The sequence below is a fragment of the Lynx canadensis genome, chromosome X, assembly GCF_007474595.2.
Source record: "Lynx canadensis isolate LIC74 chromosome X, mLynCan4.pri.v2, whole genome shotgun sequence".
In the NCBI taxonomy this organism is placed as follows: domain Eukaryota; kingdom Metazoa; phylum Chordata; class Mammalia; order Carnivora; family Felidae; genus Lynx; species Lynx canadensis.
In genome coordinates this window covers 112,150,658-112,252,309 of record NC_044321.2, presented here as the reverse complement: position 1 = coordinate 112,252,309, position 101,652 = coordinate 112,150,658, and the positions used below count along the sequence as shown (strand labels likewise).

The window sequence follows — 101,652 nt, the reverse complement described above, 5'->3', positions numbered from 1 at the left end:
CATCATGTCTTTTTTTAAAAAAATTTTTTTAAAGTTTAGTTATTTTCAGAGAGGATGAGTGGGGGAGGAGCAAAGAGGGGGAGAGAGAGATGGAGACAGAGAATCCCAAGAAGGTTCCTCACTGTCGGCACAGACCCCTACGCGGGGCTCAAGCCCACAAACTGTGAGATCATGACCTGAGCGTAAATCAAGAGTCGGACCCTCAACCCACTGAACCACCCAGGTGCCCCAACATTTCATCCTTCCTAAAAGAAACTCTACCCTTCTGCCAACATGCCCTCAACTCCTCCATTTCCCTAGCCCTAAGCAACCACGAATCTGCTTGGTGTCTCTCTCCGTATGCCTATTCTGGATATGTCATGTAAATGGAATAATAAAATCCGTGGCTTCCTTCACTTAGCAAAATATTTTCCAGACCCATCCATGTTGTAGCATGTATCAGCCCTTCATTACTTTATTGCCAATGAATGCTCCACTGTATGGATGTGCTACCTTTATTCTTCAGTTGATGGACGTTTGCATCGTTTCTACCTTTTGGCTATTGGGAATAATGCTATTAACATTTCTGTGCATGTTTTTGTGTGGATGTACATTTTCATTTCTTTAAGAATTTATTTTTAGATGAACCCTGCACCCAACGTGAGGCTCGAATTTATAGCCCCGACATCAGGAGTCACAGACTCCATCCACGGAGCCAACCAGGCACCCCTGTTTTCATTTTGGGGGAGGTATATGCTTAGAACTAGAATTGTGGGCCATATGGTAATTCTCTATTTAGCTTTCTTTCTTTTTAAAAAAATGTTTATATATTTTGAGAGAAAGAGAGTGCGAGTAGAAGGGGGAAGGAGCACAGAGAGGGAGAGAGAGAATACCAAACAGGCTCTGCATTGTCAGCACAGAGCCCGATGTGGGGCTTGATCCCACAGCCATGGGATCATGACCTCAGCTGAAATCAAGAGTCAGATGCTCAACCAGCTGAGCCACCCACGTGCCCCCTTGCCTTTTTATTATTGATTAGTAAGTGTTTTTGCATTCCAGATGCATATTCCTTAACAGATAAATGATTTGCAAATATATTCCCCCTTTCTGTGGATTGTTTTCACTTTCCTGTCGGTGTCCTTCGAAGCACAAGAGCTTAAATTTTGACAAAGTCAAATTAACTATTTTTTCTTTTGTTGCTTGTGCTTTTGATGTCATGTATATGAAGGTTTTGCTTAATGCAAGGTCCCGAAGATTTATTCCTATATTTTAAGAGTTTTGTTGTTTTTAGATCTTATGTTTCTTTTTTTTTTAATGTTTATTTATTGGGGTGCCTGGGTGGCTCAGTTGGTTAAGTGTCCGACTCTTGGTTTTGGCTCAGGTTATCATCCCACAGTTTGTGAGTTTGAGTCCTGCATCGGGCTCCGTGCTTTCAGCTCTCTCTCTCTCTCAAAATAAACAAACTAAAAAAATGTTTTGAGAGAGAGAGCGTGAGTGACTGTGGGGGAAGGGCAGAGAGGGAGAGAGAGAATCCCAAGCAGGCTCCGTGCTGTCAGCACAGAGCTCGACAGGTGGCTCAATCTCACAAGCCATGAGATCATGACCTGAGCCGAGATCAACAGTCAGACGTTTAACTGACTGAGCCACCCAGGCACCCGTAGGTCTTCCGTTTCAATGTTTGATTCCTTTGCGTTAATTTTTTGTATATGGTGTAAGCTAGGGTCCAGTTTTATTTTTTCCCCAACGTTGTTCATTTGAATGTGGACATCCTGTTGTCCCATCACCATTTGTTGCAAAGAGTATTCTTTCCTCATTGAATTGTCTTGTCCTTGTCAAAAATCAATTGATAATGTTGTGTCAATTTGGGTTCCTCAGTTGTAACCTGTACCTCTCTGGTACATCTAAAATGACAGCTGTGGGGGCACCTGGCTGGCTCAGTTGGTAGAGCCCGTGACTCTTGATCTCCGGGTCGTGAGTTCAAGCCACGTGTTGGGTATGGAGCCTGTTTAGAAAAATACAAATCAAATGACAGTTGTGAAATCTAATGACGTGTGTATGTGTGTCTACGTGTGTGTGTGTGTGTGTGTGTGTGTATAGATGTATATGTATGTGTATATATCTCAACCACAAAGAGATTGGGAATGTATTTTTTAATTTCCTGTTTTTCCTTGTTATGATTGCAATCGATTTGTTCTGAGGTACTTAATAACATAGCGTTTTGGATGGAAGAATGAAAAACTGAATAAAATGTGATGGTGAATCTAAGGTATCTCCAGATTTCAGAAATGTTAACATTGGAAAATAAAAAAGAGCATTTTACAATAGTACTCAAATCAAGTTTTTTCTGGAGTTTGGAACACACACTTTCCTTTTCCTTCCTGCACGCTTTGTTGTGTAGGTGCTTAGAAATTACCCGAGTTCCGGGAACCTTCGGTGAATTGCCTGAGGTTATACCGGAAGTGGGTAGCTAACCGATCATGGAATCCACCAGTCTCTACACCTCTGTTGTTGTGTTGCAGGAGTTTCCTGCCTGGAAAATATCTTCATGCTAAGTCAGTGATCCTGGATCAGAGGCATCTCCGAAGCCTGTTCCCTGGAGGCGTGCAGAGTTCTCCGTTTTTTGCTTCTAGTCGTGCTTTCTGGCTTTGGCTAGACTATCCCGTACTCTAAACTCAAACCATATCAGGCCACACGGAGTCTCCCATACCTTCACCTGCTCCTGCGCAGGCCCCTTGTTTCTTTCACTCGGAATGTCCTCCGTTCGCCGTCCACGTATTTGAACCCTGATCAGTTTTCAGGGCCCAGCTCAGATGTTACATCATCTCTGAAACTGTCCTCTTTTCTCACTTCCTCAATTTAGATGTCATAATTCTCACCCCTTACATCCTATATTGTATGTTTCTGTTATAGCACATACTGCAGTATATATTATGGCCGGTTGTTTATATGTTGTATCTTCTGTTAATTTTTAAGCTTTAAAAAAAGTTTTTTAATGTTTATATTTTGAGAGAGAGAGAGAGAGCGAGCATGAGTGGGGGAGGGGCAGAGAGAGTGGGAGACACAGAATCCGAAGCAGGCTCCAGGCTCTGAGTTGTCAGCATAGAGCCCGACGTGGGGCTCAAACTTGTGAACCACGAGATCATGACCTGAGCTGAAGTCAGATGCTCAACCGACTGAGCTACCCAGGCGCCCCCATTTTGTGATGGTTTCAGAATGACCCTTTTGTTGATACTACTTAAAAAAAAAATTTTTTTTAACATTTATCAATTTTTGAGAGATACAGACAGAGTGTGAGTGGGGGAGGGGCAGAGAGAGAGGGAGACACAGAATCGGAAACAGGCTCCAGGCTCCGAGCTATCAGCACAGAGCCTGATGCGGGGCTCGAACTCTCAAACTGTGAGATCATGATCTGAGCCCAAGTCGGACGCTTATCTGACTGAGCCGCCCAGGCGCCCCTGATTCTACTTTTTAAAGCATAACACAAGTTCAGCGTGTTGCATGTGCTAAGTCATTGCTGTTTACAGATGGATAGTGTATCTGCCTCTCATATCGAAAGAGAAAAAATTACACCCCTAGAATCCCATGTGCCTTGCGACAGGATTTAGGACTCAAGACCTAATTTTATCTGAGTTCTGCACATCAGCAACAGGGAACTTTCAAAGAGATGATGGCTAAAAGTAAGCATCATTGTTAAGAATTTCAGGCTGGAAAAATAATGGTGTTTCTTGCAAAAGATTGTTGGTAAATAATCTTGGTATAGTTTGGAATGAAACTCTTCCTGGAAGGAAATGGCAGGTGATGGAGACCTCCCTAGTTAGTAATTTGCATTAGAGCTAATTGTGTATTTTCTTCCGAGGGCAGATTTTAGACCGTCTGTCTGAAGAAGGCTAGGGGACCGAATAGATAGGGCTGTAAAAGCTTCTGCTAAATCTACTGGATTCTACCACGGGTCTGAGCAGTGCTTGCTGCCTCGTGGTTGTTCAGTGTGAATTTCTTGAATGAATACGTGTGAATGGGAGCCTCTCCGAGCCTGTTTCCTCATCTGGAAGGTGAGGGTTTTAATACACATCTTGGGAGATTGTTGTTGAGACCAGAGAAAATGCATCCAAAATGCTCTGTGCTGTGCCTGGCACATAGTAGGTGCTCGGCAAATGACGTGTACTGCTAATCATATGCTACAGTTTTCCCGTCTGTTTTCATCCTGGCGGTGGCCATGGAAGAGACTGGATCCCTCCAGTTGACGGTTCTGTTGTTTTCCCTTCCATTTTAATCTGAGCTCCGTTTTTGCTTCTTATTTTTAGGAAAACTTGAGGATATAGTGGTGTTTGGCCTTTGAAGCAGTTTGTTTGCCGTGGTTCTTTCGCACCCGGACAGAATGGCGTGTGTGTGCAGCACGGTTCAGAACTCCGTTTTCTTCTATCGTCTAGGGACGGAAACCCCGGAGAAAGGATAAATGTCCCTGGGAGAGAGCGTCACTGTGGAATAAAGCTCAAGGGTTGGAATTACTGCTGTTACACAGCAGGATGTAGAGTAAAAACGCTTTCTATAAAATGAGAATGCTTATAGGGCGCCTGGCTGGCTCTGTCAGTGGAGCGTGCGACTCTTGATCTCAGGACTGTGAGTTCAAGCCCCACGTTGGGTGTAGACATTACTTATTTTTTTTTTAAAGTAGGTTTCGTGCCCAACGTGAGGCTTGAACTCACAGCCTTGAGATCGAGAGTCACGTGCTCTACCCACGGAGCCAACCGGATGCCCTGGGTGTAGAGATTGCTTAAAAATTTTTTTAAAAAAATATAATTTATTGTCCAATTGGCTTCCATACAACACCCAGTGCTCATCCCAACGGGTGCCCTCCTCCATGCCCATCACCCGTTTTCCCCTCCCTCCCACCCCCATCAACCCTCAGATTGTTCTCAGTTTTTAAGAGTCTCTCCCTCCCTCTCTGTTTGTAACTTTTTTCCCCCCTTCCCCTCCTCCATGGTTTTCTGTTAGAGATTAGTTAAAATTTTTTTTACAAATCTTAAAAAAAAAAAAAAATGAGAATGCTCGTAGATGCCAAGTTACCTAACTTTCTAAACTACCATTTTCCCTCTAGGGGTTGATAACCCCAGTGGAGTTGTGGTTCCTTGGAATGGAAATACATACTCACATCATGGAGGCACGGACTCTTGGAGAAGTAGGACACGAGAGAGAGAGCATTTATTCCGACCCAGCTGCGTGCTTGGTTGTCCTCGCCAGCCTCCTTCCCACAGAGCAGCTCGGCCTGTGTTCAAACCCTATTTGTGACGGGGGAGGGCTGCTCTGTCTACCTCCCATGGCAGTCATTTCATCTACAGAGCATTCTGACTTGTATTTTTTATTTATTTTATTTCTTTCTTAAAACAACTTTTTTTCATGTTTGTTTAGTTTTGAGAGGAAGAGAGGCTGAGCATGGGCGGGGGGAGGGGCGGGAAGAGAGGGAGACACAGAAGCAGGCGCCGGGCTCTGAGCCGTCAGCACAGAGCCCGACGTGGGGCTCGAACTCACGAGCTGCGAGATCAGCCAACCAACAAACCGAAAGTACGTGATCAAATAGCACGCACACTGCAGACATAGCCCAAGGAGTTGCATGGTGCGTATGTGTATGTGCTGGGGGATGTTGCGGTTTGCTTCAGACTCACGATTTCACAAACTAATGTGAACACGAACCTTTACTTTCACCCAGAACATCTCTCCGAACTTAACAGTGTGTAACACCTAGTAGGGACTGGATAAATGTTTGTTTAAAAAAGCAAATGCATACGACATTGATCTTTAAAAAGTATATTTTTTGTTACTTTTTTTTTAAATAGTGTGTTTATTTTTTTAATTTTTTTAACGTTTTTTTATTTTTGAGACAGAGAGAGACAGAGCATGAACAGGGGAGGGGCAGAGAGAGAGGGAGACACAGAATCTGAAACAGGCTCCAGGCCCCGAGCTGTCAGCACAGAGCCCGACGCGGGGCTCGAACTCACGGACCGTGAGATCATGACCTGGCTGAAGTCGGACGCTTAACCGACTGCGCCACCCAGGCGCCCCGAGAGGTTTAATTCTTAAGGCAAATGGTGTATGATAAGAAATGGTGCCAAGAAGGCTGATTTACTTAATTTTTATTAAGTAAGTGCCACCCAGGCACCCCTGTTACTTTTTTTTAAAGTAGGCTCCATGCGGGGCGCCTGGGTGGCTCAGTCGGTTGACTTCGGCTCAGGTCACGATCTCACGGTTCATGGGTTCGAGCCCCGCGTTGGGCTCTGCGCCGACGGCTCAGAGCCCGGAGCCTGCTTCGGATTCTGTGTCTCCCCCCATCTCTGCCCCTCCCTTGCTCACGCTCTGTCTCTCTCTGTCTCTGAAAAATAAACAAACACTGAAAAAAAAATTTAAAGTGCACTGCATGCCCACCGTGGGATTTGAACTCACAACCCTGAGATTAACAGTTGTGTACTGTACTAACAGAGCCCCTAAATTCTTCAGATTGGAATTCTGAGCTCGTCTCCTCATTTACACAAACCTTTTTTTTTGTGTGTGTGTGTGTGATCTCTATGTCCAACGCGGGGCTCACACTCACCACCCCGAGACCAAGAGTTGCATGTTCTGCCGACTGAGCCAGTCAGGTGCCCCTGCACAACTGTCTTTTATAAAAGAAACGTTCATGATCGGTTCATAATTTATGGTCAAGGCAGTAAAAACTTGTCCTCGTTTGCTTCCTAGTCCTATGTGTGGAATGAATGAATTGGCAAGCACTTTACCTGTCTTTTGCTTTTAGGTTGTGCGTGGTTATGTTAGACGGTTCACGTGCATCGTCGTCCCGCAGAGCTCTTAGTGAAGGGCTGCTCCGTCGGGGTGTTTTTACGGTGTTCGTAATCAGCTCGTTTTCGGTTTAGCAACCAGTCCCAAGTAAGACAAGTGTGTGCTTTTCATTCGTGAGTAAGCTGGGTGTAACTCAGTGCCAGCTTCCCCCCAACTCAGATCTCTGTCTCTCTCTCTCTCTCTCTCTGTTCTCAGCAACCGTCTCCCCTTATCTTTTGTGGCTGCTCAGTGATAACCCTGTGTCTTCTGGCTCCTCTCCCTTCAGTCTATTTCCGATCCAGAACGTGATCATTTCTTTTTTTTTTTTTTAATTTTTTTTAACGTTTATTCATTTTTGAGACAGAGCATGAATGGGGGAAGGTCAGAGAGAGAGGGAGACACAGAATCTGAAACAGGCTCCAGGCCCCGAGCTGTCAGCACAGAGCCCGACGCGGGGCTCGAACTCACGGACCGCGAGATCGTGACCTGAGCCGAAGTCGGACGCCCAACCGACCGAGCCACCCAGGCGCCCCGTGATCATTTCTTAGAGTTGTGACGTGTTCCCTTTCACCCGTTATTTCCCCCTTTTTCATTAGTGTGGAGATGTTCCTTTTATGGCACAATTGGGGGTGATATTTTACTATAGAAACATCAGTTTTTCTTGTAACTATGGATTTTACCTGCTCTTGGATCTCCTAGAATGGAAGGGGACCGAGAAAGCATTTGTTTTCTGAAACCGGGACAGTGAGGCCGGTGGTCTGGAGTAACTTGCTCAGGATCGCAGCGCTGCTCCGTGGCCCGGCCCGCGCTAGGCCTGCGTCCTTCCACTCGCAGCTCTTGGCCTAATTTTATTTTACGCCCTGGTGCCTCTTACTACATGAACGGATTAAAGAATTGTAGACTAGGGACGCCTGGGTGGCTCAGTCGGTTAAGCATCTGATTTCAGCTCAGGTCATGATCTCACGGCTCGTGGGTTTGAGCCCCGTATTGGGCTCTGTGCCGACAGCGTGGAGCCCGGAGCCTGCTTCGGATTCTGTGTCTCTCCCTCTCTCTGCCCCGCCCCCGCTCATGCTCTGTCTCAGTCTCTCAAAGATGAATAAATATTAAAACAAAATAAAAAATTTTTAAGCTTATTTATTTATTTGGAGTGGGGGAGGGAGGGACAGACAGAGAAGAAGAGAGAGAATCCGAAGCAGGCTCCGCGCTGTGGGGCTCGAACCATGAACCGTGAGGTTATGACCTGAGCTAAAGTCAAGAGTCGGGCGCTTAACTGACCGAGCCACTCAGGGGGCCCCACAAACACATTCTTTGATGTGAGGAAACTTGTAGCATTAAACAAATAACTGTTCAGCAGTCTGGATGTGAAGGCTCACAGATGGAAATGCACGGGCCTGGGCCTGGGACGTAGCAGGAATCTACGTTTTAAAAATTTTTTTTTTCCAACGTTTTTATTTATTTTTTGGGACAGAGAGAGACAGAACATGAATGGGGGAGGGGCAGAGAGAGAGGGAGACACAGAATCGGAAACAGGCTCCAGGCTCCGAGCCATCAGCCCAGAGCCCGACGCGGGGCTCGAACTCACGGACCGCGAGATCGTGACCTGGCTGAAGTCGGACGCTTAACCGACTGCGCCACCCAGGCACCCCCCTCCTTTATTCTTCTAATATAATTAATTGCACTGATAGATTTTCTTTTTTTTTTTTAATTTTTTTTTTCAACGTTTATTTATTTTGGGGACAGAGAGAGACAGAGCATGAACGGGGGAGGGGCAGAGAGAGAGGGAGACACAGAATCGGAAACAGGCTCCAGGCTCCGAGCCATCAGCCCAGAGCCCGACGCGGGGCTCGAACTCACGGACCGCGAGATCGTGACCTGGCTGAAGTCGGAGGCTTAACCGACTGCGCCACCCAGGCGCCCCAAGGAATCTACTTTTTTAATGACAAGACGTTTTTGGGAATTGACTGTTACGTCCTGACAGATTGCAGATTTGTAATGGCACGCGTTTTATGAAAATGATGCGTCACTGAAATTTTTTTTGTGTGTGTTTTACATCGGGAGGATTTATGTGAGGGTGGGTCATTCCATGACTGATACCCATTACGCTGTCTAGGGTGGACCCACCGAGAACTTGGGTTTCTAATGTCCTTTCTAATGTGCCATCAGCCTGACACCACCATCTACTCGGTCTTTGAAGGCCCTTTGTGTCCGACAGCCGTGGAAAACGTGGCTTCTGTAGGGGATGTGGAGCCACAGGCATTAAAACCAGCCGTCCAAAATAGCCCTGTTTCATGACCTGTTTCCTTTAAAAAGTTATCCTTGCCCATGGACCAGAGGCAGGTAGTAGGCTTTGATTTTCGGCTCCTGTAGAGTTCACTGGAAAGGGACATGAGAAATTAGCACTGAAGATCTGGGGCAACTAAAACCCACTTAGCAATGCCTGGATGTCGTTCCGCCTCTAATAATCTAAGGCAAGTTCATATGTTACCGTTTCCTGAACGCCAATAAGCTGAAAGATGCGAGAAGTGCTCTGTAATCGCTAATAAGCTTTGCAGGATGAAAGGCATTATCATTATCGGAAGTAGAAGACCGTCCGCTACGGTGTCTCTGTGTGACAGTCTACCCTTTAAATAAATCGGGACGTCCTGGAGCTGGGACCTTGGCCCCTGGCTTTCTGGTGAGGGAGAGTAGCTTATGCCCTACGTATAGACTCTGAGAACCGGGACACTGGTCCCGCTTCCCCAGCGATATTTTCAAGAGTGCGATTTCCTTGCGGTGTAGCCCAGAGGAGTGGAGGGGGAAGGGCAGCGGTGTGTGTGCGGGACCCCCGGGGTTCTTTTCGGCATGATGAGAAATCGTGCGGATGCTTCCGGCCGAGCTCCAACACGCGTGTCATCTCTCTCCCTGTCTCGTTTGTCATAGAAACCCAGCTGCTGCTCCGTATGAAGGACATCAGTCATTTCTTAATGCAAGATATCGCCTTCTTGTCCGGTAAGCAGACTTTTCGTACGTTTAGACTAGAACAGTGTATGAATTTCTTTTTGTAAATTATGTATTTCCTCACTCTCTGACGCGTGTAGTTTTTTTTTTTTTTTTTTTAATTAACTCATTTATTTTGAGAGACCGAGAGCGAGCGGGGGAGGGGCAGAGAGAGAATCCCAAGCAGGCTCCTCGTTGTCAGTGCAGAGCCCAGCGTGGGGCCCGAACCCACGAACTGTGAGATCGTGACCTGAGCCAAAATCAACAGTTGGATGCCCAACTGGGTGAGCCACCTAGGCGCCCCAAATGAACGAATTTCTTAGCAAAACGAGTGTGGTCACCCGTTTATTATATAAGTAGCCATACACATAGGTGCACGCGGAGTTTGGGAAGCACTGTTTTATTTTTTTTTTTTTAACTTTTTATGTATTTAAGTAATCTCTGCACACGACGTGGGGCTCAACATGACCCCGAGATCGAGAGTTGCTTGCTGAGAGGCACTACTTTAATGAACGTTTATGCATTATGCACATGGTTGCTAAACAAATAGATGTTTACAGAATAGAGGTTTTAAGTGTGTTTCGATTCGTGACGAAAACAATCTTGCTACCCTCGTACGTTTGCCTTTCAGACACGCCTTTGGAAATCTGTGATAGGTGCAAGCAGAATTCTGAGAGAGAGGGTGGTAACTGAGGAGACTTCCTGGAGATTTTCTCTTCTGCCGTAGCTCTGATTATTTAAAAAAATTTTTTTTTAATGTTTACTTATTTTAGAGAGAGAGACACAGACTGCGAGTGGGAGAGGAGCAGAGAGAGGGAGACACAGAATTGAAGCAGGTTCCAGGCTCTGAGCTGTCAGCCCAGAGCCTGACGCGGGGCTCGAACGCACGAACCGAGCCGTGAGATCATGACCTGAGCCAGAGTCGGACACTTAACCGACGGAGCCACCCAGGCACCCCTCTGATTATTTAAATGTTTCTTACAAATGCCATCAAGTGACCCTAATTAAGCAGCTTGTACTAAGTTATTTTTTTTAGAGTTCCATTTACGAGAAAGTTTTACTTTTCACATGTATGTTCTATGCGTTGGTGTATGTATATGCATTTGTACGTAGTTTTGAAAAATTGTGATAAAATACTCATAACGTAAAATTGACCGCCTTAACCATTTTTTAAAAAGTATAATCTCCATTTGGGGTGCCTGGCTGGCTCAGTGGGTTAAGCATGTGACTCTTGGTTTCCACTGATATCATGATCTCACAGCTTGTGAGGTCAAGCCCCGTGTCGGGCTCTGTGCTGATGGCATGGAGCCTGCTTGGGATTCTTTCCCTCTCTCTACCCTTCTGCTGCTCTCTCTCGCTCCCTCTCTCAAAAGAAAGAAACATTCAAAGAAAGTATAATCTCCGTTTTATCTTTTTCCAGAGAACAGTTTTTTTTCGGTCCTCAAGGTCTTAGCTCCTGACATGGGTTTTCGTCGAGGTCGTGGGGCAGCACCCACGGGTCTAGATTGGGGTGGGGGTGTTCGGTCCTTCGGGGCTTCACGAGAGTGATTCCGGACTACCTTGCGTAGTAATGTAGTCTCATACACGGCTTGGGAAGCACATAGGCATTGAAGACACTACCTTGGGAAATGTCCCTGATGGCAGTGGCCTCTACTGTGGTCTGAATACCAAAATTCTTCTTCTTCTTCCTCTCCTTCCTCTCCTTCCTCTCCTCCCTCTCCTTCCTCTCCTCCTCCTCCTCCTCCTCCTCCTCCTTCTCCTCCTTCTCCTTCTCCTTCTTCTCATTTTCTTAAAAGTAGGCTTCATGCCCAGCATGGAGTCCAATATGGGGCTTGAACTGATGACTCTGAAATCAAGAGTCATATGTTCTACCGAGTGAGCCAGCCAGGTACCTCTTGAATAATGAACTTTTTTTTTTTTAAGTTTTATCTAACTATTCTCTACACCCCACGTGGGGCTCAAACTCATCACCCCGAGATAAGAGTCACCTGCTCTTCTGACTGAGCCAGCCAGAACCCCCTCACACCGCCCCCCCCCCGAATAATGAACTTATTTATTTTTTTAATGTTTATTTATTTTTGAGACAGAGCATGAACGGGGGAGGGTCAGAGAGAGAGGGAGACACAGAATCTGAAACAGGCTCCAGGCTCTGGGCTGTCGGTACAGAGCCCGACAACGCGGGGCTCGAACTCACAGACCGTGAGATCGTGACCTGAGCCGAAGTCGGAAGCTCAACCTACTGAGCCACCCAGGTGCCCTCGGAATAATGAACTTCTTAATGGCCTTGTCCTTGGGCATGCAATGAGTGCAGTTGCTGCAGCAAATAGGCTGCATGTGGCCATGGCCCTTTGTGTCATGACCCTTATTCCTTCTCTTCTTGGTTATCTTGGAAGTGAGGACCCAAGGGTGCCATCTTAACCATTTTTTATTAAATATGTATTTATTTGAGAGAGAGAGAGAAAGCGTGCATGAGCAGGGAGGGGCCGAGAGAGAGAGACGGGTAGAGAGGATCCAAAGCAGACTCTGCGCTGACAACAGAGAGACCGATGTGGGGCTTGAACTCACGAACCGCCATATCATGACCTGAGCGGACGTCGGACGCTTAACCGCCTAAGCTACCCAGGCGCCCCATTAACCGTTTTTAAATGTATAGTTTGGTGGCATTAAGTATATTCACGTTGTTGTGCAGCCATCCCCGCAGTCCATCACCAGAACTCTTGATCTTGCAAAACCGAACCTCTGTGCCCACTAAAAAATAACTCCCTGTCCCCTTTTCCCCCCAGCCCCTGGCTGCCACCGTTTTGCTTTCTGTCTCTGGGTATTTGACTACTCTAGGTTCCTCATATAAGTGGAATCATACGGGATTTGTCTTTTTTGTGGCTGGCTTCTTTCACTTGGCATGATAGCCTCAAGGTCCATCCAAGTTGCATATGTCAGTATATGTCAGAAGTTCCTCCCTTTTTAAAGACTGAATAATATTCTGGGACATCTGTGTGGCTCAGTTAGTTAAGCGTCTGACTCTTGATTTCAGCTCCGGTCATGATCTCTCTCTGTCTCTGTCTCTGTCTCTCTTTCTCAAAAATAAACATGGAGGGGGGAGCCTAGATGGCTCAGTCAGTTAAACAGCCGATTTTGGCTCAGGCCGTGATCTCACGGTTTAGGAGTTCGAGCCCCACATAGGGCTCGCTGCTGTTCGTGCAGGGCTGGTTTGGGATCCTCTCTCTCCCTCTCTCTCTGCCCCTTCCCTGCTCACACTCTCTATCAAAAATAAATAAGCATTAAAAAAAAAGATTGTTGTTTAGGTATACTGTATCCTTGCAAATTTCCTGTCTAGTTGTTCTATCAGTTGTCGAGAGAGGGGTGGTGAAATTTTTGGACTCAAGTTGTGGATTTGTCGGTGTCTCCTTGTAGCTGTATTAGTTTTTGTTTTACGTATCTTGAAGCTCTGTTATCAGGTGCATAAGCATTTAGGATTATTATGTTCTTTTGATGAATTTACCACTGTTTGATTATTAAATGATTTTCTTTTCTTTTTAAAGTCTGTTTATTTATTTTGAAAGAGAGAGTGTGCACAAAAGAATGGAGGAAGAGCAGAGACAGGGAGAGAGAGAGAATCCCAAGCGGGCTCCATGCTGAGTGTGAGGGACCCAATAAAGCCATCTAATTTTAGACAAAATAGATTTCAGAGTCAGGAATATTACTAGATATTAAGAAAATCATTTGAGGGGCACCTGGGTGGTTCAGTCAGTTAAGCATCTGACTCTCTTGATTTCAGTTTAGGTCATGATCTCACGAACTGTGAGATTGAGCCCTGAGTCAGGCTCTGTGCTGACAGCGTGGAGCCGGCTTGGAATTCTCTCTGTCTCTGTCTCTGTCTCTGCCCCTCCCCTGCTCTCTCTCTCTCAAAATAAATAAATAAACTCTAAACAAAAATTAAATTGAAAATAAAGTGTGTTTCTTGTAGGTAGTGTATAATTGGGTCTTGATTTTTTTTTTAATCCAACTTGATCATCTCTAACTTTGAACTGGGATGTCAAGATTATTTTCATTTAATGTGATTATTCATATGGCTGGGTTTAAATCTACCATTTTACTATTTGTTTTCTACTTGCCCCATTAGTTCTTTGTTTTTTTCGCTCCAGTTTTGCTTTATTTTGCATTAAGTATTTTTACTCCATTTTCTCTCCTTTGCCATCGTCATAGTTTTTTAAAAGTTTGTTTATTTTTTTAAGTAATCTCTACACCCAACGTGAGGCTTGAACTCACAACCCTGAGATCAAGAATCGCATGCTCTTCCAACTGGGCCAGCCAGGAGCCTTGCCCTTGTCATATTTTTATTGCACATTGAATTTTTTTTTATATCCTGATATCTTTATTCACTTGAATTCAGCCAAATAAGAATTACAACTAAACTTCTCAAAAAATTTCCATTAGCAAGCTAAATTCGAAGGCCACCCTATAACTTTCCTCCTAAAAGAATCCTTCAACTTCCATTTAGCACTAAGTATTTATTGAGCACCTACTCTGTGCCCAGTTGTTGGGCAGGCTGTAGAGTAGGACCTTAAACATGTGTAAGGCTCATCCCTGCACTTAGATGGCTTTCATTCTGAATGTTCCATAGTTTCTGAGCTATGTGGAGGGCTCTGGGGTAGGGTGTGCACTGAATTTTAACTCACAAAGAATTTATGGTCTTTGCATTCATCAGTAAGAGTTCTATACCATCGTCGCCATTACTGCTTATGCTGTTTCTTCCACAAATCCATTTGAACATTGCTTATTTCCTGTAGTTTATATCCTGTATTCTTTCAGGCTCACCATAGCTGTAAGTGGTTGATTCTATCAAGGTTTCTATTTCCTGTCAGGCTGTCAGTCACCAGTTGGGATTTAGGCCCTTAGCATTGGTATGGAAACAGTTATTCCCCAATACTCTTGGCTGTCCAATATGAGGGCTCAGCTGTGGTTTCAACTACATTTATTATATGCATTCTATGAAAATTTCTTCTGACTCTAATCACTCCTTTTGCCTTCTCTCTTGCTCCCTCTTCTTTCTTGCATTGTTTTCATTTAGAACTTCTTACACTTTGGAGCGTGTTGCCATTTTGATTTATGCGGAGACCATCATCCTTATATAAGTTACATTGGCCCCAAACTGTCTTCTAACTGCCCCTCTTGAATCCTCTTTCTTGTATTGTTGTCACATGAATTGTTAATTCGGCTGATTTTTTTTTTTTTTCCATACTGTTTTAGGTGGTCGGGGAAAGGATAATGCTTGGATCATTACTTTTCCAGAAAATTGTAATTTCAGATGTATACCGGAAGAAGTGATAGCGAAAGTGCTGACTTACTTGACGTCTATTGCAAGGTATGGCGTTTCGTTACATTTTTTTCAATTTGTTATGTATCAGGTACCCATTTGAATGTAACAGGAAAATGCCTTTGTAGTGTGGCTGTAATTATTATTGTAAGTGGATTATAAGACTCACCTTCAGAGGAGATAAGAAAGAAAACGTGTAAGGGGAAGTGGACAGCCACCTAAATTGGTAAAAAAAAAAAAAAAAATTATGCCGAGGATCTAGGAAAACAAAATTGGGAGTCTAGAAATAATTGTCTTCGTGAAGAAAAGCATACGTTGAAAACGATGATCAAACTTAAAGCCTTCGATTTGCCTAAAAGGAAATCTTCCTAGCCAAGAGTGAGGGTAAGTTTCCAAAGCTGCCTGAAAGATTGTATTTAGGTTGAAAACAAATTTTTATTTATTTTTTTAAAAGTTTATTTATGTACTTTGAGAGAAAGAAAGAGAGAATCCCAAGCAGTTTCAGTGCTGTCAGCACAGAGCTGGATGCGGGGCTTGAACTCATGAACCGTGAGATTATGACCTGAGCTGAAGTCGAGTCGGACACTTAACCGACTGAGCCACCCAGGTACCCCCAAAACAGATTTTGTTTGTTTGTTTGTTTGTTTGTTTAAATGTGAAATTTATTGTCAAGTTGGTTTCCATACAACACCCAGTGCTCGTCCCAACAGGTGCCCTCCTCCATGCCCATCACCCACTTTCCCCCAAAAACAGATTTTTAAAGGAAACATTTTCCACTTATTAACCCTGAAGACTAAGAGGGCACAAGTCTACAATGGTAAAAATATGAAGAGTCTCATGAACGAAAGTCAAAATCACAGAAAACTAAATTTATAGTGTACCCCTTAAAGCCTAAAAGTGGTCTTTTTAGGGCAAATAAAACATTCGTTAAACTTCCTCCTCTAAAGGCACAGACAGGATAGAAACCTGTATTTAACAGTGTTTTTCTGAGTGAGTGGATGGATGGATGGATGGATGGATGGATCATGGGCTCTTGATGGATTGCCATGAAAAGTTAAATCTGATGTAATGAAGGACAGCTGTCTATAAAGTTTTCCCACACCCAGGATTGCACTATGCCAAATTTATCCTAGTGACCTATTTGCATTATGCTATCCCTTGACTATTTAAAAGAATGACATTAGGGGCACCTGGGTGGCTTAGTCGATTAAGCATCTGACTCTTGATTTTGGCTCAGGTCATAATCTCACGGTTTGTGGGATTGAGCCTTGCACTGGGCTCTGTGCTTGATAGTACATTCTCTCTCTCTTTCAAAATAAACCTAAAAAAAAAAAAAAAAAAAAAAAAAAGAATGACATTAGTGCCGAAAAAGAAATTTTCAATATTGAGTGGTGGAACATGGAATTAAACTGGTTTTCCCGTGTAGCGCTTTGTGATAGCTTTCCCAATCCAAATAAATTTATCTTTAGCTGAGACAGCAAATGTAAATGAAACAGTCAGAATTAAGGACATACCTAGCAAATTTGGGTAGTTACTAAGCAAAACATGATTTCTTCTTATCTTGCAGGCAAAATGGATCTGACTCCCGGTTTACCATTATTCTTGATCGAAGATTGGATACATGGTCTTCTCTCAAAATTTCTCTTCAGAAAATCTCAGTAAGTACTGGGGTGCCTGGTTGGCTCGGTTGAGCATCCGACTTTGGCTCAGGTCGTGATCTCACAGTTTGTGAGTTCGAGCCCCACGTTGCGCTCTGTGCTGACAGCTCGGAGCCTGGAGCCTGCTTCGGATTCTGTGTCTCCTTCTTTCTCTGCCCCTCCCCCGCTTGCACTCTGTCTCTGTCTCTCTCTCTCTCAAAAATAAATAAACATTAAAAAATTAAAAAAAAACCTCAGTAAGTACCAATGCATTCTGCAGATACTTTTTTTTTTTTAATGTTTTATTCATTTTTGAGAGCGAGCACGAGCGGGAGAGGGGCAGAGAGAGAAGGGGACAGAAGATCTGAAGTGGGCTCTGTGCTGACTACGGTGAGCCCGATGCGGGGCTTGAACTCACCACCTTGAGATCACAGCCTGGGCCGATATCAAGAGTCAGAACCTTAACCTGCTGAGCCACCCAGGTGCTCCCACTTTTTAACATTTTGATGTGTTAACATTTTGATGTGTCTTTCTAAGACATTTCCTCCCCTGGGATAGAGTAGGGCAGTGACTCAACAGTAATAGAACTTAGCTCCCCTGTTGGATTCTAGCCCCTAGCTTCCCAAGACCCAGATGGAGAAAACAGTTTCCCTAAGAGAAAAACATGAGAGCTGCAGTCCTGCTCACAGCCTGGGTGATCTTTCACATCACTAGGCTCACGTGGGTGCGGTGGCATTGTCAGACCCTTCTTCATAGAAGAGGAGGGCAGTGTGGGACCCGTAGACTACCTAGCTGGCAAGATTGGGGCTGTCTGTAGAAGTACCGTGCGGTTAACCTCCTCTATCAGACCAGAGTAGCTGGGAATCAATATGTGTGTGTGTGTGTGTGTGTGTATATTTAATGTTTATTATTGAGAGACCGAGCATGAGTGGGGGAGGGGCAGAGACAGAGGGAGACCCAGAATCCCAAGCAAGCTCCACGCTCGGAGCACAGAGCCCAACGTGGGGCTGGATCCCACGAACCGCGAGATCGTGACCTGAGCCAAAGTCGGAGGATGCTCCAGCCGACTGAGCCCCCCGGGCGCCCCCAATACATTCTTTTCTTTGAGAGTCCAGCATCATCCATCATCAGAAATCTTCGTCTCCCCACTGACATGGGAGGCCACTCTCACCGGAGGAAGTTGATTTAGTGGCGAAGGCAAGCCAGAGATCTAAGTTGTTGGACTTCTTGACCGGTGTACCTTTTCCTGTACTAACCTAGCCAATGAGCGTAAGAAATCTACTGGCACTCACATGGTAAAATGCATGAGATTCTGTTCATACCCAGCTTGAATGATTCTTCATCTTGAGCCAATCAGCCAAGTGGGTTTTTTTTTTTGTTTATTTCTTTAACAGAAGTGTTTAACTGTAAGCAATGGAGAGAAGAATACCAAATTCATACACGTGACTGAAATAAAATAGCAAAGCCTTGATTTCATGTAATATATTTTTGCTTTTTCAAGTGTTCACATTTATTAAGTAATGGTCATTCTGTTTCCTGACTAAGTACTGCAGGCAGGTATCATTATAATTGTCTCATAGCTGAGGGAATTACGTCGATATACACACTCAGGAAAGGTTTTGTGTGAAATCCAAGGTCAAATATCTAAGTAACTAAAAGAGGCGGAGCAAGAATTGAATTGTCATGAACTTCAGTTGTTGCACTTTCCACCTGCTGCTTTCTATCATTTTCCAGATGGCTTGTGGATAGACAAAAAAAAATTTTTTTTTAATTTTTTTAATGTGTATTTTTGAGAGACAGAGAGACAGCGCGACAGGGGGAGGGGCAGAGACAGAAGGAGACACAGAATCCCAAGTGGGTTCCAGGCTCCGAGCTGACAGCACAGAGCCCAACTCTGGGCTTGAACCCATGAACTGTGAGATCATGACATGAGCCAAAGTCGGACACTTAACCGACAGAGCCACCCAGGCGCCCCTTAAGTGTTTTTTGTTTTTTGGGTTTTTTTAAAGGTAAAATTCCTTTGGAGAGCATAAATCTGCCTGGTGTATACTATTGAGCCGTGTCAATGGGGCAAAGTCAAGTCAAAGCTGTTGACCTTGCTCTGGCCTTTTAGGATCTGTCCTTGCGCTTGTTGACGAGATTTCAGTTTACAATTCTTTTCTACTTAATATAGCACTTGTTACAATAAAACACTTTTTATTACCCAGCCCAGCTTTTTTTCTTTTGGCCAAAACAATCTGCTTGATTAAATTAATCTTCGTTGAGTGACCGTTTGGCACATAGCATCAGTTTTTTAAGGTTTTATTTTTATTAATCAAATAGGCCACTTGGAACAGAGGGTTGTTTGTTTGTTTGTTTGTTTTTTTCTAAACGAGAAATATCAGATTTGGTCTTCATGCTGTTGGTTGCAAGTCAACGGAGCAGAAATGACTTGTTTCTTGGGAGGTGTAGCTCCCCTTTCTGCTTTCCTAGGGATGATCTTTCAGTGGGGAAGTGTGAACCCTGTTCAGCACAGACCTTGGCACGCAGGGTTCCTTCATTCTCTTTACTGCCAAAGTGATGGCGCTGGGCAAGATTGGGGGCCCAGGTGATGAAGACGTATGACCGGCTATAGATTACCTTAGGTGTTGTTTCTTTTTAACAGGTTAAATGTTTCTGCTTGTGGTATAGTTTCTACACCCATACTCAAGAGCACATTCATTACAGGGGTGCTTGGGCGGCTCAGTCGGCTAAGCTTCCAGCTCTTGATTTAGGCTCAGTTTGTGATCTCATGATTTGTGAGATCGAGCCCCATGTCGGGGTCTGCACTGACAGCACAGAGCCTGCTTGGGATTTTCTGTCTCCCTGTCTCTGCCCCTCCCTCCTTCTCTCTCTCTCTGTCTCTCTCTCAAAAATATTTTTTTTAATGTTTATTTTTGAGAGAGAGAGAGAGAGACACACACAGATAGAGCGTGAGTGGGGGAGGGACAGAGAGAGAGGGAGACACAGAATCCGAAGCAGGCTCCGGGCTCTGAGCTGTCAGCACAGAGCCTGACGCGGGGCTCGAACTCACGAACTGTGAGATCGTGACTTGAGCCAAAGTCGGACTGAGCCACCCAAGTGTCCCTGTCAAAAATAAATAAGTAAACATTTTTTAAAAACCCAGCACGTGGGGCGCCTGGGTGGCGCAGTCGGTTAAGCGTCTGACTTCAGCCAGGTCACGATCTCGCGGTCCGTGAGTTCGAGCCCCGCGTCGGGCTCTGGGCTGATGGCTCAGAGCCTGGAGCCTGTTTCCGATTCTGTATCTCCCTCTCTCTCTGCCCCTCCCCCATTCATGCTCTGTCTCTCTCTGTCCCAAAAATAAATAAACGTTGAAAAAAAAAAAAAATTAAAAAAAAAAAAAAAACCCAGCACGTTAATTACATCCCAACCATTAGTAGCCATTGGGCACTGTTTGCATTAAAGATAAATACTGAATACAAGCTAATTTCGAGAGCAAAAGTTGGAGTCAGCAAAAAGGATTTCTGGCGAAAATTGCCACTGAAAAGATAAGGTGAACTGTCTTTGGTATGTTACCTTAAACATCTATGAAATAATTACACAAGTCAATTTGAAGACCTTAATTCGTAAATTCCAAAATAAACTGCGGTCAGGTTATACTTTTTAATGATGGGAAACAAGATTATTTTCCGTTTGTACAATTGGGGGAAATGTCAGTCTGGGAGAGAAGCCTATCCATTATTAGAAAGTTTGTGTGTTCTTTCTAGATTATCATCAAGACAACATTCCACCAACCGGTAACCTGTCACAAGGCTTAAACTCAGAATAGCATTTAACCATAACAACAACAACAACAACAAACCTGGAGTGAATTTTCAGTTACGGATCAGGGTAGGACAAGAACAAGGGTATCCGTTAATACTACCTTCACAGAGATTCTCAGCATTCCACCTTAAAAATCAAACTGCGTAGAGGAGAAAGCCAGTCCCATCAAGCCCCTAGGAGAGAGTCATTTTTTTTTTTCCCCCTTTCTCCACTCTTAGGACATGCCTCATCTTCAGCGGTCCGGCAGGAGCTAATCCATGAGGTTCAATCTGGCTAAGTAATTGGGGGAATGTGTCAACTCTGAATCACAATGAGCAGCCGGGAAGGCTCGTCAGCTGACTAATCAGGAAGAGTGGGTGTTTTTGCTGTGCTGCCACGCTGGTAATGGAAGCAGCTACGGTAGCTTTGTTTGATAGAGATTTTTGGCTGCCGTTTTTAAATACTACCCAAGAAGCAGCTCATATTTCATCCGTGTTGCACTGACAACTGGAGAAGAAGAGTGTTATTGTGTATAGGCGAGATGGCAGAGGCAACTCCCCCGAGAGGCAAGATGAGGTTCAGAAGGAATGCGGTAAGGGCTCTGCCTGCGGTCCTGGAAAGCCTATATTCCCAAGTTCAAGTGCAGGGATGCTGCGGCATGGTGCTATAGCACAAACTGCTGCCGAATGAGGCTTTTAAAGGACAGATGGAGAGAGAACGGAGACTTGTGTTTGCATGAATTGCATTGATGCGATCACTGTGATCTTGACATAGGGAAACATAAAGGAGTCAAGGAGGTTGAATGCAATTTCAAAATCTAAATGTGATCAAGTTTATGAGGAAACATCGTCAGGCGTGTTATTTGTCGAAGGCCATGTGAGCAGTTTTGAATCGTTTGGCAGAGTAGCTTTAAATCGCGAGTTAAGATAATATCTAACAAAAGGATTCATCCTTTCACCATGGTCAAGTAGAGTGTGATATCATGGACAGGTCTGGAGCTGACTTCATCAGCGTTTGAAAAGGCAGCCCTTCCTGGGTGTCACTTACTGTTCCAGTGAAAAATTTTAAAAGTCTGATGACTTGAAATCTGATGACTTGATTGCAATTGTCTTCCAAATTCAAACTTTAAAGATGCAGAATTCTAGCCTGTTGACAACTTTTTTTTTTTAAGGAAAAGAAGTGACTTGATTTTTATTATAGACTAGAATTTAGAAATCTCTCCATTCAATAGGTTTCAAACACTTTTCTAAGTAAATTTTTCCCTTCATTGGTTCACTTGTGTACTAAATTCCCAGCAAATTTCTTAAGTGACGTTTAGCTGTATTTTGGGGGTATGTGAAATAACACTAATTTAATATCTGGTCATCAACAAGGTTTTAAATGTCACTCTTTTTCTTTGAAAAGTTAATGTTACCGATGTTAGGATTTAAAATACAATCCTTGCTCGTTGAAAAAAATCAAGACAACACACAAACATGAGAAAGTAAAAATCAGCCTTAGGAAGAAAAATGACATCTGGAATCAAAAGTAAGATAAGGAAACTAAACCAGTAAGAGTTTTATTGTGGTTGAAGGAGTGTTAACTTCAATGGGTGAGTAAATGCTTTATTTTCTACTCAAGGTCTTAGCACAGAATGATGTAGTTTAAATTATAGTTTAGGTTATGAATCTTTCTATTTTGACAAAATTGTGTATCTTTAGCTCTACACATGATTTTGTACTTTGGGAATAAATAGTTTCAGACCCGACAATTTGTAGTGTGCAAGAAATGTCTTTGTACGTGCTTCGTGGCATCAGGGGCAGCTGGCATCGGTACTTTTGTTATCAGAAGTAACTGGCTTAAGCTTCCGGAAAGTTCCCGATTCCTTTATGTACACAGATATTTTGTCGGTGACAAATTTAGTTTCGTGTATACGCACCTACGTTAATAGACACACAAGTGAATTCAGGACATGCGCACTCATTGACTACATATACCTAGTAGTAGACCAATAGACTACTGCGTTACACACAGTATAGGTTTCGCCAAGGTAACTATGGCGTGACTGTTGCACTGAAAGAGCTCTCAATCTATTTCGAGAAGGGAGGACATGTTCATAACTAACTCTTACCAAAGAACTTCCAGGTGGATGGCTTCATGAAGGAAATGAATATTGGTTTGGACCTTAAGCAAGAACGTAGGTTTCTATTACCTTTCTTTGTTTCTCTCCTCCATTCTTCTCTTAAATGAATTCTTTCAAGTGGCCCCTAGGGATCAATGTCTTGAAATGCAATTTATTGGATTAAGTCAGAAGCCCAGAACTCTAGTGGAAGTCGCATTTGTTCTGTTTACATGGGTTGGCTTGACCAGGGTAAAAAATGTGAAACTCACCGGTGACACAGCGGTTTGACCTTGCAGGATCTCTGGAGTTGGGCTGATTTTGGAGACTGTGATATAAGTAGCACCTGAGAGGATGGGACAGTGGATTTAAAGTCCAGAGAGAAGATTAAATGGGTTACTTGGTGGAAATTGCAATGACTGTGGCCAAGTGGGAGGGAGGGCATGATAACAGATAAGTGACGAGAAGGACAGACGTCAAGGAAGGACTGTTGCCCACGACTCTTCTGCCCCTGAGGTCATGTGGCAAGTTACTTGGAGGTCTGCAGAGTCACTCCTACTTTCTGTACTCTGTAAGGGCGCGGTATGGGAGAACAGTGTGGAATTTGTTCATGACGCTGGAAATTCTTCTCCGTACCTGAAGTCATGAAATTGTCCTCGGTGTATTCTGAAGAGGTAGTTCGGACCGTATCAAGGTCAATCACATGGCCACGCCTGAGCGTTCTATTCTGTTAGGCTATTGGATTAGAGCAGCCTCTGTTCAATGGTCTCCATGATGCCAGATTCTTTCCCCCAGTTTCTTTTGACCATTAATATTTGTCCCATTCTGTTAGATGTTCGGGTCAAGTGATTCCTGAACGCCAGGCAGCAAGTGTCAGTATGCATTCAGCCTGTGTAACACTGAAAAGTGTTCTGTGTCTTAGAAAGAGCTCTCCCTGAGGATTCAGGGCCTGGGTGCCCCTGCTCACTGGCTGAACCCTGGACAAGTTACTGCACTGCTCTGTGCTTCGGTTGTGCATCCGAAAAAGGCCGTAAAAGCTACTTGACCGCAGTGTTATGGGGGTTCACTAGGTAATGTGTGTACCAAGCCTCGCACATCTGTAATAGGCTTTCAGTCAAGGGTTCCGTCTTAGTGTTACTGCATTGCTTTGCCTTAGAGATTAAAAAACGGAGAAAGTCTGTAGGAATAGAAGTTGTTTTATCGTAACGTAACCAAACTTTTGCGATGTATAACGCACTTTAAACATTTTTTTCCCCAAGTTTATTTAAGAGAGGGAGAAAGAGAGCAAGCACCAGTGGGGTAGGGGCAGAGAGAAGAGAGGGGAGAGAGGAGAGAGAGAGAGAGAGAGAAAGAATCCCAAGCAGGCTCTGCACTGTCATCGTGGAGCCCTACATGGGGCTCGAGCCCACAAACCGTGAGTTCATGACCTGAGCCACAATCAAGAATCAGATACTTAACCGACTGAGCCCCCCGGGCGCCCCTGAACATTTTAAAAGAAATAAGTACAGAATCACAGACAAGTGTATACAGGGTGTATGAATTGCCTCTCTTTGGTACTACACAAAGGATTTAGGCGAGGTTAATTTCCAGACTTCAGGAGCGAGATGATGCGTCCGAGTGTATGCCTTTTGTTGTTCTTGCTGTCCTTACTGCTATAAGGCTATGTAGCTGTGGAATTTGAGGGTAGGCATGAGGAGAAGGGAGCAGATCTTCTCTAGGAAGGAAAGGTGAGAGAGCGAGCGAGCTAATTCTGTGCCCATTAACTGGAAGAACCAGAGAGATCTGTTGCGGGGGCGGGGGGGGGGGAGGGGGGCGTGTCGCGCATAGTGACTGGAGAAATGTCAGCATGTTCATTCTACGGAGGTGCCTTTAAGCAGTCACATGTTGAAACTCCAAAAAAAAAAAAAAATGCCCGCAAGAAGCTAAAAGCAATGCCGTTTCTTCTCCCATGCTGGCTTTTTTTTTTTTTTTTAATAAAAATAAAAACAAAATAAAATAAGGCTGACCTTTGGCCACATCGCTTTGCTCTTTTGACAGGCTCTCAAACACTATTTATAGTTTTACAATCTGGGGTTTGTGGAGAAAATAGAAATTGTGCTTTTTCATGTTTATATAACCATAAAGATTAGGGATTCTTAAAGCAGCATACCAAAGAATTTAGAAATGTAGTATCCCCAAACAGAAATGGAAAAGCTCAATGGTCTTGGGTTATCTTTGCTGTAAGATATGTGCGTCTGATACTAGTTATGATAGGTGATATGCTGTTTGTTCATTTAAACACTAGTTTTGGGGCGCCTGGAGGGGGGCTCAGTGAAACATCCGACTCTTGATTTGAGCTCCGGTCGTGATCTTGTGGTTTCTGAGTTTGAGCCCCGCAGTCGGGCTCTGCACTGACAGTGCGGAGCCTCCTTGGGATTCTCTCGCTCTCTGCCCCTCCCCTGCTTGTGCACGCTCGCTCCCTGTCTGAAAATAAAATAAACTTAAAAAATAAACAATAGTTTTAAAATGGATTATCTTGAAACTTTTAGGCAAATGTGTGCATACTGTATAGAGAAAAAGCACTCTCTCTCCCTATGTGTATGCTCATAGTCAAACATCTGCAACCTGGTCTTAAATCCATATGGCCTTTCTGGTTAAAATTTCTCTAGGGCTCTGTCCCGTCGAGATTCTCCTAGCCAGCGATCACAGAGAGAGGAGCATATATTGATACCTACCCGTGTTCAGATGACATGAAGCTTTAGGTCACAGGTCACAAGCTGGTAGTCCAAAGATGTGTTCTGTTTAGGTCATACAGTGTTTCAACAGACTTTGAACTTGTTTCCCATCTTTAAAAATCCTGACGTTTCACACAACTCTGGATTTCTGGCTTCTTTTGAGAAATTGAAGATTTGGCAAAGCCCACCTTTCCACCTGACATTTAGCTGAAACTGACTAGTGGTGCCCCCCCCCCCCAATGCTCTCCAGTTCACCATAATCCCCACCATTTCCGGTGACTACTCATCATCTGGGAAGAGTGTGAGTTGCCATTTTCCACCTCCTTCAGGCTGTGTTTTGATGAAATCCTGCCTACTTCACGTGTTTCCATTCTTCCCCTAACACATGGTAGGCATTCACATTGGTCACCTTTGTTTTGGGTTTCAGGTTTAGACTCTTGACCTTGAACCCGATCCTTGTACCATCGTTGCCACGCTTCCCCAGATTCCTCCTGTTGCTCCTTTTTCTGTCCATTAGGAGTTTCTCCAGAGGAAGGAAAGCTGAAATGAAAATACTCTTTATTTTTCAATCATAGCCTGTTTAAGAGTCAGGGGAATGTGGCTTTTTTTAAAAATTTTTTAAAATTTCTAATGTTTGTTTATTTTTGAGAGACAGAGAGAGACAGAGTGTGAACAGGGAAGGGGCAGAGAGAGAGGGAGACACAGAATCCGAAGCAGGCTCCAGGCTCTGAGCTGTCAGCACAGAGCCCGACGCGGGGCTCGAACCCATGGACCGTGAGATCATGACCTGAGCCGAAGTCAGACGCTTAACCCACTGAGCCACCCAGGCGCCCCGGGTGAATCTGGGTTTTCATTCTGCCACTTACAAGCTAGAAGTTTTTGGAAAATTGCTAACCTCCCACAACCTCAGTGTATTACTTCCCTTTTGCTGCTGTAACAACTTACCACAAACTTAGCAGCTCGAAACAACACAAATGTATTCTGTTAACAGTTCTGGGATCAGAAGTCCAAAATGAGTCTCACTGGGCTAAAAGAAAGGTGTTCGTAGGGCAGCGTTCCTTCTGGAAACTCTGGAGGAGAATCCACTTCCTTGACTTTTCCAGGTTCTAGAACCGCCCACCTTCCTTGGCTCTCGGCCCTGCATCCCTGCCCTGGGCTTCTCATGTCACATCTTCTCTGACTCTCCTGCCTCACTCTTCGTCTAGTAAGGATCTTTGTGATTACATTGTTCCCACTGCAAGAGTCCAGGATTATCTCCCCATCTCAAGACCCTTGACTTCCTCATATTTATAAAGTCCCTTTTGCTTTATAAGGTAATATATTTACAAGTTCCAGGGATTAAGATGTGGGCATCTTTGGGGAGTGATTATTCAGCCTACCACAGGCAAGTTCTCCAGTTGTGAAATAAGGATAAGAATAGAATCTAATGTATGCACTCAGCACAGTATCGTAATTATGCTCATGGTGATCATGATTCTTATAAAAGGCTTTCAGTAAAAAGCGACATTCTCACCCATGGCCAACTAGTCAGTCTCCTTTCCCTTACCATAAGGCCTTCAGAGGTCCAAAACATACATGAATGTGTGTGTGTGTGTGTGTGTGTGTGTGTGTGTATTTTAAAAAGTTTTGGGGCGCCTGGGTGGCTCAGTCGGTTAAGTGTCTGACTCTTGGTTTTGGTTCAGGGCATGATCTCATGGCGTGTGAGTTCGAGCCCTTGCATTGGCCTCTATGCTATCAGCAGGGAGCCTGCTTGGGATCCTCTCTCTCCTTCTCTCTCTGCCCCTCCCCCTCCTCTCAAAATAAGTAAATAAACTTTTAAAAAAAGTTTAAAAATGTTTGTGTTCGAATATAGTTGACGCACAGTGTCATGTTAGTTTCAGGCGTGCAACACAGTGATTGGATGCTTCTATAAGTTCTACTGTGCTCGGGGCAAGGGTAGCTACCGTCTGTTACCCTACAAGGCTGTACAATCTCATTTTCGGAATTCTTTGTGCTGCACGTATGTAAGTGTTTGCTCGAGAGAGTTATGAAACGGAGTCATTCATGCGAGGTTATGGATTTGCTGTAACTAGACAAATATGGCAAGCACCTTTTTAGGTTGGGAAAGTAAATGGGACCGGGATCAAAAACTCCAGTCTATCCGATTGGCACAGGGGATTCAATGGGTGGGAGGGATACAAACCATACACGTGGTCTGAACTGTGTGATTTCGTTTTCTAAAAAAAATAAATAAATAACCAACCGGTCAGATGGATTTATTCCTCTAAATGGCTTTTAAATTTGAGAGTAGCTGTTAGTTTAACGGAGCCCGTGTGTTCCAGGACAATCTGTGTGATCGCGAAATAAAGATTCTCTACCTATCCCATCATGAAAAACACTGGAAATGCAAGTATGCAGGCAATAACTGAAGTTTTCATCCTTGATACAATTTTTCTTTAAAAATGCTACTTTTTGTGGGCTTTTGGCCACAAGTGAATCCCTAAACATTTTGAAGGAATTAAGGAAGGACAATGTATGGCAGAATAATCAGGAAGTTTTCCTTAAGCATGATATGATTAGAATGTAGAATTCTCTTTAGAAGGATTTTTTTTCCGGGTGTCCATGTTTGGGGCAAACCACTTTGTCAAATATAGGCGATGACTGATTCCATAAACGGGAAGAGCGTGCGACTCTCGGTCTTGGGGTCGTGAGTTCAAGGCCTGCGTTGGGTGTAAGAGATCACTTAAATAAATAAATAGATGAAGAAATAAATAAGTAAATGAGACAGTTAAATGAGATGGTTAAGGGGCGCCTGGGTGGCGCAGTCGGTTGGGCGTCCGACTTCAGCCAGGTCACGATCTCGCGGTCCGGGAGTTCGAGTCCCGCATCGGGCTCTGGGCTGATGGCTCAGAGCCTGGAGCCTGTTTCATATTCTGTGTCTCCCTCTCTCTCTGCCCCTCCCCTGTTCATGCTCTGTCTCTCTCTGTCCCAAAAATAAATAAACGTTGGAAAAAAGAATTTAGAAAAAAAAATAAATGAGATGGTTAAAATGTTAAAAATAATAGCTACATAACATCCCTGACTTTTAAGCAGCGGAGCACCCCCAAACCCTGCCTGGATTTGCTTCCCTGTGGATTCTATAGACCATGATTCTGCTTTTTCTCTCCTCTCTCCTTTGTTCCCTGCCGTGTGATGGACCTCGGACCTAGGTGCTGGGACAACCTTGCTCTCCCGGGCGTGGCAGGCTAGAGACCAATGGCTTTAAGTTGGTCAGGCTTAGGGCCACCTAGAGATTTCCTATGTGATACCAGAGACTATGGTGTTAAGGAAAGTCCGAGAGAAAAAGATGATGAGACCAGATCAACCTAGGGTCCATGAAAGAACAAAACACATTTTGCCGTAAGTGTTGACAGAGGCCGGGTGCTTTCAGTTCCATCTGAAAGAAAAAAAAAAAAGTGGAAAGGCAGCTGGGTCAAGGCAGGAAAGTATAATGGTTTTGGGAACTTACCCGTGTGAAGAAGAAGGAGAGGCTTAACTCCTAAAGCAAATGGCATCGAGGGGCGCCTGGGTGGCGCAGTCGGTTAAGCGTCCGACTTCAGCCAGGTCACGATCTCGCGGTCCATGAGTTCGAGCCCCGCGTCGGGCTCTGGGCTGATGGCTCAGAGCCTGGAGCCTGTTTCCGATTCTGTGTCTCCCTCTCTCTCTGCCCCTCCCCCATTCATGCTCTGTCTCTCGCTGTCCTAAAAATAAATAAACGTTTAAAAAAAAAATTAAAAAAAAAAAAAATGGCATCGAACTAGAATCTATGCTTTCTATCTAAAAATAGGCCCAGAGGGGCGCCTGGGTGACTCAGTTGGTTAAGCAACTAACTTCGGCTCAGGTCACGATCTCGAGGTCTGTGAGTTCAAGCCCCGCGTCGGGCTCTGTGCTGACAGCTCGAAGCCTGGAGCCTGCTTTGGAGTCTGTGTCTCCCTCTCTGCCCTTGGCCTGCTCGCGCTCTGTGTGTGTCTCTCTCAAAAATAATAAACATTAAAAAAAAAATGTAAAAATAGGTCTGGAGTTCTCCTAAGGCTCTGTCAGAGTCTCCCCTTTAAGCAGGCCTTTATCAGAGCCCCTGGGTGGCTCAGGCGGTTAAGCATCCAACTCTTGATTTCCGTTCAGGTTGGGATCCCAAGGTGGTGGGATCGAGCCCTGCATCGAGGGAGAATTGGGATTCTCTCTGCCCCTCCCCTGCGCGCGCGCGCTCTCTCTCTCTCCCTAAGTCAATTAAAAAACTTAAAAGAACCCAATACAGCAATGTATGTTAACTAACTTGAATTTAAACACATGAAAAAAAAAAAAAAAAAAGCAAGCCTTTATCAATATCCTGGAAGTTTTCTACCTAAGCCTACTTGTCTTTAGATCCAAGAATGCAAGGTAAAATTTAAAGCCTATCTTCTTTTTTTTAGGGCTTAACAAAGTTCCTCTGTGTTCATTATTTAATTTAATTCTTATGATAACTATAGGAAGTACGTGCCATGTTTAACATAAAATACACACTATGTACATCATAGAGGCATCGTTGGGACTCTGTCTCTGCTTCTGGTCCTATACGCATGTTAGCTGCGTGCTTTGAAGTAAGTTTTCTCCAGCAGGTTCACAGCGACCAGCAGCTCTGGAACTGCACCCTCAAAGTGTTCTTCCCTCAACACTGGTGTGAAAAATCCCAGGGCAGGACTTCATCCCACCACTAATCGCTGTGTGTTAGGAGGGCAAGGTCATGGAGGAAGATCACAGTTCTTTTTTTTTTTTTTTTTTTAAATCTTTATTTTTGAGAGAGACACGGTGGGAGCGGGGGAGGGTGGCAGAGAGAGGGAGACACAGAATCTGAAGCAGGTTCCAGGAGGGGTGAGGGGTCTCTCTGGGGTCTCTTTTAAGAGGGCACTAGTCCCCTTATGATGGCTCCGTTCTCATCACCCAGGCACCTCCCAAAGGCCTCTCCTCCTACCAGCCTCACATTGAGGGCTGGGTTTCAGCACAAACTTTGGGGGACATAACCATTTAGTACCTGAGAGAGGGGAAGAAGTCTCTCCTGAAGGGAGAGGGTAGCAGAGGCACGGCCACCTGGGGGAGTTCGGAGTCGGACAGCCAGCCCGATTTGTGTCTGTTTATAATCATTGATTAATTTATTGATTTCATTTTGACCTCTTTTCTTTCACTTATTTGTGAGTCTCCCACTCGGTCCTCTTCCCTTGCTCTGGTTCTCATGGCCACTTAACTGTTGATGCTTTATCACCGTCTCAAGTTGTATTTACGGATTTTATTTTTAAGTAACCTCTACACCCAGCGTGGGGCTCAAACTCACAACCCCGACGTCAGGTGTCTCACGCTCCACCGACTAAGCTAGCCAGCCACCCCTCAAACTGAATTTAAAATATCCCCAGTTTCAGATGTTTATTTCCCAAGAGTCTAGGTCTTAAACCTGAGTGAAAGTTCCTCTTTTTGTTAATAGACTTTATATTTTAGAGCACGTTTAGGGTCACAGCAAATTGAGCGTAGAAAACACAGTAGAGCTGGTACTGATTCCCAGGTTCGACCGCCTTCCCCCTGGACTTGTACACATTTCTGTCTGATGGACGTCATCTGGATGTCCCGCTGACCCTTTCAACCCAACTTGTCCGCGAATGGGGAATCCGTATCTTATCCCTTCCTTAAAACCTGCATAAAAACCCCTGCTTTGCCTGTGTTCCCCATGTCCGCGAGGGTCGTGCCACGCACCCACCCATGCCCAGAAACCTGGAGATTGGCTCAGTCTTCTCCTTCTCAGCCATATTCCGTTGTCTTGTCTCACAGATCGCACCTCCTAAATTCTACCCTCCTTGCTGCTGTTGTTGCTGGGGTTCAGAAACTCCTCATCCCTGGCCTGGATTACTGTACCCACCTCCTAGCTCGTCTGTCTGCCTCCACTCTTGTCCAAATCTAGTCCTTTCCTAAAGCTGAAGTGATCCCTCTAAAATGCTGATCGTGTTGCTCCACTGCCCCTTGCCTCCACGAAAAAGCCAAGGTCTTTCCTGATCTGGCATCTACCTGTCTTTCTAGCACCATCTCCCGTTGCTACACTCTCGAGCATCATTTTCCTCTAGCTTTCCTGACCGGGACGTCTCGAAGAGATAGGGAAGCGTACAGTGATTAAGAGCCCCGACTTACGGGGCACCTGGGTGGCTCAGTGGGTTAAGCGTCCGACTTCGGCTCAGGTCATGATCTCCCGGTTGGGGAGTTGGAGCCCCATATTGGGCTGTGCCTCTGTCAGTGAGGAGCCCACTTCAGATTCTCTGTCTCCCTCTCTCTTTGCCTCTCTCTCTCTCTCTCAAAAATAAACATTAAAAAAAAAAAGAGCACTGATGCAGGCATAGATTAAGACTTCACCAGCCGGGGTAAGTTAAACTCTCTGAGCCTCAGTTTCTTTCTGTCTTTTTTTTTTTTTTTAATGTTTATTTATTTTTGAGAGAGAGAGAGCGAGCAGGGGAGGGAAAAAGAGAGACGGAGACAGAGAATCTGAAGCAGGCTCTGTGCTATCGAACTCACCAACCGTGAGATCATGACCTGAGCTGAAGTTGGACGCTCAACCAACTGAGCCACCCAGGCGCCCCCGCTTGCTTTATTTGTAAAAGACGCTAGCTTAACTACCTCACATGGTTATTATGAAGAGGAACTATGATAATGTTGGCAAAATACTTGGCATAGAGTAAGCATTTGATATATGGTAGTTCATTATTAACGTTGGGCCATACTGTTCTGTCTCTCACTAATTTTCCATAGTCCCCTCCTTATCTTTTTAAAAAATGTTTATTTATTTCAAGATAGAGCACAAGTGGGTAAGGGGCAGAGAGGGAAGGAGAGAATCCCAAGCAGGCTCTGTGCTGTCACCGAACACCCTGATGCGGGGCTCGATCCCGTGAACTGTGAGATCATGACCTGAGCGAACATCAAGAGTCAGACGCTCAACTGACTGAGCCACCCAGGCGCCCACCCTGCTTGTCTTTCTTTCAGCAACTATTTCTTGACCACCTACATGTCCGTATTCTGGAAACGGGGGAAACATTGGTGCACCAGAATGACATTCTGATCTAAGTAATTCCTTTTCTTAGGCTTCAAACAGACCGTTTTGACCGTCTGTTGCGGATTATTCTACTTCCTTTGTTTCACTTATCAACTTGTGCTATAGAGTTAACAATTACTAATGGACTGCACTATTAGACTGATTTTCTTGCAAACTGGGTAGGGACTACATCTTATTAATTTGGGGACACCGACTGCTAACAGTGCGTGACAGTCGTTCGCTTAGGTACATGGAATGGACATGTACAAGAGACTCTGTGAATGTTGCTTGGATGAAAATAAAAATATGATTCCATATCACGGGTTTCTTCCGTTGCTTAGTACATGTATATAATGTTTAAGCTCCCTTTGACTTTTGGGGTTATCCTAGGAACCTGCGTTCTAATTCCGTTTCACAGGGAATAAATGCAATTCAAGTACAAATGACTAACTTTTAAAATGACATTTCAGGGGCACCTGGGTGGCTCAGTCGGTTAAGCCTCCGACTTTGGCTCAGGTCACGATCTCACGGTTCATGGGTTCGAGCCCCGCGTCGGGCTCTCTGCTGACACTTCGGAGCCTGGATCCTGCTTTGGAGTCTGTGTCTCCTCTCTCTCTCTGTCCCCCTCCCCCTCAAAAGTAAACATTAAAAACATTTTTTTTTTTAAAATGAAGTTTTAGGGTATGGTTTGTGGGGTGCCTGGCTGGTTCAGTCGATAGGGCGTGTGACTCTTGATCTCGGGGTTGTGAATTCAAGACCCATGTTGGGTGTAGGGATGACTAAAATAGAAATAAGCTTAAAAAGTAGTAAATAAAATAAAAACCTAGATTTATTTTGTAAAAAAGTATAGTTCTTCTTAACTTGGGATCTACTTTTGTGTGAGAAAATTCCCCGCCATGAACATTGCAAGGGTCTGATCTGATGACCTTACATTAGCTCTGTTTCTGTTTCCAAGTTTTTAGATTGTATCAATATCCATTTTTAAAGTTTTGTCCTTCTAGTGGCTTTTACTGCTTTAAAAAAGGTTTCCTTTAATTACGTATTTTCTGATACGTGCTCGGTCAAGTGCACGTTTTGACGATTTGTTCTTCCTTTCCTGCGTTTCTCCTTTCCGCAGGTTTCTTTTCCTGGGAACTTGCACTTGGTGTTGGTTCTACGTCCCAGCAGTTTTCTTCAAAGGACTTTCACGGACATTGGATTTCGATTTAGTCAGGAGGATTTCATGCTGAAGTTACCAGTAAGAGTATATTGTTTAAATGTTTTGTCTCTTTAATTCTTGTGAGGACTTTGTACCATGCTGTTGATGCTTTACCCGTGCTCACAAAGCATCTGAAAGAAAAGAAATAGAATTTGTCTTCCCAAACTACAAACTTGAAATCCCCCAAAGTCTTCTGTTTCTATTGTTAAAGTAAAGGAAGAGTTTCGTCAATTTGTAACAAAGCAATCCCTGTTGAATGAGATATATGTCACCTACGTTATTTATGTGTGTGTATATGCACGTGTGCGTGTGTGTATAAAATCAGGACGTTTTATTTTTAGGGAAAAAATGAGCGTGTGTTTTACGTATTTGAACTCCCATGAACTTAGCATCCTGAGCTAGTTCATAGTACCATGATCTTTTTTTTTAAATATATTTTTATACGTTTATTTAGGGTTAGGGATAGAGTCCTCGTAAATTATGGTACTTTTGCGAAGATCAGCCCCTCCTGATAAGTTATAACTTACTACAGAAAGCCCTTTTCCTCCGTTGTAGGCATAACATTCTTTCGGAAGGTTGGCCATTAATAATGCAAAATTTTAGATCAAGGAGAACCAGCGATTTGGGTTTCTATGGAGATTAACTTTGCTTTACAGAGAAATGTTTCGTATGTGAAAACTGTTATTACCAAAGAACGTAGTGCAGACGGATGTGGGCGGGGGAGGGTGTACAGGAGAGAACTATTAGAACCATTTGCAAAAGGTAACTTTGTGCTAAGGAAATGCTGAAGTTCATTGTACAGTTGAATGGAGGGATGCCGCGAAGGGCAGTTAACAGTATCTCTCTTGCTTATTTATATAGGTGGTTATGCTGAGCTCAGTTAGTGATTTGCTGACATACATTGATGACAAGCAGTTAACCCCTGAGTTAGGCGGCACCTTGCAGTACTCCAACAGTGAATGGATCATCTTCAGAAATGTATGTTGCCTTTGCTCTTACTGTAGAGCCTGTAGTTCATATTAGCCTTTAAAATCTAGTTCCGGCATTGTTCTCCTCTTTGGGAAAGACAGCTTGCTGCGGCTCCTGTTTTTCAAACACATATAATTCAACATCTTGATTTTCTTCCCTAGGAAATATCTAGAAATGATGAAGAGGCACTGAGGATGGCAATTGAAGGAGAGGCCTAGGGAGTAAGGCGATCGTGCTCTGTCCACTGCCTCCGGTGGCCATGTAGTAACTTGGAGAAACAAAGCGTTTTGGGTTCAGACCTCAGCACTGCTGATTTTTAGCTGTGTAACCTTGTGCACGCTATATAGCCTCTCTGGCTCTCAGTTTTCCCAACTATAAAATGGGAATAATACTACTTTACGTCATAGGGATATTGGGAAGATTAAATGAGATAACAAATGTAAATTGCGTGGCACAGTGCCTAACAGATGACAAGCCCTCAAAACATGCTAAGTAATACGATTCATGTCATCCTAGCGATGCTTCTGAGGCAGTTAGGATTACAGTAGAGTTTCGTTCGGTTCTAGAAATTGGCAAATAGGCAAAGACCCTGTGCCTCGCAGATGTGAGTTTATACTAGAAGAATCTTTGTCCCAGATCCCAGCGATAAGGGAACCCTTCTGAAGGAAATGATTTCTCATTCAATCAGGATCCTGTTTTCCTCATCTTTGTCATTCAGCAGTTCTTTTTGTTCATACGAAAGTGTATCGTCAAAATTAGTGTCTAGCCTTTCATAACCTCTAAAACTGCAAACGAAAGAGCAGATCACCTCGAGCTGCATGGTAAGCAGAGGGTTTATAAGGTCTCTACGGGTTGCCCCCCCCCCCCACTTTTCTTTTCCTGAGCGGTTGATTTTGGAAACAATCAACAGCACAACGCGACTTGACATTGGAGGGCGACCGAACCTTTGCGATCACAATTTCAAGTCTTGTGCCTGAATGAATTGTCGTGGCCAGTTTGTTCCCCCATCACCCTTGTGCATTGCTTTGTTAGAATGCTAATGCTTGCTCATAAGTTATAACAAATGTCCGGTGGCTTTGATGTTCTCTTCCAAAGTAAAGTTAGTATAAAGTGATTTTACATTTGCAGGGTCTAATGGGATAGACCTAAACAAAGTCAGAAAGCGAATGACTCGGTCCACGGCATCTTTAAGAAATTGTTTTCAGGGGCGCCTGGCTGGCTCCGTCGGAGGAGCACGCGACTCTCGAATCTCGGGGTCGTGAGTTCGAGCCCCACGCTGGGTGTAGAGATTACTAGAAAAAAAGAAAGAAACTTTAAAACAAAGACATTGTTCTCATTGGCGTTCAAGAAATGAGTACAGAAGTTTAGATAAAAGACATTCAAGAAGACTCTCTAACCTCACGTCAGTTTCGTAGAGGCTTAGCTACAAAGGTAGCGTCGATTGCCAAGGGCAATGCCAACTTTCCTTAGCAGAAGAGAGGTCATAGTAGATGTGCTTGTTGTCATACCTAGATTAAAGTGAGTACAGTTACTGATCTAGGTATTGATGTGCTGGCAGTTTCCATGGAATTAAAAGGATCACTGGGTCTTTGCAGGCTATAGAAAATTTTGCTCTCACAGTGAAGGAAATGGCTCAGATGTTACAGTCCTTTGGAACTGAACTGGCGGAGACAGAACTACCAGATGATATTCCTTCAATAGAAGAAATCCTTGCGCTTCGTGCCGAGAGGTATCGCATGTTAAAGGTATGTCTGAAAGCGTCAACAAACAACCATGACCCATGGCCTTTCTTTTACGGCGCACGTGCATTTCACACTGATTGGTGGGGGGGGGGGGGGGACCCACAAGGGGAAAATGGCCCGGATCTGTTGAACGTAAGTGGCCCCCTTGTAACTGGTGCATTCTCTTGAGAAGTTCTTTATTTGTTAATGGAAGAGTCCATGCTGCCCCAGAATAAGAAGTCTACAGTCCTCTTTGTTATCACGGATTCTTTATCTTTTCAAAAGGCCCGCTCATTTGGAAAGCTGGAGAATCAGAAGGCAGATGGGTGTTCTAGTTTTACGCCCACCCCAGGTGCGACGTGAAGTGGAGAAGGAGAACCAGATGAGGAGTCAGGGGGCCTGCGACCAAGGCAAACATTGTTAAATTGATCACAAGCTTTCTTTTGCACAGAGTACTAGTTTTTTTTTTTTTTTTTTTCCTTTTTTTAAAGTAGGCTCCACGCCCAGCACGGGGCTTGAGCTCACGACCCTGAGACCAGGCGTCACGCGCTCCACCGACTGAGCCAGCCAGGCATCCCCAGAGTACTAGCTTTTGTTGTTTTCTACCGTAGACCTTAGATGGCAAGTTGACTTTGCCCTCCTACCCAGTTGTCTGGAGTGTTGGGTTGTGAAGGATTCTGAGTCACAGTTCAGACAATCACCAAGTACTTTGAGAAGCACGTTCTCCCGAAAGTTGAAGAATGATCTCAAGAAGCACCAGGCTCTATCACTCATGTCCTTCTGGGGCGGGGGGTGGGGGGGTGGGGGTGGGGAGGCGGCGCTCGGATACGAGCTCTGTGTAGAGACGACACTTGTATTTTAGTTTGAATTGCTTTTTGAGGGGCCATTTGTAGATGAAGAGGAGAGAGACTGAACTCGTGAATCATAATCTCAAAGTAAAACTGTTCCAGGAGAGAAAGCTCTGACCCTCATAAGCTGTGTGATCGGGCAGTTTGCCTCCTCTCTCTGAGTTGCGGTTGCTCTACGTGCACAGCGAGGTCGATGCCGATATGTGTGTACCTTGTAGGGTTGTTGTGAGGATGAAATGGAGGAAGTGATATATGTACAACCACGTTTGGCACATAGCCACTATTTCATAAATATTAGCTCTTTTTTTTTAACGTTTATTTATTTTTGAGACAGGGAGAGACAGAGCACGAACAGGGGAGGGTCAGAGAGAGAGGGAGACACAGAATCTGAAACAGGCTCCAGGCTCTGAGCTGTCATCACAGAGCCCGATGCGGGGCTCGAACTCACGGACCACGAGATCATGACCTGAACCGAAGTCGGACGCCTAACCGACTGAGCCACCCAGGCGCCCCAATATTAGCTCTTTTTAAAAAAAAAAATTTAACATTTTATTTTATATTTGAGAGAGAGACGGACAGAGACAGAACATGAACAGGGGAGGGGCAGAGAGACGGGGACAGAATCTGAAGCGGGCCCCAGGCTCTGAGCTGTCAGCACAGAGCCCGACGCGGGGCTCGAACTTATGGGCAGTGAGATCATGACCTGAGCTGAAGTCGGACGCTTCACTGACGGAGCCACCCAGACGCCCCGGAAATATTAGTTCTCAGTGATTATGTTCTTTTTTATATTGGTGGTGGCTTAGAACCTGTTCCCGGACAAATACAGGGGACACCCACATTTTTGCCTAACAGTTCAGAGGGCCCTTGGATTTCCTGAAGGGAGTCATAGCTCACTCTTAGATGCCTGAAGAATCTACCCACCAAGGTTAAGACCTTCTGAATAGAAAGCAGCATATGCTCTGTGAGGAATTAATGAACCCAAATGTGACGTAACATAATATGGCCGGCGGCTGTTGATAACAATCTCCCTATCCCTGAATGTGCATTAAATATTATGTTAACTGCATGCTTTCCAATGTGGTAGACTTCATGACGCTACGACTGCTTTATTAGAGCACGTTAAAAATATTAGTAGAGTAGAATGAGTTAGAACTTTCTACCAGTAAGAGAAGGAGACTACATCTGGACCACAAGGGACTGCTGCCTATAAAGATCTTATAAAAATAGCGATCGCAACACCCGTCTCAGTAGGCAGAGGCTTCTTGGAAATCCTCATGGGTTTCGGATTCAGTAGAGGCCGTTCTAGAACTGCCGTTTCTCTTCTATAGCGTGCTCTAGGTGTATGCTTCCTTGTCGTGAAGTCATGCGGGATGGGTTGCTAGCAGGCTAATTCATCCCACCGTGCCTTTTTCCAGAATGATATTACAGCTGTAACCAAAGAAGGAAGAATCCTCCTCACAAGTCTGGAAGTGCCTAGCATTGAAGATGTTGTCAGTTCAAGACTTGAACGTCGGCCACAAATCAGTGGTGACTGGCAAACCGTTAATAAGTGAGTACTCTCCTTTTGGTTTGGAATTACTTATCTTACACTTTTGAACGGGAATTCTAATTTTGCTTCAGTCTCTTAAGTGTGCAAGTATTTCTGGACCTTTGGGAATCTGAGAACAACTTCCCTCGTCTCATAGACATCAGTTTGCTTGTAGGAGAGGTTCTGTGGACATTGATGGGCTCTTCATGGACCAAGTGTCATGGTCTCTGACTTTGCTTGTAATTCTTTTTTTTTAATGTTTAGTTTTGAGAGAGAGAGCGAGAGAGAGCGAGCGCACGTGTGCAGGCACACGTGAGTGGGGGAAGGGCAGAGAGAGACGGGGACATAGGATGCAAAGTGGGGTCTGTGGTGACAGCAGAGAGCCTGATGTGGGGCTCGAACTCACGAACCCTGAGATCACGACCTGAGCTGAAGTCAGACACTTAACTGACTGAGCCACCCAGGTGCCCTGACTTTCCTTATAATTCTTTTAAAAAAAAAATTTTTTTTTATTATTTATTTTTGAGAGAGAGTGAGAGAGAGAGAGAAAGAGAGCGCGCGCAAGCAGGGGAGGGGCAGAGAGAGACACACACACACACACACACACACACACACACACACGCAGAATCCGAAGCAGGCTCCAGACTCTGAACTGTCAGCACAGAGCCAGGCATGGGGCTCGAACTCACGAACCGCGAGATTGTGACCTGAACCGAAGTCGGACGCTCAACTGACTGAGCCACCCAGGGGCCCCTCTTTATAATTCTTAATGTCCAGGCCAGATTTATGTACTTCCCTACAGAACAAATCGCTTGTGTGAAGGAATTCTAACGACTTTTCTTTGTTAAGATTGCTGACTCAAGTACATGATATGGAAATAGCTTTTGATGGATTTTGGGAAAAACACCAACTAAAAATGGAGCAGTATCTGCAACTATGGAAGTTTGAGCAGGATTTTCAAGAGGTCAGTTAAAACATTCCTTTATACGGGGTTTTTCATTATTGCCAGCGGCTCTTACTTGCTCCTTGATCATGAGAAGTACAGTCTCACGAGATGCCCACTGACACCCAGAGCGAGATGGAAAGGGAGCAAATGTGAGCGAACCCTGCCAAGATGTCTTTCTGGCTTACTAATCTCCTAGGATAAAGCACTGAACTTGTAAGGAGGACTCAGTTGCTGTCCACCCTGATGTTTATCTTTGAAACTTATTTTACATACAAAATGCTTTCAGGCTATGGACTAGGTTTCCAAGGAAATAATACCCACTTCCTTCTTGTTGTTGTTGCTGTTTTAATACCATATACTTATACTGACCGTATTTAATACGACCTAACAAAAACATTTTTCTTTTTTTTTTTAATGTTTATTTATTTTTGAGAGAGAGAGAGAGAGAGAAAATGAATGGGTGGGGGAGGGGCAGAGAGAGAGGGAGAGGGCTCTCAGAGCCCGACGTGGGGCTCGAACCCACGAACCGTGAGATCATGACCTGAGCCGAAGTCAGATGCTTAACCGACTCTTCCACCCAGGCACCCCAAAACATTTTTTTTCTGATCCAGTAATTTATTTCTATGAAAAGCCTGATGGGTGAAATGAAATCGTGTTCAATTATGCATTATTTGAAAGGCTAAAAGTACATTCTTGTTGGATGCTTCTGGAAAATACATCACACTTGGTCAAGCATTATTTGAAAGGCTAAAAGTACATTCTAGTTGGATGCTTCTGGAAAATACATCACACTTGGTCAAGCGATATAGTCTCTTTCATAGTACTTTTCCAGGAGATCCGAAGAAAACTCACCTCTTTTCTCTCTCACATGTGGCTGGCTTGTTTTCTACCCATGACTTTCTTACTTACTTGGTATTTCATCTGTGTGAGCAGAATTGGGTTTGGGTGCCGCATTCTGGACACAGGGCTCGGGATTGCCAGACCTTTCCCTCCTGTGACTCAAACAGATTTTGGAATGCCATGCTCTCTGTGAAATCTTCCTTAAAGAAAGAATAGGCCAAGTTGCTCTTGGTCCTTCCAGATCTTTCCCTCCTCCCCAGCCGAATCCATGTAAGGATAACACTCTTCCTGAATGTGCCCCATCGTCCCTCCACTCCGGTGTTAGTTTGCATCCATACTACGTTCTTGACCTGGAGTTACATTCTGTTTCTTCAAATCCTTGTTGCCTCTAATCGGTATTGTTCTTTTCCTTGGATCGTAACCTCACTGACATGATCTGTATCTCATGGTGATTTGTCGATAGGTTCTGTGTATTTAGGAACTTCACTTAAAAAAGGTCTTATTCGTAAATTCAGATGTACAGAAAAATTTGAATATTCTCAAACTTGAGATATTTTTGAATCTACAGGATAGGAATATTCTCTTGCATAATCACAGGACAGTTATCGAATTTAGGACATTTAACAATAATGCATTCCTTTTATAATCACCTACCATTGGTATTCCAGTTTTATCAATTGGCTCAATAGTGCCATTTATATCATTTCCCCCCCTCCAGTACAGGAGTCAGTCTTAGAGGGCTGGGTGTTGGATAAGTTGTCCTGTCTAGTCACCTTTAATCTAGAACAAACATTTCCATAGCCTTTCTTTGTCTCTTATGACACTGACATTTCAGAAGAACACAGTGCTTTTTAATATAAAATGTTCCTCATTTTCCGTTTGTCTGACATTCTCTCTCTCTTTTTTTTTAAAGTTTATTTATTTATTGAGAGAGGGGGGCTGTGTGTAGGAGCAGAGAGAGAGCTAGAGAATCCCAGGCAGGCTTCTCACTCACAGCACAGAAGCCCGACATGGGGCTCGATCCCACGAACTGTGAGATCGTGACCTGAGCTGAAGTCAGACGCTTAACCCACTGAGCCACCCAGGCACCCCTGTCTGACGTTTTCTTATGATTAGATTAACCATTGTATGACCAGCAGGAATACTCTATGAGCGATGTGTTCTGCCGAGGGTATTGTTCTTGGCCCTTCCAGATCTTTCTCTCCTCCCCAACCGAGGGAGTTAATGAAGTCCACCTGCCCCTCATCGTTGATGTGCATTTCGATTGCCCAGTCAGGCTTCCGTGGAGTTTCTCCACTATGACTTTCCCCCACTTGTAACTAGTAGGAAACGTGTGGGGAGAAAATTTAAGGTCATGCACATATCTTCCTGCTCATCAGAAGTTCTTCATGGTTTGTGATTCTTTACTGTTCTTAACTATTTCGGTGTTTCTGACTGGCTACTGTGCCCTTGTGACACATCCAGACTTTTTTCGGGTTATCGCTTCTTTACTTTCTGGCATAAAGAGATGTTCCAAGCCCATCTTGTACCTTCTCTGCTTTAGCCGTGGAACCAGCCATTTTCCTGAGGAGCCTTGGTTTCTTTTTCTGGGATATGATAGGGAAGACCAAGATCTGGGTTCCAAGTATGCTGCTAATTAGTACTGGGGGAACCTTCTTTCCTGGGACCACTCGCCATAGCGCCGGGGAGTATATGTGCAAGTATGTATACATACACGGACTTCCATACGTGCCCACATATACATGCCAACACATGTACATAGAGATATTTACAGATCATGAGTATACACTGATATCTAGTAGGTTGGGCGTTAATAGATTATATCGATTCCTGGGAATAAAATGACAGAAGTGTTTGCCACATGTGCGATTTTTCCATGTCGCTGTTCTTATTTAATAGCACTGCCTACAAAAATGATCAAAGGAAAAAATGCTCAATAATTTGTATGCTTAAAGCCTTGGTTTTTTCCTATTTGCAGCTCGTGAGTGAAGTCGAACTTCTGTTAAACCAACAAGCAGAGCTGGCAGACGTCACCGGGAACCTAGGTCAAGTAAAACAAAAAATTAAAAAGTTGGAAAACTTAGATGAAAATTCTCAGGTAAGAGGACATCTCAGACGGTCACTATTGTAATAGTTCATTGTGATGCTTTTCAGGAGCATGAACCCTCCCGGTTCACTTTTCCTGGTAACAGTCTACGTAATGGGTTTAATAACACTGGTCTGTATTCTTTTCCAATCGACGTGGGCCAGAGGTGACCCTGCCGATGCGTCATGTAGTTGCAACGGGCAGTCTCTGAGGTCACTGTGTGAGCGGTTTCAGGCCCACCGATAGGAACAGAAGCTTAAAGCATTCTGAAGAAGCCAGCAAAATGTCTCTCAGGAATGCTACTTGGAAACAATAGAAATGTACAAGAGCATAATTTCTTAAATATCCATCATGTGGTATCTGCAGTTGAACCAGATATGGATTCAGACAGATAAATCTGCTTCGTTTTACTAGCTGCATGACCCTGGGCAAAGTGATTAAATGTTCTAAGCCTCAACGTCTTCATCTATAAATTGGGGCTAAAGTGGCCTACTTTGCGGAATGATTAGGGGAGGACTGTTTTCGATGTTGTAGATAAAACACTTAGCACAATACCCGGGAAGTGTGGTTGTATAATAAGTACTCAAAACGATGATCACTTTGCTGGTCTTAAAGCTTGGACTCATGGCTTTAACAGTTAACAAATTAGCTTTGCTCTTCTGTCTTGTATGAGAGAGCAAGGCCACTGGTTTTTGTTTTTTTTTTTTTTTTTTTAGTTTTTTTTTTTTTAATGTATATTTTTGAGAGAGAGAGAGAGAGAACACAAGTCGGGGAGGGGGAGAGAGAGAGAGGGAGACACAGAATCCGAAGCAGGCTCCAGGCTCTGAGCTGCCAGCGCAGAGCCCCACGCGGGGCTCGAACCCATGAACTGTGAGAAGCATGACCTGAGCCCAAACCGAGAGCCGGACAGTTAACCAACTGAGCCGCCTGGGCGCCCCCGCCCCCATCTTAACCATTTTTAAGTACACGGTTCGGTAGCGTTAACTATAGTCACATTGTGGCGCAACAGATTGCCAGAACTTTTTTTATCTTGCAAAACTGAAGCCGTACCCATTCAAAAAATAACTCCCTGTTATAATCCTGTGTTTCTCCCCGGCTAGGTAGGCCAGTCACTTCATCGTTCCGGGCTTCAGTTCTCCTTATTTTACCTCGCCAAATATTTCCTGACCTCCTGCTCTTTCAGTTGCTAGCTCTGGAGCAAGTGGGGGACCAGGGTGCGGGGGGCGGGATGCCAGTCGTTGGTAGAGTGGAGGCAAGGCCGCCAAGATCCCTTTGGACTTGAGAGCCCCGTGGTGTTCACTTCAGGATGTCCAGGAGGCGGGCAGGTGCTGACTCTAACGAGATTTCCAGAGCTGAGATGGCACGAAATCCGTCCGCTTTCGTTTGGCTGGTGTGCCCCTCATCTGATATATGCAGTTCTGTTCTAAATCTGTACCTACCGGGAGAAGCAAATCTCGTCCACACTCTGAGCAGGCTGGTTCATTTTCTGTTTCTGTTACCAGAAACACGTGGGCTTCTGATGACGTCACTGCCGTAGCTAATTACTTGTAACCCCGAGCTTTCTGACAGCCTGCAGAAGTATGACATCCAATCATATTTTTGGCACTCCGTCCGCCCTGCTTAAGCCAATTTGCCTCTCAGTTGCTTTCTTTTTGCCCCCTCCTCTGTTTGAACAGCGATCATGTGCTTATTTTACTTCTTTCTTAAAATTAGGATCTGTTAGCGAAGGCCCGCTTTGTGATATTACACGGACACAGACTTGCTTCAAATCACCATTATGCACTTGATTTGATCTGCCAGAGGTGCAATGAACTCCGTTACCTTTCCGATATTTTGGTTAATGAGATTAAAGCCAAACGGATACAGCTCAGCAGGATCTTCAAAATGCATAAACTCCTGCAGCAGGTAGTGTCGTGAGACCTGATACATTTCTTAATAAGAAGACCGTTTGTTTTTGCTTTTGCGTTCTAGGGTGAGGGTCTGGTATAGCCTCGGAGTTGAATGTGCAAGGGGTGGAAGGATTGAATTTGATGATGTTTGCTTAATCCATGTACCTTTGCAGTATTCCTGGCAGGTCTAGTATCGTAAGCATTGCGGGTTCTGGTGTGAACATTGAGATCACGGTCGCGATGGCTTCCTTTCTATTTTGGGTACATCTCTGCATCCTCTCCTCTGGTGATAATTTGCAGTCGGAACACTTTTCACAGCCCTAGCGGCATTTTGCTAACGCCAGAAACTCCTTCCACATTTCATAGTTACCGCAATAAGAAATTAAACAGGGACTGGAAAATACTCCTCCCTGGCTTGTGGGTCCGACCCCTTTCAGAAAGAGGCAGCGAAAGGAAGATCTGGCCTCGGAAGCGGAATGTAAACGAGGGATATCATTTACAGACATCGCATCTGAGCATGGACAGTTTAACCTGTCCCCCCTCCTTCTTTGGCAAGGAAACTTTCATCCTTGTCCTTGGCAGGTCACTACACATTTATAGGACACTATGTATTTTGCGAGGTGTTTCATATTTCACTTACTGATTTGGGGAAAATAGCACGCAGCTGACGTGTTAGCGCTGAGAGAATGGTCAGACTCTCGCTGCAGAATGAATTCCTTGTTGTGAAAGAAAATACCGTGCTTCTCAGCCTTGGCTATGCGTGCATCAGAAATACCTGTGGAGCTCTGCAGAGCTATGAACACCTGGCTTAGGGCCCAGAGCTACTGAATCAGAATTTCTGGGGGCTGCACCCAGATATCTTTATTTTTTAACAGCTCTGGAAGCAACTCTGATTCACAGAGGCTGCTAAACACTCCTAAAAGGCGAACATATTTCTGTTTATTCATTCATGGTTTTGTGTGTGTGCGTGCGTGTGTGATTTGCTCACCAGGCTCGTCAGTGCTGTGATGAAGGAGAATGCCTTCTAGCTAACCAAGAAGTAGAGAAGTTTCAGTCTAAAGAAGATGCTCAGAAAGCCCTCCAAGACATTGAAAATTTTCTTGAAATGGCTCTGCCCTTTATCAATTACGATCCTGATACCCTACAGTATGAATTTGATGTAATTTTATCACCCGAGCTTAAGGTAGGAGGCTGTTGTGATTTTTTTTTTCCCCCAAATAAACGCATTTTTTAAAAACTATGATTCCAGTCAAGTTCACAGCTAACTTTATTCAAATTGTAGTTACACGGCTCTCTGAAGGAGGAGGGGTGATATTAGTCCGACGGGTAAGCATCAAAGAATCCAAAGGCTTGGGGAGCCTGGCTGGCTCGGTCAGAAGAGCATGTGACTCTTGATCTTGGGGTCACGAGTTTGAGCCCCATGTTGGGCGCAGAGATTACTTTAAATAAATAAACAAACAAACTTAAAAAAAAAAGGAAAGAATCCAAAGGCTTATGCTTGGCTGTGTAATGAGGAGTGAGGAGTGAGGAGCTCTCACGTGCCATTGTTTTGTGCATCCTTGGAGACGGGGCCAATGCTGTCCTAGGAGAACACTGGGTCCGTGTCGAGAGCATTCTACGGCAAACGTCTTGTCTTTCTGCTGCCGTGACCACCACCGGGTGCTCTGTGGACACAGATCTGGCTCTCCTACTCAGCTTCTTGGGGAGGGGGTGCCAACAGATGTTGGTATTAATGAGGCAGAGACCTGTGGATTAGCTCGGTGCCCCCCTGTTGGAGATGCCGTGAGGCCCTCTCACCACACTGTAGCTCAGAGCTTTTGTGATGCTATTTGTGGCCAGACTGTATAGTCGACCCCCCCTTTTTTTTTATCTTTTTTTAATTAAAAGAAAATTTTTTTAACTTCTTAAAGCTTAACTATTTACTTTTGAGAGATAGCAAGTGAGCACGAGCAGGAGAGGGGCAGAGAAAGAGGGAGAGAAATCCCAAGCAGGCTCCGTGCCATCAGCGCAGAGCCCAGCGTAGGACTCGATCTCACGAGCTGTGAGATCACGACCTGAGCTGAGATCAAGAGTCGGACGCCTAACTGAGCCACCCCGGTGCCCCTGCGTAGTTGACTCTTAATTGGAACAGTATCTAAAACCGTGCTTAGCTGCACATCTTAGGGGATGCCCCAGAAAATCAGAAACGTGCCTATAGCAATAACCAAGTGATTTCTCTGGAAGCCACCAAGTGAAGCTAACTGCCTCAGATCATCGAGGAGAGTCAAGGAGGAGCTTTTTACAACACAGAGAGCTATAGGACGTCCCGCGGGCCACAACATAGCAAACTTCTAAGACAGTGCTTACCTTGGTGGCTTTGTTGTGCTTAAACATGCCTTCTTTTCCAGCCGTTGCTTTGTTCCAGCCATGAAGGGTAAAGCACTTTATACAGTGACCGATTTCATGACTGCTTGATAAATTTCTTTGTTTTATTATACTCTTTTTTTTTATTTTTTTATTTATTTATTTTTTTCTTCAGCGTTTTATTTTTATTTTTTTTGGGACAGAGAGAGACAGAGCATGAATGGGGGAGGGGCAGAGAGAGGGAGACACAGAATCGGAAACAGGCTCCAGGCTCTGAGCCATCAGCCCAGAGCCCGACGCGGGGCTCAAACTCACGGACCGCGAGATCGTGACCTGGCTGAAGTTGGACGCTTAACCGACTGCGCCACCCAGGCGCCCCTATACTCTTTTTTTTTAAATAATTTTTTAAAGTTTGTTTACTTATTTTGAGAGAGAGAGCGGGGGAGGGGCAGAGAGAGAAACAGAGAGAATCCCAAGCAGGCTCCGTGCTGCCAGCTCGAACTCACGAACCATGAGATCATGACCTGAGCTGAGATCAAGAGTCGGGTGTTTAACCGACTGAGCCACCCAGGAGCCCCAGTAAATTGCTTTTTCAAGTTGTTTTGGTTGAGAGCTTCGGGTTTTATAACCATGTGAAGACATTGCATTCATCTGTTTTCTGTTACTTTCCTCATTTTTTCTAGTTACATTTTAAACTCTAAATTAATTTTTTGACTGAGTCTGAGAAATGTAATAAGATTTGTAATGAGCCCAGTTCAGAAAACACTTCATAGAATTCTTACGCGACCTGTAGGTGCAAATGCAGACAGTGCAACTCAAGCTTGAAAACATTCGGAGTATATTTGAGAACCAACAAGCTGGGTTCAGGAACCTGACGGACAAGCATGTGAAGCCAATCCAGTTTGTGGTACCTGCTTCTGACAATTTGATCAGATCCGGAGTACCCTTTTTGTCACCGAAACATGGTAAAGTATCTTGCATTCACTTCTTTAAATCTCTTCCTTTCCTGCTGTCGTTTGTTACTCTTGATGTAAACACTGAGTTCGTTCTTCAATCCTGATAGATGGAGATTTTATGTAAGCATCTTTGGTCACGTTTAAACTCTGTTGCACAGGGCAGGAGTCACGGCTGAGAGGATCATACGACAGTAAAGCATAGGAATACAGCGTAGTAGGGACTGATGAAAATGTGGACTGAATAGTCCAACCTTGCAATGAGCATGAACATTTTACCAGCATCAAACTCACCCCTTTCTTTTTTTTCAACGTTTATTTATTTTTGGGACAGAGAGAGACAGAGCATGAACGGGGGAGGGGCAGAGAGAGGGGGAGACACAGAATCGGAAACAGGCTCCAGGCTCCGAGCCATCAGCCCAGAGCCTGACGCGGGGCTCGAACTCACGGACCGCGAGATCGTGACCTGGCTGAAGTCGGACGCTTAACCGACTGCGCCACCCAGGCGCCCCAAACTCACCCCTTTCTTGAGCAGGTGGAGGAAAGGATATGGATCTGGTCTACACACGCAAGCGTGTGCACGCGCTCACACATATTTACTACTTAAATGGATAAACTATTACTTGGTTCTTATTCGCTTCTAGTAAGTGAATGGCTCAGATAACAGAATGGATTGCCTTTTTTAAGTAAGTGCAGATAAATAGAATGATTCTGCTAGAAACGAACTGTTAGAGTCCGTTCTCTTGTTTTAATATTTGTAGACGAGTTTTAACCATGTAATATCCATTTCCTTTCTGCATTCTGTGGGATAAAATAATTATCGTGACGGTGGTGTTGAACTAATCTGGAAGTGAGATGATTCGATTGCCCAAAGCTGCCCTTGCGCGACCTCTGGGGAGAATAATTTGGCCTTTGGGGCCCTAAGTTAGTTGAATGGGTGAACATGGGACTAAATTCGGTCTGTCTAATCTGAGAGGATCACAGATTTCATTAATATATGTACGAAATGCTTTGAAATGCAGAGAAAGCTTGAAGGAGTATAAAAACCCAGGGCAGTCCCAGCATGGATCATCTGAGAAAGAGGTGATGTAGGCATGTAACTAAGCTAAGATGATGAAAGCTATGTAGCTAATGGTTATTAAATATAAAAATATACTCACAAATGAATAATGTTGACTAAGAAGATACTGGGCAAAAAAACAGAACAAAACAAAAAAACCAAAAAAAAAAAAAAAACCCCAAAACCAATAAGGGCATAAGCATCTACCGCTAGGAGAATAAAAATAGAATACGTTGATATTCCTTCGCAGAAGACAGACCTCAGTTAGACTTTGGGCTCTGTTTCCTGGCTGTGTGACCTCGGGCCGTTCACTGAACCTTCTTCAGCCTCAGTTTCCTTGTACGTAAAACGGGAACAATAACGCCTGCTGCCTTCAAAGGGTTGCAACGAGACAATCTCTTCCATTCGGTTTTATTTATTTTTTCTTTCTGATATTCTCATTTAATGCCATTACACTTTTTTTTTTTTTTTTTTTTTTTTTTTTGTCCTGCAGTGGGAGTTGGATACTCTTTCTTTCAAGCATGTAAACTTTTTTCAAAAGGTACCCATCTTTATTACTTTGGTCCATTTTCTGAGTTTGTGCACACGTGAAAAACCAGTTTGACGTCTAAAGCCAGCAGCAATTTATTCTTGAATGTTGCCTGCAATTAACTTTCTCCCGTTTTTCATAACACGCATCCGTTATTCTCTTAGCATTCAACTTACCTGGGAAAACGACTGTATGAAAAGTAGATGATGCCTCTAAACTCCCATTTCATCGAGTGACCGCTCGTAAAAAGAAACCAGGGAAACCAATCGGCGATGTTAAATCAAGGTTTCTTTCATTTTAGCGACTCGGGTGTCATCCGCAGTACAGCTGTCTGTTGGGAGCAGCTTAGATTGGCTTCAACTTAAGACTGCCTCATGTATTTATGAGGAAGAAGGCAGCTTACCGAATAAATGATATGGATGGATAAGTGATTTTACCCATTATTTATCATGGTTTCGAAATGAAATCAAAGCATTATTTACGTTGCAAGCATTGCTACGCCAAACATACAAGATTTGGTCCAATCGAGTTGTGTTCGTTTTTCATACAGTGCGTCAAACTGGTTTTTTGGGGGGGTTTGATTTTGTTTATTTTTATTAATTTGCGTCGGACAGGATCCCATACCTAGCGCAGTGCTGGCACCTAGCAGGATGCGATAAGTGTTTGTTGAATTAACGATTTACTACAAAGGGTACAAGTTAGCGAAGAACATTGTGAGGGGTGACATGTGGTTTGAGCTGCAAAACCTGTAGCTCTAGTCTACATGCTTCGGACGTGGCATTTACAATTCGCCTCCTTGAATTTCCTATAGGCAAGTCAGATTCCACATGCAAACCTTCTTTCCAACCCCACTGTTAGCCCTCACTGCCGCGTCCTTAATCCCAGCTAACGTCTGTTGCCTTGACAACCGCAGCTGTCTCCCTGCCTCCCCAGATGCCCCTACCTGTCTTGCCTGTTGGATTTTACAATACTCTTCTCTCTCTGGGATGCTAGTCCCTTCCCTCTCCCTTTCCCCTTTGCTAGCTCCTCTTCTTCCAGCCGATTTCCTGTCTCTAGTCCATTCTCTTCAGGTAAGCTTTTCTTTCCTGCCTCTCTTACCCCCCCACCCCCCCGCCCCACGCCTATTCGCTTAGGTGTTCATGCTGTGGGCTAACAACCCCCCACTTTGGGTCTTCACAGCTTTTGTGTAATTGCCTCTTTTCGGCCTGTCTTGTCAGCCTGCAAACTCTGTAAGGACAGGGACCGTGCTCAGTTCACGTTTGCATCCCCAGCACCAAACACAGAACCTAGCACGTACCCTAGGTGCTCCATAATTTTAGGGATACAGTAAAACCTCGGATCGCGAGTGACTTAGTCCGCAAGTGTTCTGCCGGACGAGCAAACGTTTCCCGTAAATTTTACCTTCGTGCACGAGCGATGTCCTCCATTACGAGGAGTACGTGACGCCGACCGCGGCGTGACAGCTGAGCCAGTGGTTCTTAACATTCGCTCTGACAGATGAATGCTTTGGGTGACAAGCATGTTTCTGGAACGAATCATGCTCGCGAGCCAAGGTATTACCGAACGTTTACGTTGTTGCGAGAATGAACTTGTCTACCTTGCTTTTCAGAAAAAAGGATGCATTCCTCATGAGTTTTCTGTATATTCCTTTTTCATCTCTTAGTGCAGTTGCAAGGAATCAATTAGTAAAGCTAATTAGAGAGGCTCCCTAAGTTACCTTTATAAATAAGTTCGGATCTCTGTGGATCAGGTGTCTTTTAAATGGTAGACATCAGTGTTCATGGAGAAATTGATTTTATGTGGTAAGTGCCACTACGTCTAACTTATATATTGATATAGCTGATGCTATAAATGTAAAGCTTGTATATAAAAAATACATATTTAAAAAAATTTTTTTTATTTGAGTGTAGTTGACACACAATGCTACTTTAGTTTCAGGCATACAGCACAGTCATTCTACATCTGTATATATTTTAAGTAGGCTCCCTGCTCAACATGGGGCTTGAACACACAACCATGAGATCACAAGTCACATGCTCTACTAGCTGAGCCAGCCAGGCGCCCCTAAAATATATTTTTAAATAATGAAAGCGAAGTATAAAATTTGGAGAACAAAACAGCACGGCCTTTCCCCGAGGTTGCCTTGCAGTGGTTTCTGCCGAGGAGGAAAGGACAAAAAGTATATTCCATAGAGAGAAGAGATCCGTGAAGCCTGTGTGGGTGGCAGCCTTTTTAGCTGCAAATAACAACCTAGTCTTGCACTTGGACCATGCCCTGGGCTTTGTAGGGACGTTTGGACTCCTTGCTTAATAATATAGGGGCTTACCCATCATAAACAGAACAGAAAGAAAAGGAGGAGGGAGCCTGGCTGGCTCAGTTGGAAGAGCATACGACCCTTGATCTCTGCTCGTAAGTTTGAGCCCCACGGTGGGTGTAGAGATTACTAAAAACGAAGAAATGAACTTAAAAAAAATACAGATGACTTTCCTTTCAACGTGTTTAAAAAGAGGACAGAGGAGAGATTAAACAGGAAGAGCAGAAAGATTAAAGCTCGGATTTTGACAAAGTTGTGTTGTTTTAGCATCTTACCGTGCTTCAGAATTGTTGTTTTATGTAGCTGTTAGAAACGTATGTTCTGACGGTGAACTATGCACATTTGAATACCACCTCTGCTTCCTGGACAAGACACTAACCATACTTATCTACAAAGTGGGGATAGAAATCGTCCCTTTCGGGTAGGGTCGACTGGGGGATTAAAGAACAAAATGGCCATGTAGGGCTTAGAACAGTACCTGGCATGCAGTAAGTGCCAAATAAATGTTACTAACTCTTCGTGGTCACTTGGCAATCAGGGGCGTACTTGATGAGTCAGAGAATGGGTGAACACACAGCAAGATGATGCTGAAGAAGAAGTCGAAATCCTACAGATAAATCTGACCAGTCAACTGTTTCGTGTAGCGTGATTTAAAAGCGCTCGTATAAATAAGTTGGAATAGTCCCATGTCTCTAATTGCTGAATAAACATTCGTGTATTTTAATTAAAAGTGTTGATTTTCATTCTGGTCTGAAATTCTTCTTTCATATTTTTCTACCAGGGAAGAAGAGTTGGAGACAAAATCAGAGCAACTTAAAAGTAAATATCATTAATTAATTCAACATTGGCTTTATTGCTGTAGTTGCAGAATCGGTGTGGAGGCTCAAACCATATTTTTAATCCACTAAACCAATATTGTGTGCTCAAAAGCCTCTTTAATCTAAAAGAAAAAGCTGCTACTGATGCATTGTGTCTAATTGCGGTACTGACATATCCCCAGATGTATGAGCGGTTTCTTAAGTCTTGGCTCAAGTTCAGAACTAGTTTCTGTAAAGCATCTATAAGTCCCAGCTTTTCTTTCCCCCACACCACTTCAATAAACTTAAATAAGTATTGCACCTTTCTACAAAAGATTTCTTTCATAATTGATTACATTCCCATAAGTATGGAACACGGACAGAGGACAGGTTCTAATGGTCCATACTCGAGGCTCAAAAAACACACATCTGTTCATTTCTTGATAGAGACGAGATTCCTTCTCAGTTACCCATGATATTCTGGTACCTGCAGAGAGTAGCCTCGTCATAACTGTAGGGCCCTACATTTTCCTTGTGTCTTCTTGATGGTCAGTAAGGACAAGAACATCTATCTCCGAGAGGCAGTATAGCAGTGATACGGATTATTGAGCAATTGTAGAGACTACCTGGGTTTTCATCCCAACTCCGACAATCACTGGCTGTATGACCTCGGGTAAATTCTCTCGCACTCCTGTTTCCTTATCTATAAAATGGGGATAATAGAACACCCTCATCATAGAGTTAGTGTAAAAATGAGATAATATTTGGGAAGTATTTCCAATGATGCGTGGCATACGGTAGTGTTCTAAGTGTCCAATACCATCATTAGGCTAGTGAATGGCCTATACTGATATACCATGCCTGGCTATCACGTTGTGTGGTCACGGCTTGTGTTTTCAAGAAAGAAACGGACTGAATGCCAAATTCCATCATCTTACGTGTCTTACGGTTCCACGTTCCTCTCGTGACACCTTAACATTCCTCTATGTGGATCTTTTTATTTGCATATCTCAGGGAATAAATAGGCTGTGGCTCTGTACATTTTCTTGGTGAGATTTCTAGCTGGTGAACCCAGTTCCAGAAGGCACACCTTCTTCCAATTCTAGCCATTTTGCACAATCCTTAGGCATTTAAAGGTATAAAGTTACGTTTCAAAACTTTCCAATCTTGGAACAGAAACCTGTTAGGAGTAAATGATGCTTACCTATCTGATGAGTGACGTACATGGTATTTTCAGTCTTAGTGTATGAAAATGGTAACAGTTAATGCATTCAGATAGAGTAAATCAAACCATAGTCTTGAAGAGGGAGCATAATGGTGACACATCACAGGCTTGACTCTTTCATCACTTATTAGGTATGTGACCTTGGCCCTGTTGCTATACCTCTGAGCCTCAGTTTTCCCATATGTAAAATGAGGATAAGTGTGCCGTAGCTTGGTAAATTGCTGGGGGCGGGGAATGGATACAATATATGCACAATAGATAGGAATATATAGGAAGTAGTCGATAGGTGTTTGTTCCTTTCCACATGGATTTGTCATATTTTGTGGAAATGCTTTTTAGCCGCTAGATCTTGTACTTCATTTTTGGGTTCTAGTGCTACATTTACGTGGAGTTCAGAGATTTTTGCAAGCTCAAAAGTCCCATACAGCCAGGATCCCTGGAAGATACTTCTGATGCTTCTGAAGAACAAATAGCCATCGCAGAGCTCCTGTAGTTGACTCACTGGGCCAGTCCAAGGACTGTAGAGTCTTTTTTTTTTAATTTGAAACTAATGTTACTTTTACTGATTTTTTTAATAAGCTTATTGTCAAATCGGTCTCCGTACAACACCCAGTGCTCATCCCCACAGGTGCCCTCCTCCATGCCCATCACCCACTTTCCCCTTCCTCCCAGCCGCCATCAACCCTCAGTTTATTCTCAGTTTCTGTGGTTTGCCTCCCTCCCTCTCTAATGTTTTTTTTTTTTTTCCTTCCCCTCGCCCATGGTCTCCTGTTAGGTTTCTCAGGATCCACATAAGAGTGAAAACATATGGTATCTGTCTTTCTCTGTATGACTTATTTCACTTAGTGTAACACTCTCCGGTCCCATCCACATTGCTACAAAAGCCAGATTTCATTCTTTCTCATTGCCACGTAGTATTCCATTGTGTATATAAACCACAATTTCTTTATCTGTTCATCACGTGATGGACATTTAGGCTCTTTCCCTAATTTGGCTATTGTTGAAAGTGCTGCTATAAACATTGGGGTACAAGTGCCCCTCTGCATCAGCGCTCCTGGATCCCTTGGGTAAATTCCTAGCAGTGCTATTTCTGGGTCATAGGGTAGTTCTATTTTTAATTTTTTGAGGAACCTCCACACTGTTTTCCAGAGTGGCTGCACCAGTTTGCATTCCCACCAACAGGGCAAGAGGGTTCCCGTTTCTCCACATCCTCGCCAGCATCTAGAGTCTCCTGATGTGTTCATTTTAGCCACTCTGACTGGCGTGAGGTGGTATCTCAGTGTGGTTTTGATTTGTATTTCCCTGATGAGGAGCGACGTAGAGCATCTTTTCATGTGCCTGTTGGCCATCCGGATGTCTTCTTTAGAGAAGTGTCTATTCATGTCTTCTGCCCATCTCTTCACTGGATTATTTGTTTTTTGGGTGTGGAGTTTGGTGAGCTCTTTATAGATTTTGGATACTAGCCCTTTATCGGATATGTCATTTGCAAATATCTTTTCCCATTCCGTCAGTTGCCTTTTAGTTTTGTGGATTGTTTCCTTTGCAGTGCAGAAGCTTTTTATCTTGATGAGGTCCCAATAGTTCATTTTTGCTTTTAATTCCCTTGCCTTTGGAGATGTGTCATGTAAGAAATTGCTGCGGCTGAGGTCAGAGAGGTTTTTTCCTGCTTTCTCCTCTAGGGTTTTGATGGTTTCCTGTCTCCCATTCAGGTCCTTCATCCATTTTGAGTTTATTTTTGTGAATGGTGTAAGAAAGTGGTCTCGTTTCATTCTTCTGCATGTTGCTGTCCAGTTCTCCCAGCACCATTTGTTAAAGAGACTGTCTTTTTTCCATCGGATATTCTTCAAGGACTGTAGAATCTTCTAAATAAGATCGTGGTTTAGGATCAGAGAAATCACCTGTAGCAAAAGCTGACATGTGGCAGAGAGCAGAGGCAGAAATAAACAAGTTACGGCCATTTTAAGAAAGAATAGTTACCCACGTGTTATTAGCCCCAGAGTGTTATCCTTGGATTTTATCACATCATTCATGTTCCTGATGATACCACTGGATCATTGGAAAGAGAGTCAATGATGTTGTGTATCCTTGATTAAAGGACTCCAGGATTCATGTAATATTTCCTAGAAAGGCTTCCATTAAAAATCATTAAGGTTAAAAAGCTGGGTTTTTTCTTCAGTAAATAAACTTGAGTTATCTGGAAATTCAACGTTTTATAAATTAACCTCACTTCCCCAAAGTGCCAAATAAAACATTATTTAATGTGTAAAATGAATTCTAATTAGCATGTTAAATCTGAAAAAAAAATCCTAGTGTTATTTTTCAAGTTATGTACACAGTTAGGACCTAGAGAAAACTTAGTTTGAACTAGATTTCCTTCAAGAGGAACTATACGTACATAGATGCTAATTTAAGTCTTATTTTCATCATTTCAGATCGAAGTGGTGCATGATTGTCGGGAGCAGAGAAATTCTGGTCAATCCTCCAGTCTGGACAACGACAATAGCTTGGATATTTTACAGAAGTATCGTTTCTTTATTGACATACACTTCTATATGCATCTACCAGTAGGAATCTCTGATTCAGTGGTCAAGGCGAATGTGCTCTGTTTGTGTGACTTGAAAATTAGCCAGAGTTTTCTAGATTCTTCATCTCCTCTATTGTAAAAGAGATGACAGGGAACGGGACAGTCGCTGTTTCAAAAACTACAAGGATTATTTAGATATACAGTGTTATTTTAGAGATGTTAAAAATAGCGTGCTCACTTTTATAACGTTACTATTTTAGACATAAGAATATTCACCTTTTGGGGGGGTTGCCTGGGCGGCTCAGTTGGTTGGAGCATCCGACTTTGGCTCAGATCACGATCTCGCGGTTTGTGAGTTCGAGCCCCGCATCGGGCTCTGTGCGGACAGCTTAGAGCCTGGAGCCTGCTTCTGATTCTGTGTCTCGCCCTCTCTGTGCCCCTCCCCACCTTGTGCTCTGTCTCTCTCTCTCTCTCTCTCTCTCTCTCTCTCTCTCTCTCTCTCAAAAATAAATAAACGTTAAAAAAATTAAAACAAAAGAAGAAGATTCACCTTTAAAATTTTATATCCTAGAGTTGTGTGGCGATACATATTCAGATAAATAATGTTAATGCTTATAAATGTAAAAATAAAAGAAAGGCAAAGGTAGAAGTTAAATGTGTTACCTGTATTGGAGAGTGAGGAAATGAATTTTATTATTTATTTTTTATTTTGTTAATGTTTGTTTATTTTTGAGAGAGAAAGTGAGAGAGACAAAGCATGAGCAGAGGAGGAGCAGTGAGAGACAGAGACACAGATTCTGAAGCAGGCTCCGGGCTCTGAGCTGTCTGTACAGAGCCCGATGCGGGGCTTGAACTCATGGACCAGGAGGTCATGACCTGAGCTGAAGTTGGACGCTCAACCAACTGAGCCGCCCAGGGGCCCCAGGAAATGGATTTTAAATATGGTATTGAGTTGCCTGGGTGGCTCAGTCAGTTGAGCGTCCGGCTCTTAATTTCTGCTCAGGTCATGATCCCAGGGTTTTGGGGTCAAGCCCTGTGTTGGACTCCTTGCTGAGCGTAGAGCCTGCTTAGGATTCTGTCTGTCTGTCTGTCTCTCTCTCTCTCTCTCCCTCTCCCTCTCTTAAAAAAAAAAGTGTCAATTAGAAATCACATTGGAAGAAGAATGTATTTTATTTTAAAGAGATCAAAATTACTAAGGTTTAAATATGATCTATATTTAGGAAAACCAGTAAAATAAATCCATTTCAGGTCTTGGAAAATTTCAGAACATTACTGGGAAAGGGGAAAATCGGGCATTAAATGTTAATGTCATTATGTTTTTGGAGAGGGAGAAAGAGAAACTGTGTTTTTCCCTACCCCCCACAACAAAATAAACCAAAGTTTTAGGAATAGATTTTTGAGTTTTTAATAAATTGATTCTTAAGCTTAGTGAGATAGAAATAAAGTGGGCTTTTTTTTTTCATTTTGAAAAATAAGTTCTGAGTCCCCTTTCCTTTGTTTTAAATATATTTTATTTTTATTTTTTAATTTTTTTAATGTTTATTTGGGCGGGGGAGAGAGAGAGAGAGAGAGAGAGAGAGGGATGGACGGACGGACAGAGAGAGAGGGAGACTATCCGAAGCAGGCTCCAGGCTCTGATCGGTCAGCACCGAGCCCGATGCGGGGCTCGAACTCCCGAACTATGAGATTATTACTTGAGCTGAAGTTGGAAGCTTAACCAACTGAGCCACCCAGGTGCCCGCCCCTGTTTTCAATATATTTTATTTTCTGTTTTCAATATATTTTAAAGCGTCTTGTGGGTGATATTTATTCTAGAGACTATACGATTCACTCCATATTTTGATGATAAAGCCAAAACCATTGGTAGTTCCTAGGTGTTAACAATTTTTACCTTAGACAATTTATGATGATAACGATTGAAAGATCATAATTCCAAGGCAACAAAATAACTGATAAATATTGTCTTTTCGCTTTAGCCACGTCCTAAATGAGCTGATACAGACAGAGAGGGTCTATGTTCATGAGCTGTTTACTGTTTTGTTGGTAAGTGACTCAAATTCTATTTTCCCACCTTCGCCCCAGTGCTCTCCCTGCTACATTCATTAGGAAGTACTGAGGACAGTCTTCTCTGTCTCTTTCCTTCCTTGTCACGTGCCAGCAGTAGGTGTTTCTCCCATTGTTTGAGGCTGCCCATGCGTTAAATGTGCGTATTCGGGTTCTCCCTCAGTAGTGAGAATTGTGCTGTGTAGAAACGGTGCTGGAAAGAGTTAAAGGTAAAAGAAAACCATTCATTTGATACACCTGTCATAATATTAATTTGCTCTAAAAACCCACACACTTACTGGCAGCTTAAGGAGAGGTTAATGACCTGTAATACAGTTTTTCCTGCTTGATTTCTAGTTTGTTTCCTATACCATCAGCTACCCTGAAGGCCAAGAGAGTCACTTTGTTCTACGCGCTGAGCGGGCAACGATGATTTCCTTGTCTGGCTTTCTGAAAACAACAATTTTTTGTAAATGGGTGACTTCGGGTACTGGAAGATTTGATTGTTGGAATTACAAACAGCTTTCACCCAGGAGTCTCGCTGTACACATTTCTGTTGTAGCTATACCCTTTGGTGGCCCAACCGAGTATTAACGTGAACGTGTTTTAAATGAACAAATGTATTTATTTTGGGTAGGGCTACAGAGCGGAGATGGATAATCCTGAGATGTTTGATCTTATGCCACCTCTCCTGAGAAATAAAAAGGATGTCCTCTTTGGAAATATGGCAGAAATCTATGAATTCCATAACGAGTATGTAATTGCCGAATTGAATGTTTCTTTTGCATCGTATTATTTAAAGGGCTGTTGACTAATTTACTGTATTTGATGTAAAATTATATCGTGGTTTTTTTTTTTTTTTCCTCTGACATTTTCACAGCATTTTCTTGAGCAGTCTGGAAAATTGCGTTGACGCTCCAGAGAGAGTGGGACCTTGTTTCCTCGAAAGGGTTTGTTAATCATTATTTAAAAATATATAAATATGGGCCACTAAAATAGCAGCTCGTTGTGTAGGATCGGATTTAGAGACAAAGTAGGTATTGTTTTTTATGTCTTTATGTTTTGGGAGGAGACCCATCACTCCATCAGGTATTTAATGGTAAACCCAGTTTTGTTACAGAGACTGACGGAATCAGACGCTTCAATGGCTCAGCTTGTGCCCACTGACCTCTGGGTGATCCCAGGAGTCAGGGACCAGCCTGGCTATGAAGATGTGAGAGTAGGAATCATCTTAGCTCAGCCATTCTTGGATTGGTTAATTTTTAGCCTAAGAGATGCCTTGGTATTCCCCTCTAATGCATGTAAAGTCTTAGAATCAAACGTAGTCTGGCTTTCAGACACCAGGGCATCTATCATGGGGACTTTGCGAAACAGAGGGCTGTCTGTTCTTTTTATTCTATGAGATCATTCAGGGAGGCTCATTTCTCCACATCCCAAGAGAATACTTAGCACAATGGACTTCCCAAGCTTTGTAATCATACTCTCCTCCATTAGAATTTTCCTTAGAATATTCTCTGCTTATCTACTTATCTACTTCCTCCTCTTCCTGAAAAATCAGTTCCATCTTGATTTGAGAGTCAATTTGATAATGGTGATCATTGAAAGCTTCCAAAGAGATGTCTTATCCCAGAAAGCGTTAATGGACTCAGAATATGATATGGTTAAGAAAAAACTGTTTGTCCTTACCTCTCTCAATATATTCGGACTTTAAACATATTTAAATGGTAGCCAGATTCTTCCCTGACTTCCCTAAGCAACACCAGTCTTTTTCCTTCGGGCTCATATAGTACTTAATGTCTGTGCTGCTCGTTGGAGATTTTATATTTGACCAAGAGTATATTCACAGAGAAGAACAGGGGGAAAATCATTGTATACAGTGTGAGTTGTGCTATATCGGGGATATACGAAAGATCCCGTAAGAGCCAAGAAGAGGGGCATCTGACATAGATTGGAGGTATAAAGGATGGCTTTCCAGAAGAGATGACTCATGAGGTGGGAGTTAGAGAGTGACTAGGAGGTAGCCCATTAGATGAGGGTCCAGGAAAGACGATTCCAGGGGGAGAGAATAGCATGGTCACACACCCAGCGGGGTCATGGTACAACGATGATATCCCAGTGACAAGCCAAGGGACTTGGAAGTTAGCCACAAGTTCATTCACTAGGGAACTGAGAGGCTGGTGGCATGGAGACGGCGTGTTCCTTGGTACCCTCTTGGCTTACAGCTGTGAACAAATTCATCTATTTGTATAGTTCAGTCGGAGAAGGCTTTTCCCTAGCTCTCCAACTTGGTAAGTGGAGGTGGTGAGATTACTGAGATACTTATGTGTTCCTCTGCTCAGTCTGGTGGGCCTGTTTTTCTTGGGTTCCAGAGAGGGATCCTGACTTACTGCCAGTGTGGCAGGCCCTTTAGGCCACATGTCGTGCTTGGCTCTACTCATTCTAGCTCAGCCTTTCTTGATAAGAACAGTACATGTTCACAGACTGATAATACGTTTGAATGTGCTTTTTATCACAGAAAGATGATTTTCAGATGTATGCAAAATACTGTCAGAATAAACCCAGATCAGAGGCAATTTGGAAGAAGTATTCAGAATGCGCCTTTTTCCAGGTATAGTAATTATTCAGGTATTGGATATACTCTTTCCGGAAGACACTGGGATAGTTCTTATTTATGAATCCATTCCTACTGTGAGTCGTATATAATACAGATAGCTCAAAGAACAGTTTGACCCTGCCACACAATGTGTACGTGCACACGCGTGCGCACATGCGCACAAATCTGTATGCTGCTTCCCAGAGGCAACCACTTTCGGTTCTTTCTTTCAGCTGCTTCCTTTGATATTTACTTCCATGTTGGCGAATAACATTTATATCGCTACTTTAGCCCTCTTTCACTGCCCCTGCCTCACCATCAGATACATACACATACTTCTTTTCCTCCAAAACATCCAATATGGTTATAAGTTTAGTTATACAGATACAGTGGTAAATTAGTAAGACTAGGTAATTCCTATGTTCAGACGAATCCTCCAGTATAAGATGGTTGCTTTTCCATCCCTTTTTTTCCCCTGCAATTGTCTTTTTTACTTCCTTAATTTTTTAGATACTTTTCCCTATTCTACCTACCCATAGACTCTCCGAGTTAAGAGAGTTATATAAATTTCTTCTTAGTACATTTAAACATATTCTTTTTTCTCTGAATTTCATTTTGAATTAATCTCTCCTGGACTTTTTTGATCTGCTCATCAAGGCTCACTAGACCTGTTGCACAGCTGTCAACCTGGGATCTTGTTGAATATAACTTTTGGGATTCTGTTCATGGTCTCTTGCGTAGGCTCTCCTGTTTCCTAGGTGCCATATTTTTTCCTTGTTTCACTCACTTGTTTTGTAGAACATATCCTCCAGCAGTTTTACTGAGAAAGTGTGCCTGGGAGGTAAAAGTTTTGAGAGCTTGTATGTCTACTGGGAGGTAAAAGTTGTGAGAACTTGCATGTCTACAAATGTCTCGAGTGTATCTACCCTAACACTTAATTGCTAGCTTGGCTGGGTATAGAAGTCTATACCCAGTAAGTAAGAAATAATTGTCCTCAGAATTTTAAAGGTATTTGCTATACTGTTTTCTGGCTTCCAGTGTTGCTGTTAAGAAATCTGATGCTATTTTTATTTATTTATTTTCTTGAGAGAGAGAGAGAGAGAGAGAGAATGCACACACACAAGTGAGCACAAGTGGGCTAGCAGCAGAGGGAGAGGGAGAGAGAGAATCTTAAGTGGGCTCCATGCCCCATGCAGAGCTCGCTCTCATGACTATGATATCATGACCTGAACTGAAATCAAGAGTCAGATGCTTAACCGACTGAGCTATCAGGTGCCCCACCATTTTGATTTTCCATCCTTTGTGTGTAACCTATTTTTGTCTTCTCTCTGAAAGCTTATGGGAACATTTGTATCTTTGGAGTTCTGAAATTTCACAAATAGTGCTATGACATTGGCACTATTTTCATCCATTATGTTAGTCTTGTGGCGATCCCTTTGAATTTGGAACCTCTTGTCCAAATTTACTTGGATTTTTTTCTTTGATTTTCTCTGCACAATTTTTCCATTCTGTCTTTCTGGAATTTTTGTTGTACAGATGTTGGACATTCTCGACCATTCCTCTAATTCTCTGATCTTTTTATTTTCTGGCTGTCTTGCTCTATTTTTTGGAATTTGTCTTTCAGTCCTTTTATTGAGAGTTTTGTGTCTGCCATTATATTTTTAATTTTGTAGAGCCTCTACCCTTTTTTGTTCCCTCAATGTTCCTTTCAATAGAACCCTGTTTTCATTTCATGAATTCAGTATCTTCACTTATCTTTATGAGGGTAATAAGAATAGATTTTCCTTTTAAAACTAGTTTTCTTCTCCTTGCATAATTTCTGCTGTCTTCAGATTGCTTTTGTTTTTTCTTTTTCTTCATTTTGTTCCTGTCACTCATATTCGATACTTCCCACAAATGTCTGGTGACACTTGTTTGGCCACTTACCTTGAGAGTAAGCACTAGAATGCAAAGCTCGCTGGAATTTTCCTGCACATATGTGGATTTATTGACCATGGTCCTCACTATTGAGTGATTTGTGTCAAGGTGTTTCCTTGAGGGGATCCCTACACCTGTATCTTTCTCAAGCTGGTTAGATTCCTAAGTCTACTACCTGGTGAATAAGGATCTGGTTGCCAGTATTCTGGTAGCCAACTTAGGTGAAAACACTGAGAGTATTTAATTTGGTACATAAATATTCAAGTAATCTCTTTGCTTTCAATATGGTACTCTGTCTTCAACTGGATCAGATATTCCCTAGTTCATAGGCCTTCCATTTTACTTTTTTCAGGTAAACATCCATTCTCCTGCTATGCGAAGGGACAGGCATCCACCTAGTTGTGCAAGGTGGCATGGTTCTCTGAGCCTTCTCTCCTTTTTTTTTTTTTTTAACTTTTCTGCTCATTTAATTTTGGGGGTAACCACTCATTGAGATGTAATTAAAATTCCATAAAATTTAGCCTTTTCAAATGTGTAATTAAGTAGTTTTACTATGTCCACAATGTTGGGCAACCATCGCTACAATCAGTTTAAGAACAATTTCACGACTCCAAAAACAAAAAAAAAAACCCCATACCTTTTTAGTAATTACCTCCCATTCCCCGCCCCCCACCCCCCCCATCCAACAGCCTTCTGTGATTGGTAAGCTACTTTCTGTCTTTCTAGATTTGCCTGTTCTAAACATTTCATATAAATGGAATCATAAAATATGTGATCTTTTGTGTTTTGCTGATTTCACTTGGCATGATGTTTTCAGGGTTCATCCATGTGGTGGCAGATATGAGTTCTTCTTTCCACTGTCTGGGTATTCCACATTCAGTGTACCCATTCATCAGTTGATGGTAATTTGGTTCTTTTCCACCTCTTATGTACAAGTTTTTCTGTGGACATATGTTTTCATTTCTCTTGGCCATGTACCTGGGTATGAAATTGCTGGGTCATTTGGTAACTCTCTCTAGCTTTTTGAAGAACTGTTGGATTGTTTTCCCAAGTTGCTGCACCATTTTACATCGCGGCCAGCAGTGTGTGATGTCCTGATCACTGCACACTCGCACCAATGTGTGTTAGTGTCTACTTTTTTTTTTAAATGTATAGATTTATTTATTTATTTATTTGGTTTTGTTTTTTTTTTTTTTAGAGCATGTGCGAGCAGCGGGAGGGGTAGAAGGTGAGAGAGAATCTTAAGGAGACTCCATGCTTGGCCTAGAGCCCAATGCCGGGCTTGATCCCATGAATCTGGGGTCATGACCTGAGCCCCAAATCAAGGCTTGGACACTTAGCTGACTGAGTCACTAAGGCACCCCAGTATCTTGATGTACTTTTTTTTTTTTAAGTTTATTGATTTTTGAGAGAGTACGAGCAAGCAGGGGACGGGTAAAGAGAGAATCCCCAGCAGGAGCCACACTGTCAGTGCACAGCCTGATGCAGGGCTCAAACCCACAAACTGTGAGATCATGACCCGAGCAGAAATCAGGCATCGGACGCTTAACCGACTGAGCCACCCGGGTGCCCCTCTACTTACTTCTTAAGCAGACTTTCAACAACCACATTCTTTGAAACCTGACCTTCATTTCCCCCCTTTCAGAGGTCCTTGATGTCTGTAATTCTGGAGTCTTTGTGGAAGCGGGGGGAAGGTGTTCTATAACATAAACTGACTTGTTCCTTGGCTTTTCCGAAAACTCTGCCAACTTGAGAGTCACGTTTCTCTAGCGTGCACAGTTGTCTAACATTATCACTTTGGCGTTCAGTTTCCATATTTGGTTGATGTGTTTTTCCTCTCCCATCTTTGTAACTTTGGGTTTTGCCTTGTAAAAATTACTTTTTTAATCATTTCAGTTGGGTTTCATGAGTAAGGGGAGCTAAATGCATGTATCGGTCCATCATCTTTAACCATAAGCTGCTAACTGTGTGCATTAGATTGTATATTGGTTTTTATCTATATTCAGAGGCAGGTCCCAGATCTTACACATATATAGCCTCTCCTACTCTCTCTGTGTTCTGTACTGCTTACATGTACATTTCATCCAAATCAGCCCCATCTCGCCCTAGTTAGGGACCCTACAATGTTCCCAGGACCCAAAGGCATGACCCTCATATTTATAGTGGCAGTGAGCCAATAATCAGATGAAATATAGCACCAGTTGATGAGGTCTCCATTTTTCTTGTGGTGTTCAAAAAACCTCTCCTCATACCCAGTTTGATTTATATTCAGTACAACCTGTTCCTTTTCTTGGCCTTGACCTGTGCAGCTGAGCCCTTTAAAAATTTTCTTACATACGTTTTTTAGTCATGTTTCATGTTTAATCATGTTCATCTATGGTCATTCATTGCTTTCTCATCTTTTAGGCATTCCACATCAATGCAAATTTTATGTAAAAACTTATTAGTATTTGAAATCTTGGCATTTTATACCTCTCAAATCCTTAAGGCAACATTTACAGTGGTTTTTTTACGTATACCGCTGCTTATAATTTCCACACCATATGTAACAGTGGTTTTCCTGGTAAATTTCCCTTGAGATGTAAGAAACCTGCATGCATTGGGTCTAATCAGTGAATGCTTGGTATTTTCATGGGTGCATGTCTTAAATTCATTGATAATTATATTTTAATGACAGGAATGTCAAAGAAAATTAAAACACAGGCTTGGTCTGGATTCCTATTTACTCAAACCCGTGCAACGAATCACTAAGTATCAGTTACTGTTAAAGGTAATTACATAAAGCCTTTCGTTCTTTCGTTCTTTCCTTCCTTCCTTCCTTCCTTCCTTCCTTCCTTCCTTCCTTCCTTCCTTCCTTCCTTCCGTGGGTCAAATGTATCAAAGCCATTAAAAAGGAAGCAGGTGACTAGGAAGCACCAGGAATAGGTAGGCTCAGGGCCTGGGTTCACTGTGGCCCTTAAAGTGCCCGGCGCATAGATGTAATCTGAGGCTGTCTGGAGTCTTTATAGCGAGTTAATTATCCATACCAGTTACGTTGATGTATGTGTAATGCCGAACTTTTACTATTTAAAAACAGTTTTTTTAATGTTTATTTGAGAGAGAGAGAGAAAGAGACAGACAGAGCATGAGCAGGGGAGGGGCAGAGAGAGAGGGAGACAAAAAATGTGAAGCAGGCTCCAGGCTCTGAGCTGTCAGCTCAGAGCCCCATGCGGGGCTTAAACCCATGAACTCTGAGATCATGACCCAAGCCGAGATCAAGGGTTGGATACTTAACTGACTGAGCCATCCAGGTGCCCCTAATGTTTATTTTCGAGAGAGAGCGCAAGTGACCGCAAGAGCAAGCGAGCAGGGGAGAGGCAGAGAGAGAGAGGGAGACAGAATCCGAAGCAGGCTCCAGGCTCTGAGCTGTCGGCACAGAGCCCGATGCAGGGCTCGAACTCACCGCGAGATCATGACCTGAGTCGAAGTTGGACGCTTAACTGACTGAGCCACCCAGGCGCCCCAATCTTTTTACTATGGTTGGGAAGAACTAAACACACATTTCTTTTTTTTTTTTTTTTAATTTTTTTTCAACGTTTATTTATTTTTGGGACAGAGAGAGACAGAGCATGAACGGGGGAGGGGCAGAGAGAGAGGGAGACACAGAATCGGAAACAGGCTCCAGGCTCTGAGCCATCAGCCCAGAGCCCGACGCGGGGCTCGAACTCACGGACCGCGAGATCGTGACCTGGCTGAAGTCGGACGCTTAACCGACTGCGCCACCCAGGCGCCCCATAAACACACATTTCTTAGAGTTTGAGACGGTATTTCGTAGGAGCCTTCTTGATGAAAATTGGAGGAGGCTCACCCCTCGTGTCACGTTGAAATTCAGGTTACAAAAATGTTGTGTTAAGTGTAAGCACCGAGCTTATTTGACAGTATGTTTTCACAGTGTTCTGTGATCTAGGAAAAATGAATAAGACAAATTGTTGTATGTCGAAGGCCAGAAAAGTGTGATTACTTTAAAGTTGTTTTTTTTTTTTTTAACGTTTATTTATTTTTGAGACGGAGAGAGACAGAGCATGAACAGGGGAGGGGCAGAGAGAGAGGGAGACACAGAATCTGAAACAGGCTCCAGGCTCTGAGCTGTCAGCACAGAGCCGGACGCGGGGCTTGAACTCACGGACCGTGAGATCATGACCTGAGCCGAAGTCAGATGCTTAACCGACCAAGCCACCCAGGCGCCCCAAAGTGTGATTACTTTAAACATAAATCTCTAGTGGGTCCTAATAGCTGTTTTTCTGCAGCTTCAAGAGCGGTGAGTGCCCTTGACTCGATGCCGTTTAGTCACTATTCCATTTCTTCCCAAATTTTGACACAGTTTTTAAAATATAGTACTAATGGGACGGATAGCAAATGAAAGGTATTACTCACAAAATGACATTATCTGTGGACTCCTCCTTGAAAGCATGTTAGCCAGAAGTGTATTCATTTTCTCCCGCTATTAATATCTGGCCAATATTAATTTTTGACTTCTAATCACAGGAGCTGCTGAAATATAGCAACGGCTGCCAAGGGATTGAACAATTAAAGGAGGCTCTGGACACAATGCTGGATTTACTGAAGTCAGTTAATGACTCCATGCATCAGAGCGCAATAAATGGCTATATTGTAAGTAAATTGTAATGATTGTCGCAGTTTTGTGGGTAAGCAAGTTAAGATCTCTTTCTTCGTCGCCCGGAACCAATTGAGAAATAAAAAAGAGCCGAAGAATGGGAGACCTTGTTTGAAGGAATGTTTCGGTCTTCTAAGGAGATGTATTGTCCCGGAACTGCTGCTCGCATAGTCCCAGATAGATACGGAAGAAAAAAAATCAAGTCTTTAGACTTAGCTCTGCCTAGTGGGGATCCCAGGACCGGTAGATGTCAATCGCCAATCAGGATTGAGGAGAAGATGGGCGGGGGGTGGGGTGGGGGGTGGGGGCCTACCCTAAATACATCCACATGGAGACAGGAAGCCAGGGAAAAGGAGCTGTCTTCTGTCTCTTGTCCCCGCCCTAATTATGTACCCGTGTGACACATGGCGCGTTTTCATGTAAAGTTGTGATGAATGAAATTTTAAAGACCGTACAAATTGTGTTGCAGGAATTTAGTAGCTCAGCCTACACAGTACGACGTTGATGTCAGAGGCCCGAATGTAGCTCCACCTTGTACTGATGAGTGTTGATTTTCCTTCATAGGGAAACTTAAATGAACTGGGCAAGATGGTAATGCAGGGAGCATTCAGTGTTTGGACTGGACACAAGAAAGGCGCTACAAAAATGAAGGATTTTGCTAGATTCAAACCAATGCAGCGGCATCTGTTCTTGTATGAAAAAGCCATTGTCTTTTGTAAGAGGCGCTTTGAAAGCGGAGAAGGGTCTGATAGATACCCATCGTACAGCTTTAAGCACTGTTTGAAAGTAAGACAATTTAAATTGTGTAACGTCATATTATTTCATATGTAAAAAAGCTTGTGCACCTTTTCGAGTGAAATGAGTGGGTTTTATACATGCATATCCCTTTATTTATCTACTTATTTATTGATTGATTTATTTATGTATTTATTTATTTATTTATGTATGTATGTATGTATTTATTTATTTATTTATTTATTGTTTCTTATTTGAGCGTGAATGCGAGCAGGGGAGGGGAACAGAGAGACAGAGCCAGGGAGAGGGAGAGAGAATCTCAAGCAGGCTCCCATGCTCAGCATGGAGCCCAACATGGGGCTCGATCCCGCAACCCTGGGATCATGACCCGAGCCAAAATCAAGAGTCAGACGCTCGACCAAGTGAGCTACCCCAGGTGTCCCTCACATCCCCTTTTTTTTTTAAATGAAATCTTTCTATTGAGGCGTTATTGACGTATAACATTATATCGGCTTCGGGTGTAAAACACAATGATGTGATATTTGTGTATGTTGCAAAATGATCGCGATAAGCCTAGGTAACATCCATTACCACACCGTTGTAAGTTTTTTCTTACAGTAAGAACTTTTAACATCTTCTGTCTTAGCAACTTTCACGTGTGCAATAGAGTATTATTAACCACAGTCACCAGGCTATACATGACATCTCCAGGACTTACTTATTTTCTGACTAGCAATTTGTACCCTTGAACTCCCTTTGCCCGTTTTGTCCTCCCCCAACCCTCAAAATCTTAAGTAGAGGTCTTTTTTTTTTAATTGTTTCTAATGTTTACTTATTTTTGAGGCAGAGAGAGCAAGCGAGCATGAGCGGAGGAGGGGCAAGAGAGAGAGAGGGGGACACAGAATTTGAAGCAGGCTCCAGGCTCTGAGCTGTCAGCACCGTCTTAGTCGGTCGCGTAACTGAGCCACCCAGGCGCCCCTCAAGTTTTAAATTGTACAAGCAGGGGCGCCTGGCTGGCTCAGACGGTGGAGCATGTGACTCTTGACCTCGGGGTTGTACGTTCGAGCCCTAGGTTGGGTGTAGAGATTACTTAAAAATAAAATCTCAAAAAAATTGTAGAGGCAATATAACACTTGTTGTGGGAAGACTGGAACATGGAGAAAACTATTACCTCGCCTCCCCAACCGCCCTGACTTGAGTCATTTTTTATGAGCATGTTCTTTCCTCGTTGTCAGCCATTTGAAAATTGACGACATTTTAAGCAGCAGGGACAGAGGGTAAGCGGTGTGTCCCGAGGTGTTTTGTGTCTGGAGTCTCCCAGATAAGCAGGCCCTGTTTTTGATTCTCCCCACAAGGCCGACAGTCCCAGGCTGTTGGTAACAAAGTTCCTACCCAGAGTTACGACCCGATTCGGGCCTCTTCCTACTGTCGAGTTTCCCCTGCTTTGCTCTGAACCCTCAGCAGCGCCACAGGTTTCCTTAACTCCGGCTGCTTTTACAGCAAATGCACCGAGTTGCCCTTTTGACATCAGCAGCCCACCTCCACGTCCCCCAGATCTCCGTTGTTCTTTTATGTCTCCAACAAACATCGATTGAGCACCAAGATTTTATGGTTGACCTCAGCCGGCGTTTAGATCTCTTGCTGTCTCTGTGCCTATTTCTGGGGATGAGACTTTTCTCTCCATAGGTGTGTTGGACCCAAATGCGTTTGGTTAGCTTTTTATTTGTAGAGTGACCTAGCCAGTACCTAATGTTGTATTTCTGATTTGTATCGATTTTTTTTTTAACTTGAATTTGTCACTGTGGTGGGCAACAGAATGTTTCTGAAGTACATTAGAGTGAGGAGGGACTGGTATGCGGGAACCAAGTCATGAGAATTCAAACTATAATGGTTACCATGGAAACAGGGTCGGCTAGATGCAAGAAACATTTCAGTGGAAGGAGACCGACGGGCTTGGTGACTTACTAGATACAGGAAAGAAATAATACCTGACATTTGAAGGGAAAAAAAAAAATCAGTCTCCTTTTTCTTTGGTTTCCCGATAATGTCTAATATTTTTAATAAAAAAGATTATTCAGTGCTGCCTGCAAAGGTTTAGGCCAGGAGTACCAGGAAAATGGTGATCGCACTGACAGACAAAGATGGAAATTGGGCTAGTTCTTTTCTCTTTCTTTCTTTCTTTCTTTCTTTCTAGTCTATTTATTTGGAGAGAGAGAGAGAGAAAGCACAAATCGGGGAGGGGCAGGGAGAGAGAGAGAGTCGCAAGCAGGCTCCGCACTGTCAGCACAGAGCCCAGCGTGGGGCTCAAACCTACGAACTGTGAGATCATGACCTGAAGCAAAGCCAGACTCTTAACTGACTGAGCTACCCAGGCGCCCCAAGTTTGGCTGTTTCCTAAGCCTCACTCTGTTTACTTCTTCTTGCTTTCCTATTGTGAGATTCTGGGATTAAATCATCGCTAGCAGTACTAGTCGGTGTGTGACGTAACGATTGGGGTTACCGGTTTCCAAGTTTTCTCTTTAGTAGAGAGGATGGACGCAGAATGCCACTTCCCTGTCACTTTCCCAGACCGTTGTCTTGAGTTCATCCTATCAAGCTAGAATCCCGTGGCCTAACAATTGCATGCTATATTTTAAGCCGGCCGCTTCTGTACAAAGGAAAGGCCCTCAGGTCACAGCCAGACGGAGAGGTTCGAGTTCTTCAGATTCCTCAGTTCCTGCATTTATTATCATCACCTAATTTTTTTTTTAATTTAATAACCCTGCATGGAGCACTTACTATTTGCTAGAAGCTGATCTAAGTGTTTATAAATGGCACTGTTAACTCATTGAACCCACATGGCAACTTTAGATGAAGTAGGAACTGTGGTGAGCCCCATTTTGAAGGTGGGAAAGCCAAGTTCCAGAGAGGTGACTGATTTGGTCAAGGGCACATAGCTAGTAAGCCGCGCAGCACGGGTTCAAACCCAGGTAGATGGTTCCAGAGTCGATGCTGTTAATCACCGCACCATGCTGGAAGGCCTTGTTTTTTTGTTCGTTCATTCTTTCATTCCTTCCTTTGTTCCCTATTCTCCACACTTAATTTCCTCTCTACCCCTGTAGCAACCATTCTCATTTATTTGATGTATATCCTTCAGTTTGCGTGTTTTTGTTAAATGCATGTCGATGGTCTGTGCGCATCTAGTTTAATTTGCATAAATTGTAATCCGTTATAATTCTCTTTTTTCTTTCTTCTTTTTGGTCTCAGAAACTGTTTTGAAGATACAGCCATGTTACCGTTTTATACCCAGTATCTTTCTTGTACCTGCCTCATAGCACTTACATTTTAGCTACATTTTTTGTTAATGTGATTCAAGATCAATTTTTTTAATGTTTATTTTATTGAGGTGCCTGGGTGGTTCAGTCAGTTCAGTGTCCGACTTCAGCTCAGGGCGTGATCTCACAGTTTGTGAGTTCGAGCCCCACGTCGGGCTGTCTGCTGTCAGCACAGAGCCCGCTTTGGATTATCTGTCCTCCTCTCTCTGCCCCTCCTCCGCTTGTGCGTGCACACACACTCTCTCTCTCTCAAAAGTAAATAAACATTAAAAAAAAATAATTTTTTTAAAAACAAATGTTTGTCTTATTTAATTTTGAGAGACAGAGCGCGAGTGAGTCAGGGACAGAAAGAGATGGAGAGAGAGAATTCCGAGCACGCTCCAGGCTCAGCGCAGAGCCCCACGCGGGGCTCGATCCTGCTACCATGAGATCACAACCTGAGCCGATATCAAGAATCCGATGGTTAACAAACTGAGCCACCCAGATGGCCCTCAATATTTTAAATGATACTAACCCAAGAAGTAAATACATTCTATTCCATACATATAAATGTCTTCAGCTTGGTAGTTGTTGGTGATCATTGCCGAGTTCTTGACCCACTGGATGACTTTTAACAGTGTAAAGATTTGACATCTTTACATTACCTTGATGACAAAAAATTAGGTTACAAGTTGGAGCCCTCAACACTTGACACACTGAGATGTCTTCAGATAAAATGCTTTATAATAAAGGATTTATATTCATAGCTACCAGGAATATGAATGCAAATATAATAGATGCAGCAGAGACCACAATTCGGATGTAACTATAGAATCAGGCTTGTTATTATATATAATATGTACTATAGAGTACTATATAACTGTATGCATATAGTTAGACCTTTAACTGCCCCTAGATTCTAAAACGGAGTAAATTTCACGGTATAGTAAACACTTCATGGTATCGTAACATTTAATAACATCTGACAACCTTTCAGTAAAACCTTTGCATTCCAGTAGATCATTTGTAAGTGACTTGTTTGGAACTCAGAACAAGATTGTCTGATCGACATCATGGTTAGCTTACCAGGGCAAATCAAAAACTCATTTAATCTATAATGCTACGTATGCTATAGGTATGTAGTGAAAAATAACAAAACTGCAATTCAAACAAGGGAAAGTTTACAAAGCAAACTCATACTTTAAAAAGCTCATTATACGATCTAAGCATTTAATGCATGCTATTTAATCCTTTAATCTACCCTGTGAAGAAGGTATTCTTTCCGTTTTAGAGTTGAGGAAACTGCCATTCAGAAAGGTTAAGCAACTTCCATCAGAACACATAGCTCTTAATAATACGAGATGAAATTCCAACCCGGGCCTCGCAGACTCCAAAGCCCAGGTGTGATCCATCTTAAGCGATTAAAAGTATGTGTTGAAATGCAATCAATTTAAATAGAGATTGAACATGAGGTTATTATTTATCTTAAATCCCGATGTTTCAGCCAAAGTACGTTTAGTTGGGGCAGTTGAGTAGGAATATGAAGATATTTTTGGAGGGGCGCCTGGGTGGCATCCAACTCTTGATTACGGCTCAGGTCATGATCTCATGGTTTGTGAGATCAAGACCCGCACCAGGCTCAGCACTGACGGCATGGAGCCTGCTTGAGATTCTCTTTCTTTCTCTCAAAATAAATAAATAAACTTTAAAAAAAGAACCTTAAAAAGTATTTTTGGAGACTCTGGAAGTAACATGGGACCACGTTCAGGGTAGACATCAGAGACTCTTGTATGTATGCATCTCATTTCTAAGCATAATCCCCTTTCTTTCCCTTTTTTCAGTGTATGTTTATTTTGAGAGAGAGAGAGAGAGTGCACATGCACAAACAAGGGAGAGGCAGAGAGAGAGGGAGAGAGAGAATGGGGCTCGAATTCACTCATAAACCATGAGATCATGACCTGAGCTGAAGTCGGATGCTTAACCAACTAAGCCACCCAGGTGCCCCCCTTTTCTTTCCCTTGATATGGTGACCTCACTAGGGGTACTTTTAATGCTTAGCAACTCTAATCAGCGCTGTTTGGGGTACTTATAAATGGGACAAAGAATGAGATATTCCTTTAGATAATTAGACGGGAATTGAACAAAAACAGAAGGCAGAAGAGAACTAAAAGAGAATGTGTGTGTGAGGGAGTGAAATGGCACAAAATAGAATTAACTAAGCTATTGGCACAGGATGAAAGAAAATTGAAAAGTTTGTGCTTTGCACAATCATACAGGGAAGAAAAAATTGTGGTAAGGAAGGGATATTGCATACAAAAACTTCACTGGTTGGGGCGACTGGGTGGCTCTGTTGGTTAATTGATTTCGATCAGATCATGATCTCACGATTCATGAGTTCGAGCCCCATGTCTCTGCACTGACAATATGGAGCCTGCTTGGGATTCTCTGTCTCTCTGTCTCTGCCCCTACCCTGCTCGTGCTCTCTCTCTCGCTCTCTCAAAACTAAGTAAATAAACATTAAAAAAACAATTTCACTGGCTACAGGAAGATCTCACTCTGCTATGACAGATAATTTGTTTTCCAGAGAGGCTGAGAGGTTGGTGGAATAGAGGGGACCCTTGTGTACCTAGCTGGTTTTCCCCCACCCCATAAATTGGTTGTTTATCACTTATAAGGCCTCCATAGAGATAAGTAATAATCTGTCAGATGAATTTATCTGACAAAGGATTATTAAAAGTAACCATTTAAATTACTTTGGGATGAGCTTTTTTATTGATGTTTAATTACTTTTAGTTCTGCGTTTGACACAGTAATTTGTTTTCATAGTGTGCAGTTAATTGTAATGGGGTTCGATCTTATGGGGACTAGTTGGGGGTTCAGATTTGTAACATTTGTTTCCATCACTGGAATGGAGTACGTAATCTATACTGTAAGCGCACAGCTCAGTGAAAACACTTAAATACTCAGGTCTGTGGTTGTATTTATCATTTCATATTCTTGAATATAAAATGTGTATTTTGCCCAGGGAGAAATTCTGTTTCATTTAGAGTATGACAAGTGTAGATTTAATGTAATTTCATATTCCAAATAAAACCCTCATGACAATTTTGACTAACATATTCTAGATGGATGAAGTTGGCATCACTGAATATGTAAAAGGAGATAACCGCAAGTTTGAAATCTGGTATGCTGGCAAGGAAGAAGTTTATATTGTCCAGGTTGGTCCTTTAAGAATTATTCTAGAAGTCATAACCTGCAACAAACAAAAATAATTTTGGTTCCATTATAAAAGTTCTCATTCCTCTCACTTAGGTCGCTTAAATATTATTTCATATTTTTTGTGGTGTAATCAAGCATTTTTTCAGTAGCACATGTTTTCTTTAACTTGAGATGGGTCTATGGTGCTTTCTCGGGCTTTGAGTTTTTAAATGAATTTTTTTAAGTTTGTTTATTTATTGTGAAAGAGAGAGAGAGCACAAGCAAGGGAGGGGCAGAGAGAAGGAGAGACAGAATCCCAAGCAGGCTCCTTGCCATCAGTGCAGATGCCCGACGTGGGGCTCGAGCTCACAAACTGTGGCACTGTGACCTGAGCCAAGGTCAAGAGTTGGACGCTTAGCTGACTGAACCACCCGGGTGGCCCTCTAGGGCTTTGAAGTTTTACAACTACAAGGATACTTATCAACCGGAGCTGATAGCCAAGAACTTGGCAGGGCTTCTCTGTCCCCATCAAGCATCTAGAGTTACAGATTTCGAATGGTTATGAGTTTTTCTTGGGCTTGGTATTCTCACTTGTGAGATACAGTGATATGACAGTTCAGATTTGATCATTGTCTCTCAAAAATTTGCTTCAGAGTACCCTTATCATGATGAAAAAAATAAACATACGCTTAAAGCCCTGGCTTGATGCACTATAAGGTCCAACCTGTTGCAGGGAAGGGGAGACGAATGAGAGCATTTCAAGAGGATATTGTCATCGTGATAAGTATTTGTATATGACTTGTGACCTGTGAATGTGCTGTTATTTGTTGAAATTGCTCAGTGGTGTTTCTTCGTTTTAGTTCTATATTAGGTGATAAGAATTCATAAAAATACATTTTCTGAGTTTGATTTACATATAAGACTTCTTGCTGTCCTTTTACACACTTGTAAGTTATCAAGATTACAGTAGATTATCTTTTCAGAATCAGGAGAACTTGTTTCATTTTTACCAAAATTAAACATAAAAATGTTGATATATACGTGTATATATACATATACATACATATACATATACATATACACGTATATATAAATATAATTTTATTTATTTAATAAATATAATTTATTGTCAAATTGGCTAACATACAGTGTGTACAGGGTGCTCTTGGTTTTGGGGGTAGATTCCCATGATTCATCGCTTCCATACAACACCCAGTGCTCATCCCAACAAGTGCCCTCCTCAATGCCCATTACCAATTTCCCACCTCCCCCACCCCCCCATCTACCCTTAGTTTGTTCTCTGTATTTAAGAGTCTCTTATGGTTTGCCTCCCTCCCTCTCTGTTTGAAACTATTTTTCCCCTTCCCCTCCCCCACGGTCTTCTGTTCGGTTTCTCAGGATCCACATAAGAGTGAAAACATATGGTATCTGTCTTTCTCTGTATGACTTATTTCACTTAGCATAACACTCTCCAGTCCCATCCACGTTGCGACAAAAGGCCATATTTCATTCTTTCTCATTGCCACGTAGTATTCCATTGTATATATAAACCACAACTTTTTTACCTGTTCATCGGTTGATGGACATTTAGGCTCTTTCCATAATTTGGCCATTGTTGAAAGTGCTGCTATACACATTGGGGTCCAAGTGCCCCTCTGCATCAGCCCTCCTGGATCCCTTGGGTAAATTCTTAGCAGTGCTATTGCTGGGTCCTAGGGTAGTTCTATTTTTAATTTTTTGAGGAACCTCCACACTGTTTTCCAGAGCGGCTGCACCAGTTTGCATTCCCACCAACAGGGCAAGAGGGTTCCTGTCAACGTTTATATTTTTAAAAGGACCCTCCTACAAAGGAAAAATAAGTTAGATTGTATTGTGCTTTTTCTCTGGGCATTATTTTTTTTTTTTTTTGCCTGAGCATTATTTTTTTAAGGGCGGTTTCAAAAGGGTTTTGACGATCTCATCTCATCTGATGGCTACCTACTTGCTACTCTTGGTAGAGTTTGAATTTGGTGATTTGGGATGTAGATCATGTGTGATATACTGAGCTACATTTGTTTTGTCGTGAAGCGTTCTTTTTCAAAGGAAACCTGTCCTCTCCTCCTCCCTTTTGAAAATCTTTAGGCTCCGAATGTCGATGTGAAAATGACATGGTTAAAAGAGATAAGAAGTATTTTGTTGAAGCAGCAGGAACTTATGACAGGTAATTTCAAGCTTGCATTCTTCAGAACAAGAAGTACAGTAACAGCTCATTGACTCCTGTTTTGGGATCATTTGTACCAGGAATGGGGCTGATATTTACTTTATACTATTTATAGTGAAAGGGTTTGTTAAACTAATTAGTAGAAGACCAAGGTTCAAGGGGTTGTTTGAACTCTCTTGGTGAATGAACTTTACACTGGCAAGTGAACTCCACTGCTTGAGAAGTAACACAGCAAACTAACTGTACTAACTCTAGGTCCTTCCCATGAGTGAACTCTGCCAGGGACCTCAAGTAATGTTCGCAGGGTGATGGTTACAGTTATAAACTTGAATTTCTTGATAAAATACTACGTAGTTCAGTCCGTTTCCATATTTCACATCCAGACCGGCCTTTTCCCCTGGTTATTTCCGGTCTGTGAAGGTTAATTCTAATGGGAATGGTGTGTGTGTGTGTGTGTGTGTGTGTGTGTGTGTGTGTGTGTGTACATGTACGTGCATGCGTGTGCATGATTCATGGAAGAAGTGCAGCTTGTGAATGGTGCTCCCATAAGCTTTGTTTTCTTTCACAGTTAAAAAACGAAAGCAACACAATCAGTTAACACAACAAGATCAGCTTCCTACTCAGCAGATTGATGCGTAAGTGATTATTCTTTAAGAAATTATCACTCCTGCAGTCTTCTGTTTTCTGTATGTCCACGAGACAATGTTATTATAAAGTATCTCTGACATAAACTACCCTCTCTTTTAGGAGTAACTCATCAAATTCCACAAATACATCATCTTTTCAGCTCTATCCTTATATGTGGAGCCTAATGGTCCTTAATATTATCCTATTGTTTCTCTGGATGTTAAAAATAATAGGAGAGTTTGGGCTAATGTTTTTAAATGTTTCTTTATTTTTGAAGGAGAGAGAGATTGAAAGCATGAGTGGGGGAGGAGCAGAGAGAGAGAGAGAGAGAGAGACACAGAATCTGAAGCAGGCTCCAGGCTCTGAGCTGTCAGCACAGAGCCCGACGTGGGGTTCGAACTCACGAACTGTGAGATCATGACCTGAGCCGAAGTCGGACGCTTAACCGACTGAGCCACCCAGGCGCCCCAGAGTTTGGGCTAATTTTTATTTTATTTTATTCCTTCTTTCCATCTATCTATCTACCTCTTTATTGACAGGATGTTCATCTATCTATCTACCTGTTTGTTTATCGAGAGAGAGAATGTGTGTGCTCACACGAGCACAGGAGGGGAAGACGAAGAGGAAGAGAGAGGGAGAATCTCAATCTGGTTCCACACCCGGCACAGAGGCCGACGCGGGGCTTGATCCCACAATCATGAGATCGTGACCCGAGCCGAAATTAAGAGTGAGATGCTTAACTGACGGAGGCATGCAGACGACCCTGGGCTAATTTTTAAACATGATTACAGATGCTTTGTCCTCAGTATATCCTGGAGGGAGTAGCGTGTTGGCAAACAATGGCTGCACTCGTGGCTTTCTGTTCAAAATATTTTTGGTCACCTTCAATCTGATTGGAGAAAGAGAGTTGTAAGAGTAACAAAGGACCGGCAGTCACTGCTGCGCAGAGGAAGAGCCATGCTGAAATAGAAAGATTCCTGATGACATTATTTAAGCTCCTGGATCCATATGTGTCCAGTGTTAATCCTTAGACTTTCAGTTACAAGAGCCAATAAATTCCTCCTTTTATGGGACTTTTTTGTTTACATTTTCCCAACTGTATTGAATTATAGTCGACAATTAAAAACGATATATATTTACAACTTGGCTTGATATACATACATGTTGTGAAATATTAATCCCAACCATCCTTTTGTGTGTGTCATGAGAGCATTAAAGTCCACCTCTTAGCAGGGGCGCCTGGGTGGCTCAGTCGGTTAAGCATCTTGTTCTTGATTTCGGCTCAGGTCATGATCTCACGGTTCTTGAGTTCGAGCCCCGTGTTGTCAGGTTCTGTGCTGGCGGCATGGAGCCTCCTGGGGATTCTCAATCAATCAATCTTTCTCTCTCTCTCTCTCTCTCTCTCTCTCTCAAAATAAATAGATAAACTTTAAAAAAATTATTAAAAAAAAGGTCTACCTCTCAGCAAATTTCAATCATATAATACAGCACATGATAAGAATCTTAAACAATATACCTGTCGTGGGCCCTGAAGGGAGTACATTTTTCCTTCTGTGTTAAAGAGAGATCCTGCTGGCTTGGATCAGCTTTTCTGATATCACTGTCATTCCACGGGCTGAAATTCAGGGGGCAATCAGCTGGGTTTGAGTGATTCTTAGAGCATGTTCCTAATGCACGAGATCAGTGGGAAAACGTCCATCTTTAATTTCTTGTGACTCTTAAAGCATATAAAAGCTCACTTGTTTTTACACACTTACTGTCTCAGAAGGCAACACGGATCCTTTATGGGTGCCGAGGAGACTGAATCAGAACACAGCAGCGCTGTGGTGGACGTCCGGGAGACCGTCCCACCGGTTCAGGCCAAAGCGAACACAGGTATGCATAGTGGCCGTAGGAAGGTAAGACTCATGGCTGTGCACAGTGTCTCCTCCCGTTGTTAATTTGGAAAATGTTCCTGTCCGCTGCCTTAGTATAGAGAAAGCAAAATTAACCCATTTTCATAAGGTCCTTTTGTTTTCCGCGTGCAAGATAACACTGGCGGGCCCTGCCGCTTGGGTGTCAGAGCTGTGCCTGGACCAGTAGCATCAGCATCACGTGGGAACTTTTAAGGAAGACAGACTCTCTGGGTCTGCCCCAGACCTTCTTAGTCAGAAACTCTGGGAGTGAGACCCAGCCGTGTGTGATTTAACACGTTCTCTATGTGGTTCTTCTTCTTCTTCTTTTTTTTTTAATTTTTTCTAATGTGTATTTATTTTTGAGAGAGAGGGAGACAGAGAGAGAGAGAGAGAGAGAGCACGAGTAGGGGAGGGGCAGAGAGAGAGGGAGACGCAGAATCGGAAGCAGGCTCCAGGCTCTGAGCTGTCAGCACAGAGCCCGACGCGGGGCTCGAACCCACAAACCGCGAGATCACCACCCAAGCCGAAGTCCGACGCTTAACCCACTGAGTACAGGGATGAGTGAAACATCTCCTGGCTTCAAGGAATGCACACTTCACTCACCATAGCTTTAATGAATAGAGAAGAGTCATTTACAGCTAGAATCTTTATTTTTTTTTGCAAATTGTGTCATTTAAGCTGATTTCAAACAAACTGGTTAATTCAACAACTATAACCCGGGCTGTGTGCCAGGAATTGTGCAAAGCTTTGGGCATACAGTCTGTTTAAGATGCACTCAGTTGTGGGGCACCCGGGTAGTTCATTCGGTTAAGCCTCTGGTTCTTGATCTCAGCTCAGGTCTTGATCTCAGGGATGTGAGTTCAAGACCCACACTGGGCCCTGCACTGGGTGTGAAACCTACTTTAAAAAACAAACAAAAAAAAAGATACACTCAGTTGCCATCCCTATGAAGCCAGGAGGGTAGAACGATCATTTAAGAAGCAATTACTGTGTTATAATAGAGAAATATAATAGATTGCTGTAGAAGCACCTGGCAGGGTCATCTACACAACTCTGGGATAAACAGCATAGACTTTTCTAGAAAAATGCTTAAGAGAAATGCTTAGCAAATGTCTGATACTTGATACGTAAATAAGAAGGTCCTCAGTCTGGACGAGTTCTCTCCTAGTCGAAGAGAAACAAGCAATGACAGCCTTGTTCAACTGAAAGTCACTTCCTTCAGGTCATCTATGCTGCGGCCCCTTGAACAGTCAGGATGAGGGCCTGGTACCGTTGCCTTCATTTGCCAGATGAGGAAACCAAGTTAGAGAAATTTGACGTGATTTTTTCCAAGATAACATGAATAGTTTAGTGTGGCCAAGATGAGATTCTGTTAGTTCTCTGCCTGTATGAGATTGTTTAATCTGTATCAATTCAATATATTTTTATTTTATTTTTTAATGTTTTTATTTATTTTATTTATGTATTTTTTTGAGAGAGACAGTGAGAGCTGGGGAGGGGCGGAGACAGAGAGGGACAGAGGATCGGAAGCAGGCTCTATGCTGTCAGCACAGAGCCCGATGCAGGCTCGAACTCACAAACCACGAGATCATGACCTGAGCCTAAGTTGGATGCTTAACCAACTGAGCCACCCAGGCACCCCTTTAATTTTTTTTTAATGTATATTTATTTTTGAGAGAGAGAGAGAGAGAGACAGAGTGCGCTCATGAGTGGGGCAGGGGTAGAGAGAGAGAGGGAGACACAGAATCTGAAGCACGCTCCAGGCTCCGAGCTGTCAGTACAGAGCCTGACGCGGGGCTTGAACTCACGAACCGTGAGATCATGACCTGAGCCGAAGTCGGACACTTAACCAACTGCACCACCCAGGCGCCCCTGATATATTTTATGAATTAAGCACCTCTTACACGCAGGACTCTTACGGATATACAATGTATGACCCACGGTCTTTGCCTAATAAGGAAGTAAGACAGGTCAAAGATAATAATATTATTAGGTAGGATGTTGTAAGTGCTGTTTGAGTAGGACCAATAGTAATTCCATAGAAAACAACTTTGGCGGGGATTATATTCTCTTCTCTATAATATTCTCTATATTGAAAGGGTCAATATTCTCTGGAATGTTATTTAACTTATTAGTTTTAATAATTCTCCCACCAACTCCAACTTGCAACCATCCTAGGAAGTAACAGAAGTATATGACATTCCAGGCCCTTTCTGAAATATCAGAAATTCTAAACTAGTACAGTCTAATTGGAGGTGTTATTATATAAAAATACTGTTCTGGGCCATTGACGGTTATAGCCTTGATGACTGCAGTTAGTTTTACTTCACTCCCTGTGTTAGACCAGCACCATTAAGGAACTGCACCCCCCCCTCCATGTTTTTCTTCTAGTTTGGACCCAGATGTCATCACCTGCAGAAATTTCTGAAGACCCTGAGGAGTGGTCAAGCAACTATTTCTATTCTTATGATGACAATGAAGAAGAAGAAAGGCCCCTAATGGTCAGTAATGACATATGCAAGTAAATAAATAAAAAAAAACGGCTGGGGCAGTTTTACTGATGCAATAGTGAGGCACGTGGGGGCAGTCTTCCGTCCAGATCCTTGAGGCCGTTAGGTGTATTTCGTAGCCAAAAGATTTGAAACCAGTCTTACCGTGAACATTCATTAGTAAGCACTCTTCTCTGCCGGTAGAACCGGTTTGAGCTCCCTGTGGCGCTCTTGCTGAGGTTGATGGGACATCTGGTCTGTCAATTCCGCGTCTCTGTACATGGACCAGTTTTCTCTCTCGTTGAACTTCACCCCTGTCTTCAATCGCAGCGGCGGAGATAAAATCAGAGAGCACAGGAGAGAGTCACGTCTACTTTAACGATCAGTTTCGATTCCAGATTGGAAAACCTAGGGAATAAACTTTACACGTATGAAACTCTTTGATAACATCTGGGGAGCACATTTTTGTGGGTGGCCAAAACATGTGTCAGTGGTGCCACATCGGCCTGACGGAGCAAGGGAGCACCCCATAAAACTAAAAGTTTGTTTTAGAGTAAAAGTAACTTCTGGAAGAAATAGTGTGTGCTGTGGTTAGGATCCGAGCCGATTATTAGGAGAGGGGCAGTTAGGACTGTTTAGGGTTCTGTCTACAGTTTTCCGAGGTCAGCAGCTTGGAGGGTGGGAACACTCCTGTGGAGCGGACCTCTCCTCGGTGCCCTTCAGAGCAGCAAATGCAGTTGGGCCGTTCTCATGTTGGGCTAAGGGAGTTAGTGGTGTGGATAGTCACAGAGCTGCGTAGCGCCGACCCTGGAATGCTTTCTTTAAAAAGGTAACAGAATTAGGGGCGCCTGGGTGGCCCGGTTGACTAGGCATCTGACTTCAGCCCAGCTCATCTCATGATCTCGTTCGTGGGTCCGGGCCCCGCATCGGGCTCTCTCCTGTCAGTGCAGAGCCCGCTTCAGATCCTCTGTCTCCCTCTCTGTCTCCCCTGTGCTTCCTCACTCTCTCTCTCAAAAATAAATCAAACCTTCAAAAAAAGTAACAGTAGTCTTTCTCTGAATGAAACAGTGACCGTAATACATATTTGGACGGGAGTTTCCTTAATTAAATACTATCTGAGGACGGGAGAGAGAGTTCAGACGTGAGCAAAAATTCAGAGGAAGCCAGTTCGGGTTTAGATGTTTTCTGCAGATGCTCTGTGAAGGGCTCGTCAGGAGCTATCAAGGTGCTGAGTAAGCGCTTTCCCAGCCACGGTGGCAGAAAACGAAGCGTGTAGGCAGCGTGACTTTCATCACAGGGGATGGGGATGGAGAAGACCCTGTAAGCTCTGTCTCCTCGCCGTTATTCCCTGAGTTGTGCTACTAAGGAGAACATACGAGAGAGCAAAAAGTAAAATGGGTTGCAATGAGCCGCTCTGTTAGGCTGATGAGAAGTACTGCTCAAAAGATGTTTGGCCCGAGTGATGTGGATATTGTTTTCAGGTTAATTCCTTGGCATGTGCAAAGAATCGATACCACGTGACTCTTTCATTTAAAAGATTTTTAGTTACGGTACTCTTTTTAAATGCCCGTCTTCAATGGGTGAGCTGCTGTGCTGGAAAATTCCTCATCTCAGGAGGGCACCTTTGGACTTGGGGAGCCTGGCAGGCTCCGACGGTGGAGCACGCGACTCTTGATCTTGGGGTTGTGAGTTCAAGCTCCGCACTGGGTTAAAATTCAAGAGATTACTTGAAAATAAATTCTTTTTTTTCTTTGTAAGTTTATTTATTTATGTATTTATTTTGAGAGAGCAAGCACGAGCCGAGGGAGGAGCAGAGAGAGAGAGGAGAGACAGAACCCCAAGCAGGCTCTGCGCTGACGTGAGGCTCGATGCCACGAACCACGAGATCATGACCTGAGCTGAAATCGAGAGTCGGGCGCTTAACCAACTGAGCCACCCGGGCACCCCGAGATTACTTAAAAATAAAATCTTTAAAAAAAGAATACTTCTGGACTTGAAAATTATTTCGTCTCTCTCTACGTTGTAGCAAAGTGCCATCAGTGGGCCTTAGATAATTTATTTAGCTTCTTAATGAATCAAGCTCACATGATAGCTGTCAAAAGATTAAGGCCAAGTTAAGCACAACAGTATGGCTTAATGTGCTTTTATTGGACCCAGAATGTCTGTGTTCGTTACTTTTACCTGTGCAAAATGATACAAATCCCAGAAATCCTTTTGAGGGTGTTAGTCTTTGCTTAGGGCTGCTGCCTTTTGTGTGTGTCTAGATAAATTTTCCATGGGAGCAGTTTACAAGTAACCGTATTGAAAAATTAGTTTCACACTGGGTTTTTTTCTGGGTTTATGCTTTTTTTTTTTAAAGTTTATTTATTTTGAGAGAGAGGCGGGGGGAGGGGCAGAGAAAGAGGAACAGAGAGAATCCCAAGCAGGCTCTGGGCTCACAGCACAGAGCCCGATGCGGGGCCTGAGCTCACGAAACTGTGACATCACGACCTGAGCCGAAATCAAGAGCCAGACGCCTAACCGACGGAGCCACCCAGGTGCCCCGTGGGTGTGTGCTTATAATTCATAGCAGTTAAAGTCATCGTGCTCTGTTATTTTCTGTGTAGTTCGTGCTCTGCTTCTCTTTTTTGCAAATCAAAATGAATTCTTCAGGCTCCATAAGGCCACGTTCTGCTTTTTCTTCCCCCATCACAAACGGTTCCGTGTTTGCTCATCCCCGCTGGGCTGCTGTAGCCACCACTATTCCCACTGAAGAGTGAATTCTTTATGTCCTAGCGCATGCAGTTACCCAGGCCGTTTTATAGTCAAATTTGTAATGTGATCTTTCAAAACCACCTTATAGTCTCCAGGCAATTACAAAGCCCTAGCAGATGGCAGGAAGAGAGGCCCAGAAGACCTCCTGATCAGAAATGGAGATGTCTTTCAGTTTCTCCATGAAGATGCCGAAGGTCAATGGTAAGTGTGTTCTCGGTGCTTATGATGACCTTTGCCGGGGGCACGTGCATATCTAATGAAATGTTCCGCTTTACTTGTATCTTTGTTATACAGTCCCAAGAAGCAGAAATATCACATTTCTTATCAGTATCTCATTTTCATTGCTTCAGCTATGCCTATATAGCTCACTGAAAGGAATGTTAACCTTTGGTGAGTGAAACATGCTTTGAGAGAATGAAATGCTATGAGTCTGCATGCTCTTTTGTGGTTTACCCTTGGCTCAGACATTTCAAATGAGAGACCTGGCTTTGTAATGGCTACAGATCCCACTACATTTGGTCGTTGAAGTCACTCATTAACTCATCTCATTTTTTTTTTTTTAAAGTTTATTTATTTTTGGGACAGAGAGAGACAGAGCATGAACGGGGGAGGGGCAGAGAGAGAAGGAGACACAGAATCGGAAACAGGCTCCAGGCTCTGAGCCATCAGCCCAGAGCCTGACGCGGGGCTCGAACTCACAGACCGCGAGATCGTGACCTGGCTGAAGTCGGACGCTTAACCGACTGCGCCACCCAGGCGCCCCAACTCATCTCATTTTTAATGAATGCCTACCAGTGTGTGCCAGGAACCATGCTTTGCTACTTTACGACACAGTCACCTTCTCTTTGTCAATTCACATATTGACTTTTTAGTCCTACCATTCTACTCTAATGCATTTGACTTCATTTAGCACCGATTGCCAAGATGGTTCTGCCGAATATACTGTGTAATTATAGAGAGTCCAAAGCAGGAAGGAAATCTTGTTTGGGAGAGGACTGAGTGAACGAAACTTCCATAAGTCTTTTGGAACTTTGCTATGAAATGATTGTTGTCTTCACTGTGCCCATGACTTTAGCTGAAAGGCTACATGGAGTGTGTACTTTGACTCTAAAGGTGGACGAGTACAGGCCAGGGTGAAAAGTAATGACGGATCATTAAAGTAATCAGCATTTTTGCTAGTAACCTAAGTCCCTTGTAGGTCACTCACAGGACTCAAGCACAGTGTCATGAAGGTCATTGGATTACATGTGTTTTTTGTTGTTGTCGTTACCGTATATTACCACTGTTGGCTACTAATTCATTTATCATTTAGGTTGGTGAAAAATCTAAACAGAAGAAAAGAAGGTCTGATTCCCGGGAATACTTCGCAGATTTTAATTGGTGACTATAGGTTTCGGAATGCCAAAGTTACAGGTATAATATGAACAGACTGTATACTGTTTGTTTAAAGGCTAGCGGTTTTAAAGCTTCACCAAGGATGCAGTCGACATAGGCAAGAACTTCTCTGCACTTAGAAATAGAGCTGCAAGCATATTATGTTGGCTAGGATTTTATTTTATTTTTTCCCTTCATAGCTTTAAAATAATGAAGAAAGATTTTTAAAACATGTTACACTTTTCCCTACGAGGTTGACTGGTATGGAAGAGAGTCTCAGATACCAAGGTGTCTTGTAAGAGATCCTTCAGAACTAAATACCGATGATGTGCTTTTAAAGTACCAGCCTTATACTGTCCAAGAACGCTTTACCAGTGTGTTTCACTCAGTTCTGAGTATGTTGTTTCCTTATGTTAGCTTTCAGCCACATACACACACACACTCGTGTCTGTGTCCAAGACGTAATATATGAAGGTAGCATAAAGTAATGAGTGCTGACCTAATATTCCCTTCTATTAACCCTACACTTAATACATAAAATTTCTGTATTTGAAAATAAACCAGTATTCTTTTACATTTTCCCCCTAAGTAATACTGAGCTATCTATCAAAAGGTATCACCAAAAAAACCCCACGAAAACACAGACATTTTGTGAACATTATTATCATATGCACATATTTCCTTTGAATCCCTAGTTTTGGACTTGTATTAGAATTCTGTATTGGCTCAGTTAGACGAGCATGCGACTCTTGAGCTCAAGGTCGTGAGTTCAAGCCCCATGTTGGGGATAGAGATTAGATGGTATAGAGATTAAATGGTATAGAGGTTGGGTATAGAGATTAAATAAAGAAAGGTCACTTCTTGTTTGCTTTTTTAGGTACCCTAAATCTGGGTCACCTTTTAGAGTTTTTCCTCACCGGTTGTTGAATTATTTAGATAATTATTGAATGATTTACATAATTAGTAATCAGGAGAGTCTGACATATCTGAACTAGTTGACATTTACTTAAAACCTGCACCCAACGACTGTAGAATACACCATTATTTTTAAGTGTACATGGAACATTCACCAAGATAGATCATATGCTGGGTCATTAAAATAAGTCCCAATAAATTTCAGAAGACTGTAATCATATAAAGTCTTAAAAAGCATTAGAAATGGATGTCCGTGGATCTCTGGGTGGTAAGCAACACACCTCCAAAGAACACGTGGGACAAAAAAGAGAGCACAAGAGAACTTAGAACTATTTCAAATTGGATGTTCAGATACTTGTATTACAAACTTAAAAGTCACCGCAATTCACCATGTGAACGTAACAGAGGGGGAAATTATGTCATCCTTTAAATAGCTGACAAGAGTCCATATTCATCCGTGATAAAAACTCTCACCAGACGAATAAAGGGAATTTCCTCAATCTGATCATGTACGCTCATGAAGAACCACAACTAACATCATACTTAATGGTGAGATATTGGAAGCCTTCGCCCTGAGATTGGGAACAAGCCAAGGATATTCACTCTCACCATTTCTATTATAGCCATTTTCATAACTCAAGATAAAGAGAGAACAAAATGAAGGGAAGAGGCAGCGCCGTCATGCCAAGCAGATCACGTATTTGTACAAAACCATAAGGAACCTCTACACAAAAAGATCCTAGTAGAAGTAATAAAATTTTATAAGGCCATAGTGTACAAAATCATTATACAAAATAAACTGTAATTCTCGATCCTAGCCACAGAGAATTGAAAAAACTGTGATTTTAAAAAACAATACCATTTACATTGGTAATATAAAATGTAAAATAAATAGGGATAAATCTAACAACAGATGTCTAAGCCTTCTATACTGACAACCACGAATCACTGCTGAGATATATATAAGAGAACTTAATAAGGGGGAGGGAGAGATACCATGTTTAAGGATTGGAAATCACAGTGTTGTTAAGAAATCCATTGTCCCCTGGGGCACCTGCATGGCTCAATCAGTTAAGTGTCCAACTCTTAGTTTTGGCTCAGGTCACGATCTCACGGTTCATGAGTTCAAGCCCTCATTGGGGCTCTGCCAGTGCAGAGCCTACTTGGGATTCTCTCCCTCTCCCTCTCCCTCTCCCTCCCTCCCTCCCTCCCTCTCTCCCTCTCTCCCTCTGTCTCTCCCTCTCTCTCTCCCTCTCCCTCTCTCCCTCCCTCCCTCCCTCTCTCCCTCTCTCTCTCCCTCTCTCTCTCCCTCTCCCTCTCCCGCTCTCCCTCCCTCCCTCTCTCCCCCTCCCTCCCCTCCCTACTACTCCCTCCCTACTCAGTCCCCCCTCTCCCTCCCTCCCTCTCTCCCTCTCTCTCTCCCTCTCCCTCTCCCTCTCTCTGTCCCTATTCTACTTTTGCTTTCTCACTCTGTCAAAATAACCTTTAAAAAAAATCCATCGTCACCCAATTGACCTATAGAGTTCACGCACTATAAATCTGAGAATTAAAAAAATGCGGGTTTATTCTAAAATGCATATGGATGGGTGCCTGAGTGGCTCGGTCAGTTAAGCATCTGATTCTTGATTTTGTCTCAGGTCATGATGTCATGGTCGAAGATCGAGCCCTGCATCAGGCTCCACACTGAGCGTGGAGACTGGTTAAGATTCATTTTCTCTCCTTCTCCCTCCCCCTCCCCGCCTCTCTCCCCCACTCATGCTCTCTCTCTCTCAAATAAAAAAAAAATGCATATGGAAAGGCAAAAAATCCAGAACAAAAGAATCTCAAAAATGTGGAGGACTTACATATCTGATTTCAGGACTTACTATAAAGTTATAGTAACAAATGCGATGTGGTATTGATGTAAATGTAGAAAGATATAGAGATTTCTAAAATGGATCCACATGCACATAATCGAAAAATGTTCAATCAAGGTACCGAGCCAGCCGGATGGGGAAAGGCAGGTTGTTTTAACAAGTGGTGCTTGAGCAACTGGGTATCCGTATCGGAGAAGAAATGAACCTTCATCCGTACATCTCATACCGTATACAAAAAGCGGTTTGAGTTGGATCATAGACCTGAACATAAAACCCAGAGTAAAAGCTTCTGAAATCTGAAAGCACAGGACAATATCTTCATAACTTCAAGTAGTTAACAGTTTCTTTCTTTCTTGCATTATACGAGGCAGAAGAAGCACTAACTATAAAAGAAGAGTATCAAATAGAAACCTTGCACATGCTGAATTGAAAGTTGCACATACAACTTTAAAAATTTGTATCTGTTAGAATAAGATAAAATCTAAGATACTAAAAGCGAACACTTTCAGAAGCCAGATAGTTGTACCGAATCACATTTCCTCCCAGATTTCACTGATTCCATCTGCTACATTGAAAAGTTTGAAAATCAACATGGCCAGCTTTCTGCTAACTGCTTTATGCTTATTTAAATGATTGACGACAGGGGCGCCTGGGTCGCTCAGTCGGTTAAGCATCCGACTCTTGATTTCGGCTCAGGTCATGATCTCCCAGTTCATGAGATCGAGCCTGCTTAGGATTCTCTCTCCCTCTCCCCACCTCTTAAAAAAATAAAATAAATGATTCATGAGAGAAGAAATACAGGAGTCCCTGAAAGTACATGCTGGAGAAGCTGTTGAATGTAACGTATATAAATCATTTTTTATGAAGCGGTTCAAAAACCAATAAAGCCATGTGTGTATTGGAAAATAATGGCGTTTCTTGTGCTCCGGTCTCCAAGATTCAAAACTGAAAACACCAAGTATGTTCATCTAGCTTCCATATATATAATACAGAAGACTTGGTAGGTTTTCCGTCATTTGTATCATCATTTTAAATGTAGAGCCAGATTGCCCTCATACTTAATTCGGGACAAAGTTAATTACATTACATTTCAGCTAACTGAACTGTGGGACATGTAAAATTACATATTCGATTAGCTTTAATTTGAAGTGATTCCATTACTGTAACCAATCACCGTAGATTCAGTGTGTGTCACTACCCTTTGGAAAGCACGTGGCCGAACAGCTTACATTGGCTTTGGGCTTGTTTCCCAGACGGCAAAGGGCTTGCTCTGTGTTTGTTAACGTGTACGCTTTAGTTGGCAAAAACCGCATTATCTTTTCTAGTTCTTTTAATTTTCTACCATAAGCATAGTTTTCCAATGGCCTTTTCTTTGTTTCATGCCATCGGGAGGGTAGAAATGTAATGTATTGATAGATCACCAGCACTTAAAGCATTTAGTGCTCTCAACGCAGTGTGCTACTGGATCAAGGCTCTAGGTCCCCTTGGTCCCTATTCTCTAGACAGTTCTGACTTCAGACCTTTTGAGAGCATGCATGCCTTTCCCATCACGTGCATTTATGACTTAAGTCCTTTGACACATTAATACTCATTGGTAGATTTTTGTTGAGTGCTATAATATCAAGTGGTCTGGATTGAGATCTACCCTCATGACACCGCATGGAGCAAAATAGTGTATTGTGGCCTACAAAAATTGAATGTGTGCCAGTTAGTGGGTTAGGAAATTACAGTTGACCACACAGGCAACTGTCGGCAGCACTTAGGTTTAAAATAGATACGAGGCTATCTTATTTGGAATCTGGCAAATACAGGGTAAACATCTCTTTGATACTTACGTGCTTAACATGTTTCCTGTTACCTATATGCACACAAGCATAGCTCATATAATATTTATGAAATCCGGTTGTAGGAGATGTGAATTCTGTTTATTTTGCTGCCAGTAAAGTTATGCCATTCATAAACTAGATGGCTTCAAGAAATAATCTTGTACCAGAATAACACCTTTCATAGTGAAATAAACAAGCAAGAGACATCACCTTTGGATTTAGGATGCACCTTTTGAATCCTCACGCTGATCATTCTTCATTATTTTGTAGCTGCTGCTCTGAGTAACACAAGGAAACTAAGTTCCCCTTGAATGAAAGGAGAATGAATAGACTTTTCGAAATAAGATTTCCTTTGGAGGTGTGAACTAGATTATATTTCTTAAAAGCGTTACAGATACATAGCACAAGAGTCAGGATGATCTGTGCTGCCCATGACATTCACAGAATTTCCTCAGGACTGAGAAGGACTTCGTCATTCGCAGTTTGTCTCATTCTTGCAAGAACCATCTTCACACCTTCCGCCCCCACCCCCCCCTCAGGTGACAAGTGCAGGTTACTTCGCTTCCAAGTAGGGTTTTCCACGGCACGCATTCGGACTCCATCTAAAACCCAGAGATCAGTCACTCGGAACATTTCCAGGCCAAACGCTTTCCCTGTAATGTTCGGGGTAACTTTTCAGTAACAAAACAAAACGAAATTCCAAAGAGAGAAGAGAGATGACCAGAGAGTTTAAACCCCTTTGTGGGCTGATGGTTTTATTTCATTATTTGCTTCTGTTACCTGTGGGACTCTAACGTACCAAAGGGATGTGTTCTGAAGGACCTCTTTTGCACTTTGACTGGTATTAGGGTTGACAGAGCTGTCTTACGGCTCTGGAAAGATCCAAAGCCAAAAATCCTGTAGTTAGGATGTGTTGAAGTTTACAATTTACGCATTGAAACTTGGATACACGTGTCACAGCTTTAAGTGAAAGACTCCTATTTGCACAAGAGGTGTTCCTGTTACAAAGCTCTACATTTCCAGTGTCTTCACTTGCTTTTGCATTTTGTAGAAAAAGCAGTTCTGGTAAAGGTGTTCTTAAGTTATATTGTGTCTCTTCCTAGGGTTTTTTTTTTTTGTTGTTTTTGGTTGTTTTTTTTTTGTTGTTGTTTTTTTTTTTTTTGGTGATCCGTGTAGAGATGTCTTTCTTCTAAATATGTAAAAAGCGTGACCACTTGCTTTAAAGCCCAGGGCCAGCTTTTGCATGCGGTGTTGAATTTATGCTTGGAGTATTTTCTTTTACGGACCACTGAAGACAATGGTTTGAAATTGCTGCCTTTTGAATCACGGGTTGTGAGTTTTCCTGTCAAGTTGGCACATTAGGCGCATGGTTTTTGATTATTGGTTTTACGATAAACACCACAATAACTATATTAGACATAAATGTATCTTTTAAGTAGGTTTATGTGTCATGTTAAGATCATAGTTAATGCCAGTGGTATCATTTGATGTAACAGTTTGTATGACAAACCGATTGTATTTTATTCAAAGGTACCTGCAAATTATAAGTCTTCGAATGTCCAATTTGCCGAATTTATGATGATTGACTTATAACTCACTCATGAAAATGTCCATAAATGTGATGTTTCGCTTAATGCTTCTATGACAATAACAACAACAAAATGAGACTAAAGTACGTTTCTCTTGAGTGCTGACCCTGTGGTTAGAAGACACAGCTAGGAGATAAAATTTTTGATTGATGATGCCCCTCTGCACAAAACGTCTTCATTTTTATGGTATTAAACTAGCGATTTTAATCCTTTAAGACGATACTGAGTTCTGTAGTTTCAAACATACAGTTATAGTCTTTTAATGTCTTAATCACTGTACAACAAATGCTACATTTGTATATGTATTTGTACATGGAAATGCACTGTATTAATTTTATTGGGCTATAAATGTGTGTTACTATAAAACATAGCAGCAATTTCCCTTTAAGTCTTCAAAATTTAATTACATTGTAAATGTACTTACAATGTAAATGTACTTGTGTTAATTCCACATTAAAAATATTCAACCTTAAATTTAGTCGTGTATTTTTTTCAGTTTAGTATAGTATCAATTATATGTTGAACCCTCCTTTCCTCTCCTATATTAGCGACACCTGAAAGACACCAGAGGTATTTTGAGTTAAATGTTGACCTTCAGGTTCGTCATAATGCGGTAATAAATAAAACAGTGAGAATTAGCCTCATGGTAGCCAGATACAATAGAACAGAGAAGAGAAACCAGAAACAAAGTCTTACACATATGGAATTTGCTGTATTATTGGATGTAGCATGGCATGTGGGGAAATTGGGGACTGTTTAATAAACGATGCTAAGAAAATTGGGAAAAATAGATGTTTACCTTGAGCCTTGCTTCATAATTCCCTGAGAGACAGAGATGGGCAGATCTGACTAGAACTAGGATAAAATGTTGTGCTCAAAAAGTTTCTTCATCCAGGGGCGCCTGGCTGGCTCAGTCGGAAGAGCATGTGACTCTTGATCTCGGAATCGTGAGTTCAAGTCCCATGTTGGGTGTAGAGATTACTTAAATAAAGAAAAACTGACTTTTTTTTTCTAGGGCTCCTGGGTGGCTCAGTCGTTAAGTGTCTGACTCTTGATTTCGGCTCGGGTCGTGGTCTCACGGTTCATGAGTTCGAGCCCCACATCGGGCTCTGTGCTGATGGTGTGGAGCCTGCTTGGGATTCTCTCTGTCTCCCCCCTCTCTCTGCCCCTCTCCTACTTGCAATGTGTCACTCTCTCAAACTAAATAAACTTAAAAACAGTTTCTTCCCCCAGGATAGCTGTAAATGAGGTTTCAGGGGTTAGATGGATAGCCACATTGGTGAGTGGATATTTCTACACTCTGAAAAAAATCTGCTTCCATATCATGGAGCCCAAGGAAACCCGAAAGACAACTAGATCTCTGAGATGGTTTTCTGAACCATTGCTTTTCCAAAGGGCACCTAGTTGGGTTCACCAGACTTCATCTCTTCCAAAGCCCACTAGGGAACCAGAACTTTGGGCTTAATATAGAGAAGGAACAAAAATCTATCAAGTTGGTTCAACTGAATCTTCTGTTTTTTAAAAACTGAGAGATGTTTCAGATGCCTCAGTGAGCATCCCATCACACAACGAAACATTTCTTTTGCCTTTAAATTTACTTTGAGTTTTTTTTGAGCAAGTGCTTTCAGTGAACTAGTTAGAAAGAAGCTAATCTCCAAAGAGCTCCTTGAAAATTAAAATGGGTATTCCAGTGTTTATTCCTATGTTGGCGGAAGAGTAAACGTTATTGGTGACATTTCCAAAATTGCGTATGAATCTCATAGAGTTGTTATGAAAGCCATCCTGACATCTGGGCTCTAGTATTCTCTTAAGAAGCGAGGACATTTCTGGGGCGCCTGGGTGGCGCAGTCGGTTAAGCGTCCGACTTCAGCCAGGTCACGATCTCGCGGTCCGTGAGTTCGAGCCCCGCGTCGGGCTCTGGGCTGATGGCTCAGAGCCTGGAGCCTGTTTCCCATTCTGTGTCTCCCTCTCTCTCTGCCCCTCCCCCGTTCATGCTCTGTCTCTCTCTGTCCCAAAAATAAATAAACGTTGAAAAAAAAAAATTAAAAAAAAAAAAAAAAAAAGCGAGGACATTTCTGAGTATATTTTTGTAAATGTAAGGGAGTATAATGCTTCACTGGAAGAGAAATTAGTGAGTCTGTTTGGGGCTTGGTCAGAAATCAATCCAGTTTCACTCAATAGACTTTCTCTGAGAAAAATGCTCATTATTAATAGGTATTAGAACATAGGAACCTGCTTCCCCTAGGGGCAGTAAACTCGAGAGTGCTTAACGAATCAAGTCTCAAGCAAGTAATTGTCAAAGCAAGTTATTTTTTATCACATTTTGGTACACTTCCCTACATTGATTTGAAATGGTCAGTTTGCAGTTGGTTTCATGGGGCCTGCCCAAGGCCAGCAAAACGCTTAGGAACAAACCAGTGTTGGGGCGCCTGGGTGGCTCAGTCCGTTAGGTGTTGAACTTCAGCTCAGGTCATGATCTCACAGTTGGTGGGTTCGAGCCCGTGTTGTGCTCTGTGTTGACAGCTCGGAGCCTGGAGCCTGCTTTGGATTCTATGTCTCCCTCTCTCTCTGCTCCTCCCCTACTCACACTCTGTCTGTCTGTCTCTCTCTCAAAAATAAATAATAAACATTAAAAAAAAAGGAACCAGTGTTAAAGAGAAAACTTAAACCCTTTGTACTGTTGAAAAGAAAATCAGTAGAAGTGACAATAGGCTTTCCTTTTTAGTTCAAAATGTATTATATATATTAAAGCTCATGCATGATATATTTAGGTCTTCAGTTTTGCTTTGCACTTAGCGAGCGCCTATCTGATGTTTGTTGATCACCTCATTTTCACACGTACAAATTAGCGCACTAAATTCTGGGGAGATGGTTTCAGCATATGACCTCCAGATAGGACTATTAACGTGTATTGAGAACAGCCAGTGAAGTTGGACTTCATGAAGATGTATTCCTTCAGCTAAATGAAACTTTGCATAAACCCAACCAAAATCAAATATAAACCATTTCAAAGATACATTTCATCTGCATATTTGTGAGAGAGACTCACTAACTTGATTACTACCAAAATAAGCAAAGAAATGCAACCAGGCTGGAGAACAATTAAAATATCATAATGGAGCAGAAGAGAAAGTCAAAGATTTGAAGCATGAAAAGAGCTTGATGTGCCTAGGATTACTTCAATTAACTTTTTTTTTTAAATATTTATTTTTTGGGAGAGCACAAGCGGGGGTGGGACAGAGGATCTGAAGTGGGCTCTGTGCTGACAGCAGTGAGCCCGATGTGGGGCTCGAACTCACGGACCGTGAGATCATGACCTGAGCGGAAGTCGGGGGCGCTCGACCTCAACCCACTGAGCCACCCAGGTGCCCCCTACTTCAGTTAACTTTTACTCGCAGTTTGATAGTGAATGTGCTCTTTTCCATGACAATCTATGAGAAATCAAAGGAGAAGAAATAAAACGTTAGTGACTAACGGAACCGTAACTTTTCCACCATGGCGGACATTTTGGAATCTATCTTCAGAAGCTAAAATGATCTCTTTACTGCAGCCGGGGAAGATATAGGGCTATACCTCCCTGCACATTTACAACTAGTTTTAAAATACCTGAATTCAGTGCAAAACAGCCATCTTACATACCGGAATTAGTACCTTAGAAATCTACCTGGATTCTGAAAACACCAAGTGCTGGGGCGGGGGAGGGGGTGGGACGTGAAGCAAGAATTCTTACACGGTGCTACCGGGAGCATAAACTGGTGCAACACCTCGGTAACAATTTTCCAATAGTAAGCAAAGTTGAAATGAGTACTGTATAACTTAGTTCCGTTCCTAAATATCTGCCCCAGAGAAACACACGCATGCTCGAGATGTGTCCCAGAATGTTCATAGTAGCACAGTACAAAATTTGGAGACAACAGGAATGACCATGAACAGAAGAATGGAATATTGTGGAATATTCTACAACAAAATACTGTGTAGAGGTTAAAAGGAAAGATCTAGAGGGGGCGCCTGGGTGGCTCAGTCGGTTGAGCGTCTGACCCTTGATTTCAGCTCAGGTCATGATATCAGGGGCGTTGGGATTGAGCCCTTTGTTGGGGTCTGCACTGTGTGTAGCCTGCCTGGGATTCTCTGTCTCTCTCTGTCTCTCTCTCTCTCTCTGTCTCTCTCTCTCCCCCTCCCTCTGCCTGTCTCTCCCCTCCCCCCCACTTGCATGCTCTCTCTCTCTCTAAAATAAAATTAAAAAAAAATATATATATATATATATAAGAGCTCAGGGCACCTGTGTGGCTCAGTTGGTTGAGCATCCGACCAGGGCATGATCCCTGATTTCTGCTCAGGGCATGATCTCCCAGTCGTAGGATCGAGTGTGGAGCCTACTTGAGATTCTCCCTCTCCCCCTCTCTCTTTCTTTCTCTCCGCAGCCCCCCCATTAAAAAAAATTAAAAAATAAAAGATCTAGAGCTATGCTGTCATCAATGAATCTCACAGGAAACTGCAGGATAAATATGATACCATTTGTATAAAGTTTTAAAATATGTGTACTTTTAATGGGTAATTTTTTTTTTAATTTTTTTTCAACGTTTTTTATTTATTTTTTTTGGGACAGAGAGAAACAGAGCATGAACGGGGGAGGGGCAGAGAGAGAGGGAGACACAGAACCGGAAGTAGGCTCCAGGCTCCGAGCCATCAGCCCAGAGCCCGACGCGGGGCTCGAACTCACGGACCGCGAGATCGTGACCTGGCTGAAGTCGGACGCTTAACCGACTGCGCCACCCAGGCGCCCCAATTTAATGGGTAATTTAAAGTAAAAGTATATGCTGGATGATGATGAACATCAAATTAAGGTTGGGAGCTGAGGGTCGGGGACAGAGAAGGAATGGATGGGTATTCATACGTGGGAGATCGTGATGTTATTCTCTATACATTTTTATGCATCCAAAACATTTTATGCTGTAGAAAACTATGCTCACTTTAATTCAGTACTGAAAAAGTGCAATATAATGTCTTATCCCCTGATGACTGAAATGTAGTGAAGCCCTGCCTCAAACTTCTGTTCCATACATCCCTGTGCAGATTTTTTTTTTAATTTTCATTAATGTTTATTTTTGAGAGAGAGAGAGAGAGACAGAGCATGAGCAGGGGGAGGGGCAGAGAGGCAGACACAGAATCCCAACCAGGCTTCAGGCTCTGAGCTGTCAGCACAGAGCGCAAGGTGGGGCGTGAACCCATGAAGCTCAAGATCATGACCTGAGCTGAAGTCAGACGCTTAACTGAGCCACCCAGGCGCCCCAGGGATTATTATTATTTTAAATCTTACATGCTGGCTGAGAACTCTCTTTGTCAAGAACTGTCAAGAACTCTTTTCCACTCTATTCCATTTGTAAATATCGTACAAATTACCATGAACGAGCATACCAGCAGAAAGCGAGCACAGAATAAACCTTTGTCAACTTACCACTGTGTGAATGTGTTATATAGGAGAAATATTTGCATTTAAGGAATGTTATGTTTTCTTTGACTACATAAAGTACCTGTTGCTCTCTGAGAACAATTTTAAAGGTCTGATTTTTTAGGCTTTCTAGCTCGTGAATATTATGCTTTCTTAAGTAACTTCTGTATTTAAAAAATTTTTTTTTCAACGTTTATTTATTTTTGGGACAGAGAGAGACAGAGCATGAACGGGGGAGGGGCAGAGAGAGAGGGAGACACAGAATCGGAAACAGGCTCCAGGCTCTGAGCCATCAGCCCAGAGCCCGACGTGGGGCTCGAACTCACAGACCACAAGATCGTGACCTGGCTGAAGTCGGACGCTTAACCGACTGCGCCACCCAGGCGCCCCGTAACTTCTGTATTTTAATTCACAGTATTATTTAGTGCTCCCTTACAGCAATAATTGAGTAGCAGGACTGTAAAAATGAAGACTTTTTAGTCAAATAATTAGATTGCACCCACTGGTAGGTTAGTAAATGTTAAACAACTGGGTCTCTTTAAGAAACAAACAGGGCATGATCTCACGGTTCGTGGGGTTTGAGCCCCTCGACAGCATAAATCACGGGACCACTTTATCGTTATAAGGTCAGTGCTTAAGCCACTTCCCAGTTACTGATCTGGAGAAGTCACAGAGGACTGCATTTTTAAATTTTTTTTTTTTAACGTTTATTTATTTTTGAGACAGAGAGAGACAGAGCATGAACGGGGGAGGGTCAGAGAGAGGGAGACACAGAATCTGAAACAGGCTCCCGGCTCTGAGCTGTCAGCACAGAGCCCGATGCGGGGCTCGAACTCATGGAACGTGAGATCATGACCTGAGCCGAAGTCGGCCGCTTAACCGACTGAGCCACCCAGGCGCCCCGAGGACTGCATTTTTAAAAGTTTAAGAATGACAGCATCCAGGAGATTTGCTATTTCAGCAAATTTTTATAGATTAAGATCCCATATTTAACATTGCAATGAAGCAACCTTTTGAAAAGAAGTCTTTGGAATCAGGAATATCCCTGTCCTTATTTCTACCCTTCTCTCAACCAACTGGGAAAACTCCTACCGAAGTGAAGCGATCTGGCGGGGCGTTCGAAATCCTACTGTTGTTCTGTAAGGGTGTGGAGAAAACGCTGTGGCCCTGTTCCAGAAGCCATTGCTTCTTTATATCTATATATCTATATCTATATCTATATCTATATCTATATATCTCTATATCATCTATCTATATGTATCATCTATATGTATCTATATATATCATCTATATCTGTTATATCTCTATCTATATATCTCTATATCTATATATCTCATCTATATCTATCTATGTATCTATCTCTGTATCTCTATATATCTATCTCTGTCTCTCTGTGTCTATATATCTACATATCATCTATCTTTATCTATACCTATATCTATTTCTATAGGTAGATAAAAGAATCTGCGTCCTACTCTTCTTTCTGGTAACTTTTCCCATGCTCGAGGCTGAAATAACTGCAAATCTCAACGCAAGCCCTAAGTTCAAGGCTAGGGTGGGAAAAGGTCTGCCTCGAAACTACCGTCGGAGAAAATGAGTAGAGTGGCCGGCGTGCCCGGACTGGTTGAAAGGGGCAGAAATTCCAGTCTTTTACCCCCTGGGACTCCTTCGGCAGCCTCCGCGGTTTGCAGAACACGTTGATTTGGGGGGCTTTTAACCATGAGATTTCTAGCCGGCCTTAGCTTCGGATTCAAGAGGAGCCCCGGTTCCCGAGGGCGTGGCTCAGACGGGCCTGGGGACGGCTGAAGCCGGCCTCCTGGTCCCCCACAGCTGCTCTGCGTGGGGAGAAGTTCGGCTTCTGCGGGCCTCTCAGCTTCTGGAGTGGTCTGCCGTGGCCCGCTGTGTCTTAGCCGGCACAGCCGCAGTCAATTGAATCGAAACGTTGCCGAATGCCTGCGTGCCGGAGGACACCGACGAACCTGTTCTAGAAGTCGGGTGTCACATCTGGAAAGCCCAGTGTGCACGGCCGGGCTAGAGGCTAGAGCCCAGCCCCGCGGGTCTGTCCCACACGTGTTGTGTCACCGAGTGCCTGCTACGAGGCAGCGGCCGCAGCCGCAGTGTGCCGCTCTACCTTCCGGACGACCTGTTGGCCTTGATTTGGTCACCTGCAGATGTCCCCGGCTGCCCTAAAAACAGCCGGCTGTCCGATCAAAAGCTCTATAGAGTGGGGGACCTGAGTTCGAGTCCTGACTCCTCCAGCGTGTTCCTCTGGGCCCGGCCTTATCTTGGCCTCCATCTCCTCATCTGTTCAGTGGGCAGAGTGGTTTTGATGGTGTCCGAAGCATTCGGAAGCTGTTTGGGAAATCACAACGAAGCGACCCTGTGGCCTGGTCTGTCACGGTTTCGGAGAGTAGGGGAGAAAACCCATTCTTTCTCCTTTGGCAGAAAAATCGGACAGTGCCCCTTTCCCGCCATCAGAAACAACGGGGCTTCGTGGGGCCCCCCGGGTGGCTCAGTCGGTTGGGCGTCCGACACCCGCTCGGGTCACGATCTCACAGTCCGTGAGTTCCAGCCCCGCGTCGGGCCCTGGGCCGACGGCTCGGAGCCCGGAGCCTGCTTCGGATCCTGGGTCTCCCTCTCTCTCTCTGCCCCTCCCCCCACTTGCACTCTGTCTCTCTCACTCTCAAAAATGAATGTGTTAAAAAAGAAAAGAAAGAACCTACGGAGCTTCAGAAGAACCAAAACCCGTCATACTTAAGCAGCGAGTTAAGATGACCGCCCTGCGTGAACACACATTTCTTCCCTCAGCGTGAGTTCTGTTCTGACCTGTCGCTTCCAATATTGCAGCGGTGTGTTTCCACCCATTTCGGTTAAGTAGCTGCAGCCGTTTGGGAAGCACTAAAACGCTTCTTTCTCTGCCACGGGGAGGACCCGTCCCAGGAAGTGTCAAGCCACCCCCCTTGCGGGCCTCGACTGGCTCACTTTGATCAACCCTGGAGTGCTGGGGCTCCAGACCGTTCGTCGTTCAAACATGAAGTAACGCGTTTGCACGCGTGAATCGGGATCCTCCTCAAACCTAAGGCGGCCAATCGGAGTGTCTCCTCTCTCTCCCTCCTTTAGCCAACAAGAGCAGAACTGGCTTCCTCTGTTCGTGAAGCGTCAGCCTCACTCATTATTTTTATTCCGGCCTCCTTTCATGATACATTTTAGTGCCGTCCCAAGATCCATAAACGTGGATTCATATTTGACGAACACGTCAGCGTTTGGCACACAGTGTTCAGTCCTTGAATGTTTATTGAATAAAGGAACGAGACATCCCGAAATCACCGACTAGCAAGGTCCACGAAAACTCAGATGTGCTGTATTGCACTTGGGCCCATTACGCCGAGGGCCCTGCCGAACGTAGCGTTTGGGACACGTCTCTGTGAATGACGCGACAAGGAACACTTTTTGAGACGTTTGAAAATGCATTTATTGATATTGAGGTTTGAAAGCCTAAAGTAAAAAGGTATGAACTAGAGGCACTTGAAAGACCTCAGTGAGAGGGAGGCCTGGCTGGGGGTGAGGTGAGGGCAGCAGCTCGGTGGGGTCAAAGTGGTCCCAGACGTGATTTTGTCAGTAGTTCCCCACGTCATGAAATACAGGATGCCTGATTCACATCAACCAAGTTCACAAAAAGCTGAGCTGTGAACCGGAACACCAGTTTATTAAATCATAAAGGGAGCTATTCTAACACACTGAGGTCTATATGCAGGTGGGTCAGCAACCCCGTAGAAAAGGGGAGTGAGTTGGTGGGTCAGCCACCCCAGAAGAAGGTGAGTGAGTTGGCTCCCTGGAACGACTCATGCCTGTGAGAGCCCCTGGGCACCCTTCTTCACTGTGGGGATGGGCTAGTTTAGGACCCATGATGCTTATATTCTCTGGTCTAGGGCAACTTCTTCCTTAGCCTTGGACGATATTGGAGACACGTTGGTGAATTCTTCCTTGAAGACTGTACTAGGTTTAGATTGCACACTGACCGTTCTTCTCTTTCTGTTAACATTTTTTTTCAGGCGGGAGAAGAGACACCTGAGTGGATGTGACCATTCTCAGTTACCTCCATCACAACTCAAC

General features: G+C 43.2%; 2 protein-coding genes across 3 annotated transcripts; one reads left to right on the top strand and one right to left on the bottom strand.

Moving 5' to 3' along the window:
* Positions 1-11,165: 11,165 nt before the first annotated feature.
* Positions 11,166-14,490, bottom strand: LOC115506906 (40S ribosomal protein S26-like). The gene is given in 4 exon segments (XM_030304856.1): positions 11,166-11,326; positions 11,329-11,419; positions 12,016-12,144; positions 14,479-14,490. Coding segments are annotated over 4 exon segments (393 nt in total).
* A 6,275-nt stretch (positions 14,491-20,765) lies between these two features.
* Positions 20,766-92,531, top strand: MCF2 (MCF.2 cell line derived transforming sequence). Of its 2 annotated transcripts, XM_030306172.1 has the most exons (27): positions 20,766-21,085; positions 33,480-33,599; positions 34,422-34,538; positions 36,125-36,274; positions 38,514-38,647; positions 39,476-39,590; positions 42,391-42,510; positions 44,212-44,403; positions 45,379-45,570; positions 47,524-47,695; positions 52,368-52,405; positions 56,041-56,129; positions 58,109-58,175; positions 58,813-58,928; positions 59,056-59,125; positions 60,691-60,783; positions 65,363-65,455; positions 67,210-67,335; positions 67,904-68,125; positions 74,493-74,585; positions 76,687-76,765; positions 77,334-77,400; positions 79,158-79,267; positions 81,679-81,788; positions 84,619-84,731; positions 85,843-85,943; positions 90,772-92,531. In XM_030306172.1, exons 1-27 carry the CDS (start codon positions 21,035-21,037, stop codon positions 90,810-90,812), a joined length of 2,991 nt encoding a protein of 996 aa, XP_030162032.1. In that variant the 5' UTR covers positions 20,766-21,034; the 3' UTR covers positions 90,813-92,531. The 2 variants fall into 2 exon arrangements, with proteins under 2 accessions (XP_030162032.1, XP_032448126.1); XM_032592235.1 differs by lacking the exons at positions 20,766-21,085; positions 33,480-33,599; positions 34,422-34,538; positions 90,772-92,531 and adding an exon at positions 49,237-49,284 and having other exon boundaries at positions 36,131-36,274; positions 85,843-85,974.
* Positions 92,532-101,652: the final 9,121 nt, after the last annotated feature.

What these genes read in the sequence shown, in the direction of transcription:
- MCF2 (XM_030306172.1), top strand. Translation starts at nt 21,035, where the DNA reads ATGGCAGAGGCAACTCCCCCGAGAGGCAAGATGAGGTTCAGAAGGAAT. An exon ending in TGCATAAACTCCTGCAGCAG is followed by an intron (nt 44,404 to 45,378) that starts GTAGTGTCGTGA and finishes TTTGCTCACCAG; the next exon opens with GCTCGTCAGTGCTGTGATGA. An exon ending in CCTACTCAGCAGATTGATGC is followed by an intron (nt 77,401 to 79,157) that starts GTAAGTGATTAT and finishes TTACTGTCTCAG; the next exon opens with AAGGCAACACGGATCCTTTA.